This window comes from Anastrepha ludens, chromosome 2, assembly GCF_028408465.1.
Source record: "Anastrepha ludens isolate Willacy chromosome 2, idAnaLude1.1, whole genome shotgun sequence".
NCBI lineage: Eukaryota > Metazoa > Arthropoda > Insecta > Diptera > Tephritidae > Anastrepha > Anastrepha ludens.
The window spans coordinates 125,688,971-125,810,866 of NC_071498.1; the positions used below are offsets into that span (position 1 = coordinate 125,688,971).

At 38.9% G+C, this 121,896-nt stretch overlaps 6 protein-coding genes across 14 annotated transcripts; 2 read left to right on the top strand and 4 right to left on the bottom strand.

Annotated features, from left to right (window-relative positions):
- Positions 1-17,993: 17,993 nt before the first annotated feature.
- Positions 17,994-20,468, bottom strand: LOC128859374 (dipeptidase 1). 3 transcript variants are annotated; one of them, XM_054096379.1, is made up of 4 exons: positions 20,270-20,468; positions 19,078-20,185; positions 18,840-19,015; positions 17,994-18,762 (listed from the first exon to the last, which is right to left on the bottom strand). In XM_054096379.1, the coding sequence occupies exons 2-4, from the start codon at positions 20,080-20,082 to the stop codon at positions 18,417-18,419; spliced, it is 1,527 nt and encodes a 508-aa protein (XP_053952354.1). In that variant the 5' UTR covers positions 20,083-20,185; positions 20,270-20,468; the 3' UTR covers positions 17,994-18,416. The 3 variants fall into 3 exon arrangements, with proteins under 3 accessions (XP_053952354.1, XP_053952343.1, XP_053952365.1); XM_054096368.1 differs by having other exon boundaries at positions 20,266-20,468; XM_054096390.1 differs by lacking the exon at positions 20,270-20,468 and having other exon boundaries at positions 19,078-20,109; positions 20,178-20,269.
- A 243-nt stretch (positions 20,469-20,711) lies between these two features.
- Positions 20,712-21,669, top strand: LOC128859380 (ribosomal RNA-processing protein 7 homolog A). The gene is made up of 2 exons (XM_054096416.1): positions 20,712-20,822; positions 20,878-21,669. Exons 1-2 carry the CDS (start codon positions 20,798-20,800, stop codon positions 21,654-21,656), a joined length of 804 nt encoding a protein of 267 aa, XP_053952391.1. The 5' UTR covers positions 20,712-20,797; the 3' UTR covers positions 21,657-21,669.
- A 23-nt stretch (positions 21,670-21,692) lies between these two features.
- LOC128859376 (integrator complex subunit 15) lies at positions 21,693-23,029 on the bottom strand. The gene is made up of 2 exons (XM_054096406.1): positions 22,854-23,029; positions 21,693-22,783 (listed from the first exon to the last, which is right to left on the bottom strand). Exons 1-2 carry the CDS (start codon positions 22,930-22,932, stop codon positions 21,759-21,761), a joined length of 1,104 nt encoding a protein of 367 aa, XP_053952381.1. The 5' UTR covers positions 22,933-23,029; the 3' UTR covers positions 21,693-21,758.
- A 2,161-nt stretch (positions 23,030-25,190) lies between these two features.
- On the top strand, positions 25,191-27,963 carry LOC128855267 (THO complex subunit 1). The gene is made up of 5 exons (XM_054090010.1): positions 25,191-25,378; positions 25,438-26,109; positions 26,186-26,523; positions 26,589-26,924; positions 26,984-27,963. Exons 1-5 carry the CDS (start codon positions 25,313-25,315, stop codon positions 27,825-27,827), a joined length of 2,256 nt encoding a protein of 751 aa, XP_053945985.1. The 5' UTR covers positions 25,191-25,312; the 3' UTR covers positions 27,828-27,963.
- Positions 27,893-57,080, bottom strand: LOC128855268 (zinc finger C2HC domain-containing protein 1C). Of its 7 annotated transcripts, none has more exons than XM_054090012.1 (6): positions 56,646-57,079; positions 45,470-46,497; positions 29,573-29,689; positions 28,946-29,473; positions 28,784-28,822; positions 27,893-28,712 (listed from the first exon to the last, which is right to left on the bottom strand). In XM_054090012.1, exons 2-6 carry the CDS (start codon positions 45,518-45,520, stop codon positions 28,176-28,178), a joined length of 1,272 nt encoding a protein of 423 aa, XP_053945987.1. In that variant the 5' UTR covers positions 45,521-46,497; positions 56,646-57,079; the 3' UTR covers positions 27,893-28,175. The 7 variants fall into 7 exon arrangements, with proteins under 7 accessions (XP_053945987.1, XP_053945988.1, XP_053945989.1 ...); XM_054090013.1 differs by lacking the exon at positions 56,646-57,079 and adding an exon at positions 46,889-46,908; XM_054090014.1 differs by lacking the exon at positions 45,470-46,497 and having other exon boundaries at positions 56,646-57,080.
- Positions 57,081-73,593: 16,513 nt separating this feature from the next.
- Positions 73,594-121,196, bottom strand: LOC128855270 (uncharacterized). The gene is made up of 8 exons (XM_054090019.1): positions 119,337-121,196; positions 92,131-92,178; positions 87,669-87,742; positions 85,072-85,274; positions 84,974-85,001; positions 84,801-84,885; positions 84,503-84,736; positions 73,594-79,175 (listed from the first exon to the last, which is right to left on the bottom strand). Exons 1-8 carry the CDS (start codon positions 119,398-119,400, stop codon positions 78,973-78,975), a joined length of 939 nt encoding a protein of 312 aa, XP_053945994.1. The 5' UTR covers positions 119,401-121,196; the 3' UTR covers positions 73,594-78,972.
- Between the last annotated feature and the right edge of the window lie 700 nt (positions 121,197-121,896).

Below are 121,896 nucleotides of genomic sequence, written 5' to 3' on the forward strand. Positions count from 1 at the left end.
TAGCGCGATCCCTTTTTTGCATGAAATACAGATCCTTTGGAGCCAACTTTGCAGCAACACGATCAAGCTCCCTGATGGTTATTTTGTGGTTATTGTTTAACTTTTCTTTTATTTTATTGATGTTTTCATCAGTTTTCGATGTCGGCGTGTTGCTATTATGTTCTGTAGTCTCGATGGGCTCACGATCTTTTCTGAAGCGTTCATGCCACTCGTAAACGTATAGTTTCACAATATTTTTAAGGATTAGAATCGATTTTTTAGGCAAAATGTAATACAAACTCGTGGAAGAAATTTTAAATCCATTTTTAAAACTGTGGATTTGTGACTAGAAATTAGCAACCTCAAGGAAAAACTCAGGAAAAATAGCCTAAAGTGTATCTAAGTTATAAAGGGTGGTTAAGTTTCAAGGGCGGGGTTGATTTTGAATAAAATACAATTTTTTTAGGAAATTATTGTCATTTCTCTTTATTATGATAATATTGGTATGGCTCAATTACGTATTGGACGAAATATTGGTCAAATAGCCGCCGCGGCCTCGACGGCACACCTCCATCCGATGGTCCAAATTTTCGATGACGCTGAGGCATAATTGAGGTTCTATGACGTTAATGTGCCGAATTATCTCATCCTTTAGCTCTTGAATTGTTGCTGGCTTATCGACGTACACCTCTTCTTTCAAATAACCCGAAAGAAAGAAGTCCAACGGTGTCGTCGACGTTTAGGTGTGGTTCACATTCAATATCGGCTCTTGAAATTTAACCACCCCCTATATAAATTATAGCTCTCTCTCTCCTTTTCCTCTACGTTATACCTTCTTTCTCTCTCGCGGAACGAAAATGCACAAAACGTTGCATGGCCTTGAAACTTTACTCTCCATTCTCACTCGTTCATCGACGCCTAAGAAGTTTCACTTCAATAATTAAAGACAAAGTGGTTTATTTTCATATTGTCAAATATTTTGTTTAATACACTTTGGTTTTTACTAGAACAAAAACCATCTAACTTAAAATTTCAAAAAAATTTCTTAAAAAATATAAATTTTATGAAAATTTCGAACAAAGCAAAGCCAACGACATCCACAATATCAAGGGAGCAGCAGTCGAGTTGCAACTTTGGTATTTTTTTATTTATTTTATCTCTAAATCGTCGAATTTACAAAATACATTGTTCTTGTTGTTTTTGCTCTACTGCTATTAACTCTTTAATGTGTCTTGCACAATTTTCAATTGTAAATGCGTTCCAATATTTATTTTGTTATTTTTATTGTTATTTTGTTATCAAATTTTTTCTGTTTAGAATTCCGTGCGAAAAGCAACTTACACAAGAAAACAATGGGATATTCAATGCATGCCATGAAGAAAGACTTGAAATGGCTTCAAAATTGCATTGAATTTTGACAATTATTTTTTTCTGTCGAACTTGTGAATTTTCTCCATATAAAAAACTTCAAGCTTCGGTATATGGAAGAAAATTCATAACATCGTCGACAAAAAATCAACGCGAATTTTGATCCTTTTAATCTGATAAAATATAAGATTATATCAAAATTGGAAGGACTAAAAAACTGGGCATATGAGCTTGTTTAGCTTTAAGTTAGAAATTTGGTAAAATTTTGTTCAATTTTTGAAATTTTTTAAACTTTAGGTTATACGATTTCTGTGGTAGTAAGAGCTAAAATTACATAAAAAAATAAAGCAAATTAAAGAGAAAACAAACAAATGCTCAAAACTTTGCCACATGTCGCGCTGCTACTATTGTGAATACAGGTGTGTGTGCATACAGTGTGTTTCCTAAGTCAGTGTGAGTATTTGCGCGCACTGTTGGATATTTTATTGATAAAGTTTGAGCCCCGTCATGCTTGTGATTCAAAACTCAGGGTTGATTGGAAGTTTCAATTGAATAGCAGCAATGAGTTTGTGTAAATGTGGTTGTGTCCGTGTTTTTGTTGTACAGCCGAAATCAATCGAAAATTGGTGTGCTGCTACCTTTGCTTTACATGTAGCGGCAACACCAGAAAAACTTCGCTAATTTATGCCAATTAGGGCAAATGAGGAAATTTATAACCTAAATTGTTCGCTTCTGTTATTTCCTGGTCATAGTACCAGATAATGCATAAAAATGTCAGAAGTTGTTATGCTTTTTTTTCGTTTTTTTGTTGCTATTACTGCAATCGCACAAGTTGCCGCCGTCAGTTGCTTACTTTGGGCTGTGTTGTTTTTACTATGCCTACACTAACAACCTCTTGTAAATTTATTTATGAACCTCTCTGGGGATTCTACAGCAGTGGCAGTAAAGGTGGCAACACGGGACCTGTAGTAAGGAAATGTCAACTTCACACTAAACCTATTTTTACATAAGCAAGTTCAATGCTTCCTATTGAAGTTCGTACAACTTTTCAACCTGCACATCAGTAGTGAATTTGGTGGGCTCAATTATATGTGTGCCTGTTTTTTCATATTATTCAAAATGTATTGCGTCAACTTACAAATGCAGAAGTCAAATGGATATTTATATGCCCATATACAGAAAGTTATCTTCCATTTACGAGGGTCGCCTTTTACATTTTATATCCAGTAATGAAAACACAGTAAAATAATAATGAAAATGGATTGATTGTTTTTCAAAATATTCTCCTTGGAAGTCAATACACTTCTGCATTCGCTTGAACCGATATTCAAAGCTATTTTGCCACTCAGCATTGGGTGCCGCCAAAACGTGCTGTTTAAAGGCTTTAACAGCTTCTGCAGGCGTTGAAAAGCGTTGACCTCGCATTTTAGTTATTATATGCTGGTACAAAAAAAAATTATTAGATACCAAGTCCGGTCCGTTAGCCAAATGACCCACTAATTCGATCTTTTTGAGTGCTCAAAAACTCTCTTGTGTGAGACGAACCTCAACAGCTCGTGGTCGACAAGACCCAAAGGACTATTATTCCTGTAGCATTCCTCATATTATGTACGAGGAGTGTTTATGCTGTTAAATAACAGCAACCACCTTGCATTGCCTTTTTGAAAGATGGTTCTTCTTCGGCGGTTGGTTTTCTTAATTCTTCGAAAACTTCATGCAAATAATAAGTTATTGTGTACCACTCAGAATTGATTTTTTCCCAGTTTTTCTAGTGGCCGCTGTATCCGAATGGGCTATGCGGTACTACCATTCGGGAGTGCGTAGGTTCGAGTCTCCGTGCAACAAAATTATAGGAACAAGTTTTTTCTTCATATGTTAAAATTGTAATCATTTTTGAACAATTTTGTCTTTGAAATCAATAAAAACTAATTTCAACAAAAAAGATATGGTGTGATAGGAAACACTTCATATCTCCCTGTAATAGCGGTCGCCTCTCGATAAGCAATGGCAAACCTCCGAATGTATTTCTGCAATGAAAAACAACATCAAGACGCACACCACAAAAATGAGGAGGAGCTCGACCAAACACGTAACAGAAGTGTATGCGCCAATTATTTATTTATTTTAGTGGTACAGTTGCAACATGACCAGATTTTTCGAAAAGACAGGCGACCATCTGCTTTGAGTTGCTTCTTCCATGAACAACTTTTGTTGGATTAAGCCCGTCTTAGAATGCTCATAGCATCGCTTGTTGTTTTATTTCATATGCACAGATCCAAGATTTATCATCTATTAAGATATTATAGATGTGCCTTGAATTCTTCTTCTTCTTAATTGGCGCGATAACTGCTTACACGATTTTGGCCGAGTTTAACAAAGCGCGCCTGTCGTTTCTTTCTCGTGCTAACCGCCGCCAATTGGACACATCAAGTGAAGCCAAGTCCTTCTCCCCCTGATCTTTCCAACGCAGAGGAGGCCTTCCTCTTCCTCTACTACCACCAGCTGGTACCGCATCGAATACTTTCAAAGTCGGAGCGTTTGTATCCATTCGGACGACATGACCCAGCCAACGTAGCCGCTGGATCTTTATTCGCTGCGCTTTGTCTATGTCGTCGTAAAGCTCATACAGCTCATCGTTCCATCGTCTGCGATATTCGCCGTTGCCAACGTGCAAAGGTCCAAAAATCTTACGCAGAATCTTTATCTCGAACACTCCAAGCGTCGCTTCATCGGATGTTGTCATCGTCCAAGCTTCTGCGCCGTACGTTAGGACGGGCATGATGAGAGTCTTGTAGAGTGTTAGTTTTGTTCGTCGAGAGAGGTCTTTACTGCTCAGTTGCCTACTTAGTCCAAGAGAGATTCTAAGAGAGATTCTAAGGCTGACATTGTTATCGGTGTTAATGCTGGTTTCTAAATATACGAAGTCTTTTACAACCTCGAAATTATAACTGTCTACAGTGACGTGGGTGCCGATACGCGAGTGCGCCGACTGTTTGTTTGAAGACAGGAGGTACTTCGTTTTGTCCTCGTTCACCACCAAACCCAATCGCTATGCCTCTTTATCCAGTTTGGAGAAGGCAGAACTAACAGCGCGGTTGTTAAGACCGATGATATCAATATCATCGGCATACGCCAACAATTGTACGCTCTTATAAAAAATTGTGCCTGAGCGATTAAGTTCTGCGGCTCGTACGATGCTCTCCAACATCAGGTTAAAGAAGTCACACGACAGCGAGTCACCCTGTCTGAAACCTCGTTTGGTATCAAACGGCTCGGAGAGGTCCTTCCCAATTCTGACAGCGCTGCTGGTGTTGAGCAACGTCATCTTACATAGCCGTATTAGTTTTGCGGGGATACCAAATTCAGACATCGCGGCATACAGGTAACTCCTTCCCGTACTGTCGAATGCAGCTTTGAAGTCGACGAAAAGATGGTGTGTGTCGATTCTCCTTTCATGGGTATTTTCCAAGATTTGGCGTATTGTGAATATTTGGTCGATGGTAGACCTTCCAGGTCTGAAGCCACACTGATAAGGTCCAATCAGTTGGTTGACGGTGGGCTTCAGCCTTTCACACAATACGCTCGCTAGAACCTTATAGGCGATATTTAGAAGACTAATCCCGCGATAATTGGCACAAATTGCAGGATCGCCCTTCTTATGGATTGGGCAGAGCACACTTAAATTCCAATCGGCAGGCATGCTTTCATCCGACCATATTCTGCATAGGAGCTGATGCATGCACCTTACCAGCTCCTCGCCGCCATGTTTGAATAGCTCAGCCGGCAGTCCGTCGGCGCCCGCGGCTTTGTTGTTCTTTAGCCGCGTTATCGCTATTCTCACCTCGTCATGGTCGGGTAACGGAACACAATTCCGTCGTCAACGATTGGGGTATCGGGATCTTCACATTCTCTATGACATGCGCAGCTGTCACCGTTTAACAGGTTCGAGAAGTGTTCCCTCCATAATTTAAGATTGCTCTGTACGTCAGTCACCAGATCGCCGTCTTTGTTCTTACAGGACAACGCCCCGGTCTTAAAACCTTCTGTAAGCCGCCGAACTTTCTGGTAGAATTTTCGGGCGTTGTTCCTATTGGCCAGCATCTCAAGCTCCTCGCACTCACGTATTTCGGCCTCTCGTTTCTTCTGTCGGATAATACGTCTCTCTTCCTTTTTCAGCTCTCTGTAGCGATCCCACATGGCTCGCGTTGCGCCCGATCGCAGCGTGGCTCTATAGGCGGCATCCTTTCTTTCTGCGGCAGCATGAGATTCCTCGTCGTACCAATTGTTTTTTCGGGCTCGCCGGAATCCGATTTCTTCTTCGGCGGCGGTACGTAGGCAACGAGAAATGTTGCTCCATTGCTCGCGCATGCCGGATTGTTGGGCAGTGGTCTCTGAGAGCAGGAGTGAGAGTCGAGTGGCGAGTTTCCTGGTTGTCTGTTGTGATTGCAGCATTTCGATGTTGAACATTCTTTGCGTAGGTAGATGTACGTTTTTTGCTGCACAGATGCGGGTGCGCAGTTTGGCTGCAACAAGGTAATGATCCGAGTCGATGTTGGCTCCTCGGATCGTACGTACATCTAATACACTAGAAGCGTGTCTTACATCTATCACAACATGATCGATCTGGTTTCGCGTTTTTCGATCAGGAGACAGCCAGGTAGCTTGGTGTATCTTTTTATGCTGGAATCTGGTGCTGCAGACTACCATGTTTTTAGGCCCCGGCGAAGTCGATCAGCCTCTGTCCGTTACCGGATGTTTCGTTGTGCAGGCTGAATTTTCCGACTGTGGGACCAAAAATTCATTCCTTGCCCACCCTGGCGTTGAAGTCGCGAAGCACGATTTTTATGTCATGGCGGGGGCAGCGCTCATAGGAACGTTCCAAGCGCTCTTTGAAGGAATCTTTGGTCGCACCGTCCTTCTCTTCCATCGGGGCGTGGGCGCAAATTAGCGTGATGTTAAAAAACCGCGCTTTGATGCGGATTATTGCGAAATGCTCGTTCACCGGAGTGAACGACAGTACTTGGCGATGAAGTCTCTCTCCCACAACAAATCCGCCACCGAATTTGTAAGTGGCGGGTCCCAAACCCAGCGTACAACCAGCTATCCTGGAATGATTCGCCTTCTCACGTTAGCTCACTCCTGAACGGGTGGTCGGAAGCTACCCAGAGGATACGCTAGTCCCGAACGTTGTGACCTGCTTGAACCATATGCAGAAGAATCGTTCTGGCCACTCCCAAGTGAATGGCGATCAGTAACTTTTTCCACTTGCGTGGACTTCTACACATGGAACCATCCTCCTTGAATTGCCGCTACTAAATTTCTGCAGCATTTCTTTACACCAAACGACACGAATCCGCGTCCTTTATTGGGCAATTATCAAATTATGTGCAATCCAACGAGTTCAAATATTCTTGACGATCAAATGTTCATAAAATATTGAATGTATGTAGGTTCCGCCAATGCCCTTGCGATATGTCACATGGCGATATTGCGTTATCGAGTGAAGCACAGCATTGATTGTTTCTGACTCAACAACCGTTTCTGGATTACCATCACGAAATTCATTTGCAAAGGTCGACGGTCTGGTTAAAACTCGTTGTACCAGCATTTCAGACAATGTAACTATGTCACAACACTAAAAGCCGGAGGAAGTTGATCAAGCCTGTCTCGATAATCCACGTCGAAAAAATAACAAGTAAATCACTTAAGAAAAAACGTTATATGTAAATATATAAAAAATACCAAACTTTTCCATAAAAATATCGAACTATATTTGATCACTTGTAGTATTTCAAAGGCGATACTGTTACGAGGCAGCCCTCGTATGAATTTTTCTTAGGTTTATTTCCGCTTAGAATTTTATTTTTCCTTTTTGGGACAATATACTAGGAAACGATTTTAGATGAATCCAACGAAACACGTCAGTTCATTTCTTGTTCGTAGTGTTTAGCGTCAAATCACAACACCGTATGAAGCCAAGTCATTCTCCGCTTCCCGAACATTATTCACTTCTCTCCTTCAGAATGTTGCAAAGACTTTTAAATTTTTTAGCCACCACGAGCAGGGATCGCACCCTCCCTTGAGAAAGCTTCTCTGCAAACTATTTGTTACTCGAATAAAACTATAAGATCAGCAATTTGTAGGTCGTCGTTCAGACAGACACCACTTAGTGGAGGAGAAGTTTGATTTAACAAGGGATGTGCAGGTAAATTTTATGTTCGCGCAATTTTATACATTTAAAAATTTTTGGAATGTTATTTTATTAGCTTATTACAATTTCCTTAAAATGTTTATATTTCTGGATTGATTTAATTTATGTGAACGAAATATAAGTTAAAATTAAACTGGCATGCAAAGTATATAATTGGCTCTTACGTGCTTTCTTGCTTATTTGGTCGAGCTCCTCCTCCTATATGTGGTGTGCGTCGTGATAGTTTTCCACAAAGGAAAAACTTACAGTTTTAAGCCGAATCTTAACTTTACGGATGAAGGTTAATTAATCCGATTTCGCGGCTGGAAGCCGTAGAAGAAAATGGCAATGGATCGGGCACACCCTGAGGAAGTGTAACGACAACATCGCCAAACAGGCGCTGCGATCGAACCCCTTCCAACAGACAGGACGGAACCACCTGGTGCTGCAATGTCTATGTCGCTATCAGTAAAAAAAAAGACTATTTAAATTTGTGTGGAAAAAAACCTTGCACCGAACACAGTTTTCATTACGTGCAAGAATCGAGTTTCTACTGTATTTATTACTTTTTCTAATCTTGCTCTGAACTACCTATTTTAATGTTATAACCTGCTATTTTTAAAATGTTTACCTCTCAAGCATGTGAATGGCATGACACTCCAAGCTACCGCAACCTTTTTATCCCAAAATATTTTATGACTTCTTATATAATTACAGTTCCATGGCTGCTTGTGAGCCTTGTCAAATGCAGTGGGCCACATAAAAATATTACTCATACGCCACGGGTGCCCAAGTATTCAAGTAGTGCGAGCAGATCGCGTTTTTCCTCCACTTGTAGATAATTTGCCCTACTGCTGATTTTCAAATCTCAGTTTGGTTTTGTGTACCCGTCGAGTATAAATAAATCGCGGCATAGCTAATAGCATTTACCACTAACTCACAACACATTTCTTGTACATGAAACTATGTGCTTTTAACTGCATTGCTGAAAGGCGTAGTGTTTGTGTGTGTATGGGCTTGATTGTATGTAGGATGCACAAATATCACTGCGGTATGCAGGCTGCAACCACTCAAAGACACATAACTTGTTAGTTTTTATTGGATTTCCAGCGTAACGCCTTGCAGACGACAACAACAAAAACCTAAAAGACAAAACAAAAACAAATAAGCGAATGCATAAAATGGCTGAAAAGGCATAGTGGTTTGGTTGCTATACGAATAAGTTGATCGTCATCAGATATGCAATTTCATTAGCATAATTTTATAGTCAAGACGACCACGCAATTGCATGTGCATTTTGTCACACACATACACACAAGCATTCCCAACTCGTAGACACGGCGTAGCATTTCTTGGCAAATCAAATGGAATGTAAGTAAAGTAAAGGAGTGAAAAGTTACGAAACAAAAAGGGTATAGAGATAAAAGTCACATTGTTTTTGTTAATATAATATTTTTGTTGTCGTGTTTCTTTCGCCCCTCAGCTTACTTGCTGCTTTAGAAACAGTCACCAAATGTAGTGGAGTTGCGCTTTTTCAATTTTTGTATTATTTAATGCACAATTTAAAAAGCTAAGAAAAAGAAGAGGCAGTAGATAGCATTTGCCGATAAACTAAATTCTCCAAAATCACCACGAAAATGAAAGCGAGGAAACAAAATTTTAAATAAATAAGGGGGCTACATTCGGTCCGGGCCGCGCTTCATATATCCAAGCACATTTAATATATCTTGGCATAATTCTGGACTCAAAGCTTTTCTTGGAAAAGAAACACCGACGAGAGGATGAAGAAAGGTTGTAATGCCCGCTTTATCTGTAAAAGTACATTTGGCAAAAATGTTGTCTGAAATCTTATATAAATCAAAGGGCGAACAATACAATCAACAGACTCATTTTGACTTATAGAGCTTTCGTGTGGAGGGAGGCAGACACAATCCTACATAAAGAATCTCATAAATGTCCAACTATTAGCTTGTGTAGGAATAACAGGAGCGCTCCGATCGACGTCTCAGGCGGCGCTGGAAGTGATCTTAAACCTATTCCACCTATTGATATATATATTAAAGGAATACCGATCATATCACGTTCCGGGATTAAAGCAGAAGGCACGCTAAAATAAAACACGCACGGTCATGCATCAGTTCAGAGGTCATGCATCTCCAGAGAGTAGAACACTTTCAAGAAGAATCGAAAAAAGACCATCTGGCTCCCAAGATAGAGCTGAACAAATACTATAAAATACGTAGACCCGACAGAAAGGATTGGCAGATCAAATATGGACAATGGCACTAGATCGAAAGTGTACTTAGAACAATCATACTTTTATTCTAATTGCTCCTTTATACTCTCAGACCGGTGTGGAGTCTTCCAAGCTGAGATCCACGCTATAGACAAAGCAGCAAAAACCAAAAGACAAAGGCACTGGTTTCAGTGCGCATCAGCGAGTGGTAGAAAACACAAGCGTTCCTCAAAACGAACTGTATATTGCTACTAATTTGAGCGTAACAGTGGAAGCCAATAGAAAGTGGTCTCTGACTACTAATTGCAGGGTCTTCAAAGCGCTCTAACCGAAAATTATCAGCTACCAACATCCTCACAGTTGTTATAATGAACCACTGGACTATTGACACCCTAGCCAGTAGAATGGGCGTACCTCGCAATGACTTCTGCAGGAGTTGTGGAGATGAGGAAAAAATTGAGTCGGTGTAACACCTCCTCTGTGAATATTTGGCCGGGTCAATTTGTGCGGAGGCAAAAAAATCGCCCATTGCTCTGTGAAAATCATATTCTAGGGATCAAAATAAGAAAATTTGCCGAAGGAACCATACCTCTAAAACGAATTCTGATGTCCCCCAATTTGGGCCTGGGAAATTTGCAAAATGTCTCACTGGTGAAACTAGTTATCTCCTTAAAAAGATCTAAGTAGTTTAAGCAACTTAGTTAGGAGATGGATATCAAATTCAGAGATCACAAAAGGCCTTAGGGCGAAACTTATTCCATCAATTGACAAATGGATCCAAAAGAACTTCGGGGAAATGAACTACTTTTTAACTCAGTTCCTACCTATGTCGCATGGGCAAGGTAACCGATTCCAAGTGCATACTTATATTGCGAAGCGCTGAGCGATGACGCTGAGCACACGTTTTTTAGTTGCGACAGATGGTTCACGGAAAGAAATGCTCTAAGCGAGCAGATTGGCGACAACGCGCCGAACAACATAAGCAGCAAAATGCTCGAACGCGAAGACAGCTGGAACGCGGTAAAGGAAATAAATCGAGAACGGAGCCGCACAGATAGAGACACAAGAAGACAAGCCCATAGCATGAAACTACTACTTACTTAATTGGTGCGATAACCGCTTACTCGATTTTGGCCGAGTTTAACAGAGCAGGCCAGCCGTTTCTTTCTCGTGCTAACCCGCGCCAATTGGACACTCCGGGTGAGGCCAAGTCCTTCTCCACCTGATCTTTCCAACGCAGATGAGGCCTTCCTCTTCTTCTGCTACCACCAGCTGGTACCGCATCGAATACTTTCAAAGCCGGAGCGTTTGTATCCATTCGGACGACATGACCCAACCAACGTAACCACTGGATCTTTATTCGCTGCGCTATGTCTATGTCATCGTAAAGCTCATACAGCTCATCGATCCATCGCCTGGTCGATGGTAGACTTTCCAGGTCTAAAGTCACACTGATAAGGTCCAATCAGTTGGTTGACGGTGGGCTTCACACAATACGCTCGCTAGAACCTTATAGGCGATATTTAGAAAACTAATCCCGCGGTAATTGGCACAGATGGCAGGATCGCATTCTTATGGATTGGACAGAGCACACTTAAATTCCAATCGGCAGGCATGCTTTCATCCGACCATATTTTGCATGCACTTTACCAGCTCCTCGCCGCCATGTTTGAATAGCTCAGACGGCAGTCCGTCAGCTTCCGCTGTTGTTCTTTAGCCGCAATATCGATTTTCTCACCTCGTCATGGTGGGGTAGTGGGTATATGGGTATCAGGATGCTCACATTCTCTGTGACATGCGAAGCTATCACTGTTTAACAGGTTCGAGAAGTGTTCCCTCCATAATTTAAGATTGCTCTGGATGTCAATCACCAGTTCGCCGCTATACAGCTAAGTGTTTATAATATATACCACCTTGATCAAAAAGCACAACCGCAAGGTCACGCAATAAGTCAACTGAATAACATTACTAATTTGATTAAGATTCCTATCAAAATTGTATTGTCATTGATTACCATTTGTAAAAGTTACGCCGTCCTCATTAGATCTACTTCTGCGATTTTAACAATCTTAAAAACGGATTTGAGTTTGCGTCGTTGTTATATTAAATTTTGCGTTAAAAATAGATTCAAAACCTTAGAAATGTTGGGAAACTGTTGCGGTAGGGATACTCTAAATGACAAAGCCGTCTACGAGGGGCATGAATGCTTCAGGAGAAATCATGAGCCCATTGAGAATGACGAACATTGTGATGGGTCGTCGACTTCGAAAACCAATGAGAGCATTGATAAAGTGAAATAACCGCAAATTAAACATAAGAGAACTGGCAAAGGACTTGAACATTGCTTTGGATCAATTCAGGACACTGTACTTAATTATTTAGGTTTACGCAGAAGTGATGTTGCTGCAACTTTGGTTCCACAGTAGTTTAATTTCATGAAAAAAGTAACCGCATTGCTATCGCCAAAGATAATTCATCAGGCGACTCAACATTCGTTAAACGCATCATTATTGAGGACAGACGTGGGTTTATGAGTACGACACGAAATCGATACATCAGCCGAGTGAGCGGAGACTCCGAATTCATCTAGACCAAAAATCCCACGTCATTTTCAGTCAAAAAAGAAAGCGAGGCTCATGGTTTTTATGTATTAAAACGATATTGTAGACCACGAATTCTTACCAGAAAGTCAGACAGTTAATAATGAATATTATTTGGGCGTTATGAGACGTCGCATCGTTTATGTGAACCGATTCGCCAAAAAAGATAGGATTTGTGGGAAAATAACTCGTGAAATTCGTATCCTGATAATGCATCATCGCACAGTGCCATCATTAAGCACGAACTTTTGACCAAGAACGAAACAAATAGCATCCAAAAGCCATCGAATTTTCCTAATATGGCTCCCTGTGATTGCTTTCTGTTTGATCGAATCAAAAAACCACCTTCCTTATCAAGCAACGCCTTTTAACAGCCGAAACGAAATAATAGAAAATTTTAAAACGGCTCGGATGCTATACCAAAATAGAGTTCCAGTTCGAGAGCTGGATCAAACGCTTCCATGAGTGCGTTGCAGCTGATGGGAGGTGCCTTGAAGGCGATAATATAATTTTTGACTATAATATGCAATTAACTGAGACGTATAGAGAGGTATTGTAAAGAAAGCACTGGCTCACCTCGAGCTGTAAATGCAATTAGGAGGACGAATATCACTTTTAAGGAATAAACTTGTATTTTGAATTTTCTGAATACATATATGTATTCCAGGAACTTTTTGATCAACGTAGTACATCTTTACCCATCTTGTTTCTGCTGTTTATGCTGTTACGTTCGAGTAATTACCGTTCTGTAATCAAAATGATGATACCCTTGTGCACAAGCGCGTGGGTATAAATATCAAATGCGGATCATTACCTTGTTGCAGCCAAGCTGCGCACACGCCTCTGTGCAGCAAAAAACGTACATCTACCTACGCAAAGAATGTTCGACATCGAAAAGCTGCAGTCACAACAGACAGCCAGAAGATTCGCCACTCGACTCTCACTCCTGCTCTCGGAGAGCACTGCCTAACAAACCGGCATGCGCGAGCAATGGAGCAACATTTCTCGTTCCCTACGTACCGCCGCCGAAGAAGAAATCGGATTCCGGCGAGCCCGAAAAAACAATTGGTACGACGAGGAATGTCATGCTGCCGCAGAAAGAAAGGATGCCGCCTATAGAGCCACGCTGCGATCGGGCGCAACGCGAGCCATGTGGGATCACTACAGAGAGCTGAAAAAGGAAGAGCGACGTATTATCCGACAGAAGAAACTAAGCGGTCATGGTTGTTATACTACTGTGGGCAAAAAGTAAGGTGAATTTGGTTGTAAAATGAAAAATCTTTATTTATTTTTGTAAATCAATTTCATCCCCTTCAAAATAATCCCCTCTCGATGAAATACACTTATGCGAACGATTTTTCCAATTCCCGAAACATGCCAAATAGTCCATTTCCGGTATAGCCGTCACCACCTTCTTCGATTCAGCTTTTATCTCCTCAATCGACTCGAAACGCGTTCCCCGGAGTGGTCTTTTGAATTTTGGGAATAGCCAGAAGTGACCTTTATTCTTGAACGACTTTGACGTGCTATTTTCGGTCTGGCCTCGCCTTTAGCACGATATTCGCTTGATTGGTCGGTTGTTTCAGGGTCGTAAGCATAAATCCAAGTCTCATCTCCCTTAATGATGCATTTGAGCTTGTCCTGATAGTCTGAAAGCATTGTTGCACACACATCAACGCGACGACTTTTTTCCAAGAAATTGAGAGTTTTCGGTACCAAACGAGATTTGACTTTCTGTTGACGTTGATGGTCGTCCGGAGCGCTCCAAGTCATCAACAGGTTCTGGACTCTCTTTGAAGTCTTTGTACCACTTATAAACATTTTTCTGCGACATGGTCGAACACCAAATGCCTTCTGCAACATGCTAAACGTTTCCGCAGCCGAAATTTCATTCCGCAAACAAAATTTGATGGCACTTCTCTGCTCAATCAAATCAGACATTGTAAAAATCGAAAAATGCACTCTTGGTCGTTTGGTAAACACAAACGTAAATATATTACTGATAATGACATTCACATGAAAGTTGGCCCAGATGTTATTAACAGTGCTGCCAACTCATGAAAAAAATAACTAGAGCGAAATTCTAATCCCGCGAAGTTTGACAAATAAATTCACCTTAGTTTTACTGAGTTTCATTATGTGTTTTCTTGAAATCTTTGCATCTCAGAAGAAGGAACTATAAGCTATCGGATGTGGTCTTCCGGAATCTGCTAACCCTTTTGTCTTGCTCTTTGCAAATTTTAACACATTTCGATGCTTCTCAGGACAATCAACTGTTCAAAATTTGCGGTCGCATAATATAGTTTTTTAGTATGCAAAAGAGTGTAAAATTAAAATTTAAAAAAATTTAAATATATATATATATAATTGGCGCGTAGACTCTTTTTGGGTGTTTGGCCGAGCTCCTCCTTTTATTTTTGGTGTGCGCTTGATGTTGTTATACAAATGGAGGGACCTACAGTTTCAAGCCGACTCCGAACGGGAAATATTTTTTATGAGGAGCTTTTCCATAGCAAAAATACACTCGGAGGTTTGCCATTGCCTGCCGAGGGGCGACCGCTATTAGAAAAATGTTTTTCTTAAATTTGGTGTTTTCACCGAGATTCGAACCGACGTTCTCTCTGTGAATTTTGAATGGAAGTCGCGCACCAACCCATTCGGCTACGGCGGCCGCCTCGTCTAAAAACAAAGCTTTGAAGATAGCTTTAGAAGTGGATATCTTCCCACAATTGAATTGAAGTCCCGAAACTAAAGCTGTGTGCAATAGAAGCCCGATTAGGATTTGTAGAACAGGGTGAGGGCGCCTAGCACACCGATTAGGGTTCTCACTCAAGGGGATGTGGTTGACCGCACAGCAGTGTCCGTAAATGTCAGAACTGTTCGGAAACGTTCATGTGCTGCCCGCAGCAGTAACCGTAATATTGGGTTGGGGAATAAGTTCGCAGCGTTTTTACCGAATACTTTTATTTAAACAAGCACCAATAATTATATCAATAAGTTAATTAATTACATATTCGTCATTGCTGTTTACAACCTCTTCCCACCTCTTGTCCAATTTGTTGATGTCATTCCGCCGAGGCAGTTTTAAGGTCCTCTTTGTTATCGAAGGCCCTTCATATAGTTTGACAGGGAGTGGAAAAGATGGTAATACGGCGAATGCTGAAGGACCTCCCATTCAAGCTCTTTGAGTGTGGCTTTGACGACTTGTGCAACTTGGGGCCTGTCATTGTCGTAAAGGAATATGGTTTGACCATGTCGATCAGGTCTTTTCAGTCGAATACCCTCATTTACGCGGTGTAGCTGAGCAATGTAGAACTCCTTGTTGACCGTGGCATTCTTTTTGAGCATTTCCCGGTGCACCATGCCCTCCCAGGCCTATCAAACACATATCATGATCTTCTTTGGATAAAGATCCGGCTTGACTTTGGCGTGTCTCTTGGATCCACCAACTCCTTTCATTGCTGTACCATTTCTCATCTACTGTTTATGACTACGTGTTGCTCGATGGCAAGCGAGATTCTGAAGACGACTTTCTTTGTTTTTTTTCGTTGAACTCGTGAGGCACCCATGTTCCCAATTTTTCGGTAAATCACGTTGAATGAAGGTGATTGAGGACCGTTTCATGATTGCAGCTCATTTTTACCACCAATTCACCACTGGTTTGGCGACCGTTCTCCTTCAAAAGTGATTTAAGGCGTTCTCCATCGAATTCGGAATGTCTTCCGCTGCGGGACGTGCCACCGTCGTCAAAATTGCCATTTTTGAACTTTGCAAACCATTCCCGTGCTGTAGACTCGCCTTCCGTGCTATGACACCTTCTCCATGCACGTCGCAAATGTCCCGGCCTACTGCGGCAGCCTTTTGACCTCGAAAAGAAGAGCAGGTGTCGAAAAAGTTGATTTTTTCCTGGGTATTCCATTTCTAAGTCTCAAAACTAATAAGCAATTAAATAATTAAAATATATAATTAAGGGGTTAGGCGTAGTCAGAGGCCCGAAAAAATGATGATTTTCAATAATATTTTTTTTTTTTGCTAGTCAATTGATTTATTTTACAAAAATAAAAACATAGCATTAATACATCATGTTTCAACTTTACCTTAGCAATTTTCCAAAAACAAAAAACCGACAATTAATTGTTTTAAAAAACGGATTTTTTTGAAAAAAAAAAACAATTTAAAAAAAAAAAAAAATCCTTTGATCAGGCACGAGTTTTTTATGTTTTTCAAAGCAGTATAAATTTTATTGAAATCTACCAAGCGGTTTTTAAGTTACAGTGATCACCAGTTCAAAAAACATAGTTTTGAGAAAAACGCATTTAAACTTTTGCTGTCTGCTACGAGCGCCCTTTGTTAATTGTTGAATAACTCGAAAAGTATTTCTCGGATTCACTTCAAATTTTCACACAATATTATATTAAATTTTAAGATATTATACCTTAAGGCACGTAAAATTCGAATTTTTGGGGAAGGTAGAAAAAAAAAGTGTTTTTTCAAGGAAAACAAAAACTCTTCAACTGGGTAAAAAAGTCGCTTAAAAAAGTTTTTGGATGTTTTCTAGTTCACATAGAAGATAATTACATCAAAATTAATAATCTTTTTTTTTTTGTTTTCAGAAGAAAATTGCAAGTTGTATCTTATACAGAAGTTGGATACAGGCGCTCTGGAAATCTATTGATAACTCGGCTTACAATATATTGTTGGAGATTGTACAAATTTTTTTTTTTTAGTTCAAATATATATTAAACTATCCCTAAAACTTCATTTGGCTAATTGTTTTTTTTCTCATCCTACAACGCTTCGCGAAAACTACTGAATTTAGGACATCTAATTGGCCCGCCGGCCTTAAGAAAATGCAAAAAACAAAATAACCATTTTTTTTTAAATTTTCACTAACCCCTTAACATAGTTTTGTAGAGCCGAAAAAATTTTATCGAACCCCTTCTTACCCTTTGCCAAACAGCAAATAAATCGTTGTAAAATAATAGAAAATATACGCTATGAACTTATTCCCCACCCCAATAGCAAATATCATTTCAAAAAACTGAGTTCCACGAAGCCGACATTTTTTTATTTCCTCTTGGTAAGATTCATGTAACGACTCATTTGGATTTATATTCGGCCGAGGACTATCTTCCGCTTTAAGAAAAAAGTGTGGTGATTGTAAATTTCCATTCATTTAAGAAAGTGCCCGTAGATAAATGCGTAAAAAATAATCTCACATCAAAAAAATACCATAAATATGAATATAGAGCATCACTTTAGAGGCTTTCGCCTTCCTGGTGGTCGCCTAACCTTCAGAACCGATGAAAGCAAGCCATCTGCAGCCGTCTAGTTACCGATAAAGGTAGTAAGAATTTTTGGCTTTTTTTTTGCTTTTGCGCTTGTCTTGATCCAGCCAATCACATACAACGAGTCTGATTAACGGCGATGGGGCGGTGCTATTGCAATTTTTAATATGATTCTCTCATTTACTCCGACTATACTGGCTTAACAGTTACCGCTCCTCCAAATTGAGATCGCCTCAAGTAACTGCCGTTATATTTCAGCATTTAGTAACTCTCTGGCGATTTTTAGATATGTACATTCATAGGGAAAGTTTGAAACATTTTAGATGCATGTTTGTTGTTAATTTTTTTATTTTTACTTTCGTTTATTTTAATATATTTCATTAAATAATATACTTAACACAATATTTTTAGTTTTCCAACATAGGGGGCAAAGGAGCAATAAGCACACGTACACGTACATATTTAAGTATTTAATACCAGCGTGAGAGTGCACACACAAGTGTGTCACTCTCAGGTAGCGATGTACATTTGTATGTAGTAGGTATTTATGTAGCTGTGGAGTCATTATGAGCGTATCTTTGCATGTTTTTGCATTTATTTGTTTTCAAATATATATGTATTTATACCGTTGGTAAACGTAGTGGGGTTTGGGTGGGTGGAATTAACTGTATACTATGTGCATATGCCAACAAAAAAAAAACTCCATCAAAAATACTAGCTATTTTTTTTTAACATCATCTCAAAAAGAGCTTAACTTATGTCTCAGGGTAGCGGCAATATGAAGTACTCTCCACCAATTCACGCGGTATCCACTCCTCGTATAAGGGCAAGCGATTCTTCAGTGTCTCCACTTCACGCAGAATGCGAACAACATTGCCACCTATCAACTTTTTGATGGCGGCATTGCCCCAAACACGATCGCGTGCCAACTCAGCGAGAAGAAAAGCATAACTCTTGGGCGCACCACCCAGTCCAATATGATCAACGCCGGCTACCTTGCGTACATAATTAATGGCATTGATAGCTTCGCGTACAGAGAAGCGACGTTCATCACACCGTTCCAAATTCAGCATAATAACGCCACCATTATCCGACAGCAAGCTGGCGAGGCAATGCATCCGCACATGTGGGAAAAGATGTAAGGCAACGTATTAATGGAAATCGTGGAAGGCACTTACCTTAGGACACGATCGGGTATGGAGGCTACGCTTGAACTATTGCAAACCGAAATCGGTACAGCGTTTAAAAGCAAAACGGGTGCTTTGGCGGTGTGCAATGCGGTCACCATAGCCGCCTCTGACAATTGTGAAATCTCAATAAGCATGCCCAATCTGTTCATCTCGTAAAGTACCGTCTGAAAGTGAACGCCTATGTACGTGCATACTAAAGTTACCAACTGGTTAAGTGCAGACAAACCTTTCCAAACTCATTGATGGAGTGTGTTGCGTTTTCCTCGAATAAGTAGTCGTGACTGCGTATGCAGGCAGCTGCCCAGGGTGTTGTACACTCCAAGCTCGTAATCGATACAAAGCGTGTGCCCAGCAAATACATTGAACGCAGTACTGCCAGACTGGCGCCCAACGTATGGCCACCACCAAGACCCAACATTACGGCTATTTCACCTCGGATATGCGTCTGTTCCATTTCGTCTGCGGAAAGCACAATGTGCAGGGCATCCGTATTTGCTGTAATTCGACGTGCCTCATCGATGCCCTCCAGCGCCAACTGCACTGCATCCAAATACTGCGCACCACACGGCACTGAAATTGGCCAGAATACTGCGCCTACATGATTGCGACGCACCTCGCTTAGCATACTACTGCTGCGGTTGACAACATCACGCATCGGTGGCTGCCAAGAGGAGCCTTCAATTAGCGGCGATTCGGCCAGCAAGCGGCGTATAAAGGCAAGCCGCGCCTCCAACAATGAGGAAGAACGCAACTGCAGCGCCAATGGAATGCCACCTGCCATGGCTATGCACACCAGCATTATACCGAGCACAACTATCAGTCGGCGACTACGCGTCGATCGGCTTGGCTCACTGCCCGCATCGCTGCACGCGCTCATTTTATAAGAGGCGGCAGCTATAGCGCCATTCTTTAATTTCTCACTGCCAAGTTTCGTAATCTCAGGCGGTAGTTCAATGTCCGCGATCTCTGTGAAGACAAAACATTGCTGCTTGCAATGTGGTTGATGCTCGTGTAATGGCGGCTGAAGCTCGTGCGGGTGTGCGAGTTGTGCAGGCGGTGGTGGTGGTGGTGGTGCAGGATTAAGTAGGGTGGTGAGTGCAACTTGCTGATGTTGTTGATGGTGCTGATGGTGCTGGTGCTGATGCTGATGCTGTGGATACTGATGCTGCTGATGATGGTGTATGGCGGCAGCGCATACTTCTATGTATTCACGATTTGGCACTGGATTCATGCTACTGCCATTGATTGGGTGACTAGGCTAGAATATTGCAATTAAATTATTTTAGACGGCTGTAAGCAATAAGCATTCAGTTACTCAGCACGTACTTTTGGCTCTGGAAGTTTCAATTTTAGTTTTATTAGCAAATTTAATTGGTTATTTACCAACAAGTGAATTAAATTCAGGAGCACTTACCTACACTTTTTGATATGAAGAAAAAGCTTTATTGATTTTTCATCTGACAAATGTCCTGCTCCTGCGCAATGGAGAGACGCGTGAAGTATTTGCAAAAGGACAAATACAGCTTTTCGTCATTTTGTATGGAGCTTGGAAATTGTTTAGAAACCTTGAAAACTTGCTTTATACACTAGCACTCTACTGACTTTTAAAATGGCATACGAAACGAAGAGATGCTAGAAAAAAATGCATTAACAGTGAAAAATCTATCGATTTTACATATCATAGGCCAAGACTTGCTATTAATTAACTCATACATAAAATTTGTTTAAAATTGTTTGCATATTTTGCAAAGATCGACTTCCAACCGTCGGAATTAGTTGTTCCGTTTCAATTCCATTTCATTCTCTAAATATGTTCAATAGAACTTCGGCGCCATTGTGAATAAATACTCAAGGCAAGAACAAGAAAAGGCAATCATCTGTTGTAAACAAACCATTGCACGTGCATTTTTATACTCAAGTGTATTTATTTCTTATTATTTTATAAAATGCCCGAAATCGAAGGCTATAAAGGTAATTAATAACTACAAACAAACCAAATCGAAACTGAGATTAAATTTTCTTTTAGTGGTACCCCTCCGTCTCACTGCGGACCGGCCTCTGGAGCTCTGTCCACAGATTTTCATGCGCGAACACTTCATACGTCTAGAAGACGTAAACAAACCTAAAGGACGTACTCTCTTCTTACTCAACGTGCCACCTTATGTGACGGAACAAAGTCTGAGTGTGTTCTTCCGTAAGAGTGTAGATGTACCGAATAAAGTTAGCTTCGCTGAGCGACCAGGGCGAAACGAAAGCGAAATGTGGCAACAAAACCAAATACCGTTTAGCAGCTCGACGGTACCATTTAAATTCAAAGTAGCTTATATAGTATTTCAGAAAAGTACTGGCGTTCAACGTGCTTTGGAAGTGAAAAGCATTGACTTGTTTAACACCGATGGCAGCAGTGTGCTAGAATCGGGTATGGAATTGTGGCACACAGAGTACAATAAACGTTTATTGGATGAGATAGAAGAGCAAGCACGCATTGACAAGTATATGGAAGCTTATGATGAACGTGAGAAAAATGCTTTGGAAGCGGCTAAAAATTCAAAGGCAGACGCTGATGGTTGGGTGACTGTTGGCAAACAAGGACGCGATGCCGGCTTTGAGCAGAAAGAGTCTGTAATAGGGCGCTTGGAAGAGAAGATAGTGAAAGGCAAGAAAAAGAGGGAATTAGAAAACTTTTACACGTTCCAAATACGCGAATCTAAGATGAAGAACATAATTGAACTGCGCAAGAAATTCGAAGAAGACAAGCAAAAAATTGAAGCACTGAAAAAGACGCGGCGTTTTAGACCATTTTAATACTGATGAAGAGCTAATAAAATTAAAATGTAGGTGTTAGTTTTTTATTTTTTATTTGTAAGCGAAATAAATTACATAAATCATAGCTTAAACCTAAATTACTCAGACGTTTTTATTAGCTTTTATAACTATATCCATAAGCTCATGGGAAGGAAGCGTTTCTAGCACACACAAGAGTTGCGGTATGTTTCCGTACATACAATTGGCTGAAGTTGGCACCTGCACTGCTTGTGCCAGACGCTCCATACTCTTTTGATAGGCTGCATCTTTCGCAGGGTCTACCTTATCAGCTAACAAGCGTGCTACATAAGCTTGCAGAGGTCCTACAATTTGTGCCAGATGTTGTGCGTTCAAGGCTGTCGGTGGGCCCGAGTTAACTATCTGCAACATAGTTTGCAACAGCCATACATGCAAATTACTATAAGTTGAACGATTCGAGAACAAAGGTGCCAGCACTACCCAACGTATTAGCCCAGCCAAAGGTGTAACAACAGGCATTGCAATAGCACCACTCGGCAACGCCAAGGGCTGCTGAGACGCCAAACACAAGGAAGAGTTTTCACTTATCCATTCCGTGAACACGTCTAACAAAGCATCGGGTGGTGGGGTCAACGCACCAGTTTGATCATTCATATACAATTCTGCTACGGCAGTCATAAGATTAGCTGCAAAGTGTGGTGCAACCATAGGCAGCTGTTTAAATTGCTCCGAGGTTTTCCGTGAAAATGTAATAAAATCACTGACTAAACTCTGTGCCACTTCCAAGCTTGGTTGACTCGTGCAACCTACTTGTTGCATCCAAGTACCTGCCGATGAAAGGAGAGGAGCTACCGATCCAGAAACTCCGGTGCTAATTAAGCGACACAATATTTTAGAACGTTGCGGCGTGAGATTGCTGCCAAAGAGGGAAAGAAACACAACATTTCGTGTAGCATCCGGTCCCGGCTGAGAAAAAAACTCAATCAGAACGAGTATAAGTTGAAACTCTTGAAAAGAGTTCATTTGCGTCCCACTAAATGGTTGACCTTTGCGAACGTCCATTGCATCCTTAGGACGCTCCATAAACACAAACTCTGAGATAAGTTGAATGGCGAAATTTTGTTTACTGCGACTCACAACTATGCTCTCTGAAAATGAAGAAATTAAAGCGTAGAATAAATAACATCTGCAGTGTGATTTGTGAAAAACGTCCTCTACCTATACGTGGCAGCGCCTCCTTTGCACAAGCCGGGAAATCCAGCTTACGCAAATTGTGTTTAAAATCTGCTTGCGACATATTGACTCCTTAGGCGCATTAAAAACAATTTGTTTATCTGTCATCCAAAAAATTAAAACTTTTTGAATTGTCAAAGGCGGAAAGTGAGGAGCTTATGTATATCGATTGTAAACACAAGTAGGTTCGTTCGATTTCATTTGCATCAATAATTTTTGTACAAATAATCGACATTGTATGAGATCCACTTAAGAAATGTTTGCAATAAAATTATACTAATTTTCATTAATACTTCATATGCATTTTTTTTAAGGAACAATCAACATAACATACGTAAATAAGCTAAACATTTTAAAATACAAATTTTTAAATAGGAAATAAAAACTAAAATAGCACAATGTTACAGACACGTCCACAATAATAAGATAATTTAACATTGTTGCATCTATAATTCGGACACAAAATTGAACAATGTGTGTCTTGTGCTAGTTATCATAATAGGCAGACGTGAAATTAGTATTGGGGCATAATCAAAGCAAAATCTGTAACATAAAAAAAATTTAATTAATTACTTTCGCTTCTTAATTTAGTTTTTTATTTCATAAAATTTTATGAAAGCTAAATTTCTTCAATAAAACTGAATTTTCAAAACTATGTTGTTAATTTACATACTTTCATTCAACATGAATAATCCGGGCACTCCAATACTGTATTATGATAGAATTACAATTTTCCGTTAATAAAATAGGTATGTTGTTTTTATTAAAGAAGAAACTGGTTGTTTCTGTCGTACTTAAGTAATATTTCAACCCTCCGTTGGGCACCCGGGTCTGGCCAGACAGGTCTGGATATCCAGGGTGCCCGACCTTTGACGTAAATTCAACATATTTTTATTATAGCTAACGACTTGAGCTTCCAGGTGGTTTCATAAAATTGATTTTCTATAGATTTATGGATATAACCTATTAGAGAGAATCCTCCAAACAGGACGAAAAAAAGGATTAAAAAGTTTCACCTTCGGTTGGGAGCTCGGGTCTTGCTTGGTATATTATCTTGTGAAAAAAAAATTTTCATCATTTCATATATTACCATACATTTCATTGCAATCAACTTTTTCTTATCTTCTTCCAAATGAATCAAACTAAAGTACAAAACCAAAAAAAAGTCCTTTTTTCACAAAGCGATTATTTTTGCTTCTGTACAAATGAAAGAGGTAAGAAATTGAAAATATATGCAATCTTAAAAATGAATAATAAATGGGGTGAATTGGGCATATATTCCCATACAAATGCATGTAAATACATAGGGGTCTGGTCAGACCTGGATGCCCAACCGAAGGTTTTAAAATATATGTACAACGGAGGGTTGAAGATCATAGACTTCACACTTTTTCGTGTCATACTGCTATATTTCTTATTTTTTAAATCAAATAAAACACTAATCATTCATTCATCCTTTTTAATGAATTTATGCTAATATTGTGTGCATTTCTGGCTTTCCACGTAGTTTTATTTATTCTTTCTCTTCTTCTTCTTTCCTTTTATTTATTTTCTGTACCGACGTCACGGTCCTGGCATGGCGCGATCTCGAACTGTATCATATTTAGTACTGAATTGTATTTTTTGAATTAGTTTACCATTTAATTCCCTTTGCAAAAGCTGTATAATTTTTCAGAGAAGGGGACTGTTAAGCACTTTCTCTATAAATGTCCAGGTTCGGCAGCTAGACGATTAAGATCACTGGGTGCTCCTTTCTTCAACAGCCTGGGGCAGTATTTCAAGCTAAGTCCCTTGAACCTTTTTCATTACAGCTACACTACTGATTGACTGTAGATGTTTGCCATTTGGAGGTATTAAATAGTACCAAAACGGCGCTTTAGTACTACTTAGTGAGTGCCACACTGATACTTCAACCATTTCACCTGCCTACCTACTGATTTAACATGACAAAAAGTCATCCTTCTTCTTAAACGGCGAATCCATGCTGGATGTTCGCGATTACCTACAAATGTCATTATGATCTTAGTCTTACGGTTGTCAGATCATATTATTAATGACGTCGTTATATTTTTGTCTGTTTTTCGCTGCTGCTGTTAGTTTGCTTCTTCAAATAAATCTTTTCGTTCAATTTTACTTTTGTGAGCCAATTCTTCGAGAATGCTTTGTTACCCATAAAACAATTAATTTGCACACAATCTGACAACTTTCTGAAAACAAATATTGTTCTGTCGTACATTTTGATGCCCTTCAAGTGAATTCATCGAACACAGCTTGTGTTTTCAATCCATTTTTTTTAGTCTCTGAGCATCCCTTTGCTTCGAATATCCCACTACGTTGCTAATTACGTGCAACATGTTGTTTGCCCGGCTGTAGTTTGATGAATAATTTTCTCTGCCGTTTAAAATTAATTTCTGGCAATATTCATCCAACTAGTTAACTTAAAAATGAGTACAGCTGTTGTAACTCAGCAGCGGCCCCTAGGCTTTATTGGTTTGCATACGGAATTTACAGTAGGTATTTTAAAACATGGAAAAATGTGGCTATACCAACAACTCTATACAACTTTTAGAAAGCACTCAACGAAGCATTCCAAAAAAAGGACGCTCAAATATTGCGCGCCTCTTACGAATCCTTCGGCGCTAACACTGATCATGATAAGAAGTCGCCTATGGATCAAGCTTTTCGTGAAATGCTACTATTCCACCTGAGTGACAATGTTGAGAAGGTCGGCGCTCTGGTGCGGCTATCAGTTGACGCTGTGCGCGTAGAAATTGTCTCAGTGACCATACCAGTTGTGCTGTTGGGTGACATCTTCGACGCAGTCACGCTGGATAAGTGTGAACAAATCTTTAGTTTCGTTGAAGAAATGGTTGAAGTGTGGAAGGAGGATATATTCTTCTCATCTTGCAAGAATAATATACTGAGAATGTGCAACGATCTCTTACGGCGTTTGTCGCGCGCACAGAATACTGTTTTTTGTGGACGTATATTGCTATTTCTGTCCAAATTTTTCCCTTTCTCCGAACGTTCAGGATTAAATATTGTATCGGAATTCAATTTAGACAATGTCACTGAGTACGGCGTGGATGGCAAAGACCTGGACGATACTGTGGAAGATACCGTGGAGGATATTCCTATTAAAATTGATTATAATCTGTATTGCAAATTTTGGTCATTACAAGACTTTTTCCGCAACCCGAACCAGTGCTATAGTAAAGCACAATGGAAAATGTTCCAAGCAGTGAGTAGTTATTTGTGGTCATTTATAACTAATCATTAATTTTATTGTTTTGTATTACCTTAAAATTTGCCATTAGCATGCAGGTACTATATTAGAAGCGTTCGACAGTTTCAAGTTGGAGGAGCCACGGCTAAATAGCGCGGCAGAAAAAACTGAAAGTGCTGTTACGGCAGATGATTACTTAGAAAGTATGAAAATGGAACTGAGTGCCGCCGATGTTTCAGTGGACACGGATAATCAAAATTCAAGTGAGGGAGATCAGATTGTGCGGCAGTCAGATCATTTCTTTGCGAAGTTTCTAACCAATCCGAAATTGCTGACACTTCAGTTGTCCGACTCTAACTTTCGACGCTCAGTCTTAGTACAGTTTCTGATTCTCTTTCAGTATTTGCAATTAACCGTAAAGTTTAAGACGTAAGTTGAAAAAGTAAAAAAAACGCAAAACGTGGTAATTCGCATTTTAATAAAATTTCTTGTAGTGAATCAAACACACTAACTACTGCGCAAACGGACTTCATCAAAGAAACCCAAGCAAAGGTATATAAATTGCTCGAAGAGACCCCACCGAATGGAAAACGTTTTTCCTGCACGGTACAACATATGTTAACGCGCGAGGAAATGTGGAACAACTGGAAGAATGATGGATGTAAAGAGTTCCGCAAACCCGATGAAGCTGAGGCAGATAATAGCACAAACAAGGATGCAGGAAACGCTGATGGTACGCCTGGGAAACCACCTGCAGCTAAGCGTTCCAAACGCACACTTGGTGATAGTTTGCGAGAAGCTCATCGCAATGGTAAATTCTTTCTGGGCAAGTGAGTAGTACATATATGTCCATAAATAAAATACAGTTTTAACGAGCTCAATTGTTTAGTGATGTCTTGACACGCCTCTGGAACTACTCGCCAGATAATCTGCAGGCCTGCAAGAGCGAGGAACGCAATTTTTTGCCACATGTTGAAACATTTCTCGAAAATCCGCATGAAAAGAATGATCCATCATTTGAATGGCGCGCACTCCGTTTACTAGCCAGGCAGTCGCCACACTTTTTCACATTCTTAAACTCACCATCATATAAAATAGCTGACTATCTGGAGGGAGTACGCCGTCGTTTAGCCAAGGATCGTATAGATAATGCCAAGGCGGCTATGAATGCCAACAACGCCGCATTAGTTGGTAGCAATTCAACTGCCGATACTGTTAATGCGACCGAATCTAGTAGCGAGCAGGGATCGAACACCCAAGAAACAGAGGGTGAACCAGATGCGGATGGTGTTGGTGACGGTGAAGGTGAAGGGGAAAATGACGGTGACGGCAGCGGTGATGGGGACGGTGATGCAATGTTAACCGAAGATGATGTGCAAGGAGACTTGGACAAAGGCGATGATGATCGCAATGCACACACCAAACCGATGACGGCCTCCAGAGAACAAATAGAGGAAATTGCGCCACTCATTGGTGATGACTGGAAAAAATTGGGCAAAAAATTAGGGTACACTGTTGATGAGCTGCTATACTTTGAGACGGAACATCCAGATCGTGATGGTGGCTGCATCGCAATGCTTAGTAACTGGTTCGCCGATGACGATGACGCAAGTCTCGATAATTGGGCTTATATGCTGGAAGGTTTGGAGATAAATGCCGCAGCAAAGGCGGTAAAAGCGCTCATAGACCGACTCACACCCAAAGAGGACAAAGTGGAGGTGCTATCAGATTAGGACGAAACAATTTAAATAGTAATCTTAAGTGTGAACTCAACTGATGTTATAAACAGAACTCGGTGTTGATTTAGTTTATGTTTTAATAATATTCCAAAAGTCAAGTTTACAATAATAATTTATCACATGTACAGGGTGTGAATGCCTTCCACTGTCTACATTAACATTAGTCGTCATCTAAATTCTTGGCAGTCCATGCAGACAATTGGCCTTATGTTGAGAGCACCCTGAGCCAGCTGGTCAACGATTCTGTAAGCGGAGCACCAAAACTTGATCGTTGTTAGTTGCTATGAAATTAAATGTTTAAAAAGGTTAATTTTTAATATGTTGGCGTCCACCGATCCTGGTCTATCTCCTTCGTGGCGGCGCCTGACCCGGCTTCGGCTTGTTGTGTATCATATTGGCGCAGCGTGGAATATGACGCTCAGCGGCTGACTCATTGAAACGGCGCGAGCAATGTGGACACTGAATGTAGTCGGGGTTCTCCGAAGGTGGCGGTGGTGGTAAATCGCTCAGCTTGCCACCACGAGCCAAGTGCGCCTGCACCTGCTTGGCTGCTCTTATGGCTTGTATAAATTCTTCGTGCTTCCTGCGCCAATTATTCTTCTTCATGCTGACGGGCTTGCCACTTACAGCAGCAGCACTCGAGTAGGCGGATTTGTTGTTGGCGCTATTGCGATATTGGCCCTTTTTCTGATACTTCTCGGCGTCGGTGCCGCGCAAACGATGTCGAGCCGCATCGAAGATCTTGCGCTTGGTATGCACCATTTTCTCGCATACTTTCTCATGTTTTGCTAGCCTTTCAGTATTGAAATGGCGATTGCAGTATTGACACAGTCCCATGTTGGTTAAATCTATATCAGCAGCGGGCTGCATTCTCATGGACTGCAAAAATAAAGCAAATTATGAATTGGCATTTTTAGATGGCGTCTATTAAGCCCTACGGCCACACTTACTGCAGCAGAAGCCATATTTCCCGAAGTTCTTGGCGGTGTCTAAAAGTCGATAAGGAAAAAAAATTAACAGAGAATTTTAGTTTTTCAATAAATGAAACGTCGTAGAAAAGTCATTTGGAAAACTCAAGTCATGCCCAACAGCAACTTTGTGACAATGCCTACCTTCGTATTTGGTGCTGCAGTGGGTTTTGAGCTTCTCACGGTGGAACTTGTTGCAGGCACTGGCGTTTGTCGTGCAGCAGTAGCTGATGCATTTGCCGAACGTTTGGCGGTATGTGCCACCACTGCTGGTGCCGGCGTGGGTGATTTCTTCGTCACTACCGGATTTAACTTGAGGCTGTTGGATGATTTGGCGCGCCCCACAACGTTATTCCTATTATTGTTGCGGTCTTCTGGCGAGTGCAAACCCAAACTGAGCGATGACATCTCTTTGCTGAGCGCATCGGTATTTCCGTTTTGCAGCCGCTTCGGTGGATTTCGCGCATGTGTGGAAACATTGTTTGCATTGGACACAACGCGCATTCTAACTGTCGGCGTGTTGCCATTCTTCGTTTGATGTAAATTTTGTATGGCGCCACCGGTCTGGCGAGCAATAGGCGACGGCGCCTTGGTCGTAGCAGCGATTGGTTTAAGCGGATTGGCGCGATCAATGCCAGCACCACGACGTCGTTCATCGAACATTTGGCGGACCTGCAGCAGGGACGGGGAGAAAGTAAAGAAGTATTTACATATGTATGTGAATAAGAAATTCGAAAGTGTGCTTATGTATGCATATCTGTGGCTGCCTACCTTGCCGTTTGTAATGCGTTTTGCGCCAACGACTTCATCCGTAGTGCCGGCACCCTCGTCAGTCATCTCCAAGCGCCTTTGCTCACGCTCCTGTTGCTGTTTTTGCTGGAAACGCATCTGCAAAAAATATGTATAGAAAAAAGCGTTGTCAATATTTTAAATTAATTTCGATTTGCTTCACAACTCCAGCCTTTAGTGACGTCTGTTCTGTGTACCAAGGCGAAATTATTAGATTAAGGAATTTTTGGAATTAATTATAAATACGCCTTGGCATGTACGCAGTGTGATTCTTCAAAGTGCATGCCAGTTAATGTGAATATAATACGTTTCCGATGTGACGCTACGATGAGCCACTAATCGATTTTGATAAAACTCACATCTAACGATGAGTTGAAGTTCGTTGGCGGCAGCTGACTGAGCGCCTCAACTAATCTGCGCCCCGCCCACGAATCGCTAAGCTTGACCGGCGGTATCAATTGATCGTGCAGTAAATCGATATTTGGACTCAAAGTCGCCATGTTGTTGTTTCAAATAATAAACTCCTATCTGCAGCATATACGAATGTGCATACAAATACCAAATTCCTCTCTCTTAATCCGCAGGCGCTATCATACACAGAGGTATACGAATTTCGCCGCTGTTGTATTTGAGACATGTCCTTCCGCCAGACAAAGCAACACTAACTATGAGGATAACTCAGCAAAGCGTTGTCTCTCACTGCCCAATGGGCAAGCAAAACATTTACACGATTTAACTCATTATTACTCACATGTTTTTTGGCCGCTGGCAAGGCACTTCGCCCAAACCCACCCCGTGAATGACCAACAACTTCTTAGTAATTAGCAACAACAAATTATACAAAAATATCTGCTAACTCAAATAATCGCCATTCATGCATGCGACCGTCACATATTAAATCACAGTACATACACAACGCTACCGTTAAACTTACATTACATTCACATAAGTACATACAAGGTGAAGTCCAAAATAAACAAGACGGAGCTAAAAATAGGAACGACAGGAGCTTCGGAGATAACTTCGAGCTTATTTATTCAAAATAGACCCCTCGGACCTCGAGTTTTTCAGGTCATTGACCGGGATGTCCTTCAGGATGTCGGTACAAGTCTTTTGGATGGCCTCTACGGGCGCAAAACGTTTTCCTTTCATGGCCAAATACAATTTTCCGAATAGGTAGAAGTCACAGAGAGCTAAATCAGGCGAATACGGTGGGTGATTGATGATTAAAATGCGATTTCTAGCCAAAAAAATCAGTCACAAGAGTGGATCGATGAGATGGTGCATTATTATGCAATAAGCGCCAGCGACGACATTCATCGGGAGACTCTTACCACCTTCTTAAGCTCTCGACCCCCGAATGCCGTTATCGGATTCCAGATGAAGAGCTCCAACTTTCCCGAGAGTAACCTTGGCACAATTACGTTCTGGATACTGTAGCAGGTTAAACTCCTACCTATCCAGAATCAACCCCCAGCATGTGAAGGCAGCCCGCACGACACTAACCACCTTTACACATGCCCTATCAAACCCACTCATCTAACACCTCTCTCCCTCTGGACCCAACCTATCGGAAACAGCAAATTTCCTGGGCCTACAGTTAGATAAGCTAGACCAAGACGACCGGTGATTACACTACACTGACAGGGCAAAGTTAATGCTACAATAACGAATGCGATGCAATAAACGCTTCAAAACGCCAAGATAGAAAATTGCATTGACGGTTTGTCCCATTGACACGAACTCCTTGTGGACAATTCCCTTGGAATCGCAAAACCAAATGAGCATCGACTTGATTTTTGACTTCTCCCAACGCGATTTTTTGGGCGGTGGCTCGTCTGGGGCCTTTCATTCGGCACTTTGACGCTTAGTTTTAAGTTGATGTTGGAAACACAACGTTTCATCACCAGTTCCACTGTTATAAAAGAAGTTCTCGTCTATTCTCCCCTCTTTAATGAGGTCTTTCGATTGTTGAATTCTGAGCAATTTTTGGCCCTCCGTTAACTTGTGCGGAATGAAGCGAGCACAGACCTTTCGTAAGCCCAAATGATCAGTTAAATCAATGTTTTGGAGATATTCAACTCCGATTCCGTGAATTTCAACGATGATTTCGGTTCATTTTTGATAAATTTACGAACAAATTCCATTGGAGCTTTCGGTGATTACTGATTTTGGGCGGCTCGTATGTTGTCATTTATGTCCTCACAACTATCTTTAAAACGTGTAAACCACTCATGAACTCTGTCACGAGATAGACAATCATCGCCATAACTTTTTTTCATCCATTCAAAATGTGTCGGTAAACGTTTTACCGCTTTAAAAAATAAAATTGATATTACCTCTTTTTCCGAAACTCATTTTTGTACCGATGATACAAACATACTGACACTTTAGACGCAATAACTTTGCTTCCACTGCACCGAATGTCACCAAGCTTTCACTGGAAGTCAGCTAGAGATATAACTTCCAACGCACTAGCTCATTAAAAAGAAGGTGCCGTCGAAAACATTTTTATGACACCAGTCTTGTTTATATTGGACTTCACCTTGCACATATGGTATACATGTATATACACACATAACTTCCTTATGCGCGCAAAGCAGACGCACCAAAGGAATTGTCCAGCTAAGCGAGTCCGTTTTGTTGACGCTATCACTCCCACTCTGCGTTCACTCCCACCACCAACGCGTACACTAATGCAATAATACAATACGTAAATATGGACAACAACAAAATAGCACTTGTTAGAAATTTATAGCCGAATATTTTATGAGTACCGAAATGTCTGCTCGAGTGCTCCTCAAACTAGAATTCGCCTTCAAGAAATTGAACAATAACCCGTTGTAATGGCTGGATGCACCTTGTAAAGTATCTCGACCTTAGGCCAATCAATAAAATTCTTTGTGTCGCTTTGAAAAAACCCATTTAGCATATGAAAATTAGAAATCAAAGCACTAGCACCGTGAAAGTCCCTGCATACCTTCATCTATGAGTGCTTAAGTGGTTGTATTGTGCTTGTGCTTTCTTAATGTGCGCTTGTTCTGTGCCTGTGCGACGATGTCAATTCGAAATGTGTATTTACGTTGCTATGGTTGGGGCGACGAATGTGGCCCACACTAATGAGTCCCACGCTGTCATTGGCTTGACGTCAACTTCACATACACACAAACTGGAGGGCACTAAAGCCTGCTATAAAATTTAAAATTTTATTTTTTATTTTCCTTCGTAATACCTACATCAGGTGGGAATAATTTAAAATTGCAAATTTAATTAAAGCGAGTGTATTTTGTTGTAACCGCATAAAGTAGGTTTGTGATACTAAAGATTTTAGTGGATTCAATGCCTTCGGAACGAAGTTGTTCGCATCTGCAAATAAGTGTCCACATTATTTCTATACATTCAGGATATATGCTGATACTCGTATGTAAAGGGTGATCAATTTAGAGGTGTCTGGGTTTAAATTGAAATAAAACAACGAAAATTCGAATTGATTGATTGCCCAATTGTGTAGAATAATTCCTGACATTTATTTTCTAAAGATAATCCCTTTGAAACGGCGGCCGCCGTAGCCAAACGGGTGCATGAAACATAAATGGGTATAAGAAACACCAAAAATTATAGAAAAAGTTTTTTTCTAATAGCAGTCGTCCTTCGACAGGCAATGGCAAACCTCGGAATGTATTTCTGCCATGAAAAAGCTCCTCATAAAAAACAGAAAAAAAATACGAATATCTGCCTTTCCATTTGTGTGGAACAACATGAAGACACACATCACAAATAGGTGGAGGAGGACACCCCAAAAAGGGTGTAAGCGCCAATTATACGAGGTGAATTATCATTTTTCTCAAAAAATATTTATTTATTCATCAATTCCTATTTTATCTCCTTCAAAGTAGTCAGTCTCCCTCAGATATAATAAACTTGTGCCAGCGTTTTTCCCAATCTTCGACGCAGTTCTGATATGCACTTTTTGGTATTCTGTCCTTGAGGTCTCTCAGCGACTCGATTTTTATCTCCGCAATCGTTGTAAAACGCCGTCCTTTCATAGATGTCGTCAATCCTGAGAACAGGAAAAAGTCGCAGGGGGCCAAATCTGGTGAATACGTTGGCTGAGGCATGATATTTGTGTTGTTTTTGGCCAAATAATCTCTCACAAGCAAAGATGAGTGAGCAGGTCCATTATCATGATGCAAAAGCCATGAAGTTTTTTTCCACAATTCCGGGCGTTTTTTCCGTAATGCTTCACGCAAACGGCACATAACTTCATGGTAATACTCCTTATTTACTGTACGGCCTTGTGGTAAGAACTCCTGATGCACTACGCCATAGTAATCGAAGAAAACAGTGAACAAAAGCTTAACATTTGATCGAACTTGGCTCTCCTGGACTCTTCCATTGGGACGATTGAGCTTTAGTTTCGCTGTCATAACTGCAAATCCATGATTCGTCACCAGTTATGATGATTTTAAGCGAATCTGGATAATTTAACAATTCCTGAGCGATGCTCATGCGACGGTGTTTTCGGTAAAAATTCACTAATTTTAGAAGGAACTTCGCTGCCACACGCTTCTTGCCCAAAATTTTCAAAAAGATTGCATGGCATGAGCCAACGGATATGCCGACATTCTCAACAACTTCCCTAATTATGAGTTGACTATTCTCCATAACCATTTTCTTCACTTTCTCAACATTTTCATCGGTTGTTGATGTGCTGGGGTGTCCAGAGCGAGCGTTGTCATTCACATATTCTCGACCTTCTGTGGAAAGTTTGTCCCACTTGTAAACAATTTTTTGACTCAGAATACTCTCACCGTATGCCACTATCAACATGTCAAGTGTTTTAGAGCACTTAATTCCATTTTTTTGGTGCAACTTCTTTGATCATTTTTTTTTTCGATAGCAGAAAATCGCCGAACACTTGTCTATTTATGCCTCTCACAAATAATCTAAAAAATGCTATATTGCTAAAACCGTGCACATATCTTTGAGACGAGTGTATCAACATAAAGAAATAAAAAATTATCGAGAGTCGAATATATGTAATTACGTAGTCCGGAAAATTTGAAAATTCGCCTCATATTTTGAACACAGCTCGTACATATATATTTATTGTTTACATATACATAAATATGCACATAAAAGGAATAGGGGCTGGATTATATGGCCCCAAAGCAAAGATTTCCCAGCATCTTTCAGGTGGAAGTGTATGACATTTGTCTATGTGCAGAGATCAATGCAGATAGAAACATCCGGAATAAGCGGGAGCGGGAGTTGTTTCGAAAACTCCCACACACCTTCCCGTATGCAATACCATATCGACAAGAAGTATTAGACATCTCGGCCGGATGCAGCCGGAAGAAAAACACGCTCAGTCTACCCAGTTTCATCTTATGCGAATCGTAACGTAACTGTGAATGGTGAGCGCTACCGTGCGCTACTTCTTTTTGCCCAAAATGCAAGAGCTTGACTTGCATGACATGTGGTTTCAGCAAGACGGTGCCACATGCCACATAACATGCCGCGTAACAATGGACTTGTTGAGAGGCGAGTTCGGTAAACATTTTATTTCGCGTTCGGGACCTGTCAATTGTGAGATACCGGCCAAAACATTGCAAAGAGTGTGCCAAAATTGGACTAAGCGGATGGGCCGTTTGAAGCGCAGCCGCGGTCAATATTTGCATGAAATAATCTTCAAACATAAAATTATATGGACTGTACTATCGATTTAAATAAAAATTCATGAATTTTTCTGAATTTTACGTGTGTTTTTTAAAAAATTTTACTATAGCTCTTAAAAAATCACCCTCTATATGTACAAGAATACACAGCTAGGAACTTTGGTTTACTAGGTTGTTGTTATACAATATTTTTATAAAAAACTAAGGAAAAAAATTTGGCTAAAATTAATGCGATTGAGGCCGATGCCCGTTTTATTTTTAATTTTTTAATATTTTGTTTTTTATTAATAATGAACTTTTTACTTTGTGACACCCATATCTTTGTTGTAAGTAGCCAGTAAGAACAAGAGTTTATTGTTTTCAAATTGAATATAAATACGTAATTAAAAAAATAATTGGTAGTTTATTACTTGGAGCTCTTCACCCTAATGGAATCAGTGGAAATCATATCCAAAAGAGGGTTCAAGAAAGTCATCATCATCATCATCATCAAGTAGCGATTACAGCTCAGGGTGAGCTTTAGCTTCACCCACAATCCTCTTCCAATCTGCACGGTTCATAGCAACAGATCTCCAGCTCCTAACTCGTAGCTTTTTCAGGCCGGCTATGGCTTGGTCAAGCCAGGTTAACCTTGGACGTCCTCGGGCTCGGGTCATGAGACAATTCGTTGATAAAAAAGATTTTTGGGGGCGGCTATCTTCCACGCGCACAGTGTGCCCTAACCATCGAAGCCTTTGGGATTTAATGTATTTCACGACGCCTTCTCCCTGGCATAATCCAAACTAAAGTTAGGGAACACTGGAACGGTACAAGCGATCGTAATCACTCCAAAAAGTTGTTGGACTTCAATGCCAACAGAGCAAAATCTACTCTAACCCTAGGCAAAAAGGGCCTCATATTACTCTGAGACACGGACTCGTACCTACGAGAGTAGGAAGGCCTACAATTGCTCCCTCCGAAGGAGCTGGTTCGATTCCTCGGTATACTAAATGGATCCAAACTAAAGTCAGGGAACACTGGAACGGTACAAGCGATCGTAATCACTCCAAAAAGTTTTTGGACTTCAATGCCAACAGAGCAAAATCTACTCTAACCCTAGGCAAAAAGGGCCTCATATTACTCTGAGACACGGACTCGTACCTACGAGAGTAGGAAGGCCTACAATTGCTCCCTCCGAAGGAGCTGGTTCGATTCCTCGGTATACTAAATAATTATAATTAAGTAATTAGGTATGCATAAAGGCCCGTACAACCATTACCATTACCATAATTACTTGGAACCTTTACAATATTCAGCTTGGCTTAAAACTCGATGTTCGGTCATGTTCTAGTCATATCAATCAGACCTTAAGATTTGGATTTGTACAACAGTTTTTCAAATAAAGGTAAACAATTTTTCTTCTTCGTTTTTCAGCAGGCAACGTCGAAATGACGATAATTTCTTTGGTATAAAAAATATATTAGAAATTGTCTTTCAGTTATTGTAGAACTATATAAAGGGTCTTTCAAAAGTGACGCCTAGATGTCAGTAGTGATTAATTCCTAGATAGTATATTTTTTTTGTTTCATCTTTGACATATGTCAAGTGAAAATAGATGTATATTTTAGAAGATAGGTTAGCTTAGGTTGAACTGGTTGACTTGCAGTCACTTACAGACCGTTTCGGTCCATAGCGGTACTAGATGGAGTTCATTAGTTATGCGTTTTGAAATAGTCCACCCCCATGGTGCCTGTTTCTATTGCCAATTTAAGGAGACATTCTCAACCCATAGCTGAGAAATCTTCCATTTACATGATAGGACAACGCGTTAAAATTATTGAAACTGATTATTACGCGAAATTCGTGATTTTTCGGTGGAAATAATAATCCGAATGAGTTGACAATACAAAGGTTGATGAAAAAACTTCAAGAAACCGATTCTGTCGAGGATACAAAAAGGACTGGCAGACTAAAAACTGGACACTCTGTTGCAAATATTGCCGTTTAGTGCAAAGTGTTGTTGAACTTTGAACGTCGATATCCGACATCTCGACGTTCTCCACAATTAGGCGTTCATGAATCAACAATCAAATGATGCCATTTTTTATATATAATTGGTAAGAATCGTAGATGAATAGATGTCACAATAACCACATGGGTCCGTAGTGCTACCAGTGTTGTTGGGGTCGTGTTAAACATTGTTCGTGTTACATGTCTTAGCCAGTTTTAATAACCAGCTTAAACTTTTGTCAGCAATATCCTTCAGAGATGTAAAGTATACCGATCCCAGGCTGTTGTGATGAGTTCTGCTTAGAGCAGGGCAGTAGCAAAGGAGGTATTCTAACGCGTCCCTTTCTTCATCGCATAAGTTACACGCGTCGTTCTGTAACAATCTCATTTTAATTACGTGATATGGAGTGAGACAATATCCCGTCAGTACTCCATTCAATATTTTACATTCCTTCTTGGGAGTGATAAAATAAAGTTGCAAGTTCATAGCATTATTTGGGATATCCTGTTGGAGGGCGAGACTTCTTACATAGACTGTGCTTCCAGAATTAGGTTCTCGTCAAGTTCCGTTTTCAAAACTGAAAGTGAGGGATATATGTTCGACGTAATCATCCTAGGGAAGCGGGTGCCTGCCTTTGAAAGCTCGGCAACTCTCTCATTTGCGTATATTCCCTTGTGCCCTGACCTGGCTATTCTCGCAGAACTCGCCCACCTAAGTAACTAAAAAATTTGCACGCTTATGAGAAAAGTGTTTTAAACAAAAGAATAATATGTTATGGGAGGCTTGTCCGCTCAAGAGAAAAAAATTTAAAAAAATGCTTAAGAATATGTGGGATGTAGTGGAAAAAGTTCGCTTAAGAGAGATGTTCATTAGGAGACGGTATACTGTATATTAATTAGTTAATAATTATATATATATATAATTGGCGCGTACACCCTTTTTGGGTGTTTGGCCGAGCTCCTCCTCCTATTTGTGGCGTGCATCTTGTTGGTGTTCCACAAATGGAGGGACCTACAGTTCCAAGTCGACTCCGAACGGCAGATTTTTTATGAGGAGCTTTTTCATGGCAGAAATACACTTGGAGATTTGCCATTGCCTGCTGAGGGGCGAACGATATTTGAAAAAAACTTCTTCTTCATTTTGGTGTTTCACAGAGATTCGAACCTACTCTCTCTGTGAATTCCGAATGGTAGTCACACACCAACCCATTCGGCTACGGCGGGCGCCTAGTAATTATATAAATATACTACATTAATCATTTTCTTTTTGAATATCCTTTTTACTAAAACAAAAAAATGATTTTGAGTGATGGAAATCTTTATTTTGACCTTTACGCGCTCCATTCACTGTCTGCTTGTACACTGCAGCTCTCTAGTTCACAAGTTGACGTACGATGCCATTTATAAAAATTATAAATCTACCGATGGGGTGATTAATTTTGCGCCACCTTGCAACGTAGAAGTTCTGACCCAAGCATCTCGTCCAATTCGTAGCACAACCCTACTACAGTGATATCCTGCAAAGGGCGAGGCTTACAGTTTTAAATCGCCCACAAAGCGTATATCCATTTTATGATAAATATTTTTCATTTGACCTAATGTTGCAGCCATTAATTGAACAGTTTATAATCTCCTTGTTTCCATATCCCTATTGACTTGACTCGATGTCCCTGTTTAAAAGTCAACGAACTTCCTTCAATTCACTGTGCAGATTACGTAAATATGTAAATCATTGTATAAGTAAGCCGCATTCTCCTACTTTTTGAACTTCGCAACTACTAAATTACTCATTTCTTGTCATTAAAGTAGGTACAAAGTAACTGAGACATTTGGGTTACGCAACTCATTAATAACCTCCTACCTATAAGCGATGCTTAACCGCGCAAGGCTGTCTATGTCTCATATCCGTAAATAAATATATGTAATAATAAATATGTACGTTTGTATGTGCGCATGTTTACACACATGAATCTTTTAATCCGCTACTGTTGTACACAGGCACACATATTTTTAAGTTTGCTTGTGTGTATGTCCATTTAAGGAAAGTAACACAGACAGCCTGTTATCTTACCATTGCCAGCACTAGCGATATTTATTCATCAGCTGTAACAAATTTGTGTAGGTCTGCTATGATTTTCCGAAAAAGGAATAACTTTAATTAAATCGAGGAATGATTCATCACGATTATGAATTCATAGAGTTAGCAAGTAGACGGCTTATAAAAATAAATACTTGTACATATTTAGATATATATATCTTATATATATATATTTTTATGTGAATGTACACGAATAATATATGACTTTCAAATACACCTCTTAAAAGTGAACTGTAGCACACATCTAACATTCATAGGACGCCCACCTGAGATGTTGAAAATTGAAAAGCAAATCATAGCAAAAAACAGGCATTGAGCCTAAAGATAGCTGCATAATAAGTAAAGCAAATAAATAGGAAAACGCAAAAATTAGCAAATAGATACTGACATTTACTTAAGCCATAAGCACTAGTGGGTAAATACATCTGTTTCTATATATTCTTATACATATGCATGTATGCATTTGTATTCCGGCAACCGGCAATGAAAAGTAGTTCAATTTGATGCATTGATTGGAAAAATTTGGAAGGCATGCCATGACGCCGATTTGCTATCCACCACTTTGCGGTTCTACAATGCGGCTACAATGTAACAAAATTAAGCCATACATACATACACTTCTTCATAAGTTCATACCCTTCTTATATACTAAATAATACAAGGTGATGCTCGACGTTTACAATGCATGCATTGCTCAAAGCATCTTCCCCAACCTGTGGAAAATACAGAAACTGATGCTGATCAGTAAGGGTAAGGCCGACCCAGCGCAATCGTCAGCCGTCCGCTTTGCATACTGGACAGCGCCTGGGAAATTGCTTGACAAACTCATACAGCGCAGGCTTGCAGAGTCTGTTGAGGGTGCAGGAGGATTGTCAGCAAGGCGATACGGTTTCCTACGCAGAAAATCAACCCTCGGCGCAATAGAAGAGTTGTTAAGCAGCGCTCAACGCAGACGCCATTACCCGAACCGCATCACCGTCCTGGCAACGCTTGATTTACGAAACGCCTTTAACAGCCTACGATGGATAGACATTTTAAAGGCACTACGAGAAAGGTTTCGAATGGCTGCATACCTGCTAAGGATTCTTCAGGGCTACCTGAGTGAGAGTGAACTGCTGTACGACGCACCAGATGGCCAGAAAACAAAAGCGATATCGTTTGGCGCAGCTCAAGGATCTATTCTAGACCCCGATCTCTGGAATCTGAGCTACGGCAAGATATTGACAGAAATGCCAGAATTGATAGAAATGCCAGAAGATACATATCTAGTGGGATACGCGGACGATGTAGCGGCGGTGATACCAGCTCGGGACACTGAGGAAGCTGAACGAAATTATGATAAGGACGCAAATATGGCTTGAGGACCACGCCTGGAACTCGTCAAACATAAAACCGAAGTCATCCTTATGACACGAGATCACATGCCACTCGAGGTCACCATGCAAATAGGCAACACGTCCTTAGCGACCCAAAAAATAGTGAAATACTTAGGTATTCAACTTGACTGCAGGCTTACGGGTATGCTAAGTCGATTAATGGCAAACATCGGTGGGCCAACACAGAGCAAAAGAAAGCTAATTTTGGCGGCCACAAACTCAATTCTTCTGTACGGCAGCGAAGTATTGGGAATTGTGCTAAACTGCAAAGCCAAGCGCAAAGCACTGGACGCTGTGCAACGAACAGCGGAACTCAGAGTAACCTCAGCCTACCGCACTGTCTCAGGCGCTGCAATTTTTGTGATCAACGGGCAGATACCCGAGGACCTCATGGTCCGGGAACGAATGGATGTGTGGGACTCTAAGCAGAAACACGTCATCAGTAGCTTCTTTGAACGGAAATGCCCAACCATGCTGCGGTGGCAATATGTTTTTTAGTTGCGACAGATGGTTCGCGAAAGGAAATGCTGTGAGAGAGCAGATTGGCGACATCGCGCCGGGCAACAAAATCAGCAAAATGCTGCGAGGACAGCTGGAAGGCTGTAAAGAAATAAATCGAGAATATTCTACAAAAAAAAACAGATTGACCTCGACAGAATGCAACAAAGCGAAGCCCCACAGATAGAGACACAAGAAGGCAAGCCTATAGCATGAAAGTTGGCTACAAATATGATGGACCCAGACATGGGTGAATAGAATTGGTCCTTTATGGCCCTCACGAAGTAATATAGAAAGCAGTCTCGGTCTGTGGCCATACCACACGACGCAGTAGACGACGGTCGCTGTAAGTCCGAAAGCATTTTGGACCCTACCGCACCCACAAAAAAAAACACTCAATAAAATCTGCGAATTGAGTCAAATTTCTAAATTTAATTAAAAATTGGTTGATTAAAATAGAGAATGTGTGTAAATATATTTTAGATAAAATTTATAAGTTTTATTTGAAGTCATACATAAAATATGTAGGAATCGGCCGATGATATAAAGATATGAACTTCTGAACTGCAGCCTCCAGTCATCGTTGCTGCAGTTCCGAAATATAAATCGAAAGCTTTGAAAGTATCTTTTGTGTTTTATGCTTATTCTTCTGGGTTATTAACCAATTTGGCAATAGGAAGCAAGGAAAATATGAACAAGGCTGTGATTGCCACAACAATACAATGGATTGCGAGCTTGTAAAACTAGCAAATTATTACTTTTTTTGATATTTTTCTTTTTGAGAGCGCATTCTCCGATTAAATTACAGGATAACTTTTACATGAACACACTTAATAATAAAAAGTTTTGTAATGTTTCACAACTAATTTCTCATGCTACTTTATCCATTGATGTAATTTGGAAGTAAGGGAAAATGAGACATCAATTTATCCTCTTTCTGAACTGGTAGTAAAAAATTGAAAAAGGTCGATTTAAACCATAGAATAATTTTATGTTCAGGCCTCTGTCGCCAATGCTGCGAGTTGTATGGTTTTTTGCAGAATATTTAATTTAATGTAGAAATAATTTAACAAAAAAAAATGTATATTATTTATGAATAGCATTTAATTATTTATATTTTTAACGTAACCATTCACGTATATACATACATTGACAATGCATTGGATTGGCATATTGGCATCTATTTTAACAATTTCTACCATTTGCGGTACATTTCACAAAAGCTGTGACTACCTATATTTTAAAAACTATAAGTTTCCCACAAAAAAGATATTTCCCCCATTCTCAGAAGACCCATTTTGTCACAAGCCTAATGAATGGTTTTAGCCACTCAGGAAGTATTTAACTGACGTTGAATTTAAATTTATTCATTTCAATTATTTTTCCAGGTGAAACATACGACAATCCGTGTAAGATCTAAATCAAAATTGTTTTAAATAAAATTAGACTTTTTGAATAAAAAACAGGATTTACTCTGTTTGCGTAGAAGTGTCAACAATAGGGTGAGCCGTGTCGGTGTCGGGCTCATTCTAGAGATCCGATGAGCTCGCTAAAGCAGGTACTCGCTTGCCGAAAGTGAGCACGTCAGATATATACCCATCACTCTCCTTTCTACAAACGGAGCTATATGAGGAACTAGCTCTAGAAACGCATTTGATATGGGCACACTCAACCTTGTATAAATGCCAAAATGATGCTAAGGACTTGGTATATGAAAACTGCAATCTTTATTTTATTATTGTCTAGGAAAGACTGCAAAATATTGGTTGGAGTACTGACGGGACACTATCTCACCCCACATCACGCAGCCAAAATGAAACTAGTCCAGAGCGATGCGTGTAACGCATGCAATGAAGCGAATGCTAGGAGTACTTTGGAACACCTAATTTGACACTGCCTCGCTCCTTTTAGGACTCGACAAATGTGCCTAGAATCAACGTATTTTTCATCCTTAAAGGATATTGTTGATAAAAGGCTGAACGGCTTGTTAAAACTTACGAAGATGCGCATTAAGAATTGCAGAAAATAATAATTCGACTCCAAATACATAGCACTGGCAACTCAATGGTCGCCGGAGGTCGAAGAGAAGAGACAGCACTATCTAACGTAACCATTCGATTGTCAATGGGTTCGATGCTCAAAGTTGATATTAAGCATTAAATGATCTTAAACCATCGTAGACATAAAAGCGAACAAGTACATCTTGCTCCCGCAAGTATCATATGTAGTTTCAGAGCTATCATAATCAAATCAGATAGTCAAAGCTAGATGATAGATAGAATATTGCATATGGTAAAACTAAAGGACATTACAATCTGAAAGGCCTTTGATAACACGGCCCGTACACCTGTTGGTCAAGTGAATCCATGCAAAATGGTATTTATTAATCGATTTTCTACGGTTTTATGAGTAAGAGTATAAATGTTTCTACGTGTGTCTGGTCAAGGGCGAAGATTTACAAGAAATACGCTAGACTATTTCATCATCTTCAAGTTGGGAATATACCTCAGTACAGGCCAATAAGCCGCATCTGAACTTCAGACTTCTTCTAAGAGAAATTTTTCCATGGCAGAAATGCCTGGGCGCATCATTGTCCACTATTTTGTGACAGCCTTTAGAAAAACTATTATATAATTTTAGAACTTCTCCAGCGATTTGTGATACGTCCCTGGTTTTTTTCTTATAAGTGTTTAAGAGGCTTTTGTGGAAAGCCCACCAGGTAGTCTGCGATTGCCGACAAGTTATCGTCATTTCGATGTTTCATGCCCAATGTAGGGAGATTCAACGTCAACTACTATTTGGCCAACTCATTTTGGAGGTTTGTCAATTAAATTATTACGTTTCATATCACATAAACTTGATAGTTTTTTTTTGTTTTTTTTTTTTGCGTCAATACCTGACTCAGTGTGGGGGAAGTATGAGCCTTTTAACGACTGTACCACTTTTGGCGCTTATTTAATTACTTTAATGTCAACAATGCAATTTTACATAATTTTTAACGTCTATTTGAGTGTGCATTACACCCGTATTTGCAAAAATATATATATGCAGTCAAATTCATACACTCATGTGCAATAAAATAGGTGTGCGAGCTTTTGACCAGCTTTGGCCATTTTAAAAGGTAATCAGATTAGAGGTACTTTTTTCAAAAGGGTTTTTTTTTACAGACCACTCGTTACTACTGACAAACTAAATACATAATTTTTTTCACCTATCATTGACATTTCATTACCGAAGACTTACGCCTCAACAACGTTTATAAATCGTACAACTGTATTACGAAAATCACCGCTGTGTGAGTAGTGTTCATCGCGCGCTCAGGATAACTTATGATATGCAGCTTCGAGTCCGATTTTTGGCTTAATGACTACGTCAACAAACAAAACTGTCGTATTTGTGCTGAAAAGCAACCCGAAGCCATTCCAGAACAGCCATTACATCCATTGAAAACAACCGTTTGGTGCGGCCCATAAGCTGGAGGAATCATCGGCCCACATTCCTTCAAAGACTAGGCTGGCGCCAATCTAACAGTGCATGGCGGACGCTGTCGCGCCATGGTAAACAACTTTTTGTAAATATGTAAAGTCTAAATGCTTAGTGGATAAACCAGCTTCGATTGAGACATTGACAGATACCTCTAAATTGATCACCCTTTAATATCAATAGCTTTTATTCAAATAAGAAATAGTAATCGATTAATTGAAAAAATTAAGCTATTCTCCTCTTGAATGCACACCACTCATGGGCGGACAAAAATTGACTGACTGTGAGTGTCGGCCCAAGGGAGGTTTCACTGTAGTTATTTAAAAATAAAATTGTTTTTCTCACAGAATTACAAGATGTGTAATCATGACTCGGAACCTCAATCATTATTTTGTTTTGTGAATATTTTACAATACTTAGCGACTGTAATACAAAAAAAGAACAACAACAATTTCTTTTTTCTATTTTACTTAGCGACTTTAATAAAAAAACAAAAGAAAAGACATTTTTTTTTTGCTTTATTACAGTCGCTAAGTAAAATATTCACAAAACATCAAAAATTTAGTAATTACTCAAAAAACAAACCAATCATTGAGATTCCGAGTCATGATTAGACAAAACAATTTTTTTTAGACGTAAAAACATTTTTTTTTTAAGTTAAATATAAACTTTTGTTTTGTTAGATTTTCCAAGTATACTATTTTTCTGTGCATGACTGTATTTTTTGCATGTATTCACAACAATAGCGAACACTCACCTGCATTTGCGCCAGCCTTGAATTGGCTGCTGCGACACCTTGTGACGCCATCGCCAAATATGAATCGCTTTAACAACCCAAACACAACAAACGACAAAGTTTAAAAACGTTGACGCGTAGACGAAGCAACAGCGGCAGTAGCGGCGACGACGATGACGACGACAAACCAAATAAATTAAGCGTCGCTAATTTGTTTTTGCCTGATGTTGCTGTGTTTAGTCGCGCCCGCAACTGTCGCTGGAGGTAAGCGCGTGCGGAAGGCAGCTCCAACTGCCGACTGGTGCTTGTGGCTGAGCTTTAATCGCTATCGCTAGCGGCTGCACTGCCTTGATTCGTTCCAAGAAAACGTGTGGGCTGCTGTGGCTGCAGTTGCTGCGGCTGTCGTCGCTGGCAGCGTTTTTAATTCGTTTGCTTGACTGCTGATGATTTAAACACAACCAATCGCCAATTTGTTGGCAGCAGACACGTGCACCCCGCGTTCTCCGGCGCACTGGTGACGTGTCGTCGAATGATTCACGCGTCTCAACTGTCACACTCGAACCACTCGCTTGTGGCTTCTTTTTCAATGTATGCTTCGTTTTGTCGTTGTTGTGCTAATCGTACCTGATTTCTAAGCGCTTCTTTGTTTGTTGTTTACGAAATGCTCGCGGCCAATTTCAAACCGGTGTTGCTGACACTTTCTGGTGCTGCAATTTTTTATTTACGGTGTTTGCCGATATTAATAACTATTATTAAATTTTTGTTTTTGTTGATGATGCGATCAGCAACGCAATCGCTTAGATTTCACTTAGAAGGCAGGGTTTAAAAGCTTGCCGAATGCCTTCGTAAGGATTACGCTAACAGTCTTGGTTACAAGTGAAGGCAAGAGACGCGACTTGTTAACTTTTAAATTTTATATACATATGCGTGTGTGTGTGTATGTATGTTTCATCAAGCAATTTTAGTCAGCGTAGTGAGGTGGAATTGTTGTTAGTACTTTTCGTTAAATTTTGTAGATTTATAACTGCGTTGAGCGAGGTTTTGAAATTCTGCAAAGAAAAAAAAAAACAATTACAAATAATTTAATTAAATCAATTAACGAAAATAATTTGAAGCCGAATAAGGTAAAGCAAAAACTAAGATGTTTTGGGAAACTTTAAACAAAGTGCACAACACTCAAATTTGATAATACGTTGTTAGCGTAATTATTGCTGTTATTGCTGCTGTTGTTGCGCTCATCCTACGCATTTGCAAGTACAAAAACAATTCTCCAATATATTCGTATAATTCGTATACACAGAAGTACTTAAATAATTGACGGTCAGTTAACCAAAAATGGTTAAAACTGAAGCAGAAACAAAAGCAACAATAATAGTAAATGGCCTCTGCTGCTGCTAAAGGGGTTGCATACTTATTTTTCCAATCAGCACGCGAACTTACAACCATTTAATCACTCTTTATCTATACAAATGTACACGAAAGATTTTTATGTTTCTTTTTTTTCGAATTATAAACGCGGCAAAAAAGTCGGAGAAAAACTCAAAATAAGTACAGAATAAAAAAATAATAATAAATAATCGAAAACAAAATGACAAATTTTTTATCCGTATTTTTTTATTTTATGTAATACTACAATATAAAAAAGAATTATGTAGATAAAAATGACGTAATTTTGTAATGCTTGTTTATACAGAAATGTGAACAACTGCGCACAGTGGTACATTTAGCTATTAGTGCGATTACATTTAATTGCAGAACACATGTCGAGCCTCAAGCTTCAATCTGCAGCTCACTTTAGCAAAACGTGCAAACAAATTGAAATATGAATAGGTCGAGCAAAGGAGCATCAAGCGATTTGGTGGCTCCTAAAATACTGAGGCTAAACATCCCATTGTAGATAGTCATAGAGAGAAGGAGAAAGGTATAAGAAAAAGGGATAGGAAAGAATAGAGACAGAGAGAAATTTGTAAATATCCTCCAGTTTTAGAGAACGAATATTACTCATTTTCATGACATCGGAACCCAAAACTCGTAGCCTTGCTCTTGCAAAGAATACAGAGAAAGTATTCAGTGCTATCCGCCTCCTCCAAGCAAAACATGCACATTGGGTCCTCAATGATTCCACCAACCGAACAGCTTTCCTTCCAAGTTTTAGTAGAAAGTTTGATAGTTTTCTGTTCGGACTTGTCACCAAACACTTTGCAGTTTTGCAGCGTTCTAGACCGGACCATTGCTCGTTATGTAGATTCCTTTCATAATCGCTGATTAAATTCATAATTCCTGCGGAACTGATTTCGATTATTGGCTCTGGCTCTTGAGGGGGAACCACTGATCCACGGTTGGCCAATTTATCGGGAATTTCGTTTTCTTGAACACCGGAGTGTCCTGGAACCCTGTTCTGTCTTGCGACAGAATTAAGCGAACAATCTTTGAGGTTTGCTTCGCGTTCTCCAGGGCCTTCAGTGCAGCCTGACTGTCACTAAAAACTCCAAACATATTGGAGCGAAGCAAAAGTTGTGTAAGCAAAGTTATGTTAAATTTTTACAGGGTGTCCAGTGCCAGAATTAGGAATTAGAAGCTAAATTAAAACAAGAGCTACCAATAATAAAAGTTTATTTCAATAACTACTGCAAAGATGACAAGTGCCGGTATTTTTAATTATTTCTTCTGCTGCTGCCACGGTCCGTCACTTTCATTTTTAGTCATTTCGTTTTTTTCACTTTCGTCTATAGTTCGAACTTTTGTGGATTTCTGATCCAAGTCGTAAGACTACTTATGCATGCCCGAAAGCTTCGTTGGCATCAGACATACATATATCGTCAATCCTCCAGATGACCGTTGAAGTTTCGATGTATACCTCTACGACATCAAGAACGTCGTCTAGGACTTGAAGAATCAACACCAGCGAGATTAGATAATTGATTCGTTTCACTCAAATGTTTCTCACTTTGTTATGAAGACAAAAAATTTCTTGTTTTTACTAACACGTACTCTGTATGTAAACTCTTTATAAGCGATGCACTTAAACCACCAAACTTCCAAAAACCGTTAATTGCACGCCAATAGACGTACAATAAACTTGCCTTAACTTGTATTACTTCGAACCCTACATTTCTTTCATATACACCCCGTTACGAAATTATAAATACACCACCATTTTTTGTATAAAAAAATTGGCCATACTACAGCGAAAACTATTTAACTTTGTACAAAATGCTTCAAATTTCATCAAAACTTTCCCAGTTAGGTTACACCACATAGGAATTCTCCTAAACGTTGAAATGCATTTAAAAAAAAAACGTATGTCCATAAATACATAAATATATTTATGTGTACATAAATACATAAATATATTTATGTTCCTTAAAAGAAATTTAAAAATTTTGAAATCAAATGGAGCACACTTTACGCTCACTGGAATACTTTGACGCTTTCTAGAGTATACCCAACACGTAATAAATAAGGTCCGATATGCAACTTATTGCAGCTGTCTTGTTAGAGGCTACAATGAGGAAAGGTATATTATAAAATTATTGTAAAATAGGTTAAATTTTTTAAATTTGGCATTCTTGATTATTTTTGTGAGAATTACCAAATTTAATCACACTTTTTTAAATATATTGGGTATATATAAGCTTCCGCCCTCGTAAAAGAGGGGTCGTTGCTAATATGTACTATTTTTGTGTTCGCTCTAGCAATATACTGCTGATTTGATATGTGAGGTATCGATCGCAGTAGTTGGCATTTGTTTGCAGCGTAAAGATCCTTTTTTATCTGACTTTAAAAATGTCTACGTTCGTCCCGAAAAAACAGCATTTTCGGGAAGTCATGCTTCCTTATTACCTTTTAAAGAAAAATGCTGCTGAAACGAGTCGTATTTTTATCGTTGATCAATATTTACGGTAATCACGCTAGATCAAATCCAACTTGTAAAGAGTGGTTTCGACGCTTCCATCGGTCGCGAAGGGGCACCGAAAAAATTACTGGATGAAGAAGCATGTCGGACCCTTGATGATATGTCTAAAGAGTTGGATGCTGACAGATCAACCGTCGGTAAACGATTGCACGCGATCGGAATGGTCTAGAAAGCAGGTAACTGGGTGCCACATCAATTGAAGGAGAGGAATATCGAGAGACGTTTGTAGACGTGTGAGATGCTTCTTAAACGGCAGAAAAGAAAATGTTTTCTGCATCGCATCGTCACTGGCAATGAAAAATGGATCTAATGAACTCCTTGAACCATCTGAAACCATCACTGCCGAACTTTACCGACTGCAACTAATACGTTTGAATCGATCTCTCAAAGATGATTTTCCTGTATGACAACACCAAGCCACTCGTTGCTAAATCGGTCCAGAAATATTTGGAGGCACTGGCTTGGAAAATCTTGCCCCACCCGCCGTATTTCCCAGACATTGCACCTTCAGATTACCATCTATTCCGATCAAAGCAGTCAGCACTTATTGGAAGCGGTTCACATCTTACGAGAGCATCGCAAACTGGCTCAATGAAAGGATCAAGACAAAAGAACTCGAATTTTTCGTCAGAGGAATCCGTATGCTGCCTGAAAGATGGAGTAAAGTTGTAGCTTCCAATGGCAATGTAGCTTCACATAATATCATGTATTATTTAGTTGTTTAAATATTTCGTAACTTTGGCTAAGAAAAGGCGGAAACTTATTCCCGTACCCAATATTTTGAGTATACCCATGGCGGCATAAAAAAGGTGAAGGTGAACTGCAAATAATTTTCTATTGTATAACATTTGCTGTAAAGTCTTTAAATTTCTTTCGTTATGAGCCGAGTTTGTTTTTCAGTATTAAATAGAAGCAAAATCCATAAAATTAGTTTATATCTAATTTGAATAAAAAGCAAATAGTTACATATTAAAATTAATTAATTTAGAAGATTTAACTATTTTTCATAGTTGGGAATATCCCAAAAGTAATTTTTAATCTCTTATTCATTACACTCATTCAAAAAATCAGGTACTTAGTCAAATAGTTAATAGGTTAACAGTCAAAAGAGATACATTTTATTAAATATTTCTGTCTTTTACCCCTTTTGGAAAATCTTAAGGGACTTTTAGGGGACTTTACTATCCCATAAGGCGGCGTCAAATCTTTGGTACCGCTTTTATTACTTCACTGCATAATTCCACAATGGAGTACACCTAACTGGTTTCTTGAAGTGACAATACTGCCTAATATTTTCAAGTTCATTTTATGGTTTATGAAGTATTGTTAAAGAAGTTGTAGTTCCCATGTATTTCGAGTTTAAAAATTGTGTGTAATAGTTTTGAGGAGTGTAAGCATTATTTATACAAACCCAGTTTTCCAAATAAAGTAGGAGCGTAAGGAAACGTCAAAAAAGCCATCGACTACAGGGATGCTATATACTTTTTTCCGTTTTTGGTTTCGTTTCCAAAATTGGTTTTGTGCGGCCACTGCAGCAAATGGCGTCGTAGGTCAATCATATTTGTCACTTTTGAATTAGACAGCTGCAGTATACAAACAGAGAAGCAATGAAGTGCGTAACGGTCAAAATAAAGATTTTCATCACGCAAAATATTATTATTATTATTACTAAATTTATACTTTACAAATTAATTTATAAAATATATTTTGGAAACTCGGTTACTGCATCATTTTGCTTCGCAAGCGTGTTCATATTTCATGCAGCAGCTTGTGTTTTTTTGAAGGCGTCGCTTAGTGCCTTGATCGTACCTTCCTTGCTGCAGTCTAGAATTGTAGTTAGATTGCTGCTGTAGCTCGAGATGGGGCAGTCCTTTAGAATGCGTTCTATGCTAAGAAGTGTATTACCACGCCTGCATACTCGTGGGGTTACACGGCTTTAGTAGCGCCTAGATATAAACTTTGTCGCATCTACTCTTATTCTGGCTATTGTGATGCATTTTTCGCGTGAGAGATAGTAGTTTGGTCTTTCGCATCTGAAGTTTTGGGTCCTTAAGAAACAGGTTGACGCTTCCCACAAGCTATCTTTTAATGTTCTAAGATACGATCTATGGAAATTTGTCATGACAGTGGTTAAGCAAGGAGTCTCCGCTACGAGTGGGATGTTGAAAGTTTGTTTCGTAGATTTGTCTGCTAGCTCATTGCCTGTTATTCCCATATGAACTGGTATCCATGTTAGTTTAATTTCGTTCTGTCCATTTATTCTTCCCATTACATATCGGTGCGCTTCACTGTTTCTATTTATTAGTGATTTTAACACACTCAAGCTGTCCAGGAATATGACGGCCCGTTTGTTGATTTTGGCTGCGTGGTGAACGGCAAAATTAATTGCTGCTAGTTCGGCGTAGAAAATACCAGCGTTTGGTGGAAGAAGAGCTTGATGGATTGTTTGGAAGGTTCGGTCCATCCGTTGATCTATAACAGCATAAGACGGTGATTCTTCGAGTAAAGAGCCATCTGTATAATCAAAAATATCAGCCTTACAGTTTACTTTATGTGGTAGGAATATTTTGTTGTAAGCTTCTCATGAAGGGTTGTTATTGTGGAAAGTATTCAGTGAGATATCTATTGAAATGTTTTTGTTTGTCTTAAATGTGTCTGGTTGTATAGGTGGTATTGGCGTATGCGTGTCCAGTAGGTATTTAGATATAGGTACAATGCTGCTTGTGCTTCTATAGCTTTGACTGAGCGGGTTTCGGCTAGTTCGGCTAGAGGATGCGACACCGATGTGATTGATTTTGCCGCTAGCTTTGCGGATCGGCCTCGGAGTAGCCATCGCAGCGCGCTTTGACTCTTACAGCTTCTGTTGGTGTTGCCATTAGTAATCCAACTGCTGTTCTAAAACAATGATTAAACGCTGTATTTGTATTGTTTTTATTCTTTTCAGAGATGTATCCGTAGAGACTGATACACTGTAGTGTTACTCCTTTAGTTAGTGATCGACTTATGTCAGGTGCTGTTTCGATATAAGGACCATTTTTCCTTGACCATATAATTTTGAGTAAGTTTTATACTTTACTAAGCTTTGTTCTGATTGTTTTTATGTGTTCATTCCATAATCACTCAAAATATAATATATATGTATGTTTTTTATTTAGTAAAAAAGTTATTCCAAAACGGAATTGGGTAATTATTTTTGCGCCATCTTGTAGAAGATCGATACTTGTTCTGTTGTTCGTTTCCAACCTGACATTGATGCACATTTCCGCTTCAAAGTATTAGTTTTCTTACACCTCCAAGAGTTCGATAAAAATTATGCGCAATGAAAGTATTTCCTGTGTTATTGAACTCCCTGTTTTAGTTTAGTTACACGGAAATTTTGTAATTTAATTATATAATTTCATTATTCTCTACTTTTAATAGTCAGCTTAAGCTCATGTTATCTGAACTATTTGAATAATTAAATATGTAAATAACTCAATCCCATGCGTTTTATATCCTATACCCACCTTTTAGTACAACACATCTAAAAACTCATAGCTAAATAAAGCGCTGAAAGCCATAAAACCGCTAAAGTTTGTTGTGAGCTTCCGTCTGCCATGTGAATATTTTTCTATTTTCAACTGCTGTACATCTATTCGCTGTCCGAATGAATGGTGTTTCGTGAAAAAATCAAATTTATTTTCCTTATTCTGCTTCTTCCTGCAGTTTTTCGTCGTAAAATTCTCTTGCTCATCCTGCAATGTGGCTAGGGGTTTGAGGTAGCTCGATTGGTCAGCGGATTAAGTCTGTTTGTGTTGCATTAGTTTTTGATAGAAATGTGCCAAGACATGGGCGCCAACTTTTGCGGACAAAACGTTCCCACAACTACCACTCCCGCGTACTTACATATGCAGGTAGGTGCGGTTTTATAACTAAGCAAGTTTGTTGACACCTGCACACGCACAAAAGCACTAAAATGTAAAAATACAATAATAACTCGTATACGAGCAGACCTTGTAAGAAAGCCGATTAGTGCCGTATAAGGGAATTTCAGTGAATTTAGAATCATGACTAGTAAGCAGTCCTTTCTTTTCGAACTTACGCTTTAAGAAGTTTTAATTATCACCGTTACATTAATTTTGTCTATAAATTGGAACTCTGGTACTATACGAGTAGACGGTAGGTGGTATCTGCTTATAGTAGGCTGGTGTATATTTGTCAACAGTTTCTATGTTGGGTTAGATTAGGATGACCTGGCTGGCTGAAAGCCATCACATAGTCCTTAGTACTGGTACTCAGTAATACCAGATGGAGCTTGACCTCTTCGTTTCTTTGTAATAGACTTCTTGTAATAAGCCTGCGTCCTTTGGGAATCTAAGTAAGCCCTGAAGCTCAAACAGCGAGAGACATTCTAACTTCTTATATTGAAGAGCCTGAAATGCTTCGGCTTCTAGCTAATGCAGGGCAAGAAAATAAAACGTGTTCTAAGTTGCATAAAATCAAATAAGCGGCCGGTAATAAGGATCGAACCAAAACTCACATGAAAAAAGGGATTTTTCGGAGTGTAAACGCGCTTGATGAATCTTGGTAATTTTACTTATTTACGAAGTCACGTAATCAGACCATATTTTGGACGTACACAGAGAACGGAGAAAAATATGATTTTGATAGTAAATTTTAACAATTTCAACGAGTTGTTGAATCGTTTAGCCAATACTAAATAAGTAGTTAGGTATGTAGGTTATATGGCAAGAGTACCAGGGGTACACCACAAGTAGCATTAGAGTGTCGTTTTGATAACATAATGTAGACACTACCTTAATAAATTATAGAAATAAAAGCCATCCAGCTTTTGATGTAGTAGAGGAGAGAAACGGGATCGGCGCGGGAGAACTGTCTCAGGCAATCGCCGAGAGGCACCCTAAAGAACCTCAAGCGTCTAGCCGGCCGACTCGGACATTTGCAATGTAAGTGTTCGTTAGTCTCTTTGTTCTGCAATGGGGTTTGCACAGAAGTCTAAACTTCTCCGCATGGGTTCCGATCACCCAGTGAGTGGGATCTCCAGAACTTTAAGCGTGCTGCTTCTGTCGTACTGAGGCCAAAGTGTTTTTGAGATAGCACACGATATGATTGAACTCCATCGGTCCTGCACTTTTTTAAGAAATAAATTGTGTGGGTTGCCCTTAACAACCGTCAAGGGGACACCGATGTCTGAGATGGGGACAACCGAAACCGGTTCTGTCGACCCTTTCCTGGTAAGCTCATCAGCAATTCCCTTCTTCTCTAAGTCTCTAGACTAAGAAACCAGAAAAGAAAAATGTATCCTGCGCATTCGTGGCGTTTGATCTCCTCCTTACAGGAGTTGACCTCCTAAATAGGTACTCCCACCTAATTTGACAGCTGTAGCGTTGCCAAGAAGGCCGCTGTATTGTGAGAGTGTAAGTGATACTATCAGCATTGTAAAATAAAGGGTCTTTCAAAAGTGGCGCCTAGATCTAAGTAGTAAATAATTTCTATACAGTACCTTTTTTATGTCATTTTTCACATTTGTCAAGTAAAATTCGTAATTTTTTTATGGAAATAATCATCTGAATGAGTCGAAAATGTCAAGAAACTGGTTCGGTCAAGGGTTGAAAAAGGACTGGCAGACCAAAAACTGAACGATCGAATCAGAATATTGCCGCTGTAGCGCAAAGTGTTGCTGAACAACCTTCAACTCCGATATCTCGACGTTCTCCACAATCGGGCATTCATGCACCGACTGTTTGGCGGATTTTACCTGTTGATGTGCCGCTGTTGGTGGTCATTTAAATGATGTAATTTTTCGCGTATAATTGTTAAGAGCCGTATTTTGAATAGAAATAGTACAACCTGAAAGAATCTAAATTTTTACATGTTTTATTTTAAGACAACATCTACGCGCGTCTTTTAAAACACCCTTTATTATGAAATTTGTTTAAAAAAATGTTTTTTAATGGTTTCACATTAAGCTAGTCGGTGGTAGTTATGGTGTTATGGTGGTAATCGGTCAGCACGACCAACCATTTAGTGGCTATTTGAAGTGCATCATTTGCTCCATCCCCACGCCAGACACTTCCGTAAGAGAATTGAAAAAAATGTTTTCCTAGAAAACTTGCTCTGGTTTTAACTAAAGCTAAACAATGAAAGTGCTCAACTGTTTCTTCCTCTTCCTCATCACTACACTTTCTACAATACTTATGGGAGAAAACTCCTAGTCTCAAGGAATGCCTGCCAAATAGCCAATGACCTTCGAGACATCCTCTCTTGAAAGCATAAGCAGTTCCTTTATATTTTTCCTATTTATTTGCACCCATAGCAGCCTAGCTGTTACGTATATGCTCGTACCTTCATCCCTCCATGACCTATTGGCCTCTTGGGTAATGTTGTTTTTTATTATTAGTTTGCTCGTGGTCATAGGTATTCCAATCGTAATTCTATCACTGAGCAGTTGAAGAGTAGTTCCTTTCCTGGCAAACTCAGCGGCTTTACCATTTCCCTCGATATCACTTTGACCCGGACCCAAATAAGGCCGACCTTGAATACGACCCTAATATAAATTAGGGCTGCCCGGCATTTCTGTACAATCTTTGATTTAGTAAGGATCTAGTCACTAGTAAAGTGGCATGCACTGAATCAAAAATTTCTTATACTTGCTTAGGTTTTTCCTGCAGGCTCGTAAGTAATGTGAACATTTACCGCACTGTCACACAGGACGTGACCGCATTTGGTGCGGTTCCCTGTGTTTCCTTTATTTATTTGCTTAATACCGATAGCTGCGCGGCTTTCCTTCTTCTCATGCATCTGCACGCACGCATATTGACTTTGCAGAGAATTAAAAACTAAGTACAACAATAAATGAAAACTATTCGAATGCCAATAAGCCAAGCGAGCCCACGTACGAATGTATGTATGGATGTATGTAGGTATGTATGTATGTATGTTTTTGCTTTAGTGCGATTACGTGTCCTCCAACTAAACGGCTGGTGTTTGAAGGTGTTTGAGGAGGTGTGATGACATTCCAACAGCGTTTAGAAAGTGTCAGCTTTGAACTTATACGTACATATATTTGTATATTTTCGTACATGTGTATGTGAATTGCGCGCTTTACCAGCTGAGACACACAACAACAATACTCGTAAAAATTAATAGCAATTGAATGATTTTTCAAACAACTGAACCAAACGAGCGGCTTAAGATTAGTAACGAAACATTCCATACGTTAAAATACAATAATAACAAAAGCCGAAATAAAATTGTGGAAGAACAAAAAATCACACTCACCATATGTGCATACAAACATGTGTTGTTGTTGTTTGCTGACTTTTTAAACCTTTCGAGTATTAGCCATTCCTGCAGCTCTTCAATCTTTTGCCTTAACAATTACTAGTTCATTATTTGTTTTGTCTGTTTGTATCTAAATATTTTTTAGAATATTTTTGTTTTTGTTTTTTGTTATGCTTTATGTTGTGGCTAACCAGTACACCGCGATGCGTCTCATTCGCGTTTAGTAGAAAGTGTTTCGAATTTCGCTTCGAATGTTCAAGTGTACGGCACTGCAGTAACTCTTCTGTTTGCTTAGAAGTTTATGCGAAGACTGTCGAGAGCAATGCTTGCAAAAACTTTTGTAACCGACTTTACCCACTACGACCGCACACCAGCAGAGCGCTGCCCCATCAGGCCAGCTGGCAGCCTTCGCTCCGCGCTCACAAGCACGCCACTACTAGATTGACTCCAATACCGCCAACATCAGCTAAACTGGCTTCAGGCATTCACTTTACTTTGTCTGCTGCTTTGCCGGTCGTCTATGACCGAGTGCTCGCAATCTCAACGCTTCTCATCGCGTGAGTGTGAGCCCACCCTATTGTGGTTGAATTGAGAAACAAATTACAAAACAAACAAAAAAACTAAAAAAAAAAGTCGTATGAATTAGTGAGTTGCAAATAAAATGGAAAACAAAGTTTCAAATAAATTGAAAGAAAAGAGCCAAAGTAAAGAAGATAAACAAGAAATAATATGCATATATATGTATGTAAAAAAGCCATACGCCTCAACTCACCACAAATTCCGCAGAGGCGATTCACCGCCACATTGCGATCGCTTACATATCCACATTTGAATTTGTGTGTGCTTGTTAAGGCAGGCGCGGCCCTTGCGACAGCATGCCCTTGCCGAGCTCTCTATGACTTTTTCAAGTGCTCTAGTGTTAGACTTGTGATGGGTTTGGGGCAGCGGAGGCGCTTGCAAAGTAAAATCACTTGACTTTAAATCAACTTTAATTAGTTGAAACAACGCAAGATGCCAGCGAGCATGCGCGACGTCAACAAATATGCCGGAACATCGATTGAAGCTCAACAATTTGTTAAAATTAATTTATATAGGCGCATGCTATGTTTTATTGTTAACATACTCACTGTTGCTCTACATTGGACCCTTCGAGAATGGTACTCAAGTGTAAAGAAAAGTGATCAAGATAGTGAGAAGGGCATCACTATCTAGCCTGGATGTTGGTATTACTTCGACTCAACGATTATTCTTAAGTACTTATGCAAAGTAACGAAGCTTTAACATTTCTGGAAAACGGTTTCCGTTAAGATTGGGTAGATGTGGCTGCCCATAGAGAGGGCACACTTGGACGATAATGAAAAAATCGGGTATTTGAGATACCATTGTAAAGAGATAAGAGGGTTGAGACGAAATGAACGATTGTATTTGGTGAAAACGGCCGAAGTATGACTGATTTAAGGTGGTGTTAGCCGTACCGTACTGCTGGTGAAGTTCATCAGGTTTTTAATATCAAAGCCAGCTAAGGTGAATGTGTTCATTCTCCATACGACTGACGCAAAAAGTACTCGAAGTAATGGCGAGTCTCACAGCATGTATACCTCGCGGCTAATACCTCGAAACTCGAGAGCTTAGATTGTGCAAGACCCACACGTGGCCAGAAAGATCTCGTGACCTTATAAGTCTGTGTACTTTCCCAGCGTTCGCTGAGTTGACGCGAAGCCCTCTCCTCCAGGATCAGACCACAGGTAGACCAATTTCGAGTGCACTATCATCGAGCTCAGAAGCCTGATTACCGTGTGGCTATCGGAGTAGATATTAACCTTCGTGCAAATTATTACACAAGTGAGCAGCCAATTAACTCCTTCATCAATTGCCGCTACCTCTGCTTAGGATGTTTGATGGAATTGCTGGAATGCAATTCCGTTTTATGGACGTTCGGCAATTTAGGTAAAGATGGAATTTAGAATGCCTTCGTTCCTTTCATATGTACACCACACAAAGGATCCTCTTGCAAAATTTCAATCACATCTGCAAGTCTACGGGACTTAAATTGCTAGTAATTTAAGCCTTATAAGGAAGAAATTTACCGCACTTCGTGAGGTTGCTCACGGTCTTATGTGCCCTCTACTCACCTCAGTACTTCATCCAAGCCCAGTGCCCTTATTAAACTTAAGATAGAACTGGGTTGGGCTAAGCGTTGTGCCTTTCTTCTGGTTGCAGATGGCCGAAATGTGTCAATCTTCTCCGAGCTATAGCGACACATCCAAGAAGAAGGTGTATTGAAGTCTTCGGGAATTGGTCGCAGAAACGATAAGAGTCATTCTTTGATAAACTTCTGTTGATTTCACTCGCCCTGAAAGGACTGCGCATGACGTAGCCTTCTCCCTTAGACTTAGCTCTTCACTCATAAACTTCTCCTTGGTGGTATGTTGGTCGATAGCAAGGAAGAACTCCAGTTTTACTGGAAGCAAGGCCACAACCAGTCTAGCCAATGCGTCCGCTACTTCGTATTGTCCGGATGCGATTGTGCGTTGCTAAGAAATTCAGTTTCTCGATACACTCAAGGACCATTAAGGACTTAACCTCACAGGATGATAATACCTTGAGCGCCGCCTGGATGTTGCTCTGAATGGCTACTCGCTCAGAAGATTACTGGGAGATTACAGTCTAAATTGATATCTGCACATAGCAGATGGCATATACCTCCGCGTGGAATATCCTGAGAAAACTACCCATCGACACAGAACGCTTTGTTTTGGTACTATATATTCTAGCGCCTTTGCCTTGAAATGCAATAAAGAATCTTCCTTGCCAACAAGTGCTACTTTGGTCTCAGTAGGGAACTGAGTAGTAAAGTCATTTCTCGACGAACAAAACTAACTCTCTACATCATGCCCTTTCTAACGTGTGGCGCAGAAGCTTAGACGATGACATCATCCGATGAGGTATGACTTGAAGTGTTTGAGAGAAAGATTCAGCGGAAGACTTTTGAATTTTTGCACATTGGTAACGGCGAATGTCGGAGGCGGTGGAACAATGAGCTGTATGAGCTTAACGGCGACTTTTTTTCATACCCGAGTTTTTTTACTGATAGTGGCATAGACATAGTGCAGCAAATAAAAATCCATTGGCTTCGTTGGCTGGGCTATGTCGTCCGAATGGATACAAACGCTTCGGCTCTGAAAGTATTCGATGTGGTACCAGCTGGAGATAACAGAGGAAGAGGAAGACCACCTCTTCATTGGCAAGTACAGGTGGAGAAGGACTTAACTTCACTTAGTGTGTTCAACTGGTGTCGGTTAGTACGAGAAAGAAACGACTGACGTGCTTTGTTAAACTCGGCCAAAATCGCCTAAGCGGTTATTTCGCCAATTAAGAAGAGTCTTCTGGTGTCTTCGAACCATCTTTATACTAGGAGTTTCCTTTCAAACTCCAGTTTACTTTATCGTCCAGTTCAATTCTGAATTTCTTCTCATATTTGGTGACTTTAGTCAAGGTTCATCAGCAACTCTGTATTACAAAACTTATCGATTACCGCTTTAATACCGTAGGAAGTAAGCGATCGGCATCAGCTTGTTCGCTTTACTCATAAACCAAGTCCCTACCTGATTTCATGCCTTCCCAGTATAGTCTATTTGTATAATCAACAATTATTCATATCGTTAACTTTCTCTTGTTCTTCATCCCATTGTACCTTAATTGTGAGTCTATTACACTGAGACAATTGGCTTTTCGGTATTTGTGCAATTGAAATTGTTGGCGTACTTTGGTTTCTGCCTACATACATACCTAACGTACAACTGAATGTGAGGCTTTTGGATTTAGCTCTGTACTTAAGAGCACTGAAGAACTTCACAAGTGCAGCCAATTGGAAAATTCCAACTTAAATTAATTGCTGCAATGGTAACGCAGCTGGTTTTCAACAAACCAAGCCAACGAATCTGAAATGGGCTGAAGAACAATTGTGATAGTTGCTGCTTCGGCCAGCAACAAAGGGGCCTTTGAAAAGATCTTTGATCGGTGCTTAGGAGGAAAGTGGGCAATAAAGATTCTGCCTTAAAATATGAATACATAAGTATGTATGTATGTATGCGAACACACAAGCATTCATTTCCTTATAGCATAAAATCGGTAAACACAAGGCACATTAAACAGCACAAGCAGCAGTAAAGCAAATGTAATAAAAGCAATGCATTTGGTTTTTGCTTCTGGGCCCAAGAATGTCAAAATTTATAAGCAAAGATTGATAGTTTAGAGTAACTTAAGCAAAATTTGCTAATTTGGAGACCAAATAAATAGAAAAAAATTAAAATTGTAACCCTGCTGCTGCTATCAGTTTTATGGGTCTTCGGTTACCATGCGTTTTATTATTGCTAAATATAAGTTTGCTGGATTAAAATAATTTGAATTATTTTGTAATGCCTAATTTGGAAATAAGAGTGAATCAAAACTACTATACCAAATATGGGCCCAAATGGGTTAAGTATATTAACTAGGACTACTTTCCCGGTAACCCTATATACAAAGGGGTATTGTTTTATCAACTGATTATTGCTTCAATGTAAAAGTGAGAGTATTTGTATTTTATTTTCCTCAGTATCCCACCAAATCATATTTATAGAATCGATATCACCTGGACGAACAAACTGGATTTCGCCCTCACCGAAGCTGTGTTGACCAAGCCAACACTCTAGAACAATCAGTTGAGGGGCGCTCCTTGCTTTACATGTTGTTCGTTGTCTTTAAGAAGGCGTTCGAAGTAATCAAACGATACTCAATATGGCTGGCGTTGAGCCCTTTACTCTGAACTGACAGTGCTCCACAGTGGCAACATCAGCGACCCATTCACCACCAACCCAGGTGTAAGGCAAGATTGTCCCCTGTCGCCCTTTATCTTCACTATGTTCCTAGACGACGTTATGAGCTAATTGATGCGGCACAAAAGAGGTATCATAACATACAAAAGGATTTCGAAAAGCTTATTTTTTGGAAAAGCGCAAACAAAATTTTAATATAAATTTGAAAAGTTTATTATACCTGCTGATTATAAATAAATCGAAAGGGCCACACCAATTTGGTATTAACTACCTAAAATAAATATTTACGAATTTCAAGGATGATACATTACAAGGCTTGACTATACCAAGTAGTATTTTGAGAGTAACAGCGGCTGCCACCTTATCGAGAATTCGACAGCAGCATTTTGTCCACTTTAGCCCCAGTGCAATAGACGCAGGATTCTGAAAGTCCCGGGGACTCCACGCTATTCAATTTCCAAAGTCGTAGCTGTGTTCACCGGTCATTGGATAGAAAAGTTAGGTTTGCTATTTAAACGGCATTGCAGAAGTGGTGGGGACTTTTCAGAGAAGGATACGAGTATTGTTCAGCACTTTCCCTGTAAATGTCCAGGTTTGGCAGCTAGGCGATTAATGTCAGTGGGTGCTCCTTTCTTTGACAGTCTGAGACAATGCGCCAAACTAAATCGCATCAATTTTCTCCACTACATCAATAGCTCTGGCTGGCTGTAGATATCTGTCAGTTGGAGGTCTCATAATGGTATCAAAAACTGCGCTTTAGTGCTACTTGGGGAGTGTCAGGGGGGTACTTCAACCTTTTCACCTACCTATCTTCCTGTGACCGCTCATTTTACACGTATTTACACACTTATTGAATCAATCGTTGTGCTGATGGCAACGAAGTGGCATTAGCAATGGCTGTGTTGATATTTTCTTATATCATCAAAGTACAGGGTCCGACACTCGAAGTATAACTAACTTCAGGCCGATGCCCGTGCATGAGCTGTTAGTTGGTTAAATGACAGTCCTGAGTATTGTTTACAGGCGCATGGAAGCATTTTGCTGAGAGTAAACGCGAAAAAAGAAAATCAGTAATGTATAGTATTTCAAACGTAATGGTGTGATTGCATTATATTTGGCTGGAAAATCACAACCAGGAACAATTCCTGAGCTCGAGCACCTTAAAGTAAATACAGGTTTTGTTTATCGCACTATTACTCATTGCAATGATACTGGTAGCATCGCGAAACGTCATGGAGGTGACCATCAAAAGATTGCCACGTCACGTGAAACGGTTCAAAACGTGAAGAAGCGACTCGAGCGAAGACCCCGACGAAGTACGAATCAAATGGCGAAATAACTGAAAATATCTGACCGTAGCATCCGCCGTATACTGAAAAATTATCTCAAAGTTAAGATCCATGTCTCAAGATCCAAAAGGCGCATGATCTCCCACCAAAGCAGCAACAAGTCAGACTTGAGAGAACGAAGGAGTTGCTTCGCTTGGTCGAAAGCGGTCAATTTCCGAACATTGTGTTTTCTGCCGAACACATTTTTCAAATTGAGCAATTCGTAAACTCCCAAAACCGTAGGGTTTGTTTGACCGACCCTTGATACGAAAATTTGAGTCATCGATTGGCCACCAGGGGCAGCAGCCGCCACAGGTAATGGTTTGGGCCGCTGTAACCGCAGATGGGTGCTCTCCAATCGTTTTCATCGAGCCTGGCGACAAGGTAAATACGAAATATTATCGGGAAAGTTTTCTGGAGGTTGCTTTGAAGCCGTAGGCTGACAAAAATTTCGCTGGCAGACCATGGGCGTTTCAACTGAACTCGACACCGTCTCACAGAGCTCGAGTGAACCAAGAAAGGCTAAAAAACAACGTTCCGAACTTCATAACGTCTACACAATGCCTCTCTAATTCACCAGACTTGAATCCAATGACCATTTTGGAGAGCAAGGTCCGAACTAAAAGATTCATCAGTCTCGAAGCGCTGAAAAACGACATTGTCCGCGAGTGGGCCAAAATATCTGTGTAGAACCAAGAATTATTTTCCAAGGCAGCACAAGCTGCTGTTGAACCGAAATCCTGTTGTTTGCGGCGAAATGACGACAAAATCCTGTAGCCTGAGACGAAATGAGTGCAAAGTCAAAATTCTTAAGGAAACCAAAATCCTGCAGCTCCAGCAGAAACGACGACAAAAAATATGAGCTAATTTATTCACTTCGAATTACGATTTATAATTTTTTCCATCCATTTTCAAAAAAGTTCCCCTTTATATACAAAAAAAAATTTGAATCAAAGCCTACTTATTTCTACAGAAAAACAGAGCCTACTTATTTTCACAAATAACAAGTGCCGGACCCTGTAATCTCAGTTTGGTCATAAGCAAACCGCTGTCACAGCCCATGTGACGCCAGCAAATCAGTTGGTTCCTTCAGATTCACTGAGAGACGGTTCCTCTTCTGAACACTTTTCACCATGAACCAATTCTGGTTGAAATTTTATACCAAATATTCGATCTCAACGCTGCAGATTCCATTAATGACTAATAATTATTACTCTGTGGTTTTTCTCTTCTGCGGGGAGTGTACATTTATTTTTTGTTATTTATTATATTTGTTTCATTTTTTTCTTATGCAGGCTACATATACTTTTCAGTTACGTTGTGTTACGAAACATAACGCAACATTACATTACATTACATTACAACAATAACATACAATAAGACATCGACGCAATTACAATACAATACAAATTACAATTGGAGTATCCAGAAGGACGAGGAAAGTGTCGTATTTTTGCATGACGTAAACTTTGAAAGGCTAAGAAGATATTTAGGTACACTAAACATTTATTTAACCGTTAAAAATTTTACGTCACAGAACCATACGACACTTTCAACCCCTAGTGCAGCACTTAAATATTTCTAGATATTCCTAGAACAGCGCATTTTGCAAACGCGAAACACTTTTATTTGCCTACATACTACACGTTTTCGCTAATACATACAAACATATACATAACACATGTAATAATTATGTTATGTTGTGTATGGTATTATAACATTTCTTAAATGTTTCTTATTGTTTTTGTATTTGTTTTTGTTTTTGCTTTATTAAACGTTCATTTGGTTCGAAAAGTTGAGCACAATTTGTAATCGGTTGCTTATGCGATCGATCGAAGACTTTTTGCACGGACTTCGTGAAAGTTAATAAATACATACATATACATGCATATGCGTACATTTGAATTATCATGAAATTTACTGCTTCGTAGTTACGCTTAAAATACTAGAAACCTATGTTTTCCATCAATTACGAAATTATTTTAAATTTCGAAAATTTTAAGTCCTCGAGCCGCTAAGTTTTATGTCGTTTAAAATTTTTATTTTATTTTTTTGTTTTGTTTTTTTGTTGTTGTTGTAATTATTTTGGTTCTCCAGACACATGAGTTGCGAATTTTTCTCTTTTTTGCCGTTTTATCATATGTATATATTTCTGTATTTTTTGCTTACATTTAATTCTCTCGTTTTTAACGATTTTATGGACTGTATTGTGTCAGCGTTATTTTTCATTTTTCATTTCTCATTTATTTGTGGTTTTATTTTTTGTATTTACTACAATACATTAATCTAATTGTACAATACATAAATTCTATACATCTAACTACTTTGTCTTACACAATTACGTGTGTGTGTGTAAATGTTACCGAAGACTTCATTAATGAATATGCTTGAACGTGTAAACGAAAAAAAAACTCATCTCAACAGAAGAAACATTTTGAAATTAACAAGAAAATAAGATGCTTCACCGTAATCAAATTTAACCAAAAATAAATTATTTTCAATAAACATTTTATTAAACTGAGAACTATTTGTATGGAGATTTTTATAGCAGGCCAGTAATTAGTAAATTAATTTTAAATCATAACTATTTTTTATTGAATTATTAATATGAATGTAAAATAATTGAATAAAAAATATATACGCACAGATCCAAGTAGCACAGATGAATTTTATAAGCACCTTGCTGCCGCAAAGAATGACAAAGAAATCTGTAGAGCTACAAAATTTAGGCACAGAGACACCATGGACATAAAAACGACCAAATTTATTAAAGTTGAAAATGGTGAGCTTCTAATATCTGATATTGAAATTTGCAACAGATGGATGGAAAATTTCAATGCATTGCTCAGCGAAGAAAATCCAAGTAAACAAATCTTAAAACTACCATGTATGCATCGAAGGCCCCATCCCGGAAATAACATCAGACGAGATGGAACAAGGGCTATTTAAAATGGCCAACGACAAAGCAACAGGGCCAGATAACATACCAGCCGAGGTATGGAAAAGTTTGGTTCCAACGGGCATCAGCTTCCTAAACTCCTTATTTAGTGACATACAAAACGGGAAAATCCCCAACAGCTGGCGCAGTAGTCCCATTCTATAAAAACAAAGGCGATGTGGGAGACAGAGCAATCAAGTTAAAAAGTCATTTTTTTAAGATTTGGAGCGAGTGATAAATAATAAATGAGTTGATACAGATCAGTAAGAACCAGTGTGGTGGCTCTATGGCTGGCAAATCTACAACAAATGCCATCCACACAATAAGAATACTAGTGAAAAAGTGTAGAGAAAATAAGAAAAAGATCTATTTTATTTTTATTGATCTGGAAAAAGCCTTCGTTAGAGTACCCAGTAAGCTTATATGGCAGGCTCTCAGAGCACAGAAATTACCTGTATACTACGTCAAAGTAGTATAGGAGATGTATGACAATGTAATAACGGCGAATGCGATGAGTTTGCCGTAAAAGTACGGTACACCAAGGTTCCGCATTGCGTCCTCTTCTATTCGAACTGGTCATTGACTGGCAGCATTCAACGCGACGCCCCGTCAACCATATTGTGGGCAGACGATACTGTGCTAATGAGCGAAGATGCAAATGATTTCCAAGTCACACTCAAGCAGTGACATAACAACTTTGAGTCGCATGGCCACCCTAGCCGAATGTTGATGCATGACTACCATTCGGAATTCAGAGAAAACGTCGGTTCGAATCTGGTGAAAGACCAAAATGAAGAAAAAGTTTTTTCTAAAAGCGGTCGCCCCTCGACAGGCAATGACAAACCTCCGAGTGTATTTCTGCTATGAAAAACCTCCTCCTAAAAAATATCTGCCGTTCAGAGTCGGCTTGACGCTGTAGGTTCCTCCAATTGTGGAACAACATCAAGACGCACGCTACAAATAGTAGGAGGAGCTCGGCCAAACACCCAAAAAGGGTGCGCTGCAAGTTTTCCACCCTCTCAACAACAACAAGCTTAACATCAATTTTGTTGAACGGCAGCCCACTGGAGGAGGCCCCCATGTTTAAATACTTAGGCTCCGTTATAACAAAACACTGAAGGCTTAACTTAACTTAGACTTAACGAAGGCGTGCAGCATAGTGTTAACTTTGTTACATGGAATCGAATGCTGGGCTATAAAATGCTGGTCAAACTTCAAACGGTAGAAATGGTCAGCCTCGGTCACAATGCTGGACAGAGTGTCCAATCGGTTAATTCGTTGAAGTCTTAAAATCGCGCCGATTGAGCAAAAAATACAATAAAGTCGTCTTCGCTGGAATGGAGACGTCTAGGGGAAGCATGAATCAGATATGACAAAAAACGTGTTAAACATAGCCACGGCGCCGAGGAAGCTGGGTCGACCACATCATAAATGGACGATACAAATAGAAAGTGATATGAAACTTGCGGTCTTAAACACCGAGACTAACCAGAATCGAGGAGTCTGGAGATTACGTACTAGAAAAGCTGACCTCAAGTGAAATGAGATAAAAGCAAGGAAGAAAAAGAAGAAGATATATTCACACCCTTCTCTCTCTCGGTCACATTTGGTTTATGTAAATGTTTGAATTATATTTGCCTTGCATTGCAGATGAATTTTCATTTTGTAAAATCTATTAGAGATTTTATTCCGTATACTGTCAGCGTCGAAAGAAATTGTTCGATACATATTGCCAAGTTTTGACTATTTTTTTTTCTTCTTCTTCTTCTTATTCTTTTATTATAGGTTTTCAGCTGTTTTTCTTCACACAATTACATAGTTATAAATTACAAAGTATTATTAAAATTCAAAATGACGAAATATTATTGTTATTTTTTGTTGTTTGTTATGTATTTGTTGTTTATATTTTTTTTAATTTCGATTATTTTTCCATAAAAATATAGCTCATACTACAACAAAAACTATATAATACAAGGATTTGACTTTAAAATTATAAAAGCAAATTTTCATAAAAATTTCAAAGTTTTTATTCAGAAGGCTGAGAAAAAAATCGGGTATTCTATTTTATAGCTCATTAAAGAGACCAGACGACATTGTCAAATTAGCAGAACGTTATGGTCCACTTACAACCTCAAACAAAAGTCAACATTGATAAACATAAAACGACGCTGGTTTTTGGTCTGTCAAGGAACAAGCAGCCAAAATGGGAACTCCTCACAACACACACTGTCACAGCTGTAAACAACCAGAGAAAAAGCAAACGATTTTCGTTCCCACGACAGTCGGTTCTACGTAACCGGAACGAACCGGATTTATATCCGGCCAAGGACTGTCACTTCAGCAACATTCCCCGTATTTGTATGCGGACTATTTATGCTGCCACAACAACAACAACAAACGATTTTCCATTTCCTCTATGAATGCCTTGCCTTATGGAAGGAGAGAATGTCAACCCTTGGCAAACCACTGTTCGAGAATCTTGAACAACTGTCTGGCTTAGATGTCAACAACCTAATAAGGTTCCTACGCAGCGCAGACTTGATACATTCAGATTCATGCTGTAAGAAATTGTTAAATATGTTGGTAGCGAGGATGTGGCAACAAAATAGTGCGGAAGCGCTAGTTGGATTCTGGATGAATCACCACTTCAACCAACCAACCAACAACTTTCGAGCAATTTTATCTTTCAAATCAAGTTACATACATAGCAGGCGCCTGGGTTTATAATTTGTATACGTGTAAGTGCGCTCATATTTAGTTGTTAAGAGACTTTATGATGCGCCTCAAGAGCTTTGATGCACCTTTCAAAGAATCTCCCTTACATGGAATCGGCTAAGTAAATAAACACAACGCTGTTCAGGAGGGTGTTTCGCAAGAAAATAATCCCCACGCAGAAAAAATTAAATCTTAAAACTAATTTAAAAAATTCATAATTTGATGAGATATTCTATGATGATTGTCGGAGGTCATTTGAGTTCTCGCAACTACATTTACGCTCGTGGCAAGTGCAAATGTAGTAAATACGTTTGTAAACAACGTCGTCGAAATTCGTAAAGCCAGAAACAAGCGCCAAATGTTTGCTTAATTTTTATATAGTCTACTCTTTATTTTATTTTGTAAAATTATTTAGTGCAATTTTTCGGTTGTGGCGTAAATTTTTGAAAAACAAAAATATTTCACTCAGGGCTTGGCAAATTTCGGCGTCGACGTTTAGTTGATGTGCTTTTGGAGTGAACGTTTAGCAGTTTGCAAATAGTACAATACATGGATATTAATCTTAATTTTTATTTGAATGTATATCCCTTAATCTTTACATATACACACAGTTCCATTCTATAGTGGCAATTTTAACTTTGCATTTTCTAAGACACATTTTACATTAAAAAAACCGCAACATTTGTTTTGACAACATTTTTCAAAGCATCAATTTTCTCGTTAACTCTACATTTGGCATTGCATTTTTTTGTTTTTCTTTTGTTCTGATTGTTTTACTTTTATTTTTTCTTTTTTAAATTTATTTTTTATATTTCTTCTTTTATTATTGTTCGGGTAGGTTCTCATATTTTGTTTCTTATTCGAATACCTTTGTATGTGTGTATGTATGAATGTACAATACATATAAAGCCAACATTGAATGATTCTGATTCATAAACATATTTACATATTCTTTTAATGTCACTGCGACAATTGCTTAAGTCTTGTAATCTACCAGCGCACATACATACATACATATGTATGCACATAGGTACATACTGTGGGATCAATAGATGGTCCAGGAACGGGCCGTGCTATGAATACGAGTTCATATTTATAAAATTAGCCAACGCATAACTGTGAGAAAAGTATTTTATAATTTTTATAAATTTTTTTCACTTATAAAACTCTGGATTTTTAAACCATCGAATGCATCTGAGACGAATATAATTACGAAAATATGCATTGTAATAGGCCGCATGAAATTAATTTAAAAAGAAAAATTTTAAATATACTATACTGCAAATATACTTGGTACTAAGTGGCACAAAATTAATCACCCTATGGGCAGATATTTTTTTCAAATCGAGAACCCAGTACGAAAAAAAATATAACTCGACACAGTGCAACAAAGCGAAGCCTCACACACAAAGAAACAAGAAGACGACTAGTCATGAAAGCTGGCTACAAATATGGTGGACCCGTCGTGGGCCCTTCCGAAGTAATGCAGAAAATATAAGTAGTCACGGGAAGGGTGTCTCCCCAAAAGGAGAGAAGGGATCGTTTAAAAAAAAATCACCATCATCATCATCAGCATAACATTTACAGCTCGAGGTGAGCCAGTGCTTCTTCTACTATTGCGCTGCATACGTTCCATGGTTTCTTCTTGCGCTCAAGCTGCGCAGCTCGTCTCCCACATCATCTTTCCGGGGTGGGTCACATACTAAAGATGATCTCAAAGCCAAGCCTTACAAGATCCAAAAGGCGCATGATCTCGCACCAAAGCAGCAACACGACAGACTTAAGAGAGCGAAGGAGTTGCTTCATTTGTCAAATTAAGCAATTCGTAAACTCCCAAAACGATAGGGTTTATTTGTCCGACCCTTCATACGAGAATGTGAGTCATCGAATGGCCACCAGGAGGCAGCACACGCCACATGTAATGGCTTGGGCCGCTGTAACCGCAGATGGCCGCTCTCCAATCGTTTTCATCGTGCCTGATATCAAGGTAAATGCGAAATATTATTGGGAAAGTATTCTGGAGGTTACTTTGAAGTCGTGGGCAGACAAAAATTTCGGTGGCAGACTCGACACCATCTCACAAAGCTCGAGTGAACCAATAATGGCTAAAAAACAACGTTCCGAACTTCATAACGTCCACACAATGGTTCTCAAATTCACCAGAGGCGAACCCGATGGATTATTCTCTTTGGACCATTTTGGAGAGCAAGGTCCGAACAAAAAGATTCACCAGTCTCGAGGCGCTGAAAAAAACCATTGTCCGCAAGTGGGCCAAAATACCTGCAAGTCACATCCGGGTAGCTTACCACTCGTTTCTGGATCGTCTCAAGGCAAAAGATGGTCATATCGAGCAAAAGTAAATTGATTCTTAATTTTGTATTATTTTTACTTTGAATTGAATAAAAGTTATTTTCCAAACTAAATTTATTGCCTTTTTAATTGGTTACACTTCGAGTGCCGGACCCTGTAATTAAATGGGTCATAAATGAATAAACAAAGAAATAAATAAATATGGAAATAAAAAGTCGTTTTATGCTCGTTGTCAAGGTGGCATTCCACTTTTCCATTTAGTTGTGTATTACCGAGTGTTAACAATGGAAGTCAACAAAGAGAGAAAAGAGAAAATTGGATACATTTTATAGTTTTTTTCAATATTCGAAGCTTTTTAGTAGTCATAGCATCGCACTGGAGCTAAAGATCGACTATAAAACAGTTTTAAAACGTTTTATGAAAATATTTTTTCGTACATTCAGCTAACTGTGTGGCAAATCTTCCGAAATTAGAACATTTCAAGAATTCGAATTACACGAGAAGGAAAGTAGTTCCTATTTGTGGGCGTCTAATGCAGATATGTGCTATCTATTAGCTATGCGTTCATACGACTAACGAATCACCTAATTTTGTTTCACTCTATTCTTCATACGTTGACGAGTGATTGTGCAGTCGGTGTCGGTGATTGATTTCGGACTTTGGAGTATATATGTTTTCAGTTTTTAAACACTATTTTCTCAAGAACTATGCAAATCCCTTTATTCAGATAGTTTCTACTCGAGCTACATACGTCATGAATTTTCGATATATCTGTATAATTAATAACTGAATGAGAATCTTTTTCTTCGACGCAAACGTTTTGTATCGATTTAATAAGCCCCATTGGATGATTCAAATTTATTATATACGGTTCTCCAATAATGAGAGCTCAAAATAAAACAGTAAAGTAAGCTGTGTGAGGTATTAATGATTTTTTTTATAGGCCCATATATGCTACGGGAAGGATGATTCCATATGTAGAAGTCCACGCAAGTGGGGAAAGTTACTGATCGCCATTCACTTGGGAGTGGCCAGGACGATTCTTCTGCATTTGATTCAAGCAGCTCACAACTTCGAAGATTAACCCGAGGATCCTCTGGGTAGCTTCCGAACACCTGTTCGGGAGTGAGCCAACGTGAGAAGGCGAATCATTCAAGGATAGCTAGAACTTCCAACTCTGATGACGACCCCTGCAAACGAACTAAGGACTATGATTTGAGGGCATGCACCTGGAATGTCCGGTCCCTTAATGGGGAAGGTGCCTCTGCCCGGCTGATTGATGTCCTCGTGAGAGTAATGGTTGACATCACTGCCATTCAAGAGATGCGATGGACGGGTTAGGTTAGGTTAGGTTATAATGGTTGCCCAGAGAGTAGAGCCCACTTGGACGAAATAGTTTGGTTCGTCCTTTGTGATACCATTTAAGGACATAGAAGGGGGAAGAAGGGAAGGGATGGGGGAGTGGTGAGTGATTGTGGACTACGAACGGTGACTAGTCCGAGGTTGTGTTAACCTCATTATGCTGCTGATGTAGTTCATCAGATTTTTGTTATCAACACCTGCTATATCAGCAGGCGCAGAAAAGAAATGAGAACCAAGATACTTGAATCTTAGTCCCGCGAAGGCTGGGCAGCTAAGGAGCATATGCTGAGATGATTCCACCTCATCCTCCATGCAGCTGTCGCAAAAAGGACTCGAAGTGATTCCGAGTCTCACAGCATGTGTACCTCGCGGACAGTGCCCCGTGATGATGCCCACGAAATTTGAGAGATGACATTTTGTCATTCCCAGGATATCCCTCGAACGCCTCCTATCCAAACGTGGCCAGAAGGACTTCGCGACCCTACACGTTCGTGTACTTGCCCAGCGTTCGCTGAGTTGGTGCATAGCCCATCCTTCCAGGAGTAGAGCGCAGGTTGTCAAGGGGATCCCGATCCTCTCCTTTCGCGGGCACATTGCCTCACAGGTCCCCTGTCTGGCCAGCTCGTCGGCTTCGCAGTTTCCTGCAATGTCACTGTGACCAGGTACCCAAATTATCGATGGACGGGACAAGGCAAGAAAAACTTAGGACCTTGTGACGCCTCCTACAGCTGTCATGTAAAAGAGCGCAAATACGGTGTCGGGTTGTGGGAGAGAAGCTTCGTCGCCAAGTACTGTCGTTCACTCCGATAGTGACATCATCGGCCTTAACAACGCGCTGTTAGTTCTGCCTTCTCCAAACTGGACAAAATGAAGTACCTCCTGTCATGAAACGAACAGTCGGCGCAATCGCGTACCACGTCACTGTTGACAGTTATAATTTCGAGGATGTAGAGGACTTCGTGTATTTAGGAACCAGCATTAACAACGATAATAATGTCGGCCTTGAAATCCAACGTAGAATATCTCTTGCCAACAAGTGCTACTTTGGACTAAGTAGACAATTGAGTAGTAAAGTTTTCTCTCGACGAACAAAACTAACACTCTATAAGGCTCTAATCATGCCCGTCCTAACGGCTATGCGAAATGACGTTTCTTAATACCAGCAGCGCCGTCATAATTGGGAATAACTTCTCCGAGCTGTTTGATACCAAACGAGCATTCAGACAGTATGACTCGCTGTCATGTGACATCTCTAGCCTGATGCTGGGAAAGATCGTTCGAGCCGCAGAACTTAATTGCGTAGACATAGCGCAGCGAATAAAGATCCAGCACTAGGTCATGTCGTCCGAATGGATACAAACGCTCCGGCTCTGAAATTTTTCGACGCGGTACCAGAGGAAGGCTACCTCTGCGTTAGAAAGATTAGATGGAGAAGGACTTGGTGTGTCCAACTGACGCCGATTAGCACGAGAAAGAAACTGGGCCAAAATCGCTTAAGCGGTTATCGCGCCAATTAAGAAGAAGATATGCTACGAATATTATGTATGGGATATGACATTGTTGAAATACCCGCACGAAGGGTACAGATTCTAGGGGCCCATTTTCACTGAATTCGGTACACAGACCCGTCTCACGTAGAGAAATGGCCTGAGTTATTTTTACTTTGAAGGCATCGGGCGATTGTGGCTCATTGGCATGGACCTACTATACGAGAAAATCCGAAAAGAAAAAGTCTAGCACTCATACAAGGTGGCGCAAAATTAATTACACTACCGAAAAAGGTATACTTTTTGCAAATGGCATCGTACGTCTATCATAGTTGGTACTTGTGAACAACATAAACTGCGCAGTATACAAATGGGCAAATAGTGGAACGTGTTAAACTCAAAATAAAGATTTCCAACACACAAAATTATGTTTTGTTTTTTATTTAGTAAAAAGTTATTCAAAAACAAAACCGATGATTAATTTTACGCCACCTTGTACGTAATAAAATTGTAAACACCTGTAAACACCGAGAAGTCCCTATTAGAAAACCCTATGCATGGTACTCTCGTCCTTTTGGAACAATTTTTGTTAAATGTTTTTCATTTGACTTTTGGTTTTTGTTTTTTTTTTGGTTTTTGTCTGTATTTTCGTTTTGTGCTCAGCGAAGGCAACAATATTTTTTAATTATGGAAAAATTGTGCTGTGTGAATTTCAAGTGTTGATTGCGTTATTCCTTAACTTGTCTCTGCTATTACAAGTTCATATAATATGTCCTCGAAGTCAGTTTCCTGTTTGATATACGATATGAGTCGAAAATATTTTATTTTTATTTTTTCTCGTTATTATTATTTTTATTATGCTTTCTTAACTATTGCATTAGCTTCTTTATTCAAATTTTCCGCTGTAATTTTGTTATTAAGTTAAAATTTTGTTGATTTTTCTGATTTTCCTTCATTCTATCTCATTTACATACATATGCCTATGCATGTTTAAACACAAAGACGATTTATTTGTTTTGGTTTGTGGTCGGCTTTTTTTCGTGTGGTTGTGTTTGGTTTTTTGGTGTTTTGGTACAATAGTTTTTTGTTTTTATTATTTTTTTGTTAAAACATATTTATATATATTTTATTTCCGCTTAATTTTTTTTCTTTATAATGTGTTTTGCAAGGCTTAATTGACAATTGTGAAGGAATTTATTTTCTACACTCATTTTCAATTAGCCGTGATTTAGATGAGAGTATGTAGATCAGGAGAGCGTTAAAACTCACACATGTGCAGATATGTACACATACAGACTGACACATATAATATTATATAAAACGTAAGGTGAGTATGAGGTTCGTAGTTGCTCTCAACAAAATTCAGGAGTTCGTAAAAAAACATCTTATTAAGCCTTGTTCTGATATTTTCAGGTATCTTTCTCTAAATTTGCCACGATTAAATAATCACCCCTATTTTTCATATACACATTAAATTTTTTACATATTTTCGTTAATAACTAACTTTTCTGGTATTAATGAAGGTGGAAGAAGAGTATTTAAAAGTTCGTACCGCATATTGGGAGACCTGGTACGATCTACCATGAGCTTCGTGAACAGATTTATTTATTTTCTTCAAAGTAAACTTTCACAATTTCTAAGCGTTGTTATGGGGTTAAACGATTCATGATGACATGCCATACCTTACTGTAGAGATATTTTAAATGTGCATTGCATTACTTTGAAAAAAAAAAATCAAATCCGAACTTAGACCACAGTAGAAGCACTCATCTCATGTTTGAAGTTATGGTTGAACGGTTGAGAAAATAATTTGAAAATATTTATTATTTAGAGATGAGTTTAATCAAGAAATTTGTGCACCAAACTTGGTTATGGCAGATCTAGCAGTTTGTGCGGTATGTCTGTAAGTCAAAAGGTGTATGGGGTTTTCAAACTGGTGTCATGCAAAAATAAGCATATCAGCTTTTGATCGAAATATTTTTCGTAGGCTTATAGGACACAAAAGGTCCGTTCGGTTGAAGTGTCGGCCACAACAAAAAATAAATTACAGAAACTCAAAAACGAGTAATATTATTTTTATACAATATCATTTTACAATTCAAAGAGGAAATGTGGAAATTCTTCAAATTTAAACATTCATTTACTGAAGTTTTTCAGAATCGGTGATCCCAAATAACATTTTTTGTAGATATACATTTTTTTTGCAGAACATTTTAAGTCCCGATGCTATTGCCGTATTCTGCAATATATGTAGTTTGTCATATTTACTCTTTAAGCCAGTTTTATAAATAAATAAAATATTCCTGACATTTTAATAAACTTTCTAGAATTTCTGCTCAAAAATGATGAAGAAGATCGATACAAGTTGGGCTCGTGTGTGGATTGAAATGTTCCGCAAAAATCCCTCGCTAAATTTTACTCTAGGCCGCTGAAAATATTACCATTAATTTTAACATTAAATTTGTTGAAAATAAATCCGATTCCAATGCGACTCTGTAGTAAAGAGAGAATACACTAACATAATATATATGTATGTATACAAATTCATATTGTCTTAAATTTAACATGTCATTTTTCTTCTTTTTTTTTTTTTTTAATTTGAAGTCAGTTACTTAAATAAAGGATTTGAACAAAATTTATGGAAAAAGTTTATTTAAACTGTAAAAACCAATCGGGATGAAGTGGAGCAAAATCTTAGTTGGGGTTTTACTACCACTTAAGAATACCAACATTTCAGATTTTAGGTCTCACATTGCTCTTCAACCGAACTACAAATCAATTGTGCACTTCACAATGCATTCATAATTTTAACATTATATGCACACCTGATTTTATGTATTCCCCAACAGTCGTTATGTGAGTCAAATTTTATTGTTGGCCACTTTGTTGTTATAGGTCAACAACAAGTGGTGTTCTCAAGCGGTCCCCCAACCACGCTCGACGCTGCTTAATTTCGGTGATCGAACGAGACCGATGTTTTCAGCGTGGTATGGTCAAACACAGCCAAACGCTTGACATAAGTGTATGCGCCAATCATTTATTTTTATTTAACCTGCATTTTGTGTCGTTTACTGTCGAATTTTTCTCTTCATTGCCATAAGATTTCCGAATTCGTATTGATACAAGTGCATTTAAACGAATACAACATAGAGCCTGAGAGCCAGTTAAGGCGTTTGGGTGAGTAAAAAAATGTCTTGCATACGCAAAGGGGTAAAAATTCTGTGTACTGAAATGTTGAAATGTTTCTATGTAATACAAGTGACTGTGTAACCTTTTGTGATTACTTAAATTTCGTACGCTCTTGTGATTTCCGTTGTGTCATTATCGGTGCTTGCGCTGAAACACTGCGACTTGCCAAGAAATCTGCGTCTGTGCTGCTGGTGCTTTTGAGGTTATTTGGTGTAGGAAGGAACACTAGTTGCGGGCGATCATCAGCCGTCAACCAATCACCAATTATGTTTTCTTTTTGTTGCATTTTTTTTTCAAGTTATTAACTGTTTGCGTGGAGACATTTTTTTTGCTGTTGTTTGATAGTACATACGAGCAATGATTGTTGATATTTTGCGTACTATCGTCCTGCCACGAATTGGTGTTTTGGTTGGCTGGTTGGCGTTCGTGGTTGGTGGATTTATACATAAGTTTCATTTTCTTTGTATACACTTTTTTATGTTCGAGTGCTCGGGAACACTAGTTATGGTTGCTGAGTTATATTTTTATAGATGAATGTATGTATATGTTGTTGCTTGTTTGGTTTGCTTACTCCCTAATTATTTCATATGCTGTTCATTTATTTTGCTTTAACCTCACATAAATGTTTTGCAGTTATTTTGCGCTTTTGTTGCTCGCCGTGTGCTTGAAATTCATAATAATTTATATTGTTTCTTTTTTTCTACATACAAACATTTTTTTTTTGTTTTGTTTCTTATTTGCTCATCATGTCTACTACATACATACATATTTATCGCTATATACTATGTAAATTTGACAATTGGTTTTACATTTTAACGGAGAACATTACCAGCATGTTGCTCGTGGTTTGCCAATTTTTTTCACTAAAACTAGTTGTTTTTTTACTTTTTTCAATTGGTTTTCTTTTTGTATGTTTTATTAATAATTTTATCTCTCGGTACGTAAAAACAGTAAAAAATCGAAAAATCATTTAAAAAATCTATAATCAATTCGGCATCTCAAAAAACTTTGCATTGTCAATTAAATGTTGCTCATATTTCGCATTGTTGCTTGGTGGCGTTTCCTTGTGTACAACGATTTCTTTGTGTTTTTTATTCATTTCAATACATCACCCACTTTTTATATCTTTCAAAATTATTTGGCAGATCAATGAGTTTCTTTTTTTTTTTTGCTATATGTTTGGTAACTTTTATAATATACCACGTAATTATTTTTTTAGTATTTTTTTTTTTAATTTTTTGCAAACTTTACTACTGTTTCTAAATTCTTTGTGTTCGCTCTGTGTTTCTCACACACATAATACATATACACATGAAAATAAATATTTTCTATCTGCTGAAAATGCTTGATCTAGCCAATGCACTACTATTTTTTGGGCTTTCATTTTTTCTTTTGCTTGTTTTCTTTTTTTATTTCTGTTTTGTTTTACTTGGTTTTCAAGTATGCGCTATGATTGGTTAATTTCAACTACAGCTATGACGACGTCGTGTGTAAACATCCCTACAATATACACATTAAGTAATACTAATTCCCAGCTTCACGTCCCTTAGGTGCTCCCGGCGCCTAAATGAGGGTCAGTGTTTTTTGTTTGTCCCTGCTGCCCTTTTTTGTGGCGTCTTACAAAAATTTGGCATCTTATGAAATCCATTGAAATACTCTTATTTGTATTTTGGCTAGTAAGTTATCAAGTTCGCCGCATTCCACTCGCAGGTTGGTTCGCTTAAACGAAGGCGTTTATAAAATGCAAAAAATCTAAATTGTCTCGCAGTTGAGAACCCAACTGAAATTCGTTCTCGTATTACCCGTAATTTTAGTTAACATTTAATTCAATATTTCTATATCTATATATATATATTTTTTTTTAATTATTTTTCTTTTGCAGTTTGGCTCATTCTTGACTCGTGTGCAGCGAAAGTGTGAAAATATTTCAAAGTGGAAGGTGAGTCCTTTTTACGTTTCTTGAGCCCTTATGAAAATCTAAATTTATTTAACTTATAAGCGTTCGAGTGCCTTTGCACTCACTTTCTAGGGTGGGGTGGTTATAACTCTTTTCAAATTTTTCATTCTATAATATTTTACTCCTTTCTGTTGATCATTTTTCTCTTCCTCCTACTCTTCCGCTTCCTCTTGCTCCTCATACTATATTGCTTTTTGTGGGCTCATTCGCGTTATTCGCGCTTAAAATATGAAGTCCCCACAATCCATGGCGTAGTCAAAGTCCTCACCGCCGAGATCTTCCACGCCTGTCGAATGGAAATCGAAGCCGCCAATATCGGTGTGGTAGACGGCGCCACTACAAGACGTGTCCACAAGATTGGTGCAGTGCGTGGTGGGCAGTGCGTGTAGGGTAAAAGTGTCCTCACACTGCGACCAAGTCAAACCTGCCGAAAGGGAAGACAAATACATTTAATAAGTGTGAGGGCTTGATGATATGGAAGGTTTTGAAAAGATTTGACTAAGTAAGAACATTTTATATTTAACAATTAAGACGAATTGAAACTTATTACAGAGAAATATGAGTTTTTATAATATTTTAGTATCTATTAGTAAATCGGATTAGCTTCATTAAATTAAGAATGCACCATATTTTGATTTTAGTTCAAGCTAAGCTAATCAAAATCTCCTTCAATTTGTAGCCTATATTTTTTTTAAACAATACAAATCAAACTTTAGAACTGTATGTTAGGTTTGTTATACTTGCTGGTCGAAGCCTCGACGAGACATTTTGGTCGATATCAGACCAGAGCCCTATTTAAACGAAAAAATGCTTCGCTCAAGATGTGCGTACTTTTCGTGAATTTTAGGAGTCGATCACGCTCTAGTTCAGGGATACATCATAGTCTTACAAAAATGAAAGCACCCAGGTAGCATAGTCTAGTTTTCGAGTATTTTTTTGTACTCGGCTCATTACATTTCTTATAAGTATCGTGGAGAGTTAAATTTAATCGATTCAGTATTCCTATCTTCATATGCGCGTATACACATGGTCCTAGCAACTTTGCAATTGGCCATCTAAGCCATTTGCCTTTCGCCTTTCTCAACATGGGTTCCTTTAGTTCTTTTTGAATTGCGCGCAGGGATCAGTGATGGTAAATGTAGGGAAAATTCCCTACATGTAGGGATTTTTGTCGAAAAATGTGGGTGTAGGGAAAAGAAGGACAGATTTTTTTAAATTCTGTAAATGTAGGGAATTTCCAAGAAGGACAGAAAAAATTTTAAAATAGCGGGGTAAAATTAAAACAGTTCATTTAAAATAAAAATCCGCAGTAAGATTTCATGCCAGACTTATTTTCCTCTTGGCTGCATACTTTTAAAAGCGTTAATACATTGCCTTTTTTTACTTCGTTAACGCTAGCACGATTTTTTCTTTGCGCGAAAATTGTTAGTTGTCCCACGTTTTCTGGTGCTTTTCACTTTTGAAGTAAGTTTGCAATTATTTTAGTTTTAGCTTTTTTTATATTTAAAATGCATATAATATATTTTACAGAAATGAGCTCTTCGACTGACTCTTCGGAGGAACACCAGGAAAAACAATGCAAGTATCGGAAACAAAAGTTCAATAATAAGTGGCTTGAGGACGAAATTTTAGTGGCTAGTTTGAAGCTGTGGCTAACGATCCATTCAAATGCAAATGCACTGCGTGCGACAAAGTTTTGAGCTGTGGCAAGTCTGATTTACAGAAGCACGCCGAAACAAAAATGCACCAAAAAATACTAAGGCAATTAAAAAGACATCTAAAATAGAAATTTCGAAATAAGACTTAGTATGTTCTTCGCTGAGCATAATGTTGCGCTGCAAGTGGTGGACCATTTAATCCCACTCTTAAAAGAAATCGTGCCCGATTCTGAAATAATAAAAAAATCTGAGCTTGGAAGAAAGAAGTGCACCAGCATAATAAAAAATGAATTGGCAAAAGAAGAAAAATACAATTTAGTTAAAAAATTAAAAGTAAACAAATTTTCCATAATGATCGAAGAGAGCACAGACATCGCACTCAATAAGCGTATGTGTCTCATGGTGAGATTTTTCGACGAGGAAAGCGAGCGGCTTGTGGTTAAGCTGATGGATCTAATTCCAATAAGAACTGATTGCACTGCAGAAGCTCTGTACGGAATTTTTAAAAATCTTAAGCAAACAATTCAATTTTGACGTTGCATTATAGTGTAAACACAGGAGAAAAAATTGTAGGGAATTTCGTAGGGAAAATTTGTTGTAAGCGTAGGGAAAAGTAGGGAATTTTTTTGGGCTGTGTAGGGATTTTTCAAAAAACCATTTACCATCACTGGCAGGGATTTAGTACCTGGCTTATATGATCCCCTGCAAATCTCGCGCCTTCTTTACCCATTTCGTCCACTATCTCATTTCCCTCTATGACTTTATGCCCCGGAACCCACTATATCCAAAGCCTGCAATTACGAGCGAGCTTATTAATGTCTTCCTTGCGTTCATGGACATTTTTTGATAATAGACAGTATGTTTTGACTATCTACGTAGAAGTTTGTTGCCAAGTTAATTGTTGCTTTTGTACATGCATACTCTGCTGCTTTCTTCCAGCAAAAATTTCAGCTTGAAACACAATGCAATAGTTAAGGTGTTTGAATGACTTTTTGATGCTTAGGTCCACATAATATATGCCAGCGCCAACCTCCTCTTCTATTTTGATCCATCGATAAATGTATCAATGATGCTACTTCTCGGAACTACGCCTTTTAGCTATCCATCGTCTACGATAAAGATCTTTAGTGGTTTTTCAAAACTCGAACTCGAAACCTCAATAATAGAAGAGGTAAACTGATCGGTTGCTTGTAGACTCACAGCTGAGTTTGCAACCCGATTCCCCGCATAGAGATTAGCAATAGAACTGTAGACCTACACTACATGGGGAATGGGCTTTCAATGAAGAATTTCTTTCGAGGTTTTCTCATTGCGAATCGAGGACAACGCTGTTAGAAACACTTTCTTAAAAAGAAAGAATTTTTTTACCTTCGTTTACTTTACTTCAATTACTTTTTGCACTATAGCAATTTATGGATTTATCAACTTAAAAAAACCTGTTAACTTAACCCATCGTTTGATACCAATAACGAATGAAGCCAATTTTACTTGTCTTCAGTTGGAGTGAACTGTATACCTGAAAGCGCATACGGCGTTGACCTAAACAAGTGGAAATCATAAGGGACCAGGTCTGGTAAATAAGGTAGGTGCGAGAAGATTTCCTATTTACAGTTCCGTAAAAATTTTTAACCGGTATAACAAAATAGGACCGTGGGTTGTGATCATGAATAGTTCGGCACTCATGACTAGACGCATATTCTGGTCGTTACTCGGTGTATCAGGATCGTGACAGCTTCACCACGAATGTATCATTTCCTTCTGCACCTACCAACAACACATCATCTTCGCAAAAGGAATATTTGGCGTCACAGTCGAAGTATTGAGTTCGCTGGGCTTCACATATGATTTGTTGCAGTTATCATATATATATATAATTGGCGCGCATACCCTTTTTGGGTGTTTGGCCGAGCTCCTCCTCCTATTTGTGGTGTGCGTCTTGAAGTTGTTCCACAAATGGAGGGACCTACAGTTTCAAGCCGACTCCGAACGGCAGATATTTTTATGAGGAGCTTTTTCATGGCAGAAATACACTCGGAGATTTGCCATTGCCTGCCGAGGGGCGAACGCTATTAGAAAAAACTTTTTCTTCGTTTTGGTGTTTCACCGAGATTCAAACCTACGATCTCTGTGAATTCCGAATGGTAGTCACACACCAACCCATTCGCCTACGGCGGCCGCCAATCATACTGCGTCCCTATTTCGTCCACAGTTATGAGTGCCAATGCTTTCACGATGCTTAAGTCATACTGAAGAATTGTCTAGTACAAATTGCACCATCTTTTGTAAATATCTCATTTTCTGGTTATACAGGGTGGGCCAGATAGCGTTTGCTTTTTGAACTACCTATTTTTTTGAGAATGGTAACACAAATGACATGTCAAATGTGTTCATAATTTACTTAAAGGTTTGATATTTACGAAATGGGACGCTATACGGTTGAACAAAATTGGGAAATATTGAAAACCTATTTCCAAACTGGTGAGTCTTCTTCTTCTTTTCTGATTTTCACATCGGTGGTCGTCAATAAGCAAAATTGTCAGGTTTGGGGCTCAGAAAATCCACACGTTACTGTAGAGAAGCAAATGCATCCACAACGAGTCACTGTTTGGTGCGGTTGTTGGTCTGGCGGCATCATCGGACCATTTTTTTTCGAATATGAGCGAGGAGCCGCGGTTACAGTAAATGGCGAGCGTTACCGTAACATGCTCAACGAGTTCTTTCAAAAAATTGAAGAGGATGACATGGGCGACATTTGGTTTCAACAGGACGGTGCAACTTGTCACACTGCTAAAGTTACACTCGAACTTTTGGCTACCGTTTTTGAAAACCGAAATTCCGAAATCAATTGGCCGCCTCGGAGCTGTGATTTAAGCCCGTTGGACTATATTTTGTGGGGAGCCGTTAAGGACAAATGCTATGCGAACCATCCAGAGACGATTGATGCTTTAAAACACGATATCGAAGTTGCCATTCATGAAATTGGAGCCCAAACAATCGAAAATGTGCTTAAAAATTAGGTTGATCGAATGGCCTACTGTAAAGCCAGTCGAGGCAATCATTTGAACGATATTATTTTTCATTCATAAATGACAATGTTCAATCTTCAAAATAAAAAAAAAAATTTGAAAAAATATTGATTAGTTTTTGTTTTATTGCCGATTCAAAAAGCAAATTTTACATGGCCCACCCTATACATCCAATATCAATTTAAAGTTTCAGGAAGATTGGGCTAGATCGATCACTAAATGTGAATACTTTAAATTCATTTGATCAGCTTCTCGAGTACACGTTCACGACCCACAACCCACAAGGGAAGAGTCAGAACGGGACGATGTAAGGTAGGGGGAGTACATCCATGTATAACATTTGGCTTAAATCTGTAGAGTAGAGTGGCCGGAGGTGTATATTCCAAACATCTAGAGATCTTCTTCAGTTTTCGGCTCCCCGACTACTAAGCCAAAATAAGCACAGTCTTAGCACACTGATCTCAATTATAACGGAGCACTGCCTAATAGGTAGGCACACCCAGAGGAAGGGTGTGCAAACATATGACTTCTGCAGAAGCTGTCTAGATGAAGAAGAGGAAGAGACGATCCCCCACTTTCTGTGCCATTGCCCAGATAATGACGAATGGTACTAAAACTGAATTTTTTGTTTCAACGAATTGCTAGAGCTTCTCGTCTTTCCAGTACCAGAAGGTCTCCTGTTCGTCCTTGAGCTTACAACTCTCAATCTCGGTGTGTAAACATATAACGTACTACCCTGTAAGGATTCGTAGATTTGTATACTTTGTGTACTTCGTGTTTTTGTATTTTGTTACCCCTAAGCTTTGGTTCATCCTATTCTCCGATATAGGTTTCAAATACGAGAAATCGGAGTTAAAAAACCGCTGAAAGAACCGGAAACATTCAAATTGTATTCTTGAGTAGTTTGGCTAAGACTACTAAGACTACCGAAAGGAATTTTGTGAATTACTAACTAATCAAAAAAAAAAATATAGTTTAGCGACAATCTCTAACAAATTTTTTAGTCCATTATTTCCCTTATTTTATATCGAATTTGAAACCAAACCTTTAAATTATATTACACTTACCGCCACTCCAAACACCATTCGGCAAAGTGGCCCAACCCCAACCGTGTCCCCACGGTAATGCGCAGGTCAATGCCGGCTTCGAGTCGGGCTTTTTACTCAACACAGCTACGGCGGCGTCACTCTTCACCAACGGATTCTGTACGTAGAATGTGCGATGGTGGGCCAAAGCAGGATGAGCGTTGCTGCTTCTGTGCGCCAAAACTTTGCGTTGTTTCACTTCAGACGTAGTGGCCGCTACAACAAAAGTAATAAAACAGTTATTCGTATGGGTCAGTGAATTGGTTGCATTCGAACTTACGCCGTATGCGCACCAACGGTCGACGTAGGACATTCATAAGATGCGGCTTGTCAACTACGAGTTCAATTTGTGGTGGCGGAGGCAGCTAAATAACAAAAAATGACAGAAAGGAAGGTATAAAACATATACTTCTTATGTAATGTAATGTAGTATTTGTGTGCTAATCAACTCACCGTCTTAGTTATGGCGTCAACCCATTCACTGTACCAGATAGAAAAAAAGCGGACACTTCAAATTCATATACTTAAAAATTTATTTAACAACTATTTACCTGACTTCCTGTTCCGATTTAGCTAGCATCCAATATACTTTGGAACGTTTTCTTCTCGAGCCCAACGCAATCAGCTGTGACACACTGCAACCTTCGGGCAATGGTGGGCGTCGTGGTATTTGCCCAGTCCAGTGTGCAATGGCCAGCATCTCCGGGGCCTCTTTGACTAATATCTTACCAGCTGGCGATGATCTCCCAGGTTCCTGCATTCAAGAGTTTTTTAATTTTGATTATCAGAAAAAATTCGAAGTGTAGTTAAAGTAAGTAATACAAACACATATAAGTGCCGTAAGTAACATAAAAGGTAGAAATATTGCAAAAGTAATTTTTGTTGGCATCAATCCATACTTTTTCTCTAATTTCAAACTTGAAAACCATCCAATTTTATGCCACCAGCAAAACGACAGATTCTTAAATTTTCATAAGGAAAGGATTCGCTATTGCTTGGTGGGTAGAAAATGTTTCTAATATACATACATATACACATACATTCATACATAAATACTAAGTTACATAAAGCAAATCGTTTGGGAATAAGACAAGGTGTTCACAGCATTTGCTTAAATTACAGAGGCAACGTTTCTCTACTCTCCAACAACAGCTAATAACAACAAAGCAACGGGAGTTGATGCGCTGCCTGCTGAGTTTTTCAAATACGTCAATTCGACAGGAAGCAAATGGAAGGGACAGCTGGTGAACGAGGTGAAGGCGAACAAAGCCATCAGTACAATCGCTTCTTCGCTCACTCGCCAAACTTTGAGGTAATAGGTGATTGCAACAATTGAGTAAACCCGCGATGCACAGAATGTAAAGGTTAACCGGCTGGCAAAGAATTGATTTACTTATTTATTCAGTAATGCCTACAAAAAAATTTTGCAACAAACATTTTAGAGATTAATGAAATGATTTTGAAGCAAACAATTGATTTTCTGATGGAACCGGACTTTAGGCAGCGGTTTGTTTACGAAAAAACTGAGATTTTATTGGTGAATTACGAAAAAAACAAAGTAACCTTCAGTCATGTAGCCGTCTGAACAACGAGGGATGACCAACCTTGTGATCTATCATCCTTGGTCCAAATCATCTGTGCTACAGATTTGTATTCGATAACATAAAGAAACCTTGAAAGCCTCTTGCAGTGACACATTATGTGAACTGTAATTTATTGTTTTTAGACACATACAGGGACCGGCACACAAAGTGCCAACTTCAGGCTGATGCCCGTGCATCAGCTGTCTGTTAGTTGGCTAAATGACAGTCCAGAGTATTGTTTATACGCGCTTGGAAGCATTTTGCCGAGAGTAAGCGCGAAAAAAGAAAATCAGTAATGGATTTCAAACGTAATGGTGTAAAAGCATTATATTTGGCTGGAAATTCACAACCAGCGATTGTTCGTGAGCTCGAACACCTTAAAGTAAATAAAGTTTTTGTTTATCGTACGGGCCAATAAAATGACGAAAGAACTCAAAATATCTGACCGTAGCATCCGCTGCATACTGAAAAATTATCTCAAAGTTAAGATCCAAATCTCAAGATCCAAAAGACGCATGATCTCACACCAAAGCAGCAACAAGTCAGACTTGATAGAGCGAAGGAGTTGCTTCGCTTGGTCGAAAGCGGACAATTTCCGAAAATTGTGTTTTCTGTTTGTGAGTCATCAATTGGTCATCAGGAGGTAGCATCCGCCACAGGTAATGGTTTGGGCCGCTGTAACCGCAGATGGGCGCTCTCCAATCGTTTTTATCGAGCCTGGGGTCAAGGTTAATGCGAAATATTATCGGAAAAATATTCTGTAGGTTGCTTTGAAGCCGTGGGCAGACCAACATTTCGGTGACAGACCATGGACGTTTCAAAAGGACTCGACACCGTCTCACAAAGCTCGAGTGAACCAAGAATGGCTAAAAAACAACGTTCCGAACTTCATAACGTCCACACAACGGTTTTCAAATTCTCTAGACGTGAATCCGATAAATGATTCTCTTTGGGCTAGAAAAACAATACTTTAGCATAAAGTTTTGGCGCAAATGGCTTGAAACTATTTTATGGTCGATCTTTAGTTCCTGGGCGATACTAAGATTACTGACATACCGGTAAATTTCGATTACTTCTATGACTTTATCGACATTTCCTTTGACATCAAAATGCCAGAACGGAATCGATAAAAGCAATATTGCACGTAATTAGCTGTTACAGTATCGGCACTATAATCACTATTCATAATTGCAGCGGCCTGGCTTGCATTTTCACCTTTATCAAAGAAAAACTGTAAAATGTTCCGAATTTCATTTGTTGACTTCCATTGCTAACACCCTGTAAGTCACAATTAGATGGAACAAACAAAAAACAGCAAATAAATTTTTAGTGTGAAATATCCCCTTGACAACGATCACAAACTTCAAATTGTTTTGTCGATACTTTACGAGATATCGGACACTACAGCTATCTACCGAGAAAATAATGGTATTCTTTTTCCCCAAACTAATATAATAATTAGAATATAAATAATGTATAATATAATTTTCTAAATTTTCATTCATGCATTATTTACAAATTTACCGATTACTCGGGTAGTTTTCATAACTTTTCTTTGCACTTACCGTAAACCAAGCCATTGTCGAATCATCGTACAGCACAACCCATTCCTCGGCCCAACGATTCCATAGCAGTTGTTCTATACAAATTGAAAAACGAGATAATTAAATTAGAAATAAGAGCTAAGCATAGTGCAATGATGCAAAGCGTGTCAGGTAGCAATGCCACTCATTTTCAATACGCAGGCTTGGCAGTTAAGCAGTATTTTTTTCAGTTTCTCTTCTCTATTTTTCTGCCTCAACTTTCAAAAAATAGGGGGATCGAAAAGTAATGCCGTTTCTGCGCATGCCAATGTTTCTTACTATTTATGAGTTCAAAGCGTAGTTGAAAGTAATGCCAAAGGCATTGCAAAGTTAAAGTGATTTGTTTAGTTGTGAAGTTTTAAAGTTTTGAAGTTTCACAAGGGTAGTAATACAACAGTTGCTACCTAAAACATTTGCGAAGTTTATCCCAGTGCCTTAGATGTTCGTAAATGTCAAAAGTGGTTTTCTAAGTTCGGATCGGATAATTTCGATCTTTCCGACTCACATCGATCAGAAAGACCAACAATTTAAGGGCGAAATTGAAAGCAAATCTGTGTTAAACAATCGAGGAGCTGCCAAATTTTCTTGAAACAACCTTTATCGCCCACCCAAGAACATTTGCAACAAATTAGTAAAACACACAGGGCAGGTGTTTAAGTTCCGCATAATCTGTCTGAAGAAAACACCGATCCGTGGCAAGCAACTTATTGCTTTAATAGTACAATACAGAAACGTTTTTAGATTGCTTGGTCATTGCAGATGAAGAATTTATCCTTTATGTTAATCCAAAGCCCGAAAGGGAGTAGCTCTCTCCGAGTGAACCACTACGAAGGGCTTCAAAGCTAGGTTTACATCCGAAAAAGGGGCGTTTTGTGTCTTTAGTGAGGTATTCCTGGAATTGTACATTTGGAAGTGCTTAAATCTGGAGAAAGTGTTAATGCAGACCTTAATTGTGGGCAAATCAATCCTTGATTGAAAAGTATTCATCGATTATCAATAGAAAAGCGTTATTCTGCAATACTCACTCATCCACCAAACTTATTCCGTTCACAGCATCACTTTTTAACAAGCAAACAAAAAAATGCCATCTTCAGATAATTTATTGCAAAGCCAATAGGTTTTTGTAGAAAAATTTGAAATTGAAAATTTGCACACTAAATGGCAAAAAGTTGTTGCTAACGAGGGTTATAACATCATTGATTAAGAAGAAAATCTGTAAGAAATTTATTTATTCGAATTTACCGAATGGATACAATTGCTCCGGCTTGGAAAGTATTCAATGCGGTACCAGCTAGTCGCAGCAGAAAAAGATGAATACCTCCTTGGCATTGGGAACATCAGGTGGAGAGAGACTTGGCTTCACTTGGTGTTTCCAACTGGCGCCGGTTATCACGCCAATCAAGAAGAAATCGTACCACAGTCTAATGTTTCATCTATGAGATTTAACGGTGGTGAATGCGCAGCTTTTATATAAGAGATATTTTTCAACGCATTCTATGATCGCCAAGCGTAAATATTCTTCATTGGAATTTACATCGGGTATTGCATTTTGTTTATGGGAGGAGCACAAAGGAACTCGTGCGAAAAGAGGAGGTCCTGTTTCAACTTATGTAGATAAGCAATTAGAGGAAAAAAAGGTAATCGAACGCAATACTTGCAGTAAAAAACGTGCGAAAAGATGAAGTATCACATTAGCCAATTTTTTCGGACAACAGAGGGCGCTGCAAAAAGCCGTGGTGTAAAGGAGTTCCAAAAGTAAAATGTTCTAAATTCAACGTATATCTACGTTTTATGCCAAACGCAAAATGTTTTATGGAATTTCGCACTTGCGGATTTATGCACAGGAGAGGAAACATTGTAAGCCGTTATTACTTCAAAGTTACAAATTGAATTAGTGGTAATAAAGTTTTTTAAACTGTTAAATATTTTGTTTAATTGGAATATATATATATAATATAGTATATATAATTGGCGCGTACACCCTTTTTTTTGGGTGTTTGGCCGAGCTCCTCCTTCTATTTGTGGTGTGCGTCCTGTTGTTGGTTCACAAATCGAGAGATCTACAATTTTAAGCCGACTCCGAACAACAGATATTTTTATGAGGAGCTTTTTCATGGCAGAAATACACTCGGAGGTTTGCCATTGCCTGCCGAGGGATTAGAATACATATAGGTTTATACTAATAGACTTTCCGTTTCATAAATTTTTTATATTTATTTTATACTATTTTTATATTTAAACAACAATTCAGCGCATAGAGTGATAAGGTGTTAGGGGTAGTCAGAATTTTCAAAAAATTCAGTAGTTTCTTAAAAATTTTGTGTGAAAATTTGAAGTAAATACCTTTCGACTTATTCAACAATTAACAAAGGGCGAATAACTCTCAAACTTAACTTTCTCAAAACTATGTTTTTTGAACTGGTGATCACTGTAACTTAAAAACCGCTTGGTAGATTTCAATAAAATGTACCTATACTGCTTTTGAAAAACATAAAAAACTCCTGCCTGATCGAAAGAGTTTTTTTCAAAAATTTCAATTCAAATTATTTCAAAATAATTAATAATCTTTTTGTCGAAAATCTGAATAATATTTACTGAGGCCGCCATATTGTTAATTAAAAAAAAAGAAACCTTCGATCAGGCACAAGAATATCTATTAATTAAACTTATTGCTCTTGTCCGATTGATTTTAGATGAATCTCCAAGGACTGGTGATGATCACCGGGAGAAACGGGCTCCACACAAAAGCGATAACTTTTACAATTACTAATTTTTTGTTTTTGAAATTTTGCTAAAGTCAAGCCGAAACATGATGTATTAATGCTATGTTTTTATTTTTGTAACATAAAGCAACTGACTAGCAAAAAAAAAGATTATTGAAAATCATCATTTCTTCGGCCCTCTGACTACCCCCAACCCGTTAAGGATCCGACTGTTTGTAAGAGCTATAGCGATTTTTGTCTTATCAATATCAGGCACTATTGATATTCCACTGTACGTTGAACTTTTTTATTAATTTTTTTTTTTAATGAAAATAATATTTTTTAATAAAAATCATATTTTTAAACGAGTATTTTACAAATTTAGAAATTCTTGTCATTGACTTCCAACTTTGAAGGTCAACCACTGGTGCTTAATAAAAAAAGCATAAATGTAATTCTGAATTTTCAAGTATTTTGCATGTTGGAGACATTTGTACATACGTTTGCAATCAGCCACCCACTACCGCCCCTCATCTTTGCGAGCGTATAGCCCGCACTTGAGGGAAAAGTAAAATTATGAAACGGCAGAAGTGGGCACTTCATTCATTCATATAAATATACACACACATACAAGTGTGCACATGAACACTTGTGAGTTAGTATTTATGTACATACATACATATGTACATGCATATGTGCATATGTGCATATGTATGCACAAACGTATATAAATTCGTTAATGTGGCAAATGCCTTTTTGCGCCAGCGAAATTCTTGAAAATTTAAACGCGCTTACAAATGTAATCTGCACCATCATCATCACCGCCAACACCGCCATCACCACCATTAGCATCAGCAGCAGCATCAGTGGTAATGGCAGTCGAAGCAGAGACAACAACAAGAAAACCTACTAATGCCATCATCATCCACAAGAACAGCACCACAGACACCAACACCAATAGCACAAGCAACAATGCGCCATCTGCTATTTACTACAAGCAGGCGACCCTTAAAAGCCTTCACCAAATCACACATCCTCATCAACGAGGCAAAGAGTGTAAGCAACTGCGGCTATGCGCCGCGCCGCTTGCCCCATGGGGCTGCCACTTAGTGTGCGCTTTGTGCCATTGTTTGTGCGCGTCGGAAGGAAGGAATTGCTGCGTCATGTCAATGTGTATTGCACTTATGCTGATTTAGCAAATTGTCGCAAAATCCTGCGAAATTGTGTATAATACCAAAAAAAAATGTATATTTATGGTTGTATGTCGCATGTACTTACGCATACAGACATGTGATTGGTAATTTTAGTTTGGCAATGTCGGAAAGCATCAGTTGGCAAAGCGAATCGACAAAGCCCTTCACTGGCGCTCATATGTACATATGTATGTATGTACACATATTGTCATTAAGGTACCATTAGGTCATGAATCGGTTGATGTGCTAAAGTATTGTTGCTGTTTCTTCCGCACCTCATTAATATTCCGTGTCACCACAAGTGGCAGAAGTGTTTTCACCAAAAGTGGTTTTCAATTTTTGATTATCAATTTGATTAATTTAGCAACTGCGTAGTGCTTCTCTCAGAAAGTGGTTGCGTTCAGAGGCTTGCCTATGTTAAGTGTGCAATGAAGTCTGTAATTTAAAATTAATTTTCTATGGCAAAATAGCCGATGCTTATTCGCCTCTTTCGCATTAAATCTACAAATGCCTTTTCACTCACAGAAGACTCCACCTTTAGTTACTCACTTTTGTATCGCAACAAGTAGCCTCCTTTGATCTGTTTCCCAACAGTACCTGAAAATGAAGAAGACAATTATTAGAGAAAAATAATTAATGTGTATATTATATAATCATATTTATAGTCAATGCCATAAACCGATTGTTAGAAATGGTGGCTACTAAAACCTTCAGCTAAATTGTATATAAAATAAGTTTAGAGATTGTTTTACAAGATGAACACTTTTTATTGCAATTTACTTCTCCCTACATCTCTAAATATACATATGTGTGCATGTAGTAGTAGTAGTATTTATTACAAATATATGAAAAATATACAAAATTCTATTTCTTATTTTAGTATTAAGTAAAAAAATGTTTACAATAATTTGACGACAATGGCATGAGCTGTCTGTCGATTTATTTTTCGTGCAAAACAAAAAACAAAGGGGAATGATGTGCATTTTATGGCAGATCCTTAATAGGACATGAAGCCTCCCACCTCTCTTTTCGTTAACCCCAACTGGAGACTGAGTATTCAACCACAGTGGAAGGAAGGGGAACAAAGGAAGTAGGTGCTCAGGTACTCCTAGAGGGGATTTTCGAGCACAAGGCTGACAACCTAGTCCTGCAACAAAAAAAAACATAAACTTTTGTTATGGAAGCAAAAACTAAGCCTCGGATAAAAAACGGAAAACTATGCCGACGACCCGGATCTCGAAAAAATGACTATGAGGATTTAAAATTATTTACTTGGAATGTTTGCACTTTATACCAGCAGTTGAACCTTACAAAGCGAGTATCCTGGCAGTACAAGAAGTTAGATGGAAAGAAACTGGAACTATAGACAATCCAAAATATGATTTTACTACAGCTGCAATCCAAAGCAACATATCTTCGGAACTCTTCGTGTCTTTGACAAAACCCGACAAAATGTAATAGATTTTCAAGCCATCAACGAAAGATTATGCACCATCCGGATAACGTCTAAGTTTTACAACATAAGCGTAATAAATGGCCACTTTCCAACCGAATAGGAATCAGATGAGGAAAGAGAAGCTTTCTATGGCACGCTGGATCACATACATGAGGCGTGTCCTAATCATGACATGAAAATCATTATTGGTGATATAAACGCAAAAGCGGGAAGAAAAGAAATATACAGGAAGCATGCCGGCATACACAGTCTGCACAATACCAGTAATGACAAAGGCATTAATTTTTCTGAAACAAAAAACATGGTCATTGGCAGCACAATTATTGAAAGACGGAACATACACAAAATTACATGGGTCTCACCAGATGGCAAAACGATGAACCAGATCGACCATGTACTAGTTAATTCAAGATATAAATCCAGCCTCCTTCAGGTGAGAAGCTTAGCTTTACTTGCCACCTGAATACGCGTTTGGAAACCCTAGACTATCCAGATATAGACAAAAAATTTCAGAAACATCTTGACGAAAGTCTTTACGAAGTGAGCTGCTCTGAAGACATAGATGAAGTTTGGAGAAGTATGATATAAGCGAAAACATAAAGGTTGCAGCTACAAAAATGTTGGGAAAATCAGAGAACAAACGAAAAACTTCCTGGTTCAACGAAGAATGCAAAATGACTACAGAAAAAAAGAACAATGCGCGTAAAGCAATGATAAGCCGCCAAACGCGGCAATCTACAGAAATGTATGATAACTTAAGACGCTGGGAGAAGAAACTGCATAGGAAAAAAGAGAATATTTAATAAGGAAAAGTTTCAGCAACTGGAAGCAGACGTCAACTGCCATAATTCACTAAAATTTTTTAAAGGCGAACAAAGACGTGAGTTTAACCCATACTACTAAAAAATGAAGATGATTCACTCTTAACGGAAAAAAAACCATAACCACAGTTAAAGTCCTCAGAAATGGTGGAAGAACTTACTTTCCACGAGTTCATTGCGGCTATTAAAGCCCAAAAAACAACAAATCCTTTGGTTTGGACGAGATCCCAGGAGAGCTCTTTAAACACATGAGTAATAAAAACCTCCTTACCATATATCAGTTGGTTTGAAAAATCTGAAATGAAGAACGCATGCCAAAGATGTGGAAAATTAGACGAATTTGTCCTCTACGCTAAAAAGGAGATATGTTGATCTGTGATACTTGCCATCCCATAACTCTTTTGAACAGCATCTACAAAATATTTTCAAACATTCTAAGCGCTAGACTTAAACCGCATGCTAAACGCAACATTGGTAGCTACCAAGCAGGTTTTCAAGAGGGAAGATCAACGATTGACCAAATTTTCGTACTAAGACAGATTCTAGAAAACTCTCGCGAATACGACATGTCGAGATTTCATCTTTTCATAGACTTCAAAGACAGAATTCGGTATTCCTGATAAATTAATACGTTTAACACGCTCGACCATGCAGAATGTAAGGAATGTAGTAAGAGTTAAGAACAATCTGTCGCGAGAGTTCTCCACCCTGAACGGCCTTCGGCAAGGGGATGGGCTCTCATGTCTCCTCCTTAATATTGTCTTTGAAAAGGTTATCAGGGACTCAGCCGTAAACACAAAGGGAGCTATTTTGTTTAAATTGGTTCAATCGCTGGGTTACGCGAACGACATAGACATTATCGCATCTTCGGTGCCGAGTTTGAAAGAAATCTTCGCAAGTCAAAAAAAAACCAAAACTAAACTTTCGAAATAGTAAGGAATTATTAATCATGACAACAAAGTTTCTGCAGAAATCGGCCACAGAATCCTTATGGCCAACAGCTGCTATTTTTCGTTGTGTCAACAACAGAAAAACAAAGATTTCATTGTATCATATAATTATATATGTATATATAATATAATTGGCGCGTACACGCTTTTTGGGTGTTTGGCCGAGCTCCTCCTCCTATTTGTGGTGTGCGTCTTGATGTTGTTCCACAAATGGAGGGACCGTCAGTTTCTAGCCGACTCCGAACGGCAGATATTTTTGTGAGGAGCTTTTTCATGGCAGAAATACACTCGGAGGTTTGCCATTGCCTGTCGAGGGGCGACCGCTACACTTCTTCTTAATTTTGATGTTTTACCGAGATTCGAACCTACGTTCTCTCTGTAATGCCGAATGGTAGTCACGCACCAAACTATTCGGCTACGGCGGCCGTTTTATAATTTCCATCTTGCTATACGGTAGTGAAACGTGGACAATCAGAGATGCAGATAAATAGAAGCTGCTGATTTTCGAGAGGAGAGTTTTGCGAAAAAAAATTTGACGCGATATGCGATAAAGGTGAGTGATGGAAGCGCTACAATTATGTACTCGAAAAACTATACACGGATTACCCACCTCTACAAATACTCTTCGGTAACTACATAGACAGAGAAGAAGGGCCCGCCTGTCGCTTAGAGGGATAGAAGATGTAGAAGAACACGCAGGCTTATTAGGATTTCGGGCATGGAGGACACAGGCATGAAACCTAGATAATTGGAGGCATATGCTACAGCAGGCGAAGACCCGACCAGGGTTGTTCAGCCATCAATGATGATGATGGAAGCCGTTTATTAAGTAATCTCTGAATCTAAGGGCATATTTAATAAACCGCAAAGTCTATCCCAATGATAATTTCCCCCATTGAGAATTTCAATCAGTTGTGAATTATTTAATGTAAATTTTCCGAAAAAGACTTTACGGCGGCCGCCGTAGCCGAATGGGTTGGTGCGTGACTACCATTCGCAATTCACAGAGAGAACGTCGGTTCGAATCTCGGTGAAACACCAAAATTAAGAAAAAAAAAAAACATTTTTCTAATAGCGGTCGCTCCTCGGCAGGTATTATATATACAGGTATATATATGATACAATACAAACAACTCAATAAGCCGTTCTCGAGTATAGTCTGGCATCTTCTTCATACTTTGAACCAGCTTTTCTGCGTAGCTCGTCGACAAACAGGACTGGATTTTTCGAACTTGACGCACGAGTTGCTTTAAATCATGGACTGGTCTTCCTGCAAGATGCGTTTTCATAATTCTTGGTTTTGATGATGTGGGACAGTAGAATATGTTCGCCTCCTTCAGTCGACGTTCGATGGTGTTGATACTCACATCTATTCCCTTTTTTGCAGGAACTGATCGTGCTCGGCGTAGTCACAAAGAAGGATCCCGCTTAAAAATTTGGACGATCACTTTATCCCTGCTTTTTTGTTGTTACTCGTCCCAAACCGCGCACAGTGGGAGAAATGGTCAATCTAGCGGCGCTTTAGCAAATTTTTAATTTCAGAATTCTCCAAATTGTGTTTGTTTTATTGAACATTTATTTCCTAACGGGGTCTTTTCTGGTTTCGTTTTGTTTTTGTTCCAAATATTTGCATATCTGTGAGCTTTCGAATTTAACACATGTTTTAACAAGTGCAATAATTACTATTTACCTATTTTTAAGTGCAATTTTGTTGAACTTAAAAACTTAAATGTAAAATTTTTTAATAAGATTTGCGACTTAATTATTATAATTTGGTATGTGTTAAATAAAAAAAAAGTCATTGTGGTCTGTTAATATATGTTTTAGATCTTTACACTGGAAAAAGAAATTGTCCTATATCAAAGAGTTTTTATATATGTAATCCAATGTTCCGTAGAAAATAAGTGTGGTGGAATCGATGGGATTCGATTCAATGTTTGTATAATTTGTTAAAATATGTTGTGGTCTACGCCTTGTCAAAAAATTGGCTGCAAGTATTTGCAAGTTACTGATTTTTTCCTTTTTTAGATACTATGGCAGAGTCTAAACGCACCCTTTTTTTAATATGGCACAGTGAACCAGTACCAACAAAAAAATTTCTAATTGTTGAAAATCATATACAATATTTTCTAACGTCATTGATCGCTCAAAGTATTGGGAAGAGCAAACTCGCAAAATTCAAATACAATTAAGAAATTTCATAAGCAAACTTGTAGAAAAGTGGAAAGGATGTCTTGGGGTTATGTCAGTGTTCGAAGAGCGAAATAAGAAATGGTTGGATGAAAATATAATTTTTTCTAAGCCAACTGTTGATCACCGTATACAAAAAACTTTTTCAGAGTGTACAATGAAAACTAAAAAAAAAAAAATTCCATCAATTGTTAACGAAACACCTAACCAAGGGTTAATGGTAGCGGCAAGCGTAAGTCTTTACAAAGCTGGAAAAAGAAATGCTTCACAGGTTGTTTTAAAATTGTTTGCAGAAAGTTCGACTGCTTCGAAAATGCTTAAGTCTGTAAACTCTGAACAAAAAACCCCAATTCCGTATACACCTGAGGAAGCTTTATCTCTTTATATAGATGGCGGATACTCAAAAAGGTCGTACAAAATAATGCAATATGGTACCAAAGAACGAAACTGCAATATTTATCCAAGCTACGATATTTTACTTAAGGCTAAAACAGAGTGTTACCCCAGTGACATACACGTAACTGAACTTTCAGCGGAAGTTGCCCTGCAAAGTCTCGTAGACCATACTGTTGCACGTATAGTACAAGGATTTTCAAAATCTTTTGAAGGTGTTTTGACTGTAGGCAATATTAATGACAGCATAAAAGCAATATTTAAATGGAGCTGTGACGGCAGCAGTGGTCACTCCACTTACCGTCAACGTTTTAGTGCTTCTGATTGGGAAATAACTGATGAGTATTTATTTGCTGTATGTATTGTGTCTTTACAAATTAAAAAAGAAGACGCTGTTCTATGGCAAAATAACAGGCCTTTTTCAACTCGGTTCTGCAGACCCATTAAAATAATTTTTGAAAAAGAGTCAGCGGAGTTAGCTAAGGTTGAGATAGATAATATTAAAAGGCAAATTGTAAGCATTGTTCCGACAAAGTTGAGTTTTTTCGAAGTAGTACATGAATTCCATTTAAGGGAGGGGTCTAGGGTTTGACTTTCAAAAAATCGATTTTTTGGAAATAGCTTTTTCTTATAGTAAATCATCTCAAAAATATTGTCCCAAAATTTCAGCTCAATCGGAGCAAAACTTTTGGAGTTATAGACGTTTTTGTCCCCACTCCTCTGCGACAGCTGCGAGCGTTTGGAGCGGAGCGTTACGTTTTTCTCGAAACCACTTTTTCAAAGTCCGTGACTATTAGAACGTCAACAATATTTAACCGATCCTTTTCAAATTTGGTATACAACTTCTATATATAAAATACCTCCCCCCACTGAGAGATTTTTCACTTTTTTGTTTTACATTAAGGGCGGTTTCCACTTATACAGCGAAAAAAATCAGTGAAAATCGCACTTTTTGCTTCAAAAACGCGCTGGCAACGTAAAAATGAAAAAAAAAAAATCGGAGCCAGTGGAAGGGGAGGTTTTGGTGATAATTTAACCAAATAATTCTGTTTTTTTTATTTCAGGTGATTCTACAACTAGATACGATAGTCACCGCAAATCACCTTTTGGAAAAGGCGTTTTCGGAAAAGTTACCTCACCGGCTTATTTCCCGATATTTTCTTACAAAAATTTAGTACAATATTATTGAAATGATGCTTTATAATGTACAAAAAGTTTAAATACATTTTCACTATTCATATCTCTAAAGCAAAGTCTCAAAAATTCATTAAGAAAAATGCTCAAACCCTAGACCCCTCCCTTAACAATGATTGATGGGAAAGTTTTTAACACTTTAGCGGGCTCATCATCGCTGGCCTGTGGAATTTGTGGAGCAACACCAAAATTGATGAATAATCTAAATAATGTTCAATTGAGACAACCACAGGAGCACTTGTATGAGTACGGATTGTCAACACTTCATGCTTGGGTACGGTGCTTTGAGAGTATAATTCATATCGCCTATAGAATACCCATACAAAATTGGCAAATTCGTGAAGAAAATAAAGAAATCGCTCAGCATACCAAAAGAAAGATTCAACTTGAGCTAAAAGAAAAAAATGGGTATATTGGTGGACATTCCCACGAAAGGATCAGACAATACAAACACTGGGAATACTGCAAGAATATTTTTCCAGCATCCAATTTCAGATAATACATTAACTGGCGTAAAAAGGCTTATAAAAAGGCTTGGTATAATTTTGCGTACTATGGCATGTAGGTATGCAGTTAACATAGAGACGTTTCGCATATATGCTTGGAATACAGCAGAATTATTTGTTTCCGAATATCCTTGGTTTTATATGCCTCCATCTGTACATAAAATATTAATACACGGAGCAGGTATTATTGAAAAAGTTTCGCTACCAATAGGAATGATGTCAGAAGAGGCACTTGAGGCAAGAAATAAAGATTTTCGCAGTTATAGACTGAACCATACGCGAAAAAACTCAAGGTTGGATACAATGGAAGGCTTAATACACACTCTTTTAGTTTCTTCAGATCCTATTATTACATCTAAGTCTAAAAGCACCTCCAAGCACTCCAAAAATCACATTGAAATAGATGATGAGGTCAAAAACCTTGGTTTACATATGATCTACCTGACGGCAGTAATTCTGAGAGCTCCGACTCTGAATATTTTTTTTTTTCTAATAAAACATAAAAACATAGAAATAAATAATTAACACATACTTTTAGAATAAAGTAATGTATTTTGTCATTGTATTTAAGAAGCTATTTAGAAAGCGCCGCTAGATTGACCATTTCTCCTACTGTGCCGCGCTCGGAAAAGTCATCAACATTTTCGTATACTTTATATCGCTGATTTCACATCACAACAAACTTTTTTGATTTTTTAATTACTTTTGCAGCCGCGGCGTAAGATAATTTCGGCCCTTGCGAATGCGTGCATAAAAATACCGCCTCGAAACGCTTTGCGTACTTCTCACTCATTTTTGTTTGGTTGCGTTTACGGAAAAGTTTCGAACGACACTAACCTGAGTTAGCACTGGCGTCGTTGCCCTTGAGTGAAACGAAATATATCTTGAAGTTACAAGAAAAAATCGATTCTTTTCTTCTGACATAGTCTGTAGTTAAGCACACATATAAAAAAAGGGGCTACGCTGGCTTGCCCATGTCATCCATATAAACGAAGACGCTAAGGCGAATCTACGAAATGGTATCCCAAAAGGGAACACAGGAAACAGCAACATCACATCTCTGTTAGAAGGACCAAGTGCTGCAGGACTTCTCTGCACTCAGGATTTCTGAATGGCACTAGCGAGCGCGAACAGAAAGAGTTGGCGCGCTATTTTGGATTCGGCCAAAACTGGCACATGGTTGTAGCGCCAAATAATTAAGGAAGTATACTGTCAACGGGCTCTGAAATATCCCAAGTATTGGGACAGACTCTTAGAAGACGTTGCCAATTTTCTCAATAATTATAAAAAAAAATTGACGCGTGCACTTCTGTTAGGGTGAGCTCCTCTTATTTGTGGTGTGTGTCTTGATATTGTTCCACAAATAGAAGAACCTATAGTTTTAACCCGACTCGGAACGGGAAATGGTTTTTATGAAGAGTCTTTTCATAGCAGAAATACACTCGGAAGTGTGCCTTTGCCTGCCGAGGGGCGACCGCTATGAGAAAAAACCTTGTCATTATATTGTTCCCTGCACGGAGTTTCGAACCTACGCACTCTAGAATAGTAGTCACACAAAAACCCCTTCGACTATGGGAGCGTCTCATCAAATGAGCAGAAAAAATAACAACATTAATTTTTACGCAAATCATCAGTTCAATATTAAATAGACATTTCTGTTATAGGACAATCAGCTGTTTCGGATCTAACTTCAACCAAACTAGTTTGTGCGATTTGTAATTTCGATTTCAAAATAAACTCGCAAGATTTCCAGCACATGCCCGCGTGTTTGGTATTTCGTTAAGACCAGACACGATATATATTAGTAAAAATCAGAAGTGAGTAATATTTGCCATTACCCATGGCAGCTACACAGAAAATCTCATTTCATCAAATTATTGCCATGAAATGTAATTACGTATTGTTGTTGTTATTGCTTGGCTTTTGCCCCACGCATTCAAGCGGTATCAACCAATTTTGATTTTCAATTAATATGCGCCCACATAATAATCACATATCCTTGTAAATATATCAATTTTGAAGGCAACACTGACACTAACGAATTACGCTTGCGTTCAGATTCCTTTTAGCCCTTCCAATCAAGCATACGAGAGTATAAAACTATTGCACTTACACTCTGGTTTCTCTGGCCGCACCCACCCAGCGTACTTATCAAGTGGGAATATTCAGTGAAAGTTGAAGTGCAATGTTGCAGCACAAGTGCGCTAGCGTCAGCAGTTGGCAGAGGGAGTGCCGCAGGACGAAACATAATGACGTTGCCATCATCTGGGTTCGCAGCATAGCCAAATGGAATATAAAAGAAAGCCGTTGGCTTATCCTTCGATGTCACGCTCCACTAGCATCACCCAATATCATTTATGGTAAAATTTATCTACCAATAATTGCATCCTCTTGATCCGCAATAGTTTTGCACACACACATTCACGTACAGACACAGGCGTACGCATCTACACATTCAAGTGCATAGTTCTTCATAGAACACACCTACGCGCACAACTTACTTATACATATGTCCATCTGCCCGCCAGTACGTCTGTACATCCGTCTACCGTTATGTTTGCGTCTGTGCACGTGTGTCTGCCAGTGTCACAAGCTAACACCAGGCCACCCGTGTATGCCTTTGCGTGCATTTACAAGTACAATATAAGAGATGCGAGGAACTTGCTCGATGAAAGACAAGTGGCAAAGGCAAAGTGGAAAGGAATAACAGTTGTATGCCAAACGTTTTCACATCGCTACACTTACTTTCAACAATATTCATCCGTCCGCTTGTTAAAACGTCCAGGAGTCTGGTTACTATCCCGCCAATATTTCTTTTGATACCTTTTCTCATCGCTCTTCCAGCCGAATATACATTCTCCGTATAAGTATGGCATATATTAGGGAGGCAAATCACAATATTTCGGGATGCTGGGATCTTATGTTATTTAAGTATCTAAATTCACATTAGTTGACATTAAAGCGGTGATTTTTCAAGTAAAAAATAAGAAAAGGTTTCGAATAAAAGTTTCTTTGAAAAAAGTGGCTGACGTTCACATCCGTGAACGGATCGACAACCATACAAAAGAAAATTCTGCGATACGTCAATCGTATGAGCTAAATAGGATTATGACACACGAAAGTAAATGTATCACATGTTTTTTTCAACTCACAATAGTTTTAAAGATGCACAATCAATTGCTTCCAAAGCACATAAAGGCACATTAAGCAGGTAACAGCAGTAGAACAAAAACAGCAAATACAGTGCATATTTTTTTTTTTGCTTTTGGCCCCTAGAATGTGAAAACTTCAGCCGACGCTAAGACCAAAATGAGGCTAAGACCCATTGCAGACGAAGAGCTCCAACTTCCCCGAGAGTCCCGCGTAACCTTGGTACAATTACGTTCTGGATACTGTAGCAGGTTAAACTCATAACTATCCAGAATCGATCCCGACATACTAAACATATGTCCGGCATGTGAAAGCACCCGCACGACATTAACCAACTTTTCACATACCCCATCAAATCCACTCATCTAACACCCCTCTCCCTCTGGACCCAACCTGTCGAAACAGCAAGCTTCCTGGACCCAGGATGAGCTAGACGAAGACGACCGGTGATTACACTGCACTGACAAGGTAAAGTTACTGCTACAACAACAACAACCAGAACAAGCAGGCTTGCGGTCGGGGCGCTCCTGCGTCGACCACGTTAATAGTCTTCGGTTAATAGTGGAGCAATCGGTAGAAAAGCGCTCCTCCCTCTAGATTTTCTTTATTAGTTTTTAAAAAGCATTCGATACACTTCATTATTAGTCAATTTGGGATATTTTGGCGTGTATGGGTGTTCCATCAAAACTCATTGAGCTTATAGCAACATTACACAGCATTGCATACTACCGTATTTTGTATAAAAAAAAGCTGAGTGGACGTACAAAAGTCACAATGGGCATTCGCCATTGCTTTTTAATGTTGTTTTGAACGTCATTATGAAAAAGGATTCCCTTGAAACAAAAGGTATAACTTGGGGATCGCAACATTTGCTATCTTGGTAATGCAATATTTGCTAACGGTGGCTCAAGTGAAGCCATTGGTAACCACATAAAAAAAGTCAAGTAAGCTTCCGGAACTGTTAAAACCGTTTGGAACTCTTCCATCAGAACACGGCGCACAAAGCTAAAAATATTTAATTACAACATCAAATCCATTCTTATCTACGGTTGCGAAACTTCAACATCTGCGGACAAGCAAGTCTTTATAAACCGATCCCTACACACCATTCGACGCATCTACTGGCCCGACACAATATCTAACACCAATCTGTACCATTTTGACTAGAAATTGCAAAAAAGGAAATGGGGATGCCGATTGAAATCCGCAAGGAAGCCGGCGAAGATTAGACCCGAAAGACCGACAACTAGAACAGGCAATAACTGGGGAGAAATCAAGATATTGGCGCTTGACAGAAACAATTGAGGAAGCTTATTGCGGCTCTATGCTCCCCCGTGGGACAATATAAATTAATATATAAGAGTTGAAAATAACTTAAACAAAATTTGGCAATTTGGAGGCCAAATAAATACAAAAAATCAAGATTGTAATTCTACTACTGCTACCTGTTAAATATGGCTTAATTGGTACGTATATCTTCAGTCATAATAGTTGTAGAGCTGTCAACATTTATCAGAAATCAAAATTTAAAACTGGATCCCACTTTACCTGTTTGTATGAATTCCGGTGAAAGTGATGGAGAAGAAACAAAAAAATAGGGCGCTGTTAGCTTTGAAAAAAGGTCGAGCCAATGAGCACCAGGAGATTTGGTGGCTCCTAAAACACTCAGGCTAAAAGGCCCTTTGTATTTAAGTTAGCTTAATGACCGGAGGAACTCACTAAGATTGTCGAACACAGCGCAAGAATGTAAAAAAAATCATTTACCAAGCTTATGTACTAACACTTATTTTATAACAGATCCTAGAAATGATTTATGTCAGCCAAAGGGGCATTTGACTTCGTGTGGCAGAAGATAAGTAAAGGATCTTTTAAAAGTGACGCCTAGATGTAAGTAGTGAATAATGCCTAGATGGTACCTCTTTTATGTCGCTTTTGACATTTGTCAAGTAGACAGATGTACAATTCTACAATTGTTCGAATGAGTTGACAATTCGAAGGTTAGTGAAGATTTCAAGAAACTGATTCAGTAGAGTTTGGAAAAACGACCAGCAGACCAAAGACCAAAACCTAGACGTTCTGTTGAGAATATTACTGCTATAGCGCGCAGTGTTGCTGAACAACCTCCAAATTCGATTTCTCGGTTTCCTCAAAATTTAGGCATTCAAGAATCGACTGTTTTATGGATTTTATCTACACTTACAGATACGCAGCTCATAGTAGACATTTAAATGATGCCACTTTTCACTTAACGGAATCTAAATCTCGGGAATACACTTAAACTTCCGGAAAATCCCGAAATCAACAATTTCTGCACCAGTACACAGTGCGTTTAATAACTATAGCTGGTGAACTTTTTGACAATTTATTTGTTAATTTGTTTTCTATTTATTGTCTCTTTTAGGTAATATTTACATCCTCCTCCTCAAGGCGCATTTATTATAATTTATATAGATGGTGGCACTAGGCCAACAACAATGTTTTGTAAGTTTGATTGTCATGGCAAAGTAGAAAACAAAGAATGAATTCGCTTTATTTCATTCTGGGCTGACAGCCTAATGGACACGGCGAAAGAAAAAAAAAACAATCAGCTGATTTACCGAGACCACCTTCTAATAGATTCGTCTTGCCTCTCCTATTTGAGAATAAGCTTCAAACTTTTCATTTGAATTTTGGTAATAATAAAGGTCAAGTTTGAAGTGGGTGCTTTCTGCCATATAAAAAATTTTAAACATTTTTTAAATCTGATTAAAAAACTTGAAATTTTGCCGAAGACCTGTTGAATTTTTTTTTAAGTTTAAAGCTCGAAGGTTGGGAAATAAGTCCGCAGCGTTTTTACCGAAGACATTTATTTAAACAAAAAACAATAACTATATCAATAAGTTAATCAATTATATATTCGCCGTCTGTTTGTTCATGCCGTTCCGTCAAAAATCACCTGGTCTGGTGTCAAAGAAGGGATTAAGCCTGTTTTTAAGAACCTCTTTGTTAACGAAGGTCCTTCATATAGTTTGACAGGGAGCGGAAAAAATGGTAATCGGTCGGTCGGAGCTCTCGAAGTGTGGCTTTGACGACTTGTGGAACATGGGGCTCGGCGCTGTCGTCAAGGAGTTTTGTTTGACCATGTCGATCAAGTTGTTTCAGTTAAATAGCCTCCTTCACGCTGTATAGCTCAGCAATGTAGAGCACCTTATTGACCATGGCATTCGTTTCGAGCATTTCCCAGTGCACCATGCCCTCCCAGTCCCACCAAACACATATCATGATCTTCTTTGATTCTCAGCTTTGGCGTATCTCCTGGAGGTAACTACACTTTTTTTTTTGCTTCATATTGATGTACCATTTCTCATCTCCCGTGACGATTCGGTAGCAAAAGCGCGGTTATGACCGCGTGTTGCTCGATGACGGGCGGGATGATGAGAGGCTATTTGAAGGCGACTTTCTTTCTTTGTTTTTTTCGTTGAGCTTTTGAGGCACCCACGCTCCCAATTTTTCCGTAAATCAAATGAATGAAGGTGATTTAGAATCGTTTTATGCTCACAGTTCATTTGTCCGCCAATTCATGACTGGTTTGGTTACCGTTCTCCTTCAAATATGATTTGAGGCGGTCCCCATCGAATTCGGAAGGCCTTCTGCGGCGGGACGTGTCAACGACATCAAAGTCGCCACTTTTGGATTTTGCAAACCATTTCCGAGCTGTAGACTCGCCTTCCGAGCTTTGACACCTTCTCCATACTCGTCTCGGCTGCTCGTCAGCTTTTTGACCTCGATGAAAAACAAAGAAGAGCAGGTGTCGAAAATATTAATTTTTGTCCTGTGTATTCCAGGCCGCCGTAGCCGAATGGATGGTGCGTGACAACCATTTGGAATTCAGAGAGAACGTATGTTCGAATCTCGGTGAAACACCAAAACACAGAAAAAGTTTTTTTCTAAAAGCGGTTGCCCCTTGGCAGGCAATGACAAACTTCCGAGTGTATTTCTGCCATGAAAAAGCTCCTCATACAAAATATTTGCCGTTCGGAGTTGGCTTAAAACGGTAGGTCCCTCCATTTGTCCTGTAGGTCCCTCCAAGACGCACGCCGTAAATAGGAGGAAAAACTCGGCCAAACACCCAAAAAAGGGTGTACGCCCAAGTATATATATATATATATATTTCATTTCTAAGCCTCAAAACTGATAAGAATTTAATAACTCAAAAATACAATTAACATAATTTTGTAGAGCAGAAAGAATTCTACCGAATAAATACTTACCCTTTGCCAAACAGCAAAAAAATCGTTGTAAAATAAGACAAAATATAAAAACGCTATGAACTTATTCCGCAACCCAATAAAACCATATATTATTATCATTAAAAAAATATTATATTAAAATTAAATAAGAATCATATAATTTGCCAAAACTTGTCAATGAGACCCTGTGCATTAGTTACCAAAGGTACTGTACTTGTATATGTACTTTACATGGCATTATTGTATCCCCCAACGGCTCATACCGTCGCCTGCCCTTTTTACAATTTTATAAGACACTCAATGGATACCAACAGTGCAGACTCCGACCTCCCTTCACCTGTACTTACACTGCTTCTCCAGCGGCGTATCATAAAGCGCGCACAAGTGCAAGCAAATACATAGATGCCATAGTTCATACGACATACATGAGAGAATTACGAATGCAGGGATGTGAGAATGCGAGACTGTATGATTCAGCTGCAGACAGATTACAAGTGTCGCTGCAACGTTGCTGAAGGACGCTAGGGAAATGCTGATGAAGAAAACTGCAACTGAAACATCTTCATGCACTAAGTGCAAGCTTGTATGTATGTGTATATTCGTACGTATGTATGTGCGTGTTCAGGCAAAACACATTCATAAAATATTATACTAGTACACTTGGCTGCGACTGAAATGAAATATATGTATGATACATGCTTACACATACATGCATATGCACATATAGAGGCGCACATACGAAGTATGCATGCATTTCCATGCATTTAAGCCAGTACGAGTACTTCTCCATTTGGTTTTCTACATACTCGTACATATACATAAATGTGTGTTTGTACTAAAGTGTGAGCCATGCTTGCACATGAATGTCCAAAGGGGTGATGACGATTACGCTGAAGTGGCGCGTCCGTCCACTAGAGAATACTAGCAACAACAGCTAACAAATTTAATGTATTTACGAGTTTGTAAGACAACAAGTAAGGTGGCTAAATCCTTAGGTTTGCACATCAGTGACCTCGAAAAAATCAAGCTCTTAGACTGTGCAAATCAAATGTCAAAAACTTGAAGCATGCATGCTGTAAGCGTTTGCGATTAGAAGCTCTCGAAAATGGTGCTCGTAAATAATCCTCACAAAAAGGATGCACTTCCCAGAAATACTTACGTATGTATGCATGTTTGTATGAAATTTCCAAAGATACACACATACTAGGAATGTAGCTAGCTGCTACTGATGAGCAGCCCTAAATTTGGAGAAAATGAATCGATCTCAAATAGTTTGAGAAAGACGAGAATGGTAAGAGTGTCGACCATGAAAACTCAAAAATTTTTGAAAAAGGGGAGTTGCTCATATTAAATCTGCTGCTTGTGCCGCGTTTAGATATCTATTAGATATTTATTTACTATTCGAATGAAAATAGTCTAATACAATTATTATTTTACCTCAAGTTTTCAGTAATAGCCCTCAAGTTTTTTGGCTGGGTATTAGAAAAGTAAACATGGAAAGTGGTCACACGCTTAGAAAACCACCAGATAGCATCCCATGCAGACACCTGCTTGAGCCTGAGCCACCTCCCAGGCATGTCAGGAGTCACCTCCTCAATTACGCGGACGAGATCCAGGACCAAACAGACCGACAATTATTAAATCGGACAGTGTATAGACAGACAATTAACGACATTCATCGGAGGATTTGACACCCGACCCCCAAATGTCGTAATCGGAGTCCAACCACCACCCATTGCAGACGAAGAGCTCCAACATACTAAACATATGTCCGGCATGTGAAGGCACCCCGCACGATACTAACCACCTTTCCACATGCCGCATCAAACCCACTCATCTATCACCCCTCTCCCTCTGGACTCAACCTCTCGAAACAACAAGTTTCCTGGGCCTACGACCGGTGATTACACTACACTGGCAGGACAAAGTTACTGCTACAACAACAACAACATCACAAGAATGGCACTGGATTGGAACCCGCAAGAGCGCAGAGGTTGGCTTGGGTTTGGTTGACTGGAAACTCCATAAAGTTTATTGTGTTCATACAGTTTTATTTGAAACCTTTTCCTAATCACAATAAACTAAAAAAAGTGCAATCTTTAACATACTAGGCTATTCAATAAGTTTTGCGGTTCCATAAGAAAGGACGTTGCTACTAGCCTAAATTTTCTTTATTGTTATGTTGGTACACTCTTCATATGGGTGTATGAGAAGTTTAATTTCAATCTGTCAATTCATTCAAAACTTATTATACAACCGTATGTTAACTAACAGTAAACAGCTGTCTTTTTCTATTTATTCAAACTGATATAGAAAGGCATCTTAAAATAAAAATAATAACTAAAAGACATACTAGCCAAGCTGTTACCGCTAACGAATGACTAGCTCATGGATATTCCCCATTCCTCATCTACCGATAGTTGATAGCAAAAACAACAAAAAACAAGCTGGAGCGCAGTAACATAAAAGCAGAAAGGATTGTCCACATCTCAGAACCCTCCTCTCCATGCGATAAATCATAAGCCAAATAATTAATAGCCATTTGATAATGTAATCTCGTCGTTTTAATTAAAATCACTAATTCTTATTTTATCGTTTGATTTCACCACACCAAAACTGCTGTCGTTTAGTTTGCGTTAAGCGACTTCTTAAGGGGACCCTAGAGGTTTCAAAAAATCGATTTTTTTTTTTTCGATGTTTCGAAAGTATAGTATTTTAAGAATTTACTGTGAAATTGTCAAGCGTAAATTCCCAATAGTATAGCTTCTACAGTCTATTAACTAGGTAGAGAGCGGACCGCGCGCTCCTGTATCTCAAACTTTAAACTCTTTTATTTTGAAGCAACTTTTTTCGATCTGGTGTTGCACAAACAAAAAACGTTTCAACCGAATCGTCTGAAATTTTAATATGTTATTCACAATATCAATGGCTATTGCCCCTACTAGAGTCATATTATTATTTCAATTAATACGTAGTTTTTTGATTAAAAAACTGAAAATATCCCGATTTTTAGAGTGTCAAATTTAAAACCGCGCCATATTGTCATTTTCTTTTTAATTCTAGTACGAGACATAGCTACATTGATGAATAATTTTTTTGGTTTTTGTGTTTCAGATAAATAGAACCAAAATTGACAACACCGCGGTGCACCGTCCAGGTTAAATTTTTCGGGAGGGTCAACTTCAGTATACAGTACAAGCTGAAGTCCAAAATAAACAAGACTGAGCTAAAATAAAAACGACAGGAGCTTTGTTCTGATAACTTCGAGTTTATTTATTCAAAATAGTCCCCTCTGGCCACGATACATAGTCACAAGAGTGGATCGATGAGATGGTGCATTATCATGCAATAAGCACCAGCTTCCTCCTTCGCAATATTCAGGGCGAATTCGACGAATGCGATGCAACACCGCTTCAAACCGCAAAGATAGAAAATTGCATTGACGGTTTGGCCCGTTAGCACAAAATCCTTGTAGACAATTCCCTTGGAATCGTAAAAACAAATAAGTATCGACTTGATTTTTGACTTCTCCAAACGCGATTTTTTTTGGGTGGTGGCTCCTCTGGGGCCTTCCATTCGACATTTTGATGCTTAGTTTCAGGTGTATGTTGGAAACACAACGTTTCATCTTCAGTTACAATGTTGTAAAGAAAGTTCTCGTCTATTCTCGGCTCTTTAATGAGGTCTTTCGAATGCTGAATTCTGAGGATGTTTTGTAGATATTCAACTCCGATTCCACGAATTTTAATGATTTCTGTTTGAAATTTACGAACAATTTCGATGGACTTTTCGGTGATTACTGATTTTGGGCGGCCCGTATGTTCATCGTCATTTATGTCCTTATAATCATCTCTGAAACGTGTAAACCACTCATGAACTCTGGCTCGAGACAGACAATCATCGCCATACATTTTTTCATCAATTCAAATGTATCGGTAAACGTTTTACCGATTTTAAAACAAAATTTGGTATTAGCTCTTTGTTCGGAACTAATTTTTGTATCGATGACACAAACATACTGACACTTTAGACGCAATAACTTCGCTTCCACTTAACCGAATGTCACCAAGCTTTCACTGGAAGTCTGCTAGGGATGTAACTTCCAACGCAATAACTCATTAAAAAGATGGATCCATCAAAAACATTCACCTTGTAGAGTAAAACTTAAATACTCTTTGACAAAACAAAATTAGTTTTATGGAGTCGACACGTGGAATAATAATTTTTCCGTTCTTCAACTGTTTTCTGTACTTTCCAACAAGTTTTTACATATGTTTCCGTAAACAAGAAACCAAAATATGATATAAAACTTTTTCATTACTTTTCTTTTAATATGTCTTATTGATAATTAAATAAAGCTATTTTCACTAAGAAGCAATTTTTTCCAACACTTTATTAATTCATGCAGTAAAGGGTTAAGAATACGACGACAAATCATGTAGGTATGCATATAAACCCGAAAATAAACAACAATCGACTAACGCATAATATCTCTTTAATTAAAAAAGGCAGTACAAGCGTCCTTGGTTCACACGGGAGCTTAAAAGACCTGAAAATAACCGTAACAAATTCTTCAAGAAGTTTAAAATAAACAAAAAAGGGGAGGTTTATGTAATGTATTAACATTACTTATAAAACCTCATTGTTTAAATAAATTTATATTTAATAATTATATTCTAAGTGTGAAAAATAATATTAAATCCAGTCCAACGTTTTTTTTTGGCAATACATTAAATCTTAGAAGTCCAGTTCTGGTACTGCATCTGCTATTTTTCTTAATGACAAATTAGCTAAAACACCTTCTGAAGTGGTAAACCTCTTTACTGATTTTTTAAAGGAAATTTTGTAAGTGATAAACCTGGTTCAAACTAGGTTGTTGAGATGCTACCGCTTCTCTTAACTTTGGATGTTGTCATTTGTCATTGAAAGATGTTGAGAAGGGTATTTTTGAGGACCTAAAACCCTTCACAAAAACGGATGCTGATGGTCTTCCAATTCTCTTTTCAAATATTGTTCAGCTCTTTCTAGTCCTCAAGTTAATTTTCAATAAATCGTTAGCCTCTGGTGTCTTTATCGACGACTGGAAAATGGCAGTTGTTACTCTAATTTTTAAAAGTGGTAAAAAAATGATGTCCGTAATTACAGACCAATCTCAAAGCTCTCTTCACTATATAAAGTATTTGAAAATATTGTCAAAGCAAATATGTATTTTGCAACTAAAATACCATATCACCATACCAGATTGGTTTGATTTCAGGTCACCTACATACCTACAGTTTCCAATTTAGCCATTTTCACTGAATACTGTATTGCAGCTTTCTCAGTAGGGCAATAAGTCGTTTGTATTCATACTGACTGTCCAAAGGATTCGATAAAGTATCGCATACAATTTTAATAGATGCACTTCTATTTCTAGGTTTTCACTCAGTTTTTCTAGATTGGCTGCGATTTTGCTTATGTAAAAGACATTGTGCACTTTATATTGGTGTTACCTCGTCTGTTCCTTTATCTGCGTTATAGTTGCAGTTCCCTCTGTATGCGGATGATTAAAAAATACTTTCTATTATTTCAAAATCGACGGATTTACATAAACTGCTAGGTGATGTTAATAGCTTAGTACATTGGTGTAGTGTTTTTCGATTATCGCTTAATATTTTTTATGTACGCTTGGCATAATCATATAGACTCTACAGGGTCCGGCATTCGAAGTGATGCACGGGCATCAGCTGTCTGTTAGTTGGCTAAATGACAGTCCAGAGTATTGCTTATAAGCGCGTGGAAGCATTTTGCCGAAAGTAAACTCGAAAAAAGAAAATCAGTAATGGATTTCAAACCTAATGGTGTGATTGCATTATATTTGGCTGGAAAATCACAACCAGCGAAATACTAAAAAGCCTTACAATATTCAAAAGGCGCCTGATCTCACACCAAAGCAGCAACAAATTAGACTTGGGAGAGCGAAGGAATTGCTTCGCTGAGCCGAAAGCGGTCAATTTCCGAACATTGTGTTTTCTGACGAGAATATTTTTCAAATTGTGCAATTCGTAAACTGCCAAAACGATAAGGTTTAATTGACCGACTGTTCATACGAGAATTTGAGTCATCGATTGGCCACCAGGAGGCAGCACCCGTCACAGGTAATGGTTTGGGGCACTGTAACCGCAGATGGGCGCTCTCCAATCGTTTTCATCGAGCCTGGCATCAAGGTAAATACGAAATATTATCGGGAAAGTATTCTGGAAGTTGCTTTGAAGTCGTGGGCAGACAAACATTTCGGTGACAGACCATGGACGTTTCAATAGGACTCGGCATCGTTTCACAAAACTCGAGTGAACCAAGAATGGCTAAAAAACAATGTTCCGAACTTTATAACGCCCACACAATGGCTCTCAAATTCACCGGACGCGAATCGTATGGATTATTCTGTTTGGACCATTTTGAAGATAAAGTCCGAACTAAAAGATTCACCAGTCTCGAGGCGTTGAAAAAAGTCATTGTCCGCGAGTGGGCCCAAATTCCTGCAATTCACATTCGGACAGCTTGCGATTCGTTTCTGGACCGTCTCAAGGCCATAGTCAAGGCAAAAGGTGGTCATATCGAGCAAAAGTAAATTGATTCTTAATTTTGGATTATTTTTACTTTGAATTGAATAAAAGTAATTTTCCAAACTAAATGTATGGCCTTTTTAATTGGTTACACTTCGAGTGCCGGACCATGTATTCTATCTAAAGCTCTTAGTACTTAGTTTTATATGATGGGGTAGTTCGAAATTTGCAGACCCATATACTGTGAAGTTGCTATTTACTTCATTTGCTCGATCTACATTAGAATACGCCGGTTTTATTTGGAGACCTTACATCGATAGAATTGGACCAAACTCGGCCGAATCGAACGAGTTCAAAAAGTTTTTGTTAAGTATGCTCTCCCTTCCTTGAATTTCTCTGATCCTGTCTCATTATATAAAGCCCGTCTACTTCTAATTAATCTCAAACAGTTAGAAAGTAGAAGATCAATTTTGTCGCTCTTTTTTTTGCTTAATTTTATGAGGCGGAAATTGGCTGTTCCTATCTTCTGGGAATGATTAATTTTTCGGTCCCTAGCAGTTCTTTACGTCAGGGGTTAAGCGTAGTCAGAATTTTCAAAAAATTTAATTTTGTTTTTGCATTTTCTTAAAGTATAATATCTTAGAAATATTGTTGGAAAATTTTAAGTGAATCCGACAAATAGTTTTCGAGTTATTCAACAATTAAGAAAGGACGCTCGGGCGCTCCGATAGCAAAACTTCAAATGCATTTTTCTCAAAACTATGTATGTTTTTTGAACTGGTGATCACTGTTACTTAAAAGCCGCTTAGTAGGTTTCAATAAAATTTATACTGCTTTTGAAAAACATAAAAGACTCGTACCTGATCGAAAGATTTTTGTTCTTTTGTCAAATTTCGATTTTTTTTAACAATTAATTGTCGGCTTTTTCTTGTGATGATCACCGCAAGGTACTTCTGAAGAAACGGGCTCCACACAAATAGCGATAACTTTTACAATTATTAATTTTTTTTTTAAGTTTTGCTAAAGTCAATTGAAATATGATATGTTAATGCTATGTTTTATTTTTTGTAAAATAAAGCAATTGACTAATAAAAAAAATTATTGAAAATCATAATTTTTTCGGGCCTCTGACTACCCCTAACCCCGTAATAAAAATCCGATCTATTTGAATAAGTGCCTGCAATGCTTCTGTTGCTCGCTTTCTTCATTCATTCTTTATTATCTATACTATGTTTTTCTGCTCAATTGAACTATCTATTACAATTTCACTTTTTAATAACGGTATCTTTGTAGGTCTTATATTTAGTGAGTAAGAAAAATTGTATTGGGAGGTTGAATTAGTTTTAAAGGTGACACACAGATGGCGCTATTTATCACTTTATCGCGTTGGCAATACTGAATATATATTCATGACAAAGCCTCATCCCTAGGCTTTGTTTATCAGTATCTGTCATTTCGCTGAAGTATAAACAACGCAGTGTTTTCGTGCTCCGAGTATGTCAACTTTCGTGCCGTCGAAACGCAATTTGCGGGAAGCTTTGCTTTTCTGCTTCAATTTGAAAAAAAATACAGCCCAAGCCCGTGAATTGCTGCAGGAGGCCTACCCAGACCATACTCCGTCGATTTCAACATGTGAGTACTGGTTTCGACGATTCAAAAGTGGTGATTTTCACACCGCAGACAAGGAGCGTCTTGGCCAGCCCAAAAAGTTCGAGGACGCGGAATTGCGGGAATTGGTAAACGAGGACTCGTGCCAAACCCAAGAAGAGCTTGCTGAATCATTGGGCGTTGATAAATCAACCGTTTGCAAGCGTCTAAAAGCGATGGGAATGATCCAAAAGCAAGGACATTGGGTCCCGTACGAGTTGAAGCTGCGCGACGTCGAACGGCGATTTTTTACGTGCGAATTGCTGATCGAGCGACAAAATCGGAAGGGTTTTTTGCATCGGGTGGTGACTGGCGGCGAAAAATGGATCCACTACGATAACCCAAAACGCAAAAAATCATGGGGTTTGCCCGGCCACGCATCAACGTCGACGGCCAAGCAGAATATTCACGGCAAGAAAATCATGCTCTGCATTTGGTGGGATCAGGTCGGCGTCGTATACTTTGAGCTGCTCCAACCGGGCGAAACAATCACGGGGGATCGTTACCGACTGCAATTGATGCGTTTAAGCCGGGCATTGAAAGAAAAACGGCCGGAAACAGTAAAAAGGCACGACAAGGTTATTTTGCAACATGACAACGCTCGGCCGCATGTTGCTCAACCTGTCAAAAAATACCTTGGAACGCTTGGCTGGGAAGTGTTACCCCACCCGCCGTATAGTCCAGACATAGCTCCCTCCGATTATCATTTGTTCCGGCATATGAGTCTCGATTTGGCGGACCAGCGGTTCTCCTCGTACGAGGCTACCAAAATATGGGTTGAGTCATGGATAGCCAAGCCGCGGCCAGAATTTTGGAGAAACGGCATCCGGAAATTGCCCGAAAGGTGGGCGAAAGTTGTAGCTAGCGATGGCCAATACTTCAAATAAAATATTTTGTACAGTTTTTTCACAATAAAGCCCCAAATCTTCGAAAAAAGCCTTTAAAACTAATTCAACCTCCCAATAATTTAACTTATATTTTTTAATTTTATTTTTGTTTTGTTAAATATACTTTTCTAGGACCTAAGTAGTCAGTAAAAACAATTGTTTATTGATTTCTGAAATTAAAAAAATAAATAAAACTGGTCAAGACCAACAGAAGTTATTCACGGATGAAGCGCTTCGTCGGATATGTCGGATATTGTATGTCATCACAGCACCATTAGAGCATCGTCGAGGGTACAGTTAGAGAAACTAATCCTTGAAAAGGAGTCATTTCGTGCATTCAAAACAGCGTACAATTGCACCCAATGATTCCTTCTTATTCACGGGGATCAAAAATAAAAAACGAGGCCTGAAGTAGCGGTTGACGCATTAAAATCACATGTTTTGGACTTATCACAATCGAGTTGAGAAAAATGTTTCGAATATTAGTTCTTCCAAAAGTGTCCAAAAGTATTGGCCTTAGTGGCTATTATTTTGAGTATTCAGTAAAGCTATTTTTGGATATAAATATTTCTGTTTACTTGTCTATCGTAAAACTTAGAAATAAACATAGTTTAACGTTATTGAACAAATATTGCATAGTTTCTTTGGTAATTTATCTACAAACAATGCAATCTAAAATTATTATTTCCTATCAAAGTGGGATTCGTAACTTTCCTTTTTTTAAACTCATTTCCTTTTATTCCATTATTTACTTTGCAATTTCACTGCGCCATTGAATGTTTTCATTTTAGCTTAAGTGCTTCGGGCATCTCCACCAAGGGTATTTTAGCCCTTCGGGGTAATTACATGAAAAAAGGTAAAATGAGCTCGGAGCGTGTCTACCCGATTGCTAAAAGATATTTCTTTTAATCCACAGGATGCCATATGATCACGCACATAAATATTTCCGCACTGTCAGTGACTCAAGCTTTACTATGTATATATGTAAGTAGTGTGTACGTATTTCTAAGACAAAATCAAGAGTGGTATTAGTAGAAATGCACTGCATTGCACTGCACTTTAAATTGTGCTCGATAAATACAGCAGATAAAACAGTGAGAGGAGACCTGCCCAAAAGCTAGCGTGAGTGTATCAGCTGAGATGCTTAAATATTGGAACGAGCCCGCACATACATATACATAAATATCAATTTATGGTTAGCTTGCATATACATATTTCCACATATATACATTCTCGTATGTGCGTGTGCGTGTGTGCTTGAAAATCAACCTCCCTCCGCTAAAATCCAGCTCAAGTTCGTAAATGTATAATCAAGTGTATATGTATATGTGTGTAAGTGGTATATGTATTTGTGCTCGAACGAAAACTACAAGCCGTTGAATTCATTGAGAAAAATAATGTCTTGAATTGGTGGTGTAGCAGCGAAGCTGTACAAGTAAAGCAGAGTAGTGAGCTGGGTGGGCTGCTCCCCTCACACTTCCCCCTACTCTAAGCGCTTATAAACCCAACTCATGTTCTATGTACATCTGCATGTTTGTATATGTGCAAGTACCGTTTGCCCTCTATAAACGGCACTTATGCATATTTGAACAAAATTAAGTTGGCTTATCGATAAATAAATTAATAAATAAATAATCATCGATAAAGAAACAATCCAGTGTACTTTTTGGCTATTAAAATGAATAAGAAATACATTTTATCCAAAAAGGCAAATCTTCGAAATACTTAAAGTTAGAATCACGACTTCAGTTGTCTCAGTCCAGAATAAAATTCTGAGTCACCCTAAAGAAAGATCCAACAAAAAGCTGAACGACGTCCGTAATCGAGTATCTTTGTGCTTGACATATCGGCAGTTGGTTCTGGCATCAATCCCAGCTGGGAGCATACGAGCGTTGTTTGAAAAGTCCGTGCAAAGTCAGAGAGATGGCACTACTCGCGCGTATTGAGGTTATGTTTAATTATTACAATCTCTTGAAAGAACACACACCAAGTTTCAGCCAGATCAGATAATTTCTCTGTGTTTGGCATTCGTTTGAATCGAGGAAGTCGCGTGATTTTCCTTTTCCATCACGACAACGCACCAGCTTACGCCTCAGCAGATGTGGTTGCAAAATTGATGGAAATCCTACTCGTTTCACATTCCTCTACTCTCCAGATTTAGCTTCCTCGGATCCGACCGCCTACTATTTGTTTCCTAACTTGAAGAAATGGCTGGCGGGAAAAAATTGATCCTAACGGGAAGGTAATTGCAAGAACGAATGGTTATTTTTCAACCTTGGACAAATCCTATTTTTCGGAAGGGATCAGAGGGATCAACAAACTAGAACAGGATACTATATCGAAAAATAAAAAAGGTTTACCCCAAACAATTAAGTAGTTTTTCTTTTTGCACGACTTTTCAAACGACGCTCGTAAAATATCCAAGTGCAAAAAACAAAAACACATTTATATTTGCAGTTGCTTTCACGCCAATTTGTGATATGCGTCTGTATGTTGTCCTTGTGCATGATAGTCACCTAAAACCTTACCTCCTAATGCTTAAAATGCTAATTAAGTCGGCCACCGTAGCTGAATGATTTTTGGGTTCGAAGCCCACCATGGACATGAAAATAATAAATTTTAGAAAAAAGTGTTTTTCAATAGCCTTTGAAAAGGAGAAAGCTGCGAGTACATTTCTGACAAAGTTCATCTGTGTCGGTGCAGAACTGTGGGCCCATCCATTTGTAAGACAATTTAAACACGCACAGCATAAATTCCAGGAGAAATTTTGCCAAATACCGAAAACAGGATGTAGAGCACTAGCCAAGTAGCAATCATATTGGATGGCCCATGTAGACTGGAAATTTTGAAAATTCAACGCGATTCTTGCATACGATTTGACGCCATGTCTTTGGATTTTTCCAAAGAATAGATCTACTAAACCTTAGTTTAGCGAACACTACTAAAAAATTTCAACGAAAATTTTGCGATTGGACATTTAGCAGATGTTTGTCTCAGTATATAATATTATAATTCTTATAATAACTCCGGGTTTTGTTCTTAAGTTTTAAAATAGCTGGCATCAAACGCACACCCTAAGATATGACATGCGGAGTTTCATCATACCAACACCAAATGCAAGGCTTAAAAATAAAAAATAAATAAATAATTGTCGTTTTCACTTTTGTTAGGTGTTTGGCCGAGCTTCCCCTCATATTTGTGGCGTACACCTTGATGCTGTTCCACAAATGTTCAACACAGTTTTAAGCCGACTCCGAACGGCAGATATAGTTTTTTATGAGGAGCTTTTTCGTGGCAGAAAACTCATTGAAATACTGGTTTGCCAATGCCTACCGAGGGGCGACCACTACTAGAAAAAACTTTTTCTAACATTTTGCTGTTTCACGCACCGAGATTCGAGCCTTCACACTCCCAAATGGTAGTCCCGCACGAACCTAAGCTAAATTTTTCATACTATCCCATTACCAAATGCAAGCCCGAGGAACTTTGTAGTAAGAGCTAAATGGAGCAACACGGGAAGAGAAGTAATTGAAATATAACTTACAATAGGTGGTCTGTTTATTTACAGCATACTAATAACATTTATGAAAAAATCTTAATCACTTTACAGAGGTCTGTCTCTTCACCAGAAAGTGCCACTTCTTACCCTAATTTAGTGAACTCAAGTTCAGTTTAAAGGCACCTTACTGTATGTGCTTATCTAGTATGTAATTGTACATACTCCTCTCCCAGTCCAACACACTTCAGCCAAGGTCTCCTACACCAAAACACTTTCACTTGTACTCACCCGTTGGTTGTTGTGTATTCACCGATGAGTTTCGTGGCTTCACTTTGGAACACATGGAGAACATCTTTGGCAGCTTTACTGTCTACTTCAGGCTTTTCGTATATTGTTGTCGCTAGTCGCTCTTTTAACGAAAATACTGTCGTCGCTCACTTTAAAATATTTTCAGCTTAGTAAATGGCACATTTTATTTAATTGTTGATAATTTTTAGTTTTCGAGCGAAATTCTTTAAAAAGTTGTCGTCTTTAATAAAAAATTAGTAGTTTCTGTGAATATAATTTTTATATTAATTTATATTTTTTCGTTTTGTGTGCAAATGATGTCACTATTTGAAAAGCATCGATAATAACCACGACGACAAACTGTCTGCGGGCGATAGGGGACGTATCGCAAAAAAAATAGTGATTTTTCAGTGACCAACTCCGTTTTTTTTTTGTTTGTGATCGTCGGATGCGGAAGTTAAAGTACCCCACACACGAGTCAACAACTGATACTGATAATTAAGCACTGGTTTATCACAAAAATGTGAAGACTGATAACACGGAAGTATCGGGTTTCGGGTATAGAATAGGTGAAAACTCGAAGAATTAACAAGCGAATCGTCAAGTGTTTTTTATGCTTCCTTCTTAATAAGCTCACACTGGTGAATGCGCTCTAGGCAACTCCCTGATAGTATTCCTCTTTGATTCCCTTAAACTTAGTTTATTCGTTTATGTGCGTCTGCTGTGTTGCTAAGTGCGCGTTGGTCGTTCGTTCTTATCAGTGGTCAAAATGGTAGTGGTCGACGCCAGCCTCGTCTTTCGCTGGCTAAGCTAGTAGCCTTGTGCTCGAATGGTATGTAGCTTGGTCACTGTTGTCTGCTGTTTTAATACTTGATTGCTAGTTGTTGGTACTAATGTGCTGGTCGTGCTACTGGTTCTCCTACTACTTCGGAAGCTGCTGCTATGGTCGCTTTCTTTTTGGCGTTGCTGCTGTGTTCTTGTCACAGCGACTGTCTCGCGCTGAGTGTGGCAAACACGGTGACGCCTTTTCTGTAAACTGTATTCGTACGTTCGTTCGTCAACGCTTTGCTTGTTGTTGCACGTAGTTATTATTGTTTGTATGCTCCAACCGCTGTTCGTCGTCGATTAAAGGCTTTGCCCCATCGTCGTCGTGGTAGACAGTAGCGCTTCGGAACGATTATTACAGCAATTGCAATGTAGATTTGTTTTTACTGCTGAGCATAGAGTAAAATATTTAATAATGGATAAATGGAGATGGAGGTGGAGGTGAAGGTAGTGCAGAAGCAGATGTGTGGCCGCCGACAACCGACAATAGCGTCGTAGCTACTGCTGGCAAAAAGCGTTTAGTGTTGCGACCCTTTGGTTGGGCTCAGAACCTCGGTTTGAACAGGCAGCAGGCGTTGGTTTGTTGGCTGAGTGACAGAAAGAAAACTTCTTAATTTGATATTATTTTACTCTTTTCGTTTTGCTTCGTCCCTTCTTTTACTTTCCGTGATCTAACTGTCGTTGATACATTTTACATTTGTTGTTTTTGTGTTTGTTATTTCTTTATTTGCTATTTGCTATTGCTATTGTTATGAGCGCTATCGTTCTTTTCCGACAACGAAGTTAGTGTAACTATTAAGTTAGAATTTTCCGCTCGCGTATAAAATTCGACTTGATATACAAGTACAACCCACAACGTCACTTACTGAGGCAGAGATGGAAAGCAAAAGATGACAGTAATCGACAACAAGACTAGACATTCAGTGAGACAGGCAGGCGGGCGGACAGACAGACAAACAGACGCGCGATTCAATTTCTTCGTAGCCGTCACAACGATGGACGCACCTCAGTATGCTAGTACTGTCGAAAATCAACTGGCAGAGGCAGTAAGCCAGCAAGCAAGTCAATTATCCAACCGACCAGGCAGTAAGCAAGGCAACAGCAAACAAACTCGTCCTAGTGCTGGAGTGAAGCCGAATAGACGAGAAAAACGCCGAACGCCGAGCGCTATACTAAACTGACGACAGATACCGTCGTCTGTTAACAGCTTGTAGTTGTAAACACCCGCGCAAGCACTTCACCTTAGTGTCTGACCTCTCACTCTTGTTTCACTCCGATCTCTCTCTCTCTCCGTGCTGCAAGGCTTGCTAAAGCTTCCAACTACCTCTACTTTGACTGTGGCTATGTATTAAAGGTATATGTATATATATATATATGTACTATGGACACATATACACATACAAACATCCATACACTAACCCACTGTCGAGGTCTTGCTTCCTATACTCTTCCACACCTCATAACCTATGCTGCTGCTTGTAAACCCCTGCTGCTGTCAAGCGATGTGTTAATCAAAACTAGCAACCACAAACTATTATTTTGGCCATGACGCTTTGCCAGCCAGCAGCCACATCATATGCTCCAGCGCTCGCATGTATTTATTTGCCAGTGCTATCCCTACGTCGTACTGCCATAACATTGCTTTTGTTTTCTATAATCGCGGTCTTCCTGTCAACTACAATGTCCGTTTATCTGTTTATCCCTTTGTCTGCTGAGCCATTCGTCAGTCAGTGTA

Bases quoted from the DNA above. Each gene is read 5' to 3' on its own strand.
- LOC128859374 (XM_054096379.1), bottom strand. From the start codon at position 20,082: ATGAATCCAGTGCCAAATCGTGAATACATAGAAGTATGCGCTGCCGCC. The intron at 19,016-19,077 runs GTTTGTCTGCAC...GTTCACTTTCAG, and splicing joins CCATCAATGAGTTTGGAAAG to ACGGTACTTTACGAGATGAA. The intron at 18,763-18,839 runs GTAAGTGCCTTC...TTGCCTCGCCAG, and splicing joins ATACCCGATCGTGTCCTAAG to CTTGCTGTCGGATAATGGTG.
- LOC128859380 (XM_054096416.1), top strand. From the start codon at position 20,798: ATGCCCGAAATCGAAGGCTATAAAG. The intron at 20,823-20,877 runs GTAATTAATAAC...ATTTTCTTTTAG, and splicing joins CGAAATCGAAGGCTATAAAG to TGGTACCCCTCCGTCTCACT.
- LOC128859376 (XM_054096406.1), bottom strand. From the start codon at position 22,932: ATGTCGCAAGCAGATTTTAAACACAATTTGCGTAAGCTGGATTTCCCG. The intron at 22,784-22,853 runs GTAGAGGACGTT...CTTCATTTTCAG, and splicing joins GGAGGCGCTGCCACGTATAG to AGAGCATAGTTGTGAGTCGC.
- LOC128855267 (XM_054090010.1), top strand. From the start codon at position 25,313: ATGAGTACAGCTGTTGTAACTCAGCAGCGGCCCCTAGGCTTTATTGGT. The intron at 25,379-25,437 runs GTAGGTATTTTA...TACAACTTTTAG, and splicing joins GTTTGCATACGGAATTTACA to AAAGCACTCAACGAAGCATT. The intron at 26,110-26,185 runs GTGAGTAGTTAT...ATTTGCCATTAG, and splicing joins AATGGAAAATGTTCCAAGCA to CATGCAGGTACTATATTAGA.
- LOC128855268 (XM_054090011.1), bottom strand. From the start codon at position 30,090: ATGGCGACTTTGAGTCCAAATATCGATTTACTGCACGATCAATTGATA. The intron at 29,690-29,949 runs GTGAGTTTTATC...TATTTTTTGCAG, and splicing joins ACTTCAACTCATCGTTAGAT to ATGCGTTTCCAGCAAAAACA. The intron at 29,474-29,572 runs GTAGGCAGCCAC...TCCCTGCTGCAG, and splicing joins AACGCATTACAAACGGCAAG to GTCCGCCAAATGTTCGATGA.
- LOC128855270 (XM_054090019.1), bottom strand. From the start codon at position 119,400: ATGTTCTCCATGTGTTCCAAAGTGAAGCCACGAAACTCATCGGTGAAT. The intron at 85,002-85,071 runs GTAAATAGTTGT...TATCTGGTACAG, and splicing joins AAATCGGAACAGGAAGTCAG to TGAATGGGTTGACGCCATAA. The intron at 84,886-84,973 runs GTGAGTTGATTA...TTTGTTATTTAG, and splicing joins TTGACGCCATAACTAAGACG to CTGCCTCCGCCACCACAAAT.